At 37.6% G+C, this 144,179-nt stretch overlaps 1 protein-coding gene across 1 annotated transcript; it reads left to right on the top strand.

The window, feature by feature from the left end:
• Positions 1 to 26,940: 26,940 nt before the first annotated feature.
• UST (uronyl 2-sulfotransferase) lies at positions 26,941 to 133,011 on the top strand. The gene is made up of 9 exons (XM_070951984.1): positions 26,941 to 27,223; positions 69,199 to 69,242; positions 75,794 to 75,949; positions 85,691 to 85,770; positions 93,106 to 93,259; positions 111,711 to 111,808; positions 112,894 to 113,051; positions 131,770 to 132,052; positions 132,975 to 133,011. The coding sequence occupies exons 1-9, from the start codon at positions 26,941 to 26,943 to the stop codon at positions 133,009 to 133,011; spliced, it is 1,293 nt and encodes a 430-aa protein (XP_070808085.1).
• Positions 133,012 to 144,179: the final 11,168 nt, after the last annotated feature.

Below are 144,179 nucleotides of genomic sequence, written 5' to 3'. Positions count from 1 at the left end.
TTTCATTATCATTCCCATACAAATCTCTAAAATATTCTTACTAGCATCCCCTCATTGCAGTTTCACCCCAAATATATGGTCACTTTTATTTTTAACACTACTTACTTTAACTCTAAACTTACAACTACATAGTATGGCATTGTTGTAAATTCATGTTTCCTGAGAAAAAAAATTTTTTTTAGAAGATTGGCTTATCTTCCTCAAGATTTGTGGGCTTGAAAACTACTCATTCTGCCAGTGAAACTAGCTATTTCTGCACACAAATCAAATATTACACTATAACATAAGCTAGACAGGAATATAAGCATTCATACAACTGCCACAGGGAACATAGCTAGCCTTTCAGATTCTGGCTATATTGGCGTATCATGTTAGTCAGCAGGAAATGTTCTTTTGCTATGCTGTAAAATTCTTCTAAGATGCCAATGACCACAGAAAGATGAAAAACAGCCAAACCGAAACAGCTGAAATGCAAGTTTCTAAAATGGCAATTCAGAACTGACAGGATTGCCTTTCTTCAGGGTTCATTCATAGCTTTCCTTGGTCTAAAACATCCTGTCTACTAAACAATGATCTGGAGGCAATTATTTTCAATATTAGTAAGCTCTAGAAACAAAACTGTTAGAATAAAATAAGAAGGTTTCTCATAAATGCTTCAGAATAACAGCCCATGACTAGTGATGTAATTTATACTGTTAGATGAACGAAAATTTTCTAGAGGGATGTTGCAAGAAATGCATAATACGTTCTATACCTTTTAGTTCTCAAAAGATTTCTAAAAAGTAAAGTTACTACCTGAAGTGTCTTAAAGAAGTGTCTTAGAAGTTGTAAAATAAGGAAGGCTAAAACACGCCCACCAGGACCACCATTTATGTTATTTATTTATTTATTTATTTATTTTATTTTATTAAATTTCTATACCGCCCTACTCCCGAAGGACTCAGGGCGGTGAACAGCCACAGGATAAAACACATAAATACAAAAATTTAAAACAGAATAAAAACGAATTAAATAACTTGGCTGAACAAATTTAAAATACCCCATAATTTAAAAACAAATTAAAATTTACATTTAACATATTAAATATATAACCATTAAACATATAAATACATCAATTCATAAATTGTATTTAAAATGTTATTAAATATAGTAAACGTAGACCAGAAATCCTATGAAACCACCAAATTACATTGTCAAAATTTCACAAGAGATGAATTACTGGTCTTATAAGATTGCAGATGGTTTTAAAGCAGAAAAGCAAAAAAAAAAAAAAAAAGCTAATTCAAAGAAAGTTCTTTGCATTTTTTTTTTTAAAAAAAGAAAAACAATAATCCAGTTAACAATTAAATTAATACTCAGGTTCTTAAAAGATCTATATTATGAAGCATTCAAAGTAATAACTGCCCGGGGTTGGTTAGTAAATGGGCTGCTATATAAATGTAATGAATGAATAAATAAATAAACATTATTGGGCCAAAGGGTTTGTGATATTACTCACAAACCACTTATGGTTTGCTTTTGAGTGCATGTTTTTTTTTTTCTTCAGAAAGAATGACTATGTTGTAAACCAGTCTGGAAGCCCAGCCTGGGAGAAACACTCCTATGGTAGTCAAATAAGAGAAGATCTAAGCCAACAAAAAGCTGGGGGAAATTAATTTAAAAATTGCCAAGGAACGTCGGCTGGCAGGGGCCAGGAGGTACGCCTTCCTGGTCCCTGCCCTCTGAAACATTCTTCCTTTGGAAATCAGGATGGCCCAGACCTTGTTATGGCTCTAAAGACCTGGCTTAGCCCTGGCCTGGTTTAAAAAGTTTTGGACCCCATTACTTGGTAGCACTGTTAATTTTTATGTCAATTATTATGATAATTCTCAGTTGCTTGCCTGTATATATAATTCATATACATATACATATACATATACATATACATTTTATACATATATAAAGAGAGAGAGAGAGAGACAGACAGACAGACAGACAGACAGAAAGAAAGACTTACTGATTTGGCCACAAACAAAAAATATATAGTATAATAGCTCATTGCCACAAAGTGTCCTGATATGTAACCCTGTGGTGAAGGATGGTCTTCAAATTTTAAAAATAAAGTAAATGAAAAATATAATAGCTTATAAGCTCACCATACCATATCAGCCCTGTGAATACAGCTAATGGCCAGCAATACCAGGAGTTTTAGTAAAATATCGCATTGGAATTTCTAGGCTTGAAAGTAGTATATATTAGATGCTGGTAAAAACAACAACATATTATTCCTTGTTTATACGTTTCTACAGATCAGAAATATAATGGAAGGGTTTTTCATCTTTGTTTTTCCAGAGTTTTAATAAGGACCAGCTGTTCTCCAAAATTCCAGTTACATCCCAAGAATTCCTTTACATTGCTGTCAACATTGTTCAGTACTTAAACTTTCTTTCCTGCCAAAACCAACTCTGTGCTAATTTATCTTGGGCTTGATTATTGCCTTCTTGAGTATCTTATGTTTTAGACTTAAAGGCAAATAAAATTTCTCTCCTGCCATCACTTAGTTCCAGTCAGTGCAAACATTTATCCACATGAGCAATATCAACAAAATAGAAATGCTACTGTATTCATATATAACTGGGTTTAAGACATCATTTATTACTTCAGTCAAGGGCTCCAGAAAACTCAACGACAGGCAGAAACTAATGCTCTGAATGATACAGATCACTTTCAGCCAGACATGCCCTCTCAAAACTGTCTTGTTGTAGGAATAAAATGGAGGAAAATCCCAATCTAAGCTATCTGGAGCTCAAAGAAAAGATGGAATACCACCTCGTATGAAATACTACTGATGGTGACATGATACTGAAAGCACAAAAAAGTTTGCTTTAAAATCCTTAGAGTAGATTAAAGGTCTAATGCACTAGTGCAGCTTGCCAATGAAATGTTCAGATTCTGGCAAAGATCAGAGCATTCTTTTTAATTATGTTAATTTGTTTTCTCTCAAAAACAGCAGTAAATGTGTCTTTCCAACTAGAAAGTTATGTAAAGGAGGGAAAGTAGCCACCAATATCTATAGAAAGGATAAAAGGCTCTATCACTTTCTACATACATGAAGTGTCAAAATACCTACAGCAAGGGTGGGATTTTTATTTAATGTATTTACAGACAACTTATCTCCCTCACAGAGTTACTCTGGACAGTCTCTAAAAATGAGAAAGAAAAATAAATAAAACCCAACCATTTTTGGTTTGCTTTCCCAGCTGCCGGTGAGAGTAGCAAAGTCAAAACGACAACTTCTACTCAACATTTCTGTTTCACAATTCTTATTCTTACAAGATAGAGCAGTATTTTAAGCCAGGAGAGATCACAAGGATTGTCTGGTTGCCACTGTGGAAGAATTAACCAACTCTATGTCGTGGCCCAGGGTGTAGGATTCTTACACTTGTAGCCACTCTTAGGATTCAATCTGCCCTGTAAAACCTGGTCAACCTCAACAGAATTAGGACTCAACATGGCAGGAGCTACGCACCTCCATAAATGGGGAAAGCTCTCCTCTTCCAATTGGCTGTGGCGCTACAAAACAGACAGTGTGACATATTGTGAAACACTACCCTCTAAGCACATACAGTATCAGGGAAACGCAAGACTTTCTATATGCAACTCCATCACATATTGACTATATAAACAATCTACTTTTGAATTTGTAAATTCTTTTGTAAATAGATATAAAATAGTTTTATATTTGCTCATTGAGAATGTAATCATGATGGGCTTTTTAACATTTTTGCCATATACTAAATAAATAACAAATAAAGCAGTAGCTCCCTGCAATATATAGAGCATACCCTTGCTGTATACAATCAAACTCCATAAACATTTAACATGGCTGGCTAGTCTTTTCCACAGGCATCTTTCTGGCACAGAAAGAAAAGAAACCAAACTCTAAGTCTCACTTCTCCCATCCTCTGCTATTGTCTGCACATTGGCTCTGCATTCTAGGAGATTTTGAAGACATGTAAAAATTACACTGTGCGTCTGGTGCGTAAAAATTGCATTTTCCAGCCTACAATTCTGACATGCTTGCAAAAATGCTGATCACTAGTTAAATATATTTCTTTCTTATTCTTCTGAGTCATGAATATTCTCAACACACATCCAATTCCCTATTTAGGCATCTTCTAATTAGCCTTTAGTCTATTCACCAATTATACAATATATTTCCTTAAAACAAAGAAAAATGAAATTAAGATTCTGTTTAGTTCAGAAGGGTTTTCCATAGGCACAACTCACGAATATCTTTTGAAGATTAATAAGTAGAAGAGCAGCAATATTAGAAATGTTATGTGCTTATAGGAGGAGAAAATGTCTTGGCTGGAAAGTATTTCAGTAGCATCAGTGAAAGCAGTTTTCTTTTTCTATAGCGCTTCTCAATTATACCAGATGGTCAACAGTGACTTTTCATTCAAGAACATTTTGTTTAGCTATGGAAAAAGAAAAAGTCTGTAAATAAATTGAGAAATGAAATACTACAAAAGCATGGCAGTGAAATTGCCAAGTATACTTAAGTTAGATACACATTATATTTCATTTTGTTGTGTTGTCCAAAATAAATCAGCTGCAAACAGAACACTATGCAAACAGTCTTTTCTTTAACCAAAAATCCAATTAAACTATTTCAAAACATTAACCATGGGCACAATTATATGGAATTATTTTATTTTATTGTCATATTTATATGCCGCCCTTCTCCCGAAGGACTCGGGGCGGCTCACAAAATAAGCAATCCAACAATAAATAGAATTAAAATGGTACAATCCAATTTAAAAACCCCAAATCCCCAGATTAAATACACGGCAGATCAGGGAATTTGCTCAAAAAGCCATGTCTTTAGGTCGGCACGGAAGGTGCGGAGGTCGGGGGCCATCCGGAGCCCAGTGGGTAAACCATTCCAGAGGGTCGTGCGGCCACAGAGAACGCCCTTATCCTGGGGGCCACCAGCCGACACTGTCTGGCCGAAGGGACCCAGAGGACGGCAGTCCTATGTGAGCACACTGGGCAGTGGGAGGCCGGTAGGAGTTGGTTCTTCTTTACAAACCCTACTCCCCCTAAAAAAAAATAAGGTCCAAGCTAACCTTTAATAAAATCAGAAAAGTTACTGTTTGGATGAGAGGGCAATAATCTTTTAGCAAGATCAAGGGGACTTTAGTTTAGATTCATGCAAGAGAGTACAGAAGTAAAGAACCTGTTCAGCTGTGTATATGGAGATGGTAAAATACCATTTTACACATGCAAATTATGTGTTCTAAATGGTGAATGGATTTTGTCTGATGCATACAAAATTCAGGGCTGTAAGCCAAGGTCTGGTAACCTGAAGAGCCACAGTATGCAAACAAGTGTGATCTCTTCTGATAGACTCTTCAATAAATATTTCACAAAGAAATTTCAAATTACTTAACAGCAAGTAAAAATAGCCAATACACACAGATAAGGAAATCCTGGCATATCAGTAATGAATGGCCTTATTACTGTACGTTAGCCAAATAGACTATACCCTCTGAACATCTTCAGTAACACAGAGGCTATACAACAATGGATTATATATTTGTAACTGCAGTGGTTTGTTAAGCCTCTGGCAATGACCGCCTATATTGTTCCCATGTTAGTGGGGCATTTATAAAGCACTGGTAAGTTTGTTTGAGCTTATGAATCATCAGCTATCAGATCATGGGCAAAGCTTATCTACATTCAGAAGTGGGAAAAACTGAGCCATGTGGAATTCCAGGACAAAGGAAGTATTCTAACAACAGAAGAACATTAGGGGAAAGTCAAAAGAGAATCTGATGTAGATATTATGATAATATCATGTTTATCTTAAAGCATAAAACAAATGTTTGCTGCAGGCATTTGCAGATATTCATTTTCCATTATTAAAACATAAGGTTAACAAGCATCTGCATTTGTGCATAGTATGTATCGGCCAATGCTATTTCGTAATAACAGAATACACTTAATAACAAACTATACCAGGAAGAACAAAATGATACCTAACAGACATATCTGCTGCTTTAAATTATATCTTTTATTTCATAATCTCCCAATCTTACCTATAGTCTCCGCTTTTTTGTATATCATTTCATTTACTCTATTTCTATTTCTCTCCATTTTTTCTGCGCTTCTATTATTTTAGTTAATATAGTTTAGAATATCTTCAGTGCTTACAACATGCATCCTGATCTTAAAATATGTATATTCTATCAGTAGAGTATGTTCCTGCAAATTGTATACTGTATATTTGTGCTGCATAGTGGCAAAGGATTTAAATTGAAACTTCTAACCACTTACATCTCTGTCTCTTATATCCTCCCTCTGCAAGGTATATTTTATACAGATTTTGGCACAGCAATTTCCCTGCCTTCATAATTTTTATTTGTATATGACTCTTTCAATGCTGTATATTTTTCTAGGCAAGAATAAACCTGTCAGGAGTTCTCGGCACAATCTCATTCAGCAATGGTATGCCAGTTTCCATGCCTGACCTATTTTTACATTTGCAAAATCCAAACCAGCCAGCTAAAATGTTTGACTGAACTAGTACCATCAATATGTAGATTTCTCTTCTTGAAATGATGCTTTGCAAATCCATTCAAATGTCAGATATGCCATGAAATTGATCAATATTTCCTTTACAAGTTTTAAAATATATACAGTATATTATACACTATTTCTAAATTGGCTCTTTACCATTTTCAGACACCAAACTGTTCTTCTATTGCCAAGCCACTAAATATTTTAGATGTATTTACTAGTTCGGATAATTGGTTCAACAAAAATAAACGAAATATACAAACGTACATAAAGAAGCCCCATATTATGAACAGAGCAATAGAGAGGAGAACAGAAAATTCTTCATATCATTAAGATCCTTGTACACAGGTTACAGGCTTCTTTCCTTAATTTTACTGGAAATACAAAAAGCATGTACAAAGGAATGTACGTGCAGAGCTGATGTCTCAATTTATTTAAACAAGGAACTCTATGAAGGAAAGCACGGCCATAATTTCTCCAGGAATGTGATCCACATGCCTTCAAGAGATTAGCTGGATTAGAGATTTACAAAGTGATTCTATACATGTCTATTAAGACGTAGGGGCCATTAAGTTCAATGGTACATATATGTCTGGTTAACTTATGCCTGTACTGGTGAAATACAGTCTTACACATTTGATGCTAACAATTTGGGTTGTGACTGGTATTCCTAATGTAGGGCTGTGAATGAGAAGTCACAGCTGCACAGGTGCCTTTCCCTTTCACAAGGCATGGGGATCCTCAGTAGCCCTCCTTCCAAATGAGCTCACAGAATGAGCTGATACCAGTCAAGAGGAAAGAAGTTGAGGGTACAAGGATACCATGCCACATAGGTTTTATCAGCAAAACTCAGCATCTTGCATTGGGATCTGGCAGTCAATGATCAAAGCCAAAGTGTCACGCCACTACAACTGTTTCTCTTTGCTACTGTATTTTGAATCCACTGCAGCTTCTCTAGCCATTTTCAAGGGCAGGCTCATGTAAACTATATTGCAGTGATCTAAATGCAATCAGTGCATGAGTCAAAGTATGTGTTTTCATACAATTATAATCATTAATCTCCTTATGAAGTTTCAAATTGCAAACCTTTGCTGCTATGAACAAACCTATCCACAACTCCAACCTAGAAGGTCCCTGGAGTCAAGAAAAGGCAGAAAAGGGCTAGTCTCTGTTGCATGACTTACACAAATGGCACACCAGAAACTAACTCTTCCCTGCCTTTTCCCACCTTCTTTTTCCGCCTTCCACTCTATTGTTCGCAGATCTGCTCAGATACAGGTAAGTTCTCAACTTGCAACCACAATGGAGCCCAATGTTTCTGTTGCTAAGCAAGACATTTGCTCTATTGGGTTTTGCTCTATTTTACAACCTCTCATGCCACAGTTGTTATGTGAATCACTGCAGCTGTTAAGTTAGTAACACGGTTGTTAAGTAAATCCAGCTTCCCATTGACTTTGCTTGTCAGAAGGTTGCAAAAGGACTCTGAGACAATACAACCATCATAAATATGAATCAGTTGCCAAGCATCTGAATTTTGATCACAAGACCATGGGGATGCTGCACCAGTTGTAAATATGAAAAACGATCATAAGTCAATTTTCCAATCCATTGTAACTTCAAATAGTACCTAAACAAACTGTTGTAAGTTGAGGACTACCAGTACTGTAAGGTAAGAAATTAACTGTATATGTTTTTATGTTTGTTGGACTTGTGAACAAAACAGACTTACGAACAGCCTCTCGGAACATAAAGCATTTGTAAATAGAGCACTTTCTGTCCTGGTGTTTCTCCCAGCCTGCTCTATTTCTTCTTCTTTTTTAAAAAAAATAAAAAATAGAACACTATTTTCGTTGGCTAAAACCTGTAGCTCCAAAGAAACTAATACAGTGCAAACACATGTTCCTCATTTTCTCTTGTTGAAAAATAATTTCATGCACTGAATGATAGATACTTTCAATTTAGAAACTTTCTCAACATAAATTTGGGGTTGAACAGCAAACACAGTAGTTTTTTACTATCACCTTTTTAATTTCTTGGCACTTGTTATTTTCCTGCTATTTTTATCACTGTTTAGTTAATTCCCTATGTTTCTAGTTTGAACAGTATGAACTTCCTCAACCCATGTGATAAAGAACTATGGAACATGTAATCTATCTTTTGACTCTGGATAGTTGGCTGCTATATTAAACTATAAAAAGTTTATACAGTATATATTAAACTATAATACATACATACATGCATATATTAAAATGTTTAAATGATAAAATAAAAGCTAACACCAACTAATATGAAGCAAAAAGTGCAAGAAAAGTAAGGTTGAAGAAAAACAGTAGAAAAAAAGATACAAAGAAATGGCTTTTGATATTCTTCACAGCAATTATAAGTACTGCTGTTATAATAAATTTAAAAGAAAAAGGAGCAACGGCTTCAAAAATCTTGTTTTTGGAGTCAATATTTCATTTTCATTTCATTTTCATTTTATTAAATTTGTATACCGCCCTACCCCCGAAGGACTCAGGGCGGTGAACAGCCATAAAATAAAACATATAGATACAAAATTTAAAATAGAGATAAAACTAATTAAATAAATTTGGCTGAGACATTTTAAAACCCCAATAAATTAAAACCAAATTTAAAATTCCATTTCAAAAGAGGAAAAGTTTAGGTCAGGCCAGCTTGATGGAATAAAAACGTCTTAAGCGCGCGACGGAAGGTACGCAGATCCGGAATCCTCCGTATCTCCGGGGGGAGCTCGTTCCAGATCATAGGTGCCCCCACAGAGAAGGCTCTCCCCCTGGAGGCCGCCAGTCGACATTGTTTGGCCGACGGCACCCGGAGGAGCCCCTCTCTATGGGAGCGTACTGGTCGGTGGGAGGCTATTGGTGGCAGCAGGCGGTCCCGTAAATAGCCAGGTCCTAAGCCATGGAGCGCTCTGAAGGTGATAACCAAGACCTTGAAGCGCACTCGGAAGACCACCGGGAGCCAGTGCAGCTCGCGCAGGAGAGGCGTTACATGGGAGCGCCACGTCGCTCCCATCACCACCCGCGCGGCCGCACTCTGCGCCAGTTGGAGCCTCCGAGTGCTCCTCAAGGGGAGCCCCATGTAGAGAGCGTTACAATAGTCCAGACGGGAGGTGACGAGGGCATGAGTGACCGTGCGTAACGAGTCCCGATCCAGAAAGGGACGCAACTGGCGAATCAGGCGGACCTGATGAAAAATCCTCTCGGTCACGGCCGTCAAGTGTTCTTCTAAAGACAGCCGTGAATCCAGGAGGACACCCAAGTTGCGAACCCTCTCCGTGGGGGCCAATGCTTCGCCCCCAATAGTCAGCGATGGCACCAGCTGACTATATCGGGACGTCGGAAACCACAGCCACTCGGTCTTGGATGGGTTGAGCCTGAGCCTGTTTCTCCCCATCCAGATCCGTACGGCCTCCAGGCACCGGGACATCACTTCAAGGGCATCGTTGGGGTGGTCTGGGGTGGAGATGTACAGCTGGGTGTCATCAGCGTACTGATGGTACTCCACCCCGAAACCACGGATGATCTCGCCCAGCGGCTTCACATAAATGTTGAACAGAAGGGGCGAGAGGACCGATCCTTGTGGCACCCCACATATAAGGGGCCTCGGGGTCGACCTCTGCCCCCCTGTCAACACAGACTGCGACCGGTCGGAGAGAAAGGAGGAGAACCACCGTAATACGGTGCCTCCCACCCCCAACTCTTCCAACCAGTGCAGCATGATACCATGGTCGATGGTATCAAAAGCCGCTGAGAGATCTAATAGGACCAGGACAGAGGAACAACCTCTGTCCCGAGCCCTCCAGAGATCATCCACCGCGACCAATGCCGTTTCCGTGCTGTACCCAGGCCTGAAACCCGACTGGAACGGATCTAGATACGTCGTTTCATCCAGGTACTGGGGAAGCTGTCGTGCAACCACACTCTCAACAACCTTCGCCACAAAGCGAAGGTTGGAGACTGGACGATAGTTAGCCAATGTTGCCGGGTCCAGGGAAGGCTTCTTGAGGAGAGGTCTCACCACCGCCTCTTTCAAGGCAGCGGGAAAGACACCCTCGCCCAATGAAGCATTTATAATCCCCTGGAGCCAGCCTCGCGTCACCTCCCGGGAAGCCAGCACTAACCAGGAGGGGCATGGGTCCAACAAACATGTGGTCGCATTCAGTCTACCCAGAATCCTGTCCACGTCCTCAGGGGTCACAGAATCAAACTCATCCCAGATAACATTCTCATATATGACATGTTCATATTTGACTGCCTCAATAGTTGCATTCCTTGATTTAGCTCAGGGATTTCTAAACTTGGCAATTTTAAGACTTGTGGACTTCAACCCCCAGAATTCCCCAGACAGCAAGGCTGGCTGGGAAATTCTGGGGGTTGAACTCCACAAATCTAAATGTTGCCAAGTTTAGAGATTCCTGATTTAACATAATAACAGAGTTGGAAGGGACTTTGGAGGTCTTCTAGTCGAACCCCCGGCTCAAGCAGGAAACCCTGTACTATTTCAGACAGATGATTGTCCAATCTCTTCTTAAAAACCTCCAACGTTGGAGCACCCACAACTTCTGTAGGCAAGTCGTTTCACTGATTAATTGTTCTAATTGTCAGGAAGTGTATCTTGAATTCTAGGTCGGTTCTCTCTTTGATTAGTTTCATTCATTGCTTCTTGTCCTGCCTTCAGTTGCTTTGGAGAAGAAGTTGATCCCCTCTTCTTTGTTGCAGCCCCTTAGATATTAGAACATTACTGCCATGACACCCCCAGTCCTTCTTTTCATTAACTAGATATATCCAATTCCAGCAACCGTTGTTTATATGTTTTAGCCTCCAGTCCCCTAATCATCCTTGTTGCTCTTCTCTGCACTCTTTCTAGAATCTCAACATGTTTTTTGGCAACCAAAACTGGATGCAATATTCCAGATGTGGGTCTTACCAAGGCATTGTGGTATTAACACTTCCCGTGATCTTGATTCTGTTCCTGTTAATGCAGCCTAGGACTGTGTTGGCATTTTTGGCAACTGGCCCATATTTGTTAATGCAGCCTAGGACTGTGTTGGCATACTGCTGGCCCATATTTAAGTGATTATCCATTAGCTTAATGGCCAGTTCAACTAAAACTACATGAAGATTGTAAAAATATATATATATGGGAAAAAATATGGGTTAGAAATGTAAAATTTATGCAAGCACAAAATTTAAGAGAAAATTTTTATAAAATGGCATTTAGATCCTAAAAAGTTGGCTTGTATGTATCCGAATTTACAATCTAAGTGTTGGAGATGTGATTGTGATGATGCCACTTATTATCATATATGGTGGACTTGTAAAAAAGTTAAAGCATTTTGGATTAAAATATGGTGAATTATCCAAAATATTCTTTAAAAGAAGATAAAGTTTACTCCACAATTGTTTTTGTTGGGTATAATTACACATTGTACGGTTATAGAGACTAAATTGATTTTAAATTTAATAACTGCAACTAGACTTTTGGTGGCGCAATATTGGAAGAAGGAAGATTTGCCTACTATTGAAGAATGGACATTAAAAGTAGCGAATCTGGCAGAAATGGCGAAGATTTCAGCATATTTGAAAGATCACTCACAAGAAAGATATATATTGGAATGGAGAAGATGGATTGATTATATTCAAAACAAATATCGGACTAAAAAGTATCAAATAGCTTATGAATGAATAGAAAAATTAAGAGTATTTATGTTTAGTTAGTAAAAGGGGAGTTAAAGTGTGAAGGGGGGGATAGGAATCCTTAGTTTATTAGCTTAGTTTAGCATATGATTGTTAATTGTTATATCCTGTATTTTGTTCTGGGAAGTTCGGGGGGGGGGTAAGGAAGAGAGGGGGGGTTGGGGAAATACTTGTAAAAAAATTTTGGTTTTTTTTTCTTTCTGTAAAACTCTTTAATAAAAAAAAAGATTGTAAACATATATATATATACTTAAGCTAAAAGAGTACTATTTCCATCTTGAATTTCTTATACTTTTACTCAGCCTTTCATTCAGGGGCTCAAGCCTCTGTACATGCTGCTCCCTCTCCCTATTTTCTCCACCACAACCCTGTGAGGTAGGTTGGGTTTAAAAGTAGCGAAATTGATCCAAAGTCACCCAGTAAATTTCCATAGGTGAAAGGGAACTCTTCAGCTCCCCATGGTTCCAGCCCAACACTTTAACCACTACCCACACTGCATAAAATGGTTTTGCATGCGTGTGTTTGTGTGTGATTTCAGATATTTCCAAAACACTTTTTTACTTTCACTGAAAATTGGTCAGATGGCTTGAGTCTTAGCACTGAGTAGGTGGCAACTCAGAAATAGCTCTCTGCCGCATGTTTTCAATTGATCTTTTGAATTACATACCCAATATTTGGAATTTGACACCCAGACAATGTAGATGGATTCTCTGTCCTTACCATTGCCAAAAAGCTGATATTGCAGCACTGAAAAGATAAATATATGGCCTTATAATCAATGGATTGAGGACCTGATTACACTTGCCACCTATGAGCAGGTTGCCTATAGACACAGACATATATGTAGATAAATATAATGAAATATGGACTCCTTTATATAAAAAAATAAAGTTATATAAATATAGTTATATAGTTATATAAACGTATCAGAAATATGTCCTTTTTTCGTTGCATTTTATTATTTTTTTTAAAAAGGATGTATTTTTATTTTTGCATTTTGTTGTTGTTTTTTCTCACAATTATTTTTTTAAAAAAACAATCTTTGTTTTAATATAAAAAGGATGCCAAAGAAAACTTTTTTCTCAGACTAACTGCTTATATTGGTGTCATAGCTGAAGTAATTTGCCAACCACTAGGCTGGGCAGGCACTGAAGGTATTTCAGTGGCCTTTGTGTCAACAATGACACAAAGGCCTAACAGCACCCACCCAAAGCTTACCAAAAAAAAAAGGTTTTCAGCCACTGCATAGCAAGAAAGAAAGATTTTAACCTATAGTAGTTTTTGTCATTCGACCCAAGGCTACACAAATTTATTATTAGGCCTTTTCTCTCCCCGAGTTTCCTGCCCCCAATATATTTGGCATGTGTACAGAATCAGAATACAGCACTTTCTAATCTTTCAGGCCAGTTTCTTACTGATACCTTGCCCAATTTTCTCATGGAAGTTTCTTCTCTGTTTTCCCTCCTTTGCTCAGCCTGGCTTTCTCATTCCTCTTTTTGCAGGAAGATGCAAGGGGTGTTGGGAAATGTAGTCTTATTATAGGCTATGAGAAGCACTAGACCTTTAAGGATCAGTCAGTCACCAGCAGATGATTAGAAGCATTATAGTATTAATCTTAGTTCTTTATTCTAAAAACAAGAAAAAAGAATAAAAATCATATTTATCTTTCGCTGGATAAATTACCGATGGATTACAATATTCCTCTGAAAGCTCTCTCCCCTGAATTTAAAGTGGAATATTCTAAAAGGAATAATAGACAGAAAATGCAATAATTATTCATATATAATTATGTAAGGAAAGCACTTGATCTTCCTATGGGTAAACTCAATATAATTCTCTGACTATTATTGTGGAAACCTTTTGTATATCAAATTCAGCTATCAAGAAATTATGTGAAATTTTCTACAGCTCGAATTATTGAACAAATAAAGTGGATAAAAAGCATTATCAATTATGTACTCATGGGCACTACTACACTGGTTCCAATTTAGTTTAAGATACAACGCAAAGTACACTTAGCCAGGGGTACATCTCACTTGAAAACATGGGACTTATTTCACTTCCAGTCTGGAAATGATTTGTTTCTTATTTTAAGTGTTTAAATCTGGCTGAATTGCTCTGATTTTCTCCCTCTTACGTACCATATGGTGGGGAGCCACCCCCTCCTAGAAGAATGAAATATTTTGAGGAATATTAAAAAGGCAGAATATTATATTTCCCAGAGGGAGAAATGAAGAAACAAAGTTTTTTAGAGAAAGCAACCCCCACTTTTTCTTAATAGCCCCAGGAGATATTTTGTGCCCATTAAGGAAGACTGGGCCAGCCTATCCACAAAACAAAAGATCTTCAGCTCCGGGACGATGGGATTATCCTTCAAGACATAATAGGATTAACCCATTACCATTTAGCAGAAGACACAGAGCTCACTACATTGCACAATCTTCTAAGGGTATTTCAGAACACAAGCCTTCAATGCATCATCTCAGAGCAGCCCAAACTTCAACCAAACTTAGCTCAGGCAAACACCTGAGATTTGTACTTTGCCTATAGAGCCAGCTATGACTCCTACATGGCCCCATAGGAGTGCAAAGCCCAAAAGAAGGTATAACGTCCCCCACTTTCAATTCCATATGGTCAGCTGCGCAGAATCCATGTGGTTCTGCTTCATCATTAAACCATCTTTCCAATCAGCCTCCAGCCACCATTTTGTTTCCAGTGCCTTTCTCCTGGCTTGGAACTGAACCAGATGGCTATTTCTTCCCACAATATGTATGCCTTTTTTTTTAATCAGGGAAGTGTGAGGGGGAAAAAATTAAAGGAGATTAGAGATTTCAAATCAACTTGGAACAATTTATATACAAAACAAATTGTTAAATGCTGTGTAACACAGAGCTTGAGAGGAAGAAGAAAACAATTATATATAATTTGTCAATCATTTTTCGTCAGCTATAAGTATGCCTGCAAATTTTCTTACAGAACATTTGGATTTTAGATGAAAAATAAAAGTCAGCCCAAATTTTCTGCAGTGAAACATTTTATCTGTTTTAACTATGGTATACATAAAGTTTTTATCACCTGAATAAAAAAAATATGAAGCAGAATATGAATATTATAAGCTTCTTGAATAACAACCAATATGATTGGTCTGAAAAGTAATAGATGCCAATTTCTTTCAAATCACTTCTTTCCACAGAAATGACATGAAATGTAAAATAAATTATCTAATTATCATCATATGTCAGCCTCTTCAAATGACATAATCCTGGTTTTAATCAATCAGTTATTTTCTACAGAGTAGTACTGGTACATTCTGCTGATTAAAACATCAGAAAAAAACACAGCTTCTCATTTTAATTCTCATTGCTAAAAGCAGCTTCTACAATGGTGAAATGTCTTAATTAAGTGGCTGGGGGAAACCCCACAAAATTGTAAACAAAATGTTCCATATTATTTTTTCCCAAATTAAAATGCCTTAGGATAGTTCTGCCAAAGTGGTTGTGAAATATGCTACCAACTTTCTTAAACCAATTTAAGAGAAGGAAATTATCACAAAACAATTTTAGGCATGCCTACTCATATATTTATTTTCATTCTTCAGATGCTGGACATGGTTTATTTCTAATTGGAAATGCATACAATTTTGCTGTTAAAAAACTAAATAACTTTTGGAAAGAATAGAACAATTCCCTGATTATTATATGTTTCCTATTTATAGGATTATTGAGAAAGCTAGATCTCTTTTATAGATTCTTGAGAATTAAATTACAATCCAAGATTATGGAAGGAACTTGAATGCATAGGAGTCTTTGTCATTTAAGTACACATTAATTGATACTCTGCTGTGTTTCTCCAATTGTTAGGGGAAAGCTATCATTATTATTATTATTATTATTATTATTATTATTATTATTATTATTATTAATAATAATAATAATAATAATAATAATAATAATAATAATATGAATAGAATAGAATAGAATAGAATAGAATAGAATAGAATAGAATAGAATAGAATAGAATAGAATAGAATAGAATAGAATTAGAATTTTTTATTGGCCAAGTGTGATTGGACACACAAGGAATTTGTCTTGGTGCATATGCTCTCAGTGTACATAAAAGAAAAGATACTTTGGGGACTTCTGATGGCCCCGCAAACGCCGATGGATGCTCCTTTAGGAGCGCCAGCCCCGTGATTTCGTTAGCCGCTAAAACAGTGAAAATCATCTGTCTAGCGACTTGAAACTCTCCCCCAGGGAAAAAAGGGGAGAGAAGAGCAGAAGGGTCTGGGTAGAGCTCCCCTAGACCCCCAGGTTTTTTTTTAAGCCTGGGATTTGCAAGGTGAGAGCTCCCTGAAAGCCCTTCAGTGCTCCGGATCCGGGACGAGTCTGCTTTATGCAGAACGAGGTGTTGCAACCACACCAGCAATGCAATTTTAAGGATTATAAGAAACTTCGACCTTGGATGCTGGCAGAGCAAAACCAGGAGAACAAAAAATGCAAGTACTGAACTTTAACTCCGTTTAAAAGGGGAAAAATGGCGCCTAAGGGCGTGAAAACGAAACTTATGTGAAAGTGCTTGTTAATGCTTGCAACATTGTTAAAGCTACTGGATTACACATCAAGAAAAAGATTTAAAGTGGAAGTGGAATGGAAAAGACTATGGTATTGACCTCAACTAATTTACACTTTTAAATTGTGTGGAAAATAATTGGACTTATTGACCTGATAGCTGAATAAATACAAAGTGAAAATTGAAGTATGGCTGACATCAAGGATGGAGGATCATTATTATATGAGTCAGCAAACTCACAAGTTGTGACTGTAAAGGTCTTACAAGAACTTTTAAATTTTTATACTTCTGTTATATTAGAATCAATTAAAAGGACTGTTCAAAATCAAAATTTGGAGAATAACAATGATTTGCTGGCTGGAAAAGAGGAAGAAATCAATCAGGCTAATGTGACTTTGGAGGATAAAAAAGAGGCTGTCAGGATTAAGATGGAGGTTAGCACAGTGCAAACAGAGGTTTTGGTAGAGGCTTCCATGCAATCAATTGAAAAGCAGCAAGTAGACTCTTTACTGCAGACTGATAAATTTTACCGTGACAATTCTTGGCTTTACAGAAAGAATCAATATTTAAGGAATGAAGTGACTGATTATATAAACAGGAAGAGTCGAAATGGGGGTTCCAAATTAAAGAAAACACTTCTAAGAAGAGAATGAATTCCAAAGATACATCAACCTCAAATCCAAATTCAAAAATTCTCGAAAATAAAAGCAGGGGGAGGAGCAATGCTGAAGAAGAAAGTATTATTGAAGAAGGACTGGAAAAAATATAGAAAGAAAGGAAGAATGGAAGATTAATTCCTTTTGGGGAAGATTTTAGTAATAAATCTGAAAAGTTTACTGAAATTAGTATTTTTTAAGTTTATCTTTAAACAATGATATAAAGGAAGTGTTTTATTATATTTAGTTTTGGATATAATCTAAGGGATAGCCTTTTGAGGGTTATATTTTGAAGAATGTTTTATTGAAGTAAAAATGTTTAACTAAAAATGGATAAATTTTAAAAGTTATTGAGGTATTAAAATGGTTAATTTAAAATTTAGTGGATAGCTTCCTGAAAGTTCTGAAACTTATATTTTGAAGAATGAGCTCAAGATTTAGAAATAACTTAAACGAATGGATTAACAGTATTTTTAAGGTTATATTCTGAAGAATGTTTTATTGAAGTAAAAAGGCTTAATTAAAATTGGATTGTTTTTTAAAATGGTTAACTTAAAATTTAATGGATAGCTTTTTAAAAGTTTTGAAACTTATATTTTGAAGAATGTTTTATTGATGTATTAAGAAATTTTAAAATGTTTAACCTAAGATTATAGTATTTTCAAAAGGTATATGTGACAAAATGTTTAAGTTAGACATAACTTAACTCAATGGATTAATATTTTTTTTAAAAAAGATATGCTTTAAAGAAAGTTTTAAAATGTTTAACTTAGACTTTTACAAGGGAGTAAAGTTGAACAATCAGAAATTGGCAAGTGGTCTATGTATGATCAAAGAGGATAAATGTTTAATTTAGAATTTTATTAGGGAGTAATGCTGAAAAAGAAGGTATGGAAAGGATTTTAGTAACAAATGTGAAATGTGATAAGAGAATTTATAAAAGGAAGGTTGATTAATAATTTTTAAAAGGGGAGTTAAAGAGCGTGAGGGAGTTTTGAATCTTGTAGTAAGTTAGCATATTTTAGCTTATGTTTGTTAAATGTTATACCCTGTTTTTGCTCTGGAAAGTCGGGGAGGTGCGGGGAGGGGGGGTTGAAGGTTGTGTGGGGATAAAATTGTCGAAAAATTATTAATACAATAAAAAGATAGATAAATGTATTAATAGAGAAGTAAGAAATGTGGGGGAAATGTCATAATATATGAAATGATAATATCAAGATATGACAAATATTGGAGGAGTAAGAACAAGACATAAAAGATGTACTCAGATGATACACTGAATGATTGATTATGTATTGCTTGTTTGTTTGTTTATAAAATAAAAAAAACTTTTTAAATAAAAAAAAAGAAAGAAAAGATACGTTCATAAAGAATCATAAGGTTCTTTTTAATATTATTTGTATCTTCTCTAAAGATACAGGGCTATAAGCGAGAAAAGATATTGGGATACCTTTTTAAATATATGTATGTATCCATATTATTTGTTTGTTCTATACATTATAATAGTATATGTATAGAATAGTATAACCATTAGCTATTCTAATGCTGTTAAATAAATCATATTAAACTGTATATTTTAAAGTTCTTATTTGGGGCTGGCCACTGTCTGCATAGTTCAGCACACTCAGTATTGCTTGCATTTTCCTATTTATACTCTCCTAGTCTAAAGGACTAGGTGAATATAAATGGAAGCGTTTTATAAAGGAAACCCTTTGGCTTGCAAGGGAATGGCATTCTCTTTGGCATTCTCCCAAAAGAAATGTTTTCATTTTACCAAGATCCCCTGTCTAGTGCACTAACATGATTACAATTTGAGCTTTTTTTTTTTTTAAATGGAACTCATGTACCCAACTTAGGTTTTTGTAGATGTAAAGCTAATAACAATTTTAACATTATATTTCTCAAGGCAGCATAGATTTTTCTGGAAGAACTTGGTCACTTAATTTGTTTAATGCTAATTCTGTAAAGATGAATTGTATAGATTAGTTTGGATTGTATGCATTGTTTTTTCTTTGGACATTCATTTTCCTGTTATTCATTAGAAATTAGTATACTTTAAATCTTGGGTGAGCACAATTATTGTACCTGTGAACAGCTCCATAAAGCAGTCAACCCTTTTCCTGGACTTGTGTAATAGTCTTGTAACAGCAGCTAGGATGCTTTGATTTGACCAAGCAATAGGCAATCTGTCCAAAGAGCCTGGCTTTCAGTTATGTTCACATCTTATAAAACCAATTATTAAACATGTTAATACATTAACAAGTACAAATCATAAACAACATAAATAAATAAGAAAAGCTGTCTCTGTGTGGGTGAGGGGGGTACATTTAATAACATCGAAGCAGCAAAATCAGATGCTGTTTCTAAAAACTCTCACTAATCCCAAAGTCTACAGTATTCCTAATTAGTTTACTACAGCTAAGCTAACAATATTGATTTTATTTAAATTTCTGTGTGTCATAGTTGCAGTCCCTTATTTCTCCTATTTCTCTTTTCCTAATATATTTTTTGTATATTGAAAATTGCTTTATTTTTTGTCTAATAAGGGAATTCCTCATTAAACTCTTTCTGTGCAGGATTGCAGTTATACAGCACCCCTTACATTTCAGGATAGGTACAACATTTGCTATATTATATATTTATACTATGGTATATTCCTATACTATATATTGCTTGAACTGAAATTGTTCTAGGTAGTCTCCTTTCTATTTCTACTAGGACTGGACTGAAAGGAGACAATATTGTAGACAGAAGAATATAAACTTCTTAGCTAGCCAGGGTAATTGAAGATTCAGCCCTTATTAATAGCACTTTATCGAATATCCGGTCTTAAGATGGGACCCTTGGGAAGAAGAGATTTGGCAGTCACATTTTAAATTATACCCTCTGCCTTTTGGCCATGCTCAAACTTTTCAACAGTTCGTAATGGCTGGGAAAAATTCCCCAATGCCCACATCTAATTATATTCTACTAGCATCTTCTTTCTGATATGCAAGACTGAATTCCTTGAAATTTCTCATCTATGCAAATAAATTCTGACAATTGCTCCTTGAATAGAGGAAGAAAAGCTGCCAATCAAAGACATCCCCAATGAACAGGATAAAACATGGGAAACTGACCTTTAGTCATCTTCCTTGTTCTACCTTGTCATTCCTTAATAGTATCTGTTCTTACTGGCTGATTTATTTGACTCTGAAAAATCAATGCTAAAACAGAGATATTTAATAAATCTGCTCAGCTACCATATATTTACCAATATATATCAATCTAGATAGATAGGCCTTCTGGTATAAATTTTGATTTATTTTTTATAATTAACCCCTTGCTACATTCTTAATGGTACTTTTTAATATTTTTCCCAATAAACTTAGGCTTTGATTGCAGATTGGCTTGGACTCCATTGCAACTTCAAGGGGTTGCCTTCTACATGCCTAAACTGCTAAATAAGTCACATCAGGAATTTGAGCTAGAGGGATGAGGTGAGCTAGAGGGATGATAGGTGAGATAGGCTTAATTACTGAGAGAGGTGGATGGGGATGCAGAGCTTAGTTGTCAGGTTCCCTATTCCCAAGCAAAATGCCCTTTATATTGAAAGTAAATTGTCTTCCTGCTGACTTAGATTAACTGGCCTGAATGTTGGAAAGATGCCAACTGAGTCATTTTATGCAACTGGCTGCTAGTCTTGATTAGGAAGGATATTTTGAGAGGAGCGGAAATGTAATTAAAATGAGAAGGAAAAATAGGGGAAACAAAAAACGTATATTTAGTATCAAGATTAAAGGCCAGAACTATGAATCGTGGTAGTAGATAGTAGATTTACTTATTTAAATTAGTTCTACTAGGACGCAATTTTTAGAACATGTGGGTTTTGTAAGTGCAGAGTCTTCAACTTGCAATTACATTTCTGCTTTTATCAACTTTGTTTTCTCAGCTGATTAAGAGAAAAGTGCTTTGGAAGGAAAAAAATATTTCAGGAGTAAGCAAGTCATAGAGGACTGACTTCAGCGCTCTAAGAGAGCGCTTGTTGGAAATCATAGACATTTGATAGTATGTGATTATGATACAGACAAATTTAAACAAATTATGTGCATCAAAAATTAGGCCTGGCCTAATTTTCTCCCCTGTTTTAAAATTCTTTTAAATCAAAATTTTAATTTGTTTTAAATTATTGGGATTTTTTAATTGTCTCGGGCTAAATTATTTAACCTGGTTTTAATTATATCTTTTAACTTTTGTATCTATGTATTTTATTTTGTGCCTGTTCACCGCCCTGAGTCCTTTGGGAGTAGGGCGGTATACAAATCTAATAAAAGAAAAGAAAAGTAAAAGAAATACATGCTAATATCACTATTAATTTGGGTCCCAGAACAAGGTTTTTTAATAATGTAAGGATTGGCCCATGGTTAATGTTTCAGCTGTGCTTGTTCTATTAATTTTGACTCATTCAAAACTTACAAATTTTCTCGGGAAATTGTATGTTGCCAGTTGGCAGATTCTTTTTTTAATAACTGCTTTGGTGGAATTAAAGCATGTGATTCGTAAGATTTACCGGTAATTTTGCAAAACCTTACTCATTATTTCTGTGAATAAATGAGACATTTGGTTATTGCAATGTTCAACAAGAACTGTATAAAGTGATTTGGGCCTTTGATTTGGATTATCTCTAATGCTTTCTATTGTCTGTTTATGTGGACACAGGGAAGGAGTGGAGGGAATCAGTCACATGATAAAGATCCAGTTTCTAACTGGAATTCTGGTGTTTCAAAGGCACTATCTGGATTTCTGAATCTTTTCACTCTGTTCCTATGTGTAATTTATGTTGTGAATTCTGTTCTGATTTTTTTTGTTCAAACAAACATACTTTTTTTTCCTAAGCAGCCAATAAAGACAAATATACAAAACATATTCTTATTTAATTTAACTTCTGAGCTATTGTCCAAATATCTTGGGACATATCCCAAGAAAAACAGCTGATGATAACATATACTTAGTATTGCTCATGAGTTAATTCTTTAAAAATTTAGTCCAGTTTTTTATAACTTCCCCCCCAAAACCTATAAATATAATTAGTCTGGTTATAATGAATTTACATTCTAGTATCAATATATTGCTGAAAATCAAGTTCAACCTAAAACGTATATGTAGGTAGAAGAAATTAAATTAGAAAATATTGGATTCTGAAGTATTTAACTGCTTAATGATGCACTGAAGTCCAATGATTTCAGTCAGCTTGAATACATCAATGTTTTCTGGAGTCCATTTAAACCCATTGAGCAATTTACAAAATTCATAAGAAAACAATGTTCATGTGATATAGATGTATAATCCAAAATGAATTCATCATCACAAAAGAATTTGTATTTGATTGTCTAACTATTCTTGTTTTTATCTTTACAAGGATGAAAAGAAAATTGAAATTCCAAGTACAGCAGGACATGAATTTGAAATGGGGTTAAAAATGGCAAATGAAAGAAATATTGAGGGTCAAAAAGTCATATTTGGGATCTAAGCTGTTCACAAGAATGCATTTATACTAGACAATTCTGTGGCTCATTCTTTGAGAGACAGGTAACTAATCTGTTGTGGCCAGAATGAACATTGAATTTTAGCTGACCAGATTTTTTTACCCTAATGCTAAATGGTCCCATGACGATCTAACAAGAGAACAGTGGTACCTCAGTACTTGTCAGTAATTTGTTAAAGAAGATGCGACAAATACTAAAATCGACGAGTACTGAGAAACCCATGTGACTTACATGTGACCCGCTATTTCGGTCAGAAGAAATATCAAGTCATGAGGCAGCTGACGTCAGCAAGTTCTTCCTTGTGCATCAAATACCAAATTCAACAAGTTTTGAAGCTGTCAACTACTGAGGTACGACTGTATATGATCAATAGAAAAATAATTATAGTGGCAAATATTGAGTTTTTGCTGAATAAACAGAATGACCATGGGTGAGCAAAAAAGGCATGGGAGCAGACTGGCTTCCCCATTGACTTTGCTTCTGGAAGTAGGTAGGGAATGTTAGAAATAATGATCATGCAACTGCTGCAATGGATGCTTTGCAGGGATGCTGCAATGGCTACAAATTTGCAAATTAAACTGATATGAACTTCATAAAAATTTCAATTCCACAGGGGTAATGAGTCCCAGGTTTTTTATGCACCCTTTAAGTTAGTAGATTTTAGGTATCTTGATTCCAAAGTTATGGTTTAAAGTGCCATTTGGACTAACCTGAGGGTATAAACTGATAAACACAATGAAAGCTTTAGTAGTATATAGATATTGAAAATATTTATGGATTGTATCTTGTTGCAGCCAAAGAGCTGGAATTTATTTTTATTTATTTACTATATTTTTATCCTGCCTTTATTACTTTATAAATATGTAATTCAAGGCAGTGAACATATTTAATACTCATTCCTTCTCTTATTTTCCTCACAACAAACTTCTGAGGTGGGCTGGACTCAGGGGTGGGTTCTATTTACCTTTACTACCGGTTCGCAACGGAAGCATGCACACTTGCTCGCTTCGCTTCCATGTTCTGCGCATGCGCAGATCATCAATTATGATATCTGGGTGGGTGGGCGGAGCCTCCAGCCGTTTTTACTACCGGTTCTAAAGAACCAGACAGAACCGGGAGCAACCCACCACTGGCTGGACTGAATGAGTAAGTTGCCCAAAGGCTTTCATGCCTAAGGCAGGGCTAGAACTCACCGTCTCCCAGTTTCTAGAACAGTACCTTAACCTCTACGTTTTTTACCTAAGTGGTCCTCCCACTTTTGGCACGCAACTGCAAAAAGGTTAGCCATTGCTGCCTTTGTTTGTTGGCCTCCTCTAGTCATTGGATATACAGCATTTTATATAGTAAAGGTAAAGATTCCCCTCGCACATATATGCTAGTTGTTCCCAACTCTAGGGGGCATCTCTGTTTCAAAGCCGAAGAGCCAGCACTGTCTAAAGACGTCTCCGTGGTCATGTGGCCAGCATGACTAAATGCCGAAGGCATACGGAGCGCTGTTACCTTCCCACCAAAGTGGTCCCTATTTTTCTATTTGTATTTTTAACATGCTTTCGAACTGCTGGGTTGGCAGAAGCTGGGACAAGTAACAGGAGCTCACTCACCTTCTGATTGACAAGCTCAGCATCTTAGCCACTGAGCCACTTTTTGCAACTTTCCATACAGGTACATAAAAAACAGCAAACACACACATAGGAAATCAATTAATCAAGACAAAAGGCTAACAGGAGAATAGCATGCAGGAGTACTAGATCTAACTTTATTACAAGGTTCCATTAATAGCAACTAATTAGTCTTAACTATTAGTTCCAGACAAGAAGCATGCAGGAGTAATAGTTCTATCTTTATTACAAGACTACATTAACAGCAACTAGTTAGTCTATTAATTCCAAACAAGAAGCACACAGGAGTACTAGTTCTATATTTATTGCAAGGTTGCATTAATAGAATCTTGCAAATCTGAAAGTCCTCCTACTATTCTTCACTTTTATTCTTTAGAAAACTAGGGGAAGTCCCTCTGATATGCTTTCCTCATCACTCCTCTTTCCCACTCAAGTTTTATCAGACCGTGATTAGCTGCTTTCCCTCTTTATCTTCCAAGGTCATTTCTACATACCATTATAGCTCCCGAGAGATAGAAATGCTTGTATACAGCTCTATTTTTCTGAATCCAGGTTATAGGGGAATTGGAAAAGGGAGCATTACTTTAAAGTGGTAGTTAAGAAACAAAATCTGAGCATGTCCCAGTAACTCCTGCACATAGAAGCAAACATTCTCGAGTTTGAGAGGTTTGCTGAACCTTAGTTAGACAATTGTCTCTCTCTATGGACAATAGCACCTCCATATTTAAATTAGTAGTCTTTAACATAATAAATATGAAAATGCTTCATTTGCATTTTGTATCATTTGTATCAGAGGTGAAATCCAGCAGGTTCTGACAGATTCTGGAGAACCAGTAGGGAAATTTTGAGTTTGGAGATCCGGCAAATACCGCCTCTGGCTGATCCCAGAGTGGGGTGAGAATGGAGATTTTGCTATATCCTTCCCCCAGGAGTGGGGAGGGAATGGGGATTTTGCAGTATCCTTCCCCTGGAGTGGGGTGGGAATGGAAATTTTGCAGTATCTTTCCCCTGCCACGCCCACCACAACACACCCACCAAGCCACGCCCACAGAACCGGTAGTAAAAAAAAATGGATTTTACCACTGCCCTGTATATGAAAAAGTCACATCTTTAAAAAAAGGAGAGAAATAGCATTTGGCTGGCCGTAGTATTTTCCCCGCTTTACTGTATTCTTTTAGACTTAGGCCAAGCGGAGTGAAGTTAAGAGAGGTTCTTTTTCGTTATGAATAAAAATACTGTATTGCCGGCTGCCAGCAGTTCGAGTCTCACCAGGCTCAAGGTTGACTCAGCCTTCCCCCCCTTCCGAGGTGAGTAAAATGAGGACCCAAATTATTGGGCGTAATATGCTGACTCTGTAAACCGCTTAGAGATGGGCTGTAAAGCACTACGGAGCTTTATACAAGTCTAAGTGCTATTGCTATCTTCCCAAACAGCCCTGAGAACAAGGAAACCCTAGTTTGCTCTCTAATCATTAAAAAAAAAATCTAATCTAATCATTTATCATTGCGACCGCCTAAAGCCTTTTTTTTAGCGCTTGCGGGCGCTAATATCATCCCGAAGCCCATCCGCCTTTCTCGGCCAGAACAAGGCGGTCTGGGGGAAACGGGGACCCTCCCTCGCCCCTTCCCCCGCCCTTTTCTCAATGGGAAAGGAGGTCGGTGACGTCTTCCGCCGCTAGGGAAGGACTGGAGCCGAGTTCGGAGAAGCCTCGAACGAATCCCAACGCCTCGCCCGATCCGTCTCGGCCGTCCTCCAGGGGGCGGTGGTGTAGCGAGCAAAAGGCGGCCCCCGGGGAGCTGGAGAGAGTTGGGCAGAGAGAGAGAGAGAGAGAGAGAGGGGGGAAGGTGGCGGCGGGAGAAAGAGAGAGAGAGAGAGAGACGCAAACAACTTCTTTTTTTTGCTTCCAGTGAGTTGCAGCCACTGGCCCGCCGTCCGCCGGACTTGTAACCTGAGCCTGCAACTGGCTGGAGTGCGGCGCTGCAAGGCGAGAGGGAGCTCCGAAAGCCGCCGCGGAGGAGAGACCGAACTAAGCCTGCTTAAGGGGCAACAACGGCGGTGGGTGGCTGGGTGCTTTCTTTTCCCCGGGTCCTAGGCTCGCCCCGACGCTGGGGGAGCCCGGCAATGGGTAGGAGAGAAACCGCGTGAACCTCCGGCGAACTTTTCCCCTCCATCGTGCAGGGCAGGCGGAGCGGGGCAGGCGGATGGAGGATGCGCTCTGCCCGGCGAGCTGTCTAAGAAGGAGGCGGCGGCGGCGGCGGCGGCGAGGGAAGCGCCGGGGACGACGACGATGAAGCAGCAGCAGCAGCAGCTGCCGGCCTCGCCGCCTCCGAAACACTACGGGGCGGGTTGTCCGGAGCCCCGGCCTCATGTGGCCCCGGCTTCCTCGGGGGGTCCCGCTCACGGCATGGGCTGGAGGAGGAGGAGGAGGCCCTTCTCGCTGCTGCCTTTCCTTTCCCTCCGCGACTACGGCCTCTGCATGGCCGCCCTGCTGCTCTTCTGCCTAGGCTCCCTCTTCTACCAGCTCAACGGGGGCCCTCCTCACTTTCTGCTGGACCTGAGACACTATTTGGGTAAGGCCACGGAGGGGAAAGGCGAGCAGGGATGCTCTAGCCGCGGGAAGGGGCGGGAGGAGCCAGGCCAGGGACCCCTCGAGTGTGGGTGGCTGGAGGGAGCTTTTTCCCCCGAAGCGAGAGCCGTTTTTTTTTGGAGAGAGAAGAAAAGACTTCCCGGGCTCCTTTACGTACTCTAGGAAGTGGGCGGGGGGGGGGTGTCTCCGAAGTTTAATCTGGGTCCCACTTGTTGTCAGGGGCGTCTTTTCCCAGCTCTCTGCCAGCCATCAGTTCCTAAGTGGACCGGTGAGATTTAACATCCTTCTCCTTGAAAGGAGCAGAAAGAGAGAGTGAGATTACACTGAGAGTGGTTTGGTTAGGGGTGGTTGTTGTTGGGTTTGTTTTTGTTTTTTTTTTGGCTTTCCAAATAAGGTGTGCTTGCAACAGTAAATTGGTGAATAGAAGTAGTAGCCTCTGTGAAAATGCTGAATTAAACGTTTGGAATTGGGAGGGGAGTTGTCTTTGCTACCTAATTAGGATAATTTCCCTGTACTGTATGCTTTATTAATTAATACCCAACCAGCAACCAAACTTTTGTCTTCATTTTATTACATAAGGATACTGTGGAGGGGAGGGAGGGGAAATCCTATTTATTATAACCACTGCTGACAGGATGAAATTTATTAAATGAATTAAAGGATACTTTAATCTGCATCTAAGTGGCCCTAAAGAAGAAATAAAGCTTTAAGGCACAAATAAGAAATAAGAAGTACTTATAACAGTGGCTTTTATGAATTCTTAGCCATATTTTTTGGACAGATTGCTTTAATAGGGTCCTCAATATGCACTTGCCATCATGTAAACATAAAACCCATAGCTTTATGTTTCAAAGGTTGGAATTTTAGCTACTGCAATTAATGTTACTTTCTTTTCCTCCCTTCACTTCATAATCCTTGGAATGCTTGGTAACTGTCATGTCCTTCATTATAAAGCTGTTCTATAGCAAGAACAAATAACATCCCTTGTGCTCTTGTTACTCCATGAAGGGTCTTTGTTATGGAATAGTAGGGGAACTAGAGAGTGACAAAAAAAAAGTGCTACATCATTTCTGACTTTATTAGATAAATCATTGAGGTTCACACCTGATCCTAGCCTCCCAAGGATAAAATATTGTTCAACATACAGCAGCAGACTGTTGCTGGTCTTTCAAGAAAGTGTTGGATATAACTAGACTATAATGAATTTTAATATAGGAGACTTACAAAATAACAGTGGAAAGTAATGACACCCTATGTTAACCATAAACCTCAAATAGTTATAATAAGAGCCTCGGGTCTAAACGTGTCAAAATCATCCACTGATCACAGCAGTGCTGTAACTGGCAGCTGGCAGATACTTTTCCAGAGTGGGTGACATCCATTGTATCTGTTGTCTTTGGAGAACTATATATGTTAATGAAGTCTCTCTTTTTGTTATTATTATTTAATGCTGCCTTCCTAAAATTACCTTATTTCAAGTCATTGTAATACATGAAATGACCTTTAGAGATAATGTCCATTGGTGCCATTTCCTTATAATACTTCTGCTGTTAATATATATGTATGTAAAATATATGTATTTTACATGCAGTCCATCTGATTTAGTCTCTACTACTTTCAAATGACATTGGAGGCTGTATAATAGTTGTAAGTCCATTTTCTGACATTTCTGTATATACCATGTATATATGTGTTTCTTTATTGTAAAGCACATTTATTATTGAATGCATGAGCTTATTTCAAAGATTATTATGTTTATATATTTCCTTCTTCTAACATCACCAATTCCCAAATTGATTGATTGTGAATGTTCCTTTTGGAATTCAGTAATGAAGTTTCCACATCTGGGTCGATTTTTTTTCTTTTGTAAGAGAGACAAGAACTGTAATAGTATTTTTCAAGAAAATTCCACCATCACTGAACAAATGGGAATAAAAGCTTCTTTTGAAGCTGCTTTTCTGTACACCAAAGGTTACTTGATGTATTATATTGTATTGTGAGTTTTGGTATTTCTCTGTTCCCTTTACCTACTAAATGTATTTAATACTGAAAATTGCTTTGGAGGAATGTGAATCACTCTCAGGTTTGTGATTCAGAAACTGGTAGGAGTTGATTATCATAGAAATGGCTAGTATATATTAAATATAGAACAGTAAAAAGTTGAGGCTGAACTGTTTTTATTTTATTCTACTGCTGCACTGAAAAGAATTAGAAGCTAACACTTTTCTTTCTTTTTCCGCATTATCCTACACTTGTCTCTCCTCCTTTCCCCCTTCCCCATTTTCCCAATGTATGTGCAGACAGACAGACAGACCTTATATAAGTAACACCCAGTTTCTGGTTTAAAGTCTACAAACTCAGGTGGAGAATTATGAAGTACATAAAAATGAGAAGTGTTTACAATGGCTTTCTATTTAGTTAAGGAGAAAGGCAGTTATACTTTGTTAATTTGTAGTAAGAAAAAATATCTTGATAGTATCAATGATCTTGATAAAAATACATATATGCTTATTCTCTTATACATATCTGGAATACAGTTATTTCAGAAGCTAAACATAAGTACTAATAGTCATAAAAATCGATATGGTATTTGATACTCTACAGTTATATTCACCATTACATAAGAGACATATTCTTGTATGGTGAAGCTTCTCCTTGTTTACTTCCACCTGTATCACTTCCATATCTACTCCAAAAAGTCCCTCTCTGGCAGGTACCATTCTACCAATAAAAATAATATTTGTAGCTTTGAGTTGAAATGAGAAGTCATTGGTGATCTCTGAGCTTGGTTGCTTTCTTGCAGAAGTTTCATTATCCAAACTAGGTAACTTCATCAGTACTACCTACAGTCTCCCAAATTAGGTAATATCAGTGCACATTAGCACTGATGAGGTTACCTAGTTTGGGTAATGAAACGTCTATAAGAAACAAGCAAGCTCAGAGAACACAAAGGACCCCTCAGATACTATTCTGTTAGGGAACAGATGTAGTTGAATTCTCCTATATTTCAGGGATGTAGGCTGTAACAATCAATGATGAATGTATCTATCATTTTGCTGGTATGGCAAGGTAGTATCTCTATTGTATACAACACTTGGTCATTCCCTATGTCTCAAATGTCGTCTTTGAGTTACGATACAAGCAAATGGTGGGAAAAGGGCGAAAAAGAGGCTGCTTTATCTTTCCCAATGCTACAATTTATGGTCTGTTGAATGCAAAAATAGTTTCTGCGATGGTTGTCAAATTTTGACTACTTTATTGGTAGAATTATCAATACAATTGGTAGAATGGTTCAAGTTGTTAGAATATAGTTGAAATTTTGGAATACAAATGATAGTATTTAATAACTTTTACTTGAATTAGTTTGAATCTGTCATCCACCAATACCAGGAACCTCTAGAAAGTTGATTCTGGTGGCCAATATGGAAAGCTTTCAATAAACTGCCACATAAGTAACAAATGCTTATAAGCCAACCATCCCACAAAGAGTGCCTCTTTTAATAAAATGTAAAAAGCTACATCTAGTGCTAGGATGCAAGCATCAGTGGAAGAAAGGGACTACTATGCATACACTTCTGCACTTCCCATTCAGAAAGTTTTGCTGAGTGATTGGTAGGAAACATACACATTACCTCTGTGAATTAGAAAGCTACATCAAAATGTGTAGGCTCTGCCTTTAATAATTGTGTGATACCTTTGGCAGAAAAAGAATCAAACCTTAAATGTGAGGATTTCCCCCCCCCCCACTATAAACAGTGTGTTTGTATATATGTTTTTCCTAAAGCCATATGAGACTTTCATATTCTTTGACTATAAGGTTCTAAGTTTTGCTTACTAATTTTATTGATTCTGAATGTTCAAGGTTTTTCTAGATGCTTTTTTTGTTATCTATGTATAGAATTTGTTAGGGAAGGGTTTTGAAATGTACAAAAAGGTCAAAAATTAGTTTATTGGAGTTGTGATAATTCAGCCTTTGTGAAGTGTAATCATATTGCAGTTAGTGTTTCTTGTCAAGGAGTTGTTGAGAAATAAATGATGTACAATAGTAGTGGCTATTAATCGTCTTTTCTGTCTTTCTGCCCAGAAGGCTAGGAGGAATAGTGTATACCAGCAATCATCAACTGGTGGTCCGCGAGAAAATTTTAGTGGTCTGCAGAAAAATTATTTGCATTTTTTATATTGCACTAAATCAGGGGTCCTCAAACTACGGCTGCTGGGCCAGATATGTGCAATGAATGTTTGTGTTGCTGCAGAGAGTCTCCCCCTTTGGGGTCTTTTTGTGTGGGTCGGAAGGGGGCAGAAATTCTGACATGGGGTCTGTTTCAGCCTCCTGGTGTGGGGCTTTGGACGAAGCCTGAAGGCTGAAGGGAAGCACCGCTGGTGGCAAAGAGCCGGAAGGCCTTGTTCCAGTGGGAGTGCATCATGATTTGGAACTGGCTGACCATCTCAGCCTGCTGAGCCTCCAAGTGCCCGTACCTGGCCTTGCACTCTCGCAGGTCTTCCCTCTGCTTGGAAAGCCTATGCTCATAATCCTCAGTGAGATGCTTCTGCTGAGCCTCTTTCTTGGTCAGATCCAATTTGAACTGAGCAGTTTTGCCAATTCTTTTTCATGGTGGTTGCTTAGCTCCAACAACCGCTTCCTGTTGGGGCCCTAAGGAGGCCAGCAGACAGGCGAGGAGTGACTGGCCATGCCTACCCAGTCATATGACCACCTAGCCATGCCCACCCAGCCAGTCATTAGGCGATCATATTAGTGGTCCGTGGGATTTTAAATTATGAATTTAGTGGTCTCTGAGGTCCGAAAGGTTGGTGACCCCTGGTGTATACTAAGAAAAGTGAATATGCATGAAATTGGGAAAAAGCAGAAATTATATTCTTCTTTTTTCCAGCTTCCTAACAGTGTTTAGAATGCTTTTATAACATCCATCCAAATGTCTTGTACAGTTGGTAGAAAAAGATTAGGAGCAGAATTAATGTCTCTGATGAACATATGCAATGGAGTAACAGAACAGTCTTGTATGAAAAAGCCACAAAATGCATCAAAACAACAGGATGGGAGCAGCAAGATTACATTTGCCTGTTGTAGACTCAAGCGTGGAATTTGTCATAATATGAAGTCAACATGTGTGACAAACTGCACTCCATATCAGCTTCTGTTATCATTCACTCAGATGAGAATAGTATTTCTTCAGTCCTGTGTGTTATTTATAGATGTTACCAGGTATAACCAAAATGAGAAATACAGCAGAAATTCCAAGGAATATTAATGCTATCTGTTCATCCTGATTATTTTAACAGTGCTTGTTTACTTTGCTATGTCAAGGTACTTCTCTGTTCAGGTTGATTTATTTTCTATTTAGTGTTTTTTTATTTTTTATTTTTATGAAATTACCTGAAGCTATTAATACTGGACATAAAAATAATTTGAAATATAATCTGTTTGCAGGCTTACACTTTACAAAGTATTTATTTATGTTAACTTCATTCCCTCATTGCAGCCTGCGCACAGATATTAGTATGAGGAAACATACTTGTACTGCCTGTGAGTAATTTTTTCTACATATTCTGTAGGAGTTAGCTACATATTGGCAACAGAAGTTCAGAAGCAATGCAAATGTGTATGATTAGATTGTGACTTAGTAGATTGCATCATAAAAATATGAACATTGGAGTATTTTTCTTCCACTAATGGGCAACGGTTTGTGTGTTTTCAAGGGTTTTTTTCAGTTCTTCACAACCTCTTCTAGTATTTGGAGGTCATATAGAAATTATGAGTGTACTACAGAAGAATAGCAGTTAGTAAAAAAAAAAAATCTCATCTCCTACACAAGAAGAGAAGCAGTTTAGGTTCCAAATTACTACTTTGTGTATGGTTTAAGACTAATATAAGGGAACTTCACTTTTTGTAGACTCCCAACATTTCTGACATAGGAATATTTCTGAATAGGAATATATTCATCAGTTTGGTAATGACTGGAGTGCTGCTGTAACTTCATCTGGAGCAGGGATGTCAAACTAAATTTAATTGAGGGCTGTATCAAGGTTGTGTTTGATCTTGGGGGCTGAGGTGGGCGTGGCCAGCTTGATGTCACTCATGTCAGGGACGCCTATGATAGCCTGAGTGCTCTGCCAGCAAAAATGGGCTCCCAAGCTCCGTTTCGGCTGCGACAGACTCCTGCATCCCTCTGCCAGTGAAAACAGAGTGCCACCCATGGCCCTTGCAAGCTCCGTTTTCAGCTGTGACGGCCTCCTGCAACCTTCTGCCAGCAAAAACGGAACTCAGGAGGGCCGTATGCAGTCCTCCCAAGCTCCATTTTTGCTGACAGAGGCAGTGGGTGCCGGTCCTTCACTGTTTTCAGGACGGCCCCATGGGCCAGATCTAAGCACCCCAGAAACCGGATCCGGCCCCCGGGCCTTGAGTTTGACACCCCTGATCTAGAAATTCATGTAAATAGAAAATATTTTCTAATGCAGGTGTCCCCAAATCCTGGTCTGTAGACCAATACTGGTCCGCAGCCCATTGGGAATCAGGCCGCACAAGCAGAGGGCGAGCTCATGAAGCTCCATTTGCACATGCGTGGGATTAGGATCTACAGTATATTTTATTTTTTATCCTTGAAACAATGGAGGGCTGTATTTAACTGGCAGACCACATATTTACCAGGTTTAATCACTGGCATTAACCATGGAAAGAGTAAGTTAATAGGAAGGATTCCTACCTTAAGATGGTAATCAGTGTTGACAGTTGTGGTTCAGTTACACAAATAGTTAAGTATAAGACAGCACCAAGGCATTTCATGATTAAAATAGGATTGGGAATGATGGTATCAGTTTTTCTTTCCACAACTTTTCTCCCTGTCTGAAATTATTTTGCCTACTTGCTTAATGCCATGTACAGTGAAGGTCCTTACAAAAACATTCCTAATTCTTTGGAAATATTACATAAAAGTTGCATGAATTATATAAATAAATTTAAGAATTGTCCTAAAAATGCGAGTTCCAGGTATAGTTATAGAAGAGGCGATAGACATCACGATCTCCGGAAATTTTAAACTTTTAAACGTTCCCGAGATTGTGATGTCTATCGCCTCTTCTATAAATAAATTTAAATTTACATGATTTATATAAATGCATATATAGAATGCTTTTTTTTCAAACACCCCCCCCCCCAAAAGAAAGTCTTGATTGTAAAATTCCAAAAGCTTTAATTGGTTTCTGCCTTTCTGGTTTCTCCTTTAATATGGATATATATTGACAGAAAACCAAAGTGTACCTTTCATTATTATATTTTACGTTGACCAAAAAAAGAATGGAAAACTTTTATGATGATTTTACTGTTTCATCAGGTAATTGAAGGCATTGTCTATACAGACAAAACTTAAGTGTTTGTTTTGAGATGTTTGTGCATATTAAATGATTTTCAACTGAACAAACGTAAGCACTTTTCAAAAGTGCTTGAAAATACAATCTGATATTACTAATTTTATTTGCTGGTTTTTAGAGTATCTCCTATCAGGTTCCTACATTTATTGATAACATCTTCAATTATTAGAAGCAGGCTGAATTGCTGAATGACAGTATTAGTAACTGGATATATTTATTATAGGATTTGTGTCCAGTAAATATTAAAAGCAATTTTCTTCACTTTATTCTTCCAACACAGTGGTGGGATTCAAATTTTTTTGCTACCAGTTCTGTGGGTGTGGTTTGGTGGGCATGGCGTGACTTGGTGGGCATGGCTTGGGCATGGCAGGGGAAGGATACTGTAAAATCTTGATTCCCTCCCCACTCCAGGGGAAGGTTACTGCAAAAACCCCATTTCCGCCCAATCAGCTAGGACTCGGGAGGTAGAGAATAGATGCGGGTGGGGCCAGTCAGGGGTGGTATTTACTGGTTCTCTGAACTACTCAAAATTTCCACTACCGGTTCTCCAAAACTGGTCAGAACCTGCTGAATACCACCTCTGTTCCAAAAGCTACATATGATATTTCTTTATGGCTTCTACTGGGGAGTAGAACAGTACTACTAAATAGTAGAATAGTACTACTATTAGTACTACTATTAACCAGATTAACCTAGATTCAATAGAGGCAAAGTATTGGAAAGTTGGACAGTTGGTTGGGTTTTTCTGTTTCCCTTCAGTGACTGGGGAGAGACTTTGATTTTAAAAAAAGGGAAACGAGGAAATGTAAATTACACCTTCAACTAGTTCAGATCAATTCCCGAGCCTTTAGGAGAGACTCCTTGTTTAGCATTGGTTGTTGTAGCAAAGAGAAAGAGATGAAATAGAAATCAATTGTGGGCATGAGAATCCAGCTGTTCCTTCAACTGAATGGAAAGTCAAATGTCCATACTAGATTTTGTTACAATATAGGAAAAGAGATACGTATTTTAATATTTTAAAAAAGTCATATTTCTGTTTTCTATTTTGCAGGAGTCAACAGCCTATACTTGCATGTAATGATTTTAGAATAGCCTTGGAAATGAACTGTTATTTATTTTTAAGCAGTAGAGAAGAAACTCGGAGTAGTTATTTGTTTTTTTTCCAATTCTACCTAATTAATCATTAATTGCTGGCCATTTAGAACTACTACTATTTTGTCACTTTTGTTTGCCTTGGGATTCCTTTCTTGCTTGAAACATTCTGAAAAATCTCTGTGAAAGAATTAATTAGCTTCAACATTAAATACTGATTTAGTGAGACAGGATAATAAAATGGCCAAGATAATTATGGATGTTTCATTTATATTTTTCCTAAATCCTAGACAGAGTAAACTATAGAGAACTTATAACTTGTATAGCAGGGGAGATGAAAGAAAAACGTTTTCCTTTTACATGCCATGTAAAACTTTTTTTTAAATTACAATTAAACTTTGTTCATGAAGTTTATTTTGGGTTGCAATCAGGTTTTATCTTTTAGTAAATATATCAGCTGTGTGTTTATTATAGCTACAAACCAAAGCACTATAAAGGAGCCTTGTGGGTTATTACATTATAAAAAGTTGAACTAAGTTACTTTCTTTTTTGTAGACTGATTTTCTGATACCAAAGACATGATATGAAAGCTAGGAAACGTATGTGAAGGTCCAATTAAACTGATTTGATGTTAAAAACCATGTGCACAGGAGGTTAGTATCTGCTTGGAGTTTAGATAAGAATCCATGGAGGTTGGAGTTAGTCCACTTGTGACTACATAGGGATTCTAGTCTAATCACTTTTTTTGATTCTGCCCTCAGTTTCTTCTACTACTTCATCTATATTTGGAATGTTAGGAAACCATCTGTTCTCCATGTTTAGAAAGTTGCATTGATTGGCATTCCCTTTGAAATAGCAAGTCTGCAACTAAATTTGATATTATATGGTAAAACCTAAATGGTAATAGTGCAAATCACATTTATTACCTAGGATGACATGTCAACAGCCTATAGGAAAGAGCTGCTTTTTTCTTTCGAAGGCTTATGTGGCACAGGGATAGAAGATTACTTGGACTACCTGTCTCTGAAGGTTTCTGCCCATACTTTGTACCAGATAAAGCAGAGTAGATTTGTTTCAAGTCACCCCTGTTAAACAATGTTACCTTGCAAGACTTCATTGTCTGTTGCAATACTTGGGTTAAGGCTTGGAGGGCCCTAATCCTTTTGGTCTTTTAGAAGGCCATGAACATCCGGCTCCCCTCCCAGTGCTAAGGCCAGGACATTAGGGTAGCCTAATATATATATATATTTGTTTTATGATTTTCTTGTATGTTGCCTTGGGCTTTTTCTCTCTCAGCACACCGAGAAGGAGTGTGTCAGGTAAGACCAATGCTCTATCTATCTATCTATCTATTCCGTCAAGCATGTATTAGATAACATATATGTATAGACATAATTATGAATACATGAGATGGATATAAATAATTAGGACAGGGACGGTAGGCACGCCAGTGCGCTTATGCATGCCCGTTAAAGACCTCTTAGGAATGGGGTGAGGTCGACAGTAGACAGTCTAAAGTTAAAGTTTTGGGGGTGCGGAAGAAACCACAGAGTCAGGTTGTGCATTCCAGGCATTGACCACTCTGTTGCTGAAATCATATTTTCTGCAATCGAGTTTGGAGCGGTTCACTTTTTTATTTCTATTGTTTGTTCATGTATTGTTGTGTATTTTTGTTTTGTTTTGTTTTTTGATAATTTAACTTTGGTTATGAGGTTCTTTTTAAGGGACAGGTTTCACAAATGCACCCTTTGATTGTATTTTGTTTGTTTTGACAAACAGTCCTAACATAGTCATTTCTTTGTATTTTCTTCCTTCTATGCATTGTCTAGATTATTGACTGATGTTAGTTTATTTATTATGTAGTTAGTAAAACACGTCTTCTGGTATTCTGAAATTTTCTACTGTCTGCTGTGTTGGCTTCATTCATTTAATACTTAAATAATATTTGGCTGCAGTCTTTTTCAGCACTTGCAAAACTGATCATAAATTCAGATTCTTTTAAATTGGAACCTGTATCTAAAAATTAAGGTGTCACCGAATCAAAATGTTGTTAACCAAAGTGGTAACTAACCTGAAAAATACAGTTTCATTTGCATGAATCTCTCTTTCTCTTTTAAAAAAATAAGTTCTTCACTCCCTTTTAATTTATGCATCTTTGATGCTGGAGTGTGTTGAGGTTTTTTTAGTGGTTCTGTGTTCTCTAAATATTGTGCACAGGTTTGATTCATACCCTACCAGAAAAGTATACTTTGGTTATTTTGGCCTTTATGGTAATTACGTGCATGATCATAAGGCAGTTATATTGTAGAGGTTGATTAAAAAAAAAAAAAATACTGAGCCATAACTTGTCCTGTACAGTTATTTAAAGGGGAAAAAGTAGGATAGTGAGTCAACATGCTTTCATATTGTGGCTTTTCCTCTTTTCCATACATGTTTCAGAATGTAGCCTCCATCCAATAAAACATTTTTGTCTAACACAAATGAAGCTATTAGGTATTTTCATTCTTTTTAGGCAACATTATTAAGCTGTCTTCATTAACTAGATTTAGACTTGCTTCTGATATAAAAATATTCAGTGACTACTCTATGGATTAAGCTTGAATGCAGACTGACATATGAATGCATGCCAGAGGTGGTATTCATCAGGTTCTGACCAGTTCTGGAGAACCAGTAGCGGACATTTTGAGTAGTTCCAGTAAATACCACCTCTGACTGGCCCCGCCCCCATCTATTCTCTCTCCCGAGTCCCAGCTGATCAGGAGGAAATGGAGATTTTGCATTTCCCTTGCAGTGGGGAGAGAATAGAGATTTTACAGTATCTTTCCCCTGCCATGCCCACCAAGCCACGCCCACTAAGACATGTCACACCCACCAAGCCACGCCCACAGAACCGGTAGTAAAAAAAATTGAATCCCACCACTGATGCACGCCATGGAAATGTTTAGTGGAATACCATAATAGGATAGAATAGAATATAATTTTTTTATTGGCCAAGTGTGATTGGACACACAAGGAATTTGTCTTTGGTGCATATGCTCTCAGTGTACTTAAAGCAAAATAAAATACATTCATCAAGAATCATAAGATACAACACTTAGTCATGGGTTACTATAAGCTTAATATAAGACCTGCCGTGTATGTTTCCACTGAGTGTTTAAAGTGAGGGAATTCACTTCAGTACTAATAGCAGATACATTGTTCTAGGATTGTTGGGGTCTGTAAACCACTTAGAGAGGGCTATAAAGCGGTATATATGTCTAAGTGCTATTGATATTCACTTAAGCTATATACAGTAAAATGTGAAGTGTCTCATAATTATCACCTTAATGCAGATTGAATGGAAAGTTTTCTGTCGATTTGACAAGCTGCTTGTAAAGAAAACACAACTTTCTATTCATGGTAAACCATCTTTTAAACAGTATTTAAATGTCAGTTCCTAGACTTGGTATGTGTGGTTTCCTTCTTATTTCATGATACATTCTTAATAGACAGTAGTAATGTTTCAGAGATAGGGATTGAAAGATTCTGTGGTAAAATATATTTAAAAGACTCCATTGAAGTTGGTAGTTGTTTCAACAGCTGCAGTTTTATGAAACTATTGAGTTTTTTTATGAATTAATGCCACAAAAATGATTTGTGATATAACTTTTTTCAATGTGTTAGTTTTAATGTACTTGGTTGTTTGGATATACCTTACAGTGTTATTTTTCAATATTCAGTGTTGTTTTTTTCTGGTCATCTATTACTACTAGTTGACTATTGCTTGTTTATGCAATTTTGATGCAACCCATTATACAGTATATGCCTAGATCGTTGCTTTTTTCCAGCTACAGAAAGCTAATTATCAAATATATTTAAAATGTTTATCTGCAAGAAAAAAATTATGAATTATTTGATGAAAACTTACTGATGGTTAGTTCTTTTTTGCAAAATTTCTTTGTGATGCTGATGTACACATATATAACGTTTATGAAGGAAAACTCTGGACTGCTTCTTTCTAAAGACTTATACTGGCAAATTGCGGTAGATTTTCATACTAACAGAAAGGAAAGTTCGCTTTATGGTAATTGGAAGAGAAAGCATTTATTTAGTTGAGTAGCAGTACCATTGGGTTGATGGCTATTTTATCTGTGTAGTACTTGGAAACAGGGTGGATAAAAATCAATGATTTTTTTTAAAAAAATAAAAAAAATCAGATTTTTTTATTTAAATCGGATTTTTTTGATTTTTATCGAATTTATTTTAATAAAAAACTTTTGGGGTAAAAATCTATCGTAAGATAGTTTTCTATTTAAGATACATAAATAATTTAGTTTATTCAGCATGAAATGGAGCTTAGTGATGTAGCATGAGGCTGTATATTCTGCAACACTGGGACTATCGGTGAGTCAACAGTGGGTCAAAGGAGTAGCAGAGATGACAGTTGCTCTTTAAAAATTATGATTTAAATCGAGTTGATTTAAATCAAGCCTTTTTACTAGTGATTTAAATCATGATTTAAATTGTGATTTAAATCAACTCGATTTAAATCAAATCCACCCTGCTTGGAAAGCAAATTGTTTTTCATTGAATGATTCAGATGTAAGATTTTGTCAGCCTTCTGCGGTAGACCAGACAAGGAAACATAGCCAAATGAGCTAAATCTATTTCATTGTAAGATTACAGTAACAAAATATATCTCCCAGAAATATATATCTCCCCCTCCCCTTTACAGGCTAATAAACTAGGGAGGGTCTCTTCTGAGGCTTTTGCCCAAAGACTGCTGCCTTTTTTTGTTCTGCCTCCCAATGTCATTCCCACACACCATTACAGATTTGGGAGGGGTGAGGAGAGAAAATGATAGAAAAAAAAAATCTCATTTTTTTAAAGCTACATACTTGCACATCTGTGATTATATACATGCATGCAAGCACAAAAAAATATAATGTATTAAGTTCCTTTTAGCTCTTCCTGTGCTATGTCATATGTGTCCATTAGGATAATGTTTTCCTTATTTAAGGATCAGTCTCTTTCATTTATAAAAGAGATTACTATATGAAGAGTTTCAGAGGATTATAAAAATGAATGACTGGCAACACATTCTTATCCACACAGCCTTGAAGGTAGTGAAAAATGTTCAGAAAGGTTGGCTAACCAGAAAGCTGGATATTATCTGGTCGATATTTTAATGCAGTAGTTGAGAAAACATTGTTCCCAACAATGGAGAAGAGCTATATAAATGCAAAATATAAATGGTTTTATAGTAAACTTCTGCATTTACCAATTTACTTTCTGTGTTCATTTTTAACATACAATAGCGTGCTTTCCTCTTTTTTTTTTTTTTTTTTGCCCTTAAGTAACCCTGATTGCTGAAAAGCAATTTCATTCTTCCTTGACCCTTTAAACTAATAGAATAGAAGAAACAAAAAGATCATTTGAACTGTTACTTCTGCTTTGGCTGACTTCCCACATGAGAAAACTCACTTGAACTTTGTAGTGTTTTTCTAAATTCCAGTTGCATTCATTTACCGTCACACAATTCAGTATACCAAAGAAATAAATGTAATGTCAATAAAGCCACCCATCATCATCATCATCTTAGCCATTGTCTATCCATTGCAGGATGAAGGCCTCTTCCACATGTTTCCAACCAATACAGTCCTGAGTTTTCCTTTGCCAATTGGGCCCTCAATACTTGCTGATGTCATCAATCCATCTTGTTTAAGTCCCTTTCATGGACGCTTTTTATCAAGTGGGCTCCATTCTCATTGATCGTGGGTCCGGCGGTCAGGTATGGGTTAATGCCCATCCGATGATGTAGGATTGGTCTGCCTAGTTGAAAAGCTCCGCCTCCTCCTGTTGCCTCTCAGCTTTCAGACCGATCCGATTTGGATTAGACACGGTTTGAGCTTTCTCTTGATCGCCCTTCCCACGATCAATTAGAATTTGATTAGATTTGATTAGTTTACTCCTTAATTATTAATTATTCATTATTAGTTCATTTTAACTCCTTTCGGTTCATTTCTAAATAATTTACTTACAAATTTCCCCTGGTCCCTTTGGTTGAGCTCGCAGGGGAAAGGGCTTCGGCCCTAGCCCGCTCCAGTCATCTGGTGGGCGGGTTGTAGGCTTCCCTAGGGTCAAGCCTCCCCCAACAGCGCGAAAGGTTCACGCCTAACACCGCTGCAAAGCGTCCGTTCTGAGCGCAGCCTCCCCAGCCTAACTGATCGCAGGCTCGTTTGACTCAGAGCGGCTAGTTTCGCGCCTTGAGCAAGCACGCTTCGGTTTTGGAGCCTCCCAGCGCTGCTGGTCTCCGTGGGACATCACACTCAGCAGCGAGCGATCTCGCTGCTCTGCGGCGGCTTATTTCTCCATGGGACAACGCTGCTGGTGGCTTGGCATTTTTGCAGAGCGGTTCACACCTCTGCTTGTCCCAGAACCGCGAGGCGGCGCGGTTTAATGGCTGGGGAGCAGGGGCGCTGTTCGGGCTCCTCTGGGTCCTTCCCACATCCTCAGACGGATTGGAGCAGCAGCACCGGATCCCTGTGGCGAAGAGACAACTTTCAGTAAGTTTTTACCCCATGCGGTTTGGGAGGCCCTGGTACTACTGAGCAACATTCCCTAGGGGGCCATTTTAGCTCAGGCCTTGCCTCGTGGACGGCCACCATTTTGAATATCTGTCTCTTCGGCCTTTACCTCTCCTGTCCGCCATTTTGTATTTCAGCCTCGTGCTGTTAAAAAGAGCATTTCTCCTACCAGGATGGCTTCCTCCAGGCAGGCCAAATCTAAGAAACATGGCCTTCTGGACAATGAGCAACCAGGGACTTCTTCCTCCATGCCTGCCAAGAAGGCCAAGAAATCCTCCTCTAAGTCTTCTAATTTCAGGTCTAAGGAAGAGTTGCGCCTGCATCAAGCCATCGAGCGCTTGATTCAGAAGGCCATCAAGGAAGCATCCATCAAGGAGGTGGATTCCCCAGCACACAATTTGGGACAGAGTCTCACCCCATCCAGACAGGACCCTAATCCCCCAATTCAGACTCCAGCACTATCCCCGGATGGGGATGGCACCGGGCCACAGGATCAGGGGCAGGTTAACGAGACCCTATTTGGGGCTCAAGGGGAGAACATCACCCCTGCGGGGCGGTCCCCTCCTTCTGAGGTGACCCCTTTAGAGAAGGATCTTCCTCAGTCTGGGGAGGATAGTTCCAAGCCTTTGATATCCCCTGATCTGGCGGCATATATACACCAAGCCATTTTACAGGGCATTGCGGCTGACCATCAGCGCTGCACAGCATCCTGGGTCTCGGAGTCTCCTTCGCAGATAGACGTGGAGGGCTCTTGTTTTTCTGTTGATAGGAGTCAACCTCCTTTGCGGGCCCATTCTTCCACTACTTTGGCTCAAGGTTCTATTTCTGGGGAGGACTTGAGGGAACCTGACCTATCGGACGATGAGGACTTAGCCCCTGACCAACCGTCCTTTGTGGGTCTCTTCAAACCACAGATGTTCCGATCCCTCTTGCACAAGGCTAAGCTTTCCACAGGCTTAGGCCTCCCTCCACCGGCCCCCCCTGCAGGTGAGGGATCTTCTCGATCTGTTCCTCTCTTCGAGGAACCCACTATAGAGATGGAGGAGATCCCGGGTCCTAAACTTTTCCGGGATGTTCTCACTAAACAATCGTCAGCCCCTGCTTCGGGTCCTAATCCTAATGTCTTAGACAGGTGCATATATAATCTGGCCCCGGAGATTTCCTCTCTCCTACAGGTGCTGTCTATTGACCCTCCAGTGGCCTCCCTGTCAGCGTCATCAAACCTTGCTGGGCCCCCTGAGGAGAGCCTTTGCCCTGAGGAGCGTCGATTCGAACACGTCCTAGTCAAAACTAGTCAAAACTCACCAAGGTACGGCCTGGTCGGTGAAGTCTGCGCTGGCGGCTTCTTTCTTCAACCGCGCATCCATTCTGTGGCTACGACAACTCCAAGCCTGGTTACCTGTGGCCGACACTCGTTCACAGCAGACGCTACTTTGAATTCCTCCCGCTTTGCGGCGAAAGCCATGGGGGCTTCCATTGCAGCCCGTAGGTTACTTTGGCTGTGGCAATGGCAAGCCGACGTTAAGACAAAATGGCGCCTGGCCACCTCACCCTTCGAAGGTCCTCAGTTATTTGGAGTTCCCTGGAGCCTCTCTTAGTAGAGTCCAAGGACAAACGTAAATTTCTTCCAGCTGTGTCCCGCAGGTCTGGCTATCGATCTCCCCAGTCCTTTTGTCCCTTTTGGGGGGCAGAGGGCACTTATGTTGGATCTAGGAACCAACAACCCTTCTCGTCCTGGCAACCACGCCCCGGGGATCGACAAGGCTTCCAACCACAAAGAGGTCAGTTTAAACGTCCCTTTCGGGGGGGAAGGGGACGTTCCTCTCGCAGGACCCGCTGACATTCTTCCCAGTCCTCCCATTGGGGGCCGCCTGGCCTCGTTTGCCAGCCAGTGGGAGGCCACGTCTTTGGACGAATGGGTCAGGGAGACGGTCAGGGTGGGCCTCTCCCTCGAATTCCTCTCCACACCCCCGGATCGATTTCTGCACTGCCCTATCTCTCGGGATCAGGCAGCTCGGCTCCTGATGGTGTCGGCCATCCAACATCTCATCGATATTCAGGCCATAGAACCGATACCTCAGGAGCAGCATGGACAAGGCTTTTACTCCCGCCTGTTCATGATCCAGAAGTCGTCGTGGTGTGTGGAGAGCAATTCTAGACCTGAAATCCCTGAACCGACAGGTAGTCTACCGTCGGTTCAAGATGCAGTCCCTCCAATCCATCCTGGAGGGCATCAGGGTAGGAGATTACCTCACGTCCATAGATATAACAGAGGCATATCTCCACGTTCCCATCCACCCCAACTTCCGCAAATACCTTCGCTTCTGCTATGCGAGCCGTCATTACCAATATCGAGCCCTACCATTCAGTCTTTCATCGGCTCCTCGAGTCTTCACGAAATTGATGGCCGCGCTGGTGGGCCACCTCCGGACTATTCCCATAAGGATCCAATTTTATCTGGACGATCTACTGGTCCAGTCCAGCTCGGAGGTATCAGCGCGCCGGGACCTGGACACCATCCTCCAGGTCCTGGAGAGCCACGGTTTTTCCGTCAATGTGGCAAAGAGCCACTTGGTACCCACGACTTGCATACAACATCTGGGGGCCATCATAGACTCTGTGCAATGCATGGTTTATCTTTCTCAGGACCGCCTGTCCAGCCTGCGGTCATTGGTCAGGTCAGTCTCGTCAGGGAGACCTGTCTCCCTGGCATCACTGTCTCAGCTCCTGGGAAAGATGGTCTCCTGTATCGGAATCATTCCCTGGGCGCGTCTCCACTGTCAAGACTTGCAGTGGTTTCTGCTGCCATATCAGAAGAAGCGGTTGGGCTCTTCCAACCTCAAGGTCTCCCCTCCCCGCAAGGTCCTCCTCTCCCTTCAGTGGTGGACATCAGCAGCAGTCCTCAAGGGGAGGGAATTCAAAGACACACCTTGTGTAATCCTGACCACGGATGCTAGCCTTCAGGGCTGGGGGGCTCACCTGGCATCCTGCATAGCTCAAGGCATTTGGACCCAGACCGACCTGGACCACAACATCAACTGGCTAGAACTCCGGGCCGTCCACCTAGCCCTTCGAGTCTTTCGGGACAGAGTTCAGGATCAACATGTACTCATTCGAACAGACAACATAGCCGCCAAGGCTCACATAAACCGCCTAGGGGGGACCTGCTCTCGCTCCCTCATGGAGGAAGCGGAGAGGTTGGGAGCCTGGGCGGAGGCGCATCTGAGGTCTCTTCGGGCCTCCCACATATCGGGGGTGGCAAACACCCAAGCGGACTGGCTCAGCCGAGCGGCGGTGGACCAGGGGGAGTGGTCCTTGGATCCCAACCTGTTCCAAGCGATTGTGGCTCAGTTGGGCTCTCCGATCATAGACTTGTTTGCCACCCAGGCCAATCGACAGACGGTGAGGTTTTTCTCTCGCTACCCAGAACCGGGCGCAGAGGCAGTGGACGCTCTGTACAGCGTCTGGCCTCCCGGTCTCCTCTACGCTTTCCCGCCACTGCCTCTGATTCCCAGAGTCATCAGGAGGATGCTAAGTCTTCGGGCAGAACTCATCTTAATCGCCCCGTATTGGCCACGCCGGCCCTGGTTTGCGGACCTGCAGGTTCTGTCGACCCAGCCTCCATGGCGTCTTCCTCCGAACAAGGTGATCCTCCGTCAAGGATCTCTCGTCCATCTGGATCCGGCCTGGCTTCAGCGGCAACTGCTGAGGGCAACCAAGCTCCCTGACTGGGTTGTCACCACCATCCAAGCAGCGCGCCGACCATCGACCACGCGCATCTACAACTCCACCTGGAGAGCCTTTGCTTCCTGTTGTTCCAGTCGGTCCATTGTGGTGTCCTCTGCCTCGACGGAGCAGGTACTAGTATTTCTCCAGGACGGTTTGGGATCAGGTTTGGTCCCAAACACCTTACGTAGGCAAGTCTCAGCCCTTTCTACCATTTTGTGTTGTGGGTCTCGGGCTTCCCTCTCAGGTCATCCTCTCATCCGGCTCTTTCTTCTGGGGGCCTCCAACCTTCGCCCTGGCCCTATTCACAGGTACCCGTCCTGGGATCTGCCCCGCGTCCTGGATGCCTTGACCCGGGCCCCCTTTGAACCTCTCAGGGAAGTGGGACTCCGGTTCCTGTCATACAAAGTGGCATTTCTGCTGGCCATAACCTCGGCCAGACGTGTTTTGGAACTGGCAGCCCTGTCCACCAGGGCCGACCTTTGCATTTTCCACCCCGACTGGGTAGTTCTCCGGTTGGACCCAACATTTCTGCCAAAATTGAATACTCCCTTCCATCGAACTCAGGAACTCGTTCTTCCCAATTTTTGCCCAAACCCATCCCACCCCTTAGAACGGGCATACACTCGATGTGCGGAGATCCCTCCGGATCTACCTCCATCGGACTACAGGCTTTTGGCGTACAGAATCCCTGTTGGTTTCATTCCAACTGTCCACAATGGGCCAGAAGGTGTCCTCGGTTACGGTTGGGCGCTGGATTCGGGCTATCATAGCCACAGCCTATGAATCTCAGGCCTTACCTGTCCCTCCGCGGATCACGGCCCATTCCACCCGCAGTGCGGCCACTTCAGCCGCTTGGGCTACCCAGGCGTCACTGGAAGACATCTGCCGGGCGGCTGCCTGGGCATCTCCTACCCCATTTAGACGCCATTACAGGTTGGATCAGTTCGCATCGGCTGATGCCGCATTTGGGCGCAGGGTTTTACAACAGGTCCACCGGGGGTCCACTCCTTCAGCCCGGGCGGGTCCCTCCCTATAAGTATTGGCTTTGGTATGTCCCATACCTGACCGCCGGACCCACGATCAATGAGAATGGGCTTTGACTTACCTGAAAGCCCTTTCTGATTGTGGTGGGTCCGGCGGTCAGCCCCACCCTGCAGTTGCCCGGGCCTCGTTGTGTGGTCCTGGGGTTCTCTCTTTCCTCTCTTTCAGCTCACCATGTGGTCTACTACAAATCGTCTCTTCAGAAAGCTGGAAGGCAACAGGAGAAGGCGGAGCTTTTCAACTAGGCAGACCAATCCTACATCATCGGATGGGCATTAACCCATACCTGACCACCGGACCCACCACAATCAGAAAGGGCTTTCAGGTAAGTCAAAGCCCATTCTATGACTGCCTTAGTTCACCTGCCATCAGTTCTTGCTATGTTACCAACCCATTTCCATTTCAATTCTTTTACTGTCTTGATGATATTGTATACTTTCATTTGTTTTCTAATCCATGTGCAGGTCTTTCTGTCTTGCCTTATAATACCAAGAATGTATCTTTCCATGGCTCTTTGCGCCATTCCTAGTTTTTATATCGATGGTGAAGTTAGTGTCCATGTTTCACCGGCATATGTTAGAACAGGAAGAACGAAAACTTTTCAGTGATGACAGACTAGTAGATTTTGCTGAATGTCAATAAAGTAGAAGTTGAAAAATACTTTTAAACGTAAAGTGTTACAGAGAAAACAGAATTTAAGTATTTTTTTAAAAATTCTAAATATATATATATAATTCTAAATATATATTAGCATTTAGAAATCTGCATTAAGAAACATCTTCAAAAATTGTAGCACTACCTTTTTTTACAAGTATTTTATTTTTTTATTAGTCATATTTCTATGTCGCCTACTCTCCGAGGACTCTGGGCGGCTTACACCAAAAACAGTACACTAAATAGCATATTGCCCCCAACAATCTGGGTTCTCATTTTACCCACCTCAGAAGGATGGAAGGCTGAGTCAACCTTGAGCCGGTGAGATTTGATCCGCTGATCTGCTGAACTAGTAGTCAGCTGAAGTATCTGCAGTACTGCACTCTAAGCACTGCGCCACCTCGGCTCGTCAAGTAGTCCTTGATTTACATCAATTGGCACTAAAATTTTTGTTGCTAAACAAGGCAGTTGTTAATTGAGTAACACCCAATTTTATGACCTTTTTGCCATGGTTTTTAAGAGAATCACTGCAGTTGAATCATAGGGTCATTAAATCAATCTAGCTTTCTCCATTGACTCTGGGAAGGTCACAAATTTTGATCACATGACTATGGAAATTCTGTGATGATCAAAAGTGCAAGGATCAGTCAAAAGGCACTTTTTTCAGAACACTTGTTCCTTTTCATGGTTATTAAAGGAATGGTCGACAAATACCTATAATTGGGATTCACTGGGCTTACTCTACCAAAGCAGAGATTGTGTTTCTTTTCAAGATATTTCACCGTGCATTTCTAGGTGCAGAGATGGAGAAGTAGAGATCACTTTGCAATATCTATGTAGAATTAGAATTGTGTGTTATTGAAGGCTACCTGGAAAATATCAGTGATTAGTGTTTGGGAATGGTACCCATTCTATTTTGATTGATTTGCCTTGTCAGCCTGTTGTATATGGCTGGAATCAGGTGTTGGCCTGGGTGGCAGACTGTATTTAGTTCCACTGATCTGTTGATGGCTTCTTTCTTTGAGTGCCGTGTTTCCAGGAATTATCTGGCTCTTCTGATGTTTGTGTGGTCATTTGTTCTAGTCAAGTATGTGGTTCATTCTGAGGGCATGGGTGGCTCTCAGTAATTCTGGTCTTACTTCTTTCTTGCAGTTATATGTTTTTTTTCACTCTTTTATTGAATTGGCTATACATTTATTGGGTAGAAAAAAACCTCACTGCATTTCTTAACAATGTTGGCTTAAGGAGACCTATTTGGGAAAGAAGCTCTGAAAAAACTTGACAAGGCTGGTTCCATTCTCATTTTCTTTTTAGACTCTAATTAAACATTTGAGATTAATTTAAAAAATGGATTAGGGAGCTAATCTCCAATTCAGTTGTAGCACGCTTACAATGGCTAACAATGAATTCAGTGCAAAATATGTAAGGTTACTAATACTAATAAAAAGTCTGAGGTTTTTTATTTTTATTTTTTTTACATTATTTTCTTACATTTACCGAAATACAATATTAATGTAACTATGAACTTCCCAAAATCTTTCCTTTGAAGAAGTATGTAAATTTTAATCTATATGCTATTAAAACTCATGTATCTGTTTGATTGTAACCTTCAACTGGGCGAAACGGTGCACCACAAGGCAACAATTGCTGAATCAGCATACCTCAAATGGACTGATTTACAGAATGTGTCCAAAATCTGGGACCCAGGACTCCCATGGGATTTAAATTTGACAAGAGTTCTGGCTATTTCATGCTGCCACGCTACTGCACCTACACAGACATGTGATTTCATTTCTAGCACTTGCTGCCAGATTCCTACATAGAAAGTCAATGGAGAAGCTAGCAGGAAGTTTCTTTGTGTATCCATGAAAACTTCTTTAATGTTGATTTATCTGAGGATTGCACTTCCTTTCTAAACATACCGATTAAAGAAGACTTTCAGTTTCTTTTGATGGCGTGTTGCTACTTTAGTTTTTGGCAAAGAGATAATTCTGTCTTGATTAATTAAATGACCAAGAAATATTTTGCATAACTCTTTAAAAAAACACAGCTGTGGGTGGCAAGGAAATGTGGTTGTCCAGCATAGATTTCAACAGTGGGTGGTTAAGGGGAGGTAGGATTTTAAGCATGTAGCTTGTGGGGGCAAAAACTGTATTTTGGACATGTGTCAGATTTTAAGTAAAATTTGTTACAATTGCATATGTCTGAGCAGTAGTTCTAGAAATGTGGAATATACTAATTTTTTTAGCAAAGTATTATTTTGTAAGCATATGTAATGTTTTTAGTGAATAGTTTTATTTAATTTTTATTTTATAGGATTTTGTCTAGATGACAGATAATTTCTGTGTACATTTGTAAACGTATGTGTGTATTTTTGAAAACGTCACATCTGCATATTTTATGATAGACAAAACTACAGCGCTGTTAACATTTTAGATGACAGTTTGTGTACACACATAAGTCTTATTTGTTGATACTACAATGAAGCAAAAAATTCTAACACAAAATGTCTTACCGATAGTTCTGAACTCCCAACCATTTGTATAATGATAGTTCGAAGTTATGAAGGCCTCAGAAAAAATGACTTATGCCCTAATCCTCAAAGTTATGACCATTGTGCAATTTGATCACTTGGCAACTAGCTTATATTTACACCGGTTGCAGTGTTTGCGGTCACAAGGTTGCAACTTGCAACTTTCAAAATCACCTTCCAGCAAACAAAATCAATTGGGGAAGCTGGATTTGCTTAACAACCACTTGGTTCATTTAAGGACTGCTTGACTCACTTAATTGTGGTGATTCACATAGTAACCATGCTAAAAATGGTCAAAAATTAGGTTCAATTACGTTATGACTCGCTTAAGAACCCTTAGTAATCGAAATTCAAAATTCTGATCTCAGTTATGATCATAATTCAAGAATAACATGCACTGGAATATGTCTGGAAACAAATTGTGCCCATACGTGTATTTATGTATCTGCCCAAATTTTTTAAAAAAAGATTTTACTTTGATTTTCTATTTTTTTTCTTACATTGATTAAAACTAGCAAAATGTGATTCCATCTAATGACTTTGAAATTGACTTCTATGACAGTACATAAGCTCTTGTATTTTCATATTTAAGGACCCAAAGCATTCTTAAATTTTCCTAAAAGTAAAAACTTCATAATGCTTCAAAAAGTAAAAATTTAGAGTTGGTTATATTTATTTTGTACTCTAAATTATAATTATAAAGTAAAAGCCCATCTGTTTTAATAATAACAGCATATTTGGGCACTCAAAAAAGAGAAAATACTTGGAGAACTTGGAGATAAGCCTTAGCTATTTTCCTTTTAACAGCAAATTTAGCAGCTATCTGTTTTTATAGAACCATCAGATGCTGCAGTAGGTATAAGATACCTTCTGACTTCCTGAGCATTAACTTTCCTTCAAAGAGCCTTGGTGGCGCAGCAGACTAAAGCACTGTTAAGTAACACCAGCTGCCTGCAATTTCTGCAAGTTCAAATCACACCAGGCTCAAGGTTGACTTAGCCTTCCATCCTTTCAAAGGTAGGTAAAATGAGGACCCATTTTGGGGGCAATGAGCTGACTTTGTATAAATATACAAAAGTATGAAGGCTATTGCTTAACGCATTGTAAGCCGCCCTGAGTCTCCGGAAAAGGGCGGCATATAAATCGAACCAATAAATAAATAAATAATAAATAAATAAATAAATAAATAAATAAATAAATAAATAAATAAATAAATAAATAATATTCTGCTGCAGGTAATAGCTCTGAGCTGACCTTCATTTATCTCAAAAACTAATACCCTATTTCTCTGAAAATAAGACATCCCCTGATAATAAGCCCAATTGGGCTTTTGAGCGCATGCGCTAAAATAAGCCCCCCTGAAAATAAGCCTCCCCAAAAATATTTAAACGCAGAGCTGGAAATCAGGTAAGATGGCAAGAGGAACCCCATCTTGCTCCAGATGCCCCAAAATAATAAGACCTCCCCGAAAATAAGGCCAAGCACTTATTTCGGGGTTCACAGAAATATAAGACAGGGTCTTATTTTCAGGGAAACACAGTAATTGATGTCAGTTGGGCAGTTGGATGTAGAGAACCTTGGTGCCATCTTAAAAATAAGTTAGCATCTCTGTATTTGACTCATGGAATGTAGAGAAGCATTACAGAAATTTTCTTCTATAATTTAAAATAAATTCAGAAAAGCTTCATTGTAGGTTAGGACACTTTCAGTAATACTCAAAAAAAATTAAGGGAAAGGCAGACTTTCCTTCCTTCCTTCCTTCCTTCCTTCCTTCCTTCCTTCCTTCCTTCCTTCCTTCCCCTCTGTCTCTACTGTTTCATATAGACATCCCAGTTGTCAGAAAAATGAAGTATGTGTGTGTTAAACAATCCTGTCTTTAGCAAGAAATATATTATTGTGATGTAGAATAATTTTTAAAGTTTTGTTTTTCATCCTTCTGGCACTTTCATGGATTTTCAATTTGTTTCTTTTAACTGCAAAGCTACAAGTACTACAGCATCATTTCATCAGATATCTTCTGTATTTCTTTTGTATCAGACTCCTATGGATATTGGATTTTTTTGCTATTAGAAATCGGTGCAAATCTTGAAGGATGGTCACTGAAAGTAAATTAATATGGCCATCTTCCAGCCCTTGGGAGAGAATGTGGCATGTTTTGATTACTTTTCAAACAGCATGCAAAATTTTAAATAAAAATTGCCTTGCTGTCCATGAAATATCTTAAGAACCTCCTTCACCTATAACTTGAAGGTAGCATGAAAAAAATTACTCAGCAAGCAGAAGTTGGGAACAAAGTTAAAAAGATGGATATGATCTTAGGAGTAGTATGAGCAGGAAACATCTTTTTGTTTGTTTTTAATTGCTTGGAGTATTTTTATGTGAATAAAACATAATGGCATTAAGAAAAGAGGAGATTTTGGATCTTATACAGATTTTAGATGCTAAATTTATTTCTGCTCTTTCTATACTGAATATTTTGCAATGTGCCATTAATTAGTAAATTACAGCTGGTTTCCTCCATTTAATTCTCCTTCCTGGTTGGGAACGGCAGGCAGCGCTGGGTAGACTCCGTCAATAGACCAATCAGGACTGGGTCTGCAATGAAGCTAAGTCCCGCCCTTTCCTCCTGCTCTCCAGTTTATCGACTCTTGTCGACTTGGACAGTCATGTCTCCTGTGTTGGCTTCACATCTCTTTGCTTGCAAAAAAAATTTTTTTTTTTAAAGGAGCAGTTTTTATTACTTGAGTGTTCTAGATACTTGTGTAATAGGATTCTGGAAGTCTTTTCATAAAACTGATTCCTGATTTAAGTTGTCTATAACGTGGGTTTGTAGAGTTTTATGTGGTTTAAGATGAGTCTTTTGGAACTTTGGGGCAAGTTTAGTATTTCTGGACTCGGAAACTGTTCAGGATAAATTCACCTTCATTTCTCCAGTTCTTCTTCTCAGTAATTCTTTGGAAGAGACATCTTTTATTTTTCATCTTTCATCTTTTTAAAAGAGTCCTTTTATAAGAATCCAGCAAACATGTCACTAGTAAATCCAGTGACTCGGGCTGAACAAAAAATCATCGTAATTTTATTCTGAATAGGAATACAATTGTTAACAAAAATTGTATTAGTACCTGAGACTCTTATAATTTTTAATCAATGTGTAATAAAAACAAGTGATAGAAAATTAGGTCTCCCTTCCTATTTTTCTCATTTCTTTCTCATTTTAACAATCCTTCTTTTCAAGAAGGCATTCATTGACCTAGCCCCAGATTCTACATTTGGGGATGATTACCCAGAAGAATTAGCCTGGAAGATTTGGTCTCAGCTGTTTGACTCTTGGAAAATACGATGGAGAGAATAACTTCAAGCATCAAAGAACATTTCCTCCTTCTTCGCTATTTCTGTGGCTTTGTTCTAGTTTTCAAGTTACATTTCAGTAGCATTTTCACACTGAGTTTGAGGCAATTTGTATGGGTGACTATTTGAGCCTTGCTAATATCATTAATAAAAATTTCAAACTTGTGAGTATCACTATGCAAAGCCATGATATAATCAATGAATATTCTGGCAAGTTAAATTAAGAAACATTTTATTGCTCGGCAGTCACTATCAAAAAAGGGTTGAAAATAGCCATCTAATACTTGAACAGCTTTAAGGATTCTTATACCTTTCAGTGATGAAGGAAGAAGATAAGAGTCTTGATTCTCAAGATGCAAACATCATTGTAAAATAGCTTAGATGTTTTATGAGGTAATAAATTTGCAGAAATGAAGCTTTCTTTGTTTCTAAGGATTTGAATCATGCTGCAGTTAGTAGTTAGGTTAATGAAAGGAGGAGGAGAAAAACAACCAGAAGTGACCATGAACTCTTAAATTATGGTTTATTTAAAAAATAAAATGCTAGTTGAAATTACAATAATCTGAATGCTCAAACCTTCTAACAATTAAAAGCCTGGTGAAAATGGTGTCTTTTTACAGATTTCTTGAATCCTAAGAAAATTGGAGTTTGAAGCAATTTTGGAAAGTGTACTGGTAGTTCTCGGCTTATAACCATTCGTTTAGTGACTGAAAAAATAACATAACCGTTTTTCACACTTAAAACCATTGCAGCATCTCCCCAGTCTTGTGATCAAAATTTGGATGGCAACTGGCATATATTTATGGTTGCAGTGTCTTAGGGTGATAACCTTCTTACAAGCAAAGTCAATGGGGAAGCCAGGTTCACTTAACAGTCATGTTACTAACTTGACAAATGCAGTGATTCATTTAACAACTGTGCAAAAAAGGTCATAAAATGGAGCAAAACATATTAACATATGCAGTGGAAATTTTGGGCTCAATTGTGGCTGTCAGTCAAGAACTACCAGTAATATAATGTACAAGACAGTAGGAAGTAAAAATGGTGTTGCTAAAGATAAAAATAAAAGATTGGCAAAATAGAGAAACTATTATTATCAATTATATCATTATATATTTACATTTTATATATTTGTTGGCAGTTGAAAGAATGCATAGTAATAAACACTGTGAGTACAATAAATGAACAGTATCTCTTTAGGGAATGTTTAAGCATATTCTTTACTCAGTGGTTTAAGCCCAAACCTTAAATATTAAGTAATTGTTACATTGTATTAAATAGATTCACTGTAATTCATGGAATAATTCAGTGCACTGGGAAAATCTGTGAAACCCATTGTTGCATAGTTGCATAGTCTTGGGACTTCAAGAGAACATCATAGGGATCTCTCTGTATTTTATTCCCATAGGAAGAGCTTTATGTGTTTAGGAAAGGGCCAATAAAAATGCTCCACGATGAAATTGAGATGTGAACCTTTGTAAATCAAACACCTCACTACACTATACTGGCGCCCAGAGATGAAAACTAATACCAGGGAAGAAGTCTAATGGCCACTTGCATGTTTTCCTGTCTGCATTTTATTTCCTCATAGATAAAATATAGAAATACGAGAATGCAACAAAATGTAACAACCAGGACTAAGCCACCAGCGGAATGAAGAACTTGAGATGACAAGTTTGATATATTCAGAATTAAAGAGTGGATTGAAACATTTCCTCTGTTTGTAACAGATGCTATAATATGTTTCCTCCTTTTGATTCCCTCAGTTTTTAATTTTAATTTTTAAACCTTTTTGTGGATATTCAAGTTTTTTCTACAAAGTGAGACATACAAATAACTTCTATAATGCCTGCATTTTTGGTGCACCATGATGGTGAAAACCTGAGCTTGAGTTCCTATGGTAGAGCTGTTTAAACCAGGGGTCCTCAACATTTCAATTTACTAATCCCTTCGTAAAGTTTTGGATTGTTCATTGACCCCCAAATTTTTATTATATGAAAATAATTTAATAAACACTACTAAGATAATAATACTATGAATAATATAATATCAGCAATAATGAATAGTCCCATTAATCTTTGGGGGTGTTGATATGCATCACTTTGGAGAAACCTGGTCTAAACAGAGTTTTCTTGGATATTGGAAAATCATTTGTCTTCAAAAGACAGCCAGTTGCATAGTTTATGTATATAGTGAAACAGTGCTAGAAGTTTCCTGATGTAGACTGCAGTAATGAATACTTCTGTGGTTTGACAAACTAAACAAAAACAGGAAAAGCAGAAAGAAATTGCCTGCTAAGTAATTATTGTTTGCTTCTGAACTGTCCAGGCTGGTCTGAGCATTTCCAAATTCCCAAAATAACATTGGGAACCACATTTCACTGGATTTGAATGTCACTAGACCTGTTCAATCTCTTTGTGAAAATTCGTTCTCCAAATCTCTATCCAAAATATAAAAGAAAGCAGGTGTGAATGGTTTTGTTCTGTGTTTTCAAGTGAGAGACCTTGAGATAGATAGATAGATAGATAGATAGATAGATAGATAGACAGACACAAACAAACAAACAAACAAACAAACAAACCATGTTGTAACTAATTTTTTATCAATATGTATATATTGTATATACTGTCTTCAATTTAGGCATATGTCTGTTATTTTATAGTAACATAATAAAAGTAACTGCCTTTTACTTATATTATCAAACAACTGTAATTGGCAAATTTGTGAGATGGTAAATCTTGCATAAATTGAAGTGTTATCTGCTTCCCAGTTTTATGGTGTAAATGCAGACAATTTAGTTGACTCTGAGTGTAACTAAATTTTCAAAGACTCACTTCCTTCATGACAGAAATCAACACATTTTGCTACCTCAACCCAAGAATGGATTTTGGAAGGAGAGGTCTTGTTTATCAGAATCACTGCAGTTTCTGACTATTAGTGCTGAACTACTACTCCTTATACAGGCAACTGTCCATGCATAGCATATTCAGAATTCCCATGTGTGTAATAAGTACATTTTGCAGAAGTTGATGTCTTGATAGTAAGGATTGATTCCCCCCACCCTTGCTGGTTCTTTCTTTTGAATTACAGATGAATCCTAAATGTAGCAAGGAAAAACATTCCATGCTCCTGCAGATGTCCACGAGACTGTAGCTAACAATTTATTTTATGCTGTGCAGGCATGTACAGAAGTCACTGCCAAGACATCTTTTGGGTCTTTAGAGACTGAGTTATTGTAAGTGCTAATGAGTTATCAATTTAGTTTCTCTGCAGAAACGTGTTTTCTGTAGAAATTCAGTCACATGCTAGAGTTCTAAGCAAATACACTTCAAATTTCTTAAACAAGATTCGGCAGTTTGAACTGTTTGGAGAAATGTGCAAGAAACAAGGAACTGCAGTAGTTTTCTGCACAAATGGTTAGCATGTTTTTGTATTACTAGCGCTTTTTCAACCTAGCAGAAAGACATACTAATGAATTGTATTTGATTAGTTCTTTCATGAAAGCCAATTTTTTGTGGTGGTTAAAGTGCCGAGTTAGAAACTGGGAGTCTGTGAGTTCTAGTCCTCCCTTAGGCATGAAAGTAGGCATTACTTTGAGCTACTCACTCTCTCAGCCCGGAGGATTCTTGTTGTGAGAAAATAGGATATTTACAGTAGGTATGAATGTCATCCTGAACTAGACAAAAATAAAAGTAGGATGTTGTTGCTTAAATATTTCTAAATATGGGTTTAGAAACATTTCATCTTTATAAATTTGTTTCCCATGATTGGAGATTTAGGTGCTAAAAGACAAAGAATTGATTATAACAGTTACAACAATTGTCATGGATATTTCTGAGAGTTAAAAGTTCATATATTTGAGAGAGTACAGATTGGGTGCACTAAGCCAAAAGCAAACAAATCATGCCTCATATTAAGATTTAATATAAACTCAGTTTATGGCAATTCTCCAGGAATCAGGTTTAGTAAATTCATTCTTTAAAATACACCAGTCTTTTCTCAGGCCACAATCCAGACTGGATTTTTGTCTCTACTCAGTAGGTATTATAGGCATTTTTGCATGTCTTTGAATTTGATTCAGTGCAGAACACATGACTGAGCTCAACTGTGTGATGTTAATATGTGATAACACAACACAATTTTGTAAAGTTTACTTTTACAATATTATGTATTATGTAAAAATTTAGTTACTAAGCATGTAAATTATGTAAGATAATGTATTATTCAACACCTGCTTATTACAATGTAAAGTTGCAATTCCTGAAAAGTGAACAAACGTGTCAATTGATATCCTCTTATTGTTGCACTCTTGAAGGTGTATCTGTAGTATAAAAAATATGCTTTTATTGGTCTTTAAGACGCGGTGTTTTATAAAGAAAGGAGCTGCAGAACTATCCCATGGCAGCAACTAATGATGTATACTTATTATGTTTAAAAGAATAGGAGATAGATATGTAGTTAAAAATCTGTAGCAAAAGACTTCAGTATTTGGAAACTCTCAAATAAGTGAACTGAATTGTACAGTACGTGTTAATTTAGTTGCCTGCCAAGGTTTTGAAAGGATCGACTAAAACACAGTGGCCTCTGCACCCTTCATGTATTGTGATCCCTTTGTCAGCAGGTTAATTTCTTTTTGGCTTGCAGCACATATCACATACTTGGAATTGAACTGGAACCAAACCATTTCCTTTGTGATTCTGAGCACATCCCATGCTTTTCACAGCTATGTAAAAACAACTGAAATCGTCTTTCTAGAGATGATTATTCCTATCACTTTTCAAGACTTCTTCCTCTCCTTTCTTCTCTCTTCTCCTATTTGGCATTGCACAAATATTTTTTCATAAGGTAGCATTGATGCCTCCAGAACTGACTCCTGTATAGCTGGGGTGAAGGGATTGTTGCAGCAAAATCTGTATTTTAGATTTGTTTCATTTATAAAAGATAATGCCATAAAGTTGTAATTTTGTGGATACATTTCTAAGGGAGAGCATATTTTGGATTACATACCAAGTAAGAAAAAAGAGCTTGCTACATCCACTTTAAAATTTGGCTTCTCCAACTGAAAAATATTTTTATATTTGAAGTACTTGAACAGAATGCCTGCTCTTCTCATCAGACTATATTAGTTCATGGGAGGACACACCCATAATGAATAAATCAGTGCTTTTAAAGAGAAATCCAAATGAATATATCTCCATTTTACTCTTCATTTTTTGTTGTTTCCCAATAAATCGTCCAACAAACTCACATAGCATTTAAATGGTGCTTCTACATTGAATGAAATTCATTTAATAATATTGTTGAAATCAAGTAGACAAGTGGCAATGTAAAGAAAAGCAAATAGAACTTTTGGTATCAGATCTGTAACAATAGTTTTCAAATGGATGGAAGTAACATTTGGTGCTTAATAGCACATTAAAATCTCACAGAATTGAGAGATTTTATAGCAAAATATATTGAAATTAAAATTTATTTCAGTATTTGGAAATTATTAAAGAGATCATTTCAGTAGTATTGAAAATGAAGCAGTAAAAATGAAGAAATGAAGATCAGATACAGCTGCAATTTAGAGCAAGAGAAGCTTTCCCTTTAGTGAGATTAAGGATTAATTCTTTTGTTTCAAATTTATGTTGAATAATAGTTTTTTTCCTAATAATAAAGTAAATAAATGGTCTGAAATATGTTTCCAAAGTACTCCAATTTTATTAGTCATATTAGTTGGCAAAGTGGGATAGTTTCCTAGTGATAATATCTTATGAACAGTACAGGGTGAGTTAACTATTAGGTGAAAATGTGGACTATCCCAAATAAAGTATTATTTCTTGAGCAGATCCCAAATAAACAATGTCTCATAAACAATATGTTATACTATATATTATTTAGGAAAGGTCCTAAATCTTATGTAAAATGTTGGTTTATTAATTTGCTAAAATCTCATCACTGGTTATTTAAGTTACTAAGCAATCATATTGTTAATTAACTGAACATCGACGTTAGGTAGACATCTGTTTGGTAAGACTTAAAATTGTATTTTTAAACACGGTTTCTCTTATTGTGAGCTGCAGAAAATTTAGAACTGAATTCAACGGCATCACAAACATTTGGCAAACAAAGTGTATAAAAAAGCATTTTAAACATGTCTTTGACGTGAAGCTTGTTTAATCCACTTATACATTCTTTAACATTTATGGTGCCAAAATCAGGAATCTGTAATAAAATCAAAATGAAAATTGTAAGTTATGGATTTCCATAAATACACTTAGAACTATGTAGGGCTGAAAGTAAACTAGGAAATCAAGGAATTCTAGAGTAGAGTAGAGTAGAGTAGAGTAGAGTAGAGTAGAGTAGAGTAGAGTAGAGTAGAGTAGAGTAGAATACTTTATTGGCCAAGTGTGATTGGACACCCAAGGAATTTGTCTTGGTGCATATGCTCTCAGTGTACATAAAAGAAAAGATACATTCATCAAGAATCGTAAGGTACAACACTTAATGATAGTCATAGGGTACAAATAAGTAATCAAATCATATTAGGAAATAGTCAATATAAATTCATAAGGATACCAGCAACAAGGTTACAGTCATACAGTCATAAGTGGGAGAAGATGAGTGATAGGAACGATATCAAGGTTAATATTAGTGCAGACTTAGTAAATAGTTTGACAGTGTTGAGGAAATTACTTGTTTAGCAGAGTGATGGTGTTCAGGAGAAAACTGTTCTTGTTTTTAATTGTTCTGGTGTGCAGTGCTCTAAAGTGTCATTTTGAGGGTAGAAGTTGAAACAGTTTATGTCCAGGATATGAGAGGTCTGTAAATATTTTCACAGCCCACTTTTTGACTCGTGCAGTATACAGGTCCTCAATGGAAGGCAGGTTGGTAGTAATTGTTTTTTCTGCAGTTCTAATTATCTTCTGAAGTCTGTCTTGTTAGGTTGCAGAACCAAACCAGACAGTTATAGAGGTGCAGATTACTGCAAATTACTGTGCTGTTGTCTATTGCAACTTATGCTTTTTCTCATTTCAAGAGTTAGTTGCATTGTTACATTTGATGACATTTTAGTTTTGTTGCTACTTAACTATTTTCTCACATTTTAAATTGAAATAATATTTTTAGCTGAACAACATTTCTCCAACTAGATGGGGGATAGGTTTTTTTGTATATTTTGATTCAACTGCTAATTTAGAAACAAATTTCACTGGGTTGGAATTTGGATGTATAATCCTGATATAGCAGCAGTTTGCGCATAAAAACATTTCTGTATAAGGAATTATTTTTTGCTTTCTTAGCAATGAAGATTTTGAGAAATTCAAAGAAAGCAAGAAGTATTGCTTTTTTCATGCAGAAAACAATACTGAAGTATGAAATAGAGGATAATGTACAATACATTCAGACCCCCTTCACTTTTGTCAATTTTATTATGCTGCAGCCTGATTCTACAGTTGTCAAAATTCTTTTTTTTATCATTAATCTACACTCAGTACCCCATAATGACAAAGTAAAAACAGAACTTTAGAAATGTCTGTAAAAAATTTTAAAAAGAAAAAACTGAAATATCACATTGGCAAAAGCATTCAGACTTTTCACTCAATACTTTGTTGAAGCTTCTTTGGCAGCAATTATAGCCTCGAGTTGGGTATGACACAACAAGCTTTGCACACCTGGATTGGGGATTTTCTACCATTCTGCAAATCCTTGCAAGCTCAGTCAGGTTGGATGGTGACTGTCGATTTACAACCATTTTCAGGTCCCTCCAGAGATGTTCAATAGAGTTCAAGTCAGAACTCTGGCTGGGCCACTCTAGGACATTCACAGAGTTGTCCCTAAACCACTCCTGTGTTGTCTTAGCTGTATGCATAGGATCATTGTCATGTTGGGAAGTGAGCCTTTGGCCCAGTCTGAGATCCTGAGCGCTGTAGAACAGGTTTTCATCGAGGATATCCCTATACTTTCCTCCATTCAGCTTTCCCTCAACCCTGACCAGTCTCCCAGTACCTCCTGCTGCAAAACACCCCCACAGCATGATGCTTTCATTGTTGGGATGGTTTTGGGCAGGTGATGAGCAGTGCCTGGTTTCCTCCAGACATAACGTTTAGAATGAGGCCAAACAGTTCAACCTTGTTGCATCAGGCCAGAGAATCTTGTTCCTACCGTTGTTGTTTTTTTGCAAACTCCAAGCAGGCTTTCATGTGTTTTGCACTGAGAAGAGGCTTCTGTCTAGCCACTATGCCATAAAGCCCAGTTCTGTGGAAGGCTGCAATGATAGTTGTCCTTCTGGAACACTGTCCCATCTCCACAGAGAATCTCTGGAGCTCAGTCAGAGTGACCATTGGGTTCTTGGTCACCTCTCTTACTAAGGCCCTTCTCCCCCAATTGCTCAGTTTGACTGGGCGACCAGCTCATGGAAGAGTCTTGATTGTGCCAAACTTCTTCCATTTGAGAATTATGGAGGCCATTGTGCTCTTAGGATCTTTCAGTGCGGCAGGAATTTTATTGTAGCCTTCTCCAGATCTGTGCCTTGCAATAAACCTGCCTCTGAGCTCTTCAAACAGTTCCTTTGACCTCATGACTTCTGCTCTGCTACAGTATGCATTGTCACCTGTGAGGCCTTCTATAGAGAGGTGTGTTCCTTTCCAAATCACATCCAATCAGTTTAATTTATCACAGGTGGACTCCAATCAAGATGTGGAAACATGTCAGGAATGATCAAGAGAAATGGGAAGGCACCAGAGCTAAATGTCACATGTTGTTGCAAAGGTCTGAATACTTATGCCGATGTGATATTTCAGTTTTTTCTTTTTAATGAATTTACAGACATTCCTAAAATTCTGTTTTCACTTTGTCTTTATGGGGTATTGAGTATAGATTAATGAGAAAAACAAATGAATTTCAACAACTATAGAATCGGGTTGCAGTATAACAACATTAACAAAAGTAAAGGGGGTCTAAATACTTTCTGAATGCACTTTAAATGCAGTGAGAGAAAATAAAAGTGCCCGGAAGGTAGTTAGCAGTCACCAAAATAGAGGCAAGATGAGACTGAATATACAGATACTTCTCAACTTATGACCACAATTGAGACTGGAAGTTCTGACACTAAGCGAAGCAGTAGTTAAGTGAGTCATGCCTGCTTTTACAACCTTTTTTGCCATGCTTGTTAAGTGAACCACGGTGATCGTTAAGTGTATCACATGGGTATTAAACAAATCTGGCTTCCCCCATTGACTCTGCTTGTCAGAAGCCCTCTGGGAAGGCTGCAACTACAGTAAATACATACTGGTTGCCAAGGACCAGTGGTGGGTTGCTCCTGGTTCGCACCGGTTCGCAAGAAAATTTGTACTAAATTTGTACTAAAAATTTGTAGTAGTTCAGAGAACCGGTAATAACATTGGCTGGCCACGCCCCCGAACCAGTCCCCGGCCCGGTCGCTGCTCGCTTACCCCGCCCACCTCATCAGAGGCTTTTTTTTTTTTTACTTTTAAAAGCATTTTTTCTACAACCTCTTCAGCCGAAAAATGCTTTTAAAAGTTAAAAAAACAAAGCCTCTGATGATCGCGCCGGTCAGCTGGGATCGTCAGAGGCTTCTAAAAGCATTTTTTCAGCCGAAGTGGTTGTAGAAAAAAAAATGCCTTTAAAAGCCCCTGGCGATCCCAGCTGAGTTGCCTGATCGTCAGAGGCTTTTAAAAGCATTTTTTTCTGCAACCTCTTAAGGTTGCAGAAAAAATGCTTTTAAAAGTAAAAAAAAAAAAAAAAAAAAAAAAAAAAAAGTTGGCCACGCCCATCCAGTCACATTACCCCCCCACCAAGCCATGCCTACAAAATAAGCCATGCCCACAGAACCGGTAGTAAAAAAAATTAGAACCCACCCCTGCCAACGATCCAAAATTGTATCACATGACCATGAGGATGCTGCAACAGTCATAAATGAGAGGATCAGTTGTAAGTCACTTTTTTCAGCACTGGTGAGAGGACCAGTCATAAGTGAGAGGACTGGTTGTTCATCACTTTTTTCAGCACCAGTGAAACATTGAACAGTGGTCCCAATCTTTCTGGCTCCGGGGACCGGTTTCAGAAGAAAATTATCTTCTACAGACCAGGGTGGGGAATCGGGATGGTTTCACGCATGCAACCTAGATACCACACATGCACAGATAAAGCTTCTCTCACTCACCCGCTGCTTGTGTGGCCCGGTTCCCAAACAGTCTGCTGACTGGTACCGGTCTGCAGCCAGGGGTTGTGGACCCCTGATATTGAGCATTACTCAGCATTACTCATTCCTCGAGGAGTAAAAATATATGAAAATATGGAGCTGAACCAAGTAATAGATAAAAGAGAGGAAATTAAAATTGTAAAACACAATTCACTAAGATTTTTTTTTTTTAATGGGAAGTGGGTCTGTGGGTTGGCAGTTCACTTAGGCCAGCACATTTATTCGTTTTCTCCAACATCTTTCTTACTGTGTGCTAAACTATACTCGTCTTCCCCAGCTAACTCGTTCTGACAAGACCAGGAGGGAAAGTTGAACATTGGACAGACATACATCTCAACTCTGTGTTGTTATACTCTTACTTTGGAATTGCATATCACACAGCTTGCTCCTCAACTATATAGCATACCATACAAAATGTTAATATAAGTGCTAAATATAGCTTAATTTCAACAAGAAAGGAAATTGGAAATGTATTGCTATTCATCTCTTCTTCCCTTTGTAGGGTACCCTCTTACTTTATTAATGTATTATTTCATTTACTTAAACAAAATAAACTCACAACTGACCAGTTTTTTTAAAAAAAGTGAACAATATTATCTCTATATTAATGTAACATGAATTAATACATCCTCTGTAAACTCCTATTCTTCTAAAGAAGAACTGATTAGCTCTTATTCCCTGTTTTCTGGAAGTAGATACTAGGGACTCTTTGTTCTTGGAACCTGTGGCTAAAAAACATCACGAGTTTCTATTATTGGGATATAAAAATAATAACGCACAGATTAAACCATATATGATGCTTCCATCAAGTGATTTGCATCTCACAAGGGACACCTTTGTGTGTATAAAATGTATGAAAACGTGCACATTTCAGTTCTGGATTATTGTTTGTTGATGTATGCTGAGTACAGTTCAGATCTAATTCATCTAATCTGTATTCCACCCTATTATTTTTTTAATTCAAGGGATTTATTCTGCAGACTTTATCTGAATTGACAGAACACTGCTCAAAAAGCCAAGTATACCCAGTTTATATTAACTTTAAAGTCTGAATATAGTAATAGATAGTTACATTAGTACATGATTTACATTGGCAATAATGTATTTCTTTAAGATGAAGAAAGATTTTTTTTATTTTAACGTGAAATAAAGAATACTTGTCATGAAATAAAAAAATGCTAAGAACATTCTTTTTAAATCAATAGCTTTCTGTTAAGTGTCTTAATTATAGAGAGGATTCTTCAGACAGACTTCTCATTGTTAAGAAAAACTGGTGTGTACTAACAGCTGGATGTTAGGGTAAATTAAGCATTTGCTAGTGATGGAAAGAGAACTGATTAACATAAATTTAGCTTGGCTATTAAAAGTTCTTTTATTCATTAATCTGGTCATTTAGAGCCATAAATAAAAACTATACTCCTTTTCAAAATGTATTTAGAGTATTATATAACATATATATATGTATGTATGTATATGTGTATGTATGTGTGTGTGTGTGTGTGTATATATATAACACCAGCCTGAAGATGATGAATGAGACTTCGTCGAAACGTTGCCAAGACACTTCCAATTTTACGCGGGAGAAAACCCAAATAACCAAAGACCTACATATGTGTGTGTGTGTGTCTGTGTCCGTGTCTGTGTCTGTGTCTGTGTCTGTGTGTTTCTGAGGTTTTCGTGGGTGTTTGTATTTTATGTCTTTGGTTATTCAGGTTTTCTCCCGCGTAAAATTGGAAGTGTCTTGGCAACATTTCGATGAAGTCTCATTCGTCATCTTCAGGCTGGAGTTTTCGGCTTCGTGCTTCTAGGAGCAATGTATGATCGCAGCTGTTTCTTCCTTTTAACTGCCAGTGGGGGTGTGAACTGATTGGGTGGGAGCTTGGCTGTGTTCTGATTGAGTGGAGGTGTGTTCTGATTGGTTGGGGGTTTGGCTGTGCTCTGATTAGATGGGGGGATGGCTGTGCTCTGATTGGATGGGGGGGTGTTCTGTTTAGGTGGGGGCTTGGTTGTGCTCGGGTTAGTCTGAGTTGCAGGGGGATTTGAGCTGGTGAGCTGCGTTGCTGTTGTTTGGCTTCACGTTCGTGGTCGTGCCACATCTTCATGGTGGGTGTCAGTTTGCTTCATGTATGGAATGGAGGGGTTTAAAGTGGCTAATGATGCAGCTGTGGTCTGGCTTCTGGTCCTTGGTCGTGGCTCATCGGTGTGGGTTTGCTTTTTGCGTGGATGTGTGATGGTGACATCCTGTGTGGTTTTCATGAGTGTGGGTCTGGTGTCATTCTCGTTTGTCAATGAGGGCGGGTTTCCAAATGGCTGGTAGGCAGGAGGTATCATCTCGTTTATTCATGCTGTGTGGGCGTTTTTCTATCTCGATGGCTTCTCTCATTATTCTGTTGTTAAAGTGTTCAGTTTTGGCGATGGTTCTGGTCTTTTTAAAGTCAATATCATGTGCTGTGGCTTTAAGGTGTTAGACCAGGGAAGAAGTTGGTTCCTCTTTTATGACTGAGTTCTTGTGTTCTTCAGTGCATGCACTTATTTTTCTGTTGGTTTGTCCGATATATGTGGTGGGGCAGGCGGTGCATGGGATTTCATATACTCCTTGATTTTCTAACTCAATTTTGTCTTTGGGGTTTCTTAGGATGGTGGATATTTTTCGGTTTGTGCTGTCTTGATGTTGTGTTTGTCGAGGATCTTGCTGATTCTGTGGTGCCTTTTATGTATGGGAGGAGGGCTTTGCTGTTTTGGTTCTCTGTCCTGGGTTTTAGTGGGGGTTTCTTTTTGGATTAGGTTGGTAATCTTATTTCTTTGGAATCCGTTGGATGGATTCAGAGTACAGCCATCCCCCAATCAGAGCACAGCCATCCCCCCCAACCAATCAGAACACACTCCACCCAATCAGAACGCAGCCAAGCTCCCACCCAATCAGTTCACACCCCCACTGGCAGTTAAAAGGAAGAAACAGCTGCGATCACACATTGTTCCTAGAAGCACGAAGCTGAAAACACCAGCCTGAAGATGACGAATGAGACTTCGTCGAAACGTTGCCAAGACACTTCCAATTTTACGCGGGAGAAAACCCGAATAACCAAAGACATACATATATATATGTGTGTGTGTGTGTGTGTGTGTGTGTGTGTGTGTGTGTGTGTGTTTTTCCTCTAGCCAGGTTTTTCCTACGTAACCAAGGTTTTTCTGCAGCCCTAGCTCAGTGGAATCACATCCACTAGCTAGAGGAAAAACACATAAATCCTACGAAGAAGTAAGAATATATAAGTATGTATGTATGTATGTATGTATGTATGTATGTTTGTTTGTTTGTTTGTTTTTGTAGATTTTAACGGGTACATGGGTATGTTTTGATGTATAGTAATGTTGTCATTTTCATAGCTCGTATTGCTTGTGCTATAGTGGATTGAGTGGCCAGGTACTTTTCATAAAGTTGCATTGATATTCATTTTGTTGGAATTTGTTGTAGAGATGTTCTATTCTACCAAGGACTCTGCAATTTCATTATAGCATGAACGATCAGTAATGGAATACTTCACAATTAAGAAACCCTTATCACCAGAAGCATTTTGAATACATTCATTGCAGTAGATTATTTCATTTATAATCACATTAATAATCACTTTTTCTTTCAGACCTCAAGTGGTATACATGGAAGACTTTCTCACTTTATTTTCACATTTTCACATATTCAAAATACTTCACATTATTTCTTAATTGTGATGTATTCCACTATGATTGCCTTCTAAGGCTGTTGTGCTGGATAGTGAATGTGTGTGTTTGTGTGTGTGATTGAGAACATTGAGTTATGATTATAAAGAATGACCCTATTTAAAATATTGTGATAATTCCAGCCTGCTTTGATTTATATATTTGTAAAAATAGAATTTATAATAGCTTTAATGACTATATTATAAACAGCATCTAAATTATACAACAGTTTCTATTATTTACAAACCTTAATGTATATACAACTTTGTATTATATACACATTAAACAAACTCTTTAAGTTCAATACAAGGGTTTGGATTTTTCCTCTCTCTGAGAAAAGTTACTCACTTGTCTAAATAATTGAAATTCTAAAAATATTAGTCACAATAGAATTCACTGTAAAATATGGAACAAAATAAAGTGCTATTACTTTCAAACCATTACTCTAAAAAAAGTAATGGTCTCTGAAAAATTAGAAATGTAAAAACCACGTAGAATGAATTAAATAGCAACGATTTAATCAATTGAAAAGTTTTTAAAATGACATTGCAGTATAGAGCCCAATCTTAACTATCAAAATCTTTTCTACCCTAATACTTGAAATAAAGTATTCATTGGAACTATGTAAAAGCAAAGTAGAAGGCAGGGCAGCTATTCTGAATTTTTCCTAGACAAATTTTCCTTTAGCACAAAATTGACTATTCTGACCACACTGAGAACACCAAAAATGTTCCAACAATGTTTGAATCTCTCTGGCGGAGGTCTGAACAGAGGTGGGTTTCAGCAGGTTCTGACCAGTTCTGGAGAACCGGTAGTAAAAATTCTGACTGGCCCCGCCCCCATCTATTCTCTGCCTCCCAAGTCCCAGCTGATCGGGAGGAAATGGGGATTTTGCAGTAACCTTCCCCTGGATTGGGGTGGGAATGGACATTTTACAGTATCCTTCTCCTGCCACACCCACCAAGCCATGCCATGCCCACCAAACCACGCCCACAGAACTGGTAGTAAAAAAATTTGAAACCCACCACTGGGTCTAAACTCCTGGAGGTCAGGATGCTTCAGGTGAAATTGGAATGGCCCATCCTGATCTCAAAACAAGACACAAGTTCAGAACATTTTAAAGCTGAAATGTACCTGCTCTCTCCTAGGAACTTGCATGAAGAAGAAAGCATTTTCAAACCACCAGTTGACTTTTAAGCAAACTAAAGATTTTATTACAATTTACCAATCTTAGGCCCATGAAAACAATTCAAAAGAGTATTTCATTAGCGTGGAGCAAAGAGCAAATACTTCAAGTATTAAAGTCACAATGGTTTTCCCCATCTTCACTTTTGTGTGTACAGGGGTCCCAGTGCAAATAGTTATTGTAGGAATGATCTTGACGATTGTCCATGCCTGCACAGAAAACCATGAAATACCCCTCTGAAACAGCCATAGCTGCTTTCTAAAGGACGTGGTTACTTTAATTCTTGAAAGAGAGTTAGACTTCATTCTAATGCTTTCATAATGAATACTTTAAAAAAAGACATTAGACATTGTATTCATATAAAACCTTATTAAGTAATTAGTTATATTTAATATAGCACAAGTGTAATGGGTGGTAATTTGATAGATATAAATAAATAGATAAATATTTGCAGTTTTTTTTTACATTAAGGTCTTTAATGCTCTGTTTCTTTTTTCTTTGTTTCTAGGAAATTCCACTTACTTAGATGATCATGGGCCAACTCCTCGTAAGGTGAGATGCTTTGTACATTATGTTACATTCAACCAGATTCTGTTCTGTTGTTACATTTTTCTGCCACTGTAGTTTATAAGATAAATCATGGTGAGTAATAGCATTATTTCTGTCCCATCAGAAAGACATAGCACAAACAATTGTTCTAGCATTGTACTTGGGTGTAAAATTGGTGTTGGGAGTTTTCACACTAAGAAAGATATCTGGAAACTCACAACCAGTTTTGAAAATTGGCTTTGGAGTTGCCATAATCCTTTCCCATTCTATCTTTACTTTATAGAATTTATCAAGAACAGGTGGAAAAAATAGAGATTTTCCATAAGAGAAGGATTTAAGCTTAATTATTTTCCCCACTTTTGGTATCCCCTTTCAAAATTAATAACTGAACTAGTTGGTATTTATGATTACTTTGAGGTAGATAGAGAAATTGTTTGCATTTCTCTTGACTTTTAATAGCTTTTTATTTGAGCTCTTTCCTTTCTTGTTTGTTGCCTCTCCTGATTGATGCTGATTGTAGTTTTAGTCATATTATCTTGATTTTAGCTATATTATTTAATTCTATTATTTTTTATTTGGCTTTATGATACTGGAGATCTTTATTAAGACAGAATGCAATATAAAATATGTGCATAAGATTACTTTCATAAAATGGTCAGCAGTGATCAGGGTGGATTTGATTTAAATCGAGTTGATTTAAATCACAATTTAAATCATGATTTAAATCACTAGTAAAAAGGCTTGATTTAAATCAACTCGATTTAAATCATAATTTTTAAAGAGCAACTGTCATCTCTGCTACTCCTTTGACCCATTGTTGACTCACCGATAGGTCCAGTGTTGCAGAATATACAGCCTCACGCTACATAACTAAGCTCCATTTCATGCTGAATAAACTAAATTATTTATGTATCTTAAATAGAAAACTATCTTACAATAGATTTTTACCCCAAAAGTTTTTTATTAAAATAAATTCGATAAAAATCAAAAAATCCGATTTAAATAAAAAAATCTGATTTTTTTTTATTTTTTTTAAAAAATCATTGATTTTTATCCACCCTGGCAGTGATCAACAAGTTTAAACATAGTTTGCAGTTAAATCAGTTGTGCTTTATGCCAGCCTTAATATTATCTATAAGCATTACTATTTCTGTTTTAGTTTTGAAGGATTGCTATGTACACTGAGAAATATTTGAATAATTGTATTATTTGTTTGTCCTTAACGTACTTGTTAATTCAAAAAGAGTTGATTTATTTTCTTCTTAATAACTGCTGTGACATCATTGCAATAAAAACAGGACAAATTTGGCTGTTCAATCTTAACTAGCACAATTATTCATTTCTGCTCTAGTGCTCAGAGTTTGTGCCAATAGAAGTATCATAAATCAAAAAACAATAATTAAAAATCTTACATGTGTTCTAAATAGTAATAATAACATATTTCTATAATATATTTCCACTATTGATCTCACTTTACACTCTTTCTCAGTTTGTAACAATGTAAGAATCAAGTGAAAACTCTATTTGAACTATCTCAATTCTAGATAACTACACAGATCAACAGAAAGAAAATGAAGTACAATTCATAAAATAAAATAAAAGTGTGTGTGTATGTGTGTAAATTCTTATCAAGGTAAACAATAAAGGAAAATGGATCTTAGTTTTCTTGACACCAACAAAGAAGTGGTTAGGGATTTTGGAGGCTGGTAGAAACCAAGAAATGTGCACCTTTCTGATTTCAGAATAACTTATTTTGTGCTAAAACATGGTTATTCAAGACAACCAGTTTGACCATTATTAATTTTGGCATTTTTAAATTTTTGGAGACCCATATACTGCATGTCATGATAAGAATATGTTACTAAATGAAGAATAAGTTAGATCAGTTAAAGAAATTTTGCTTCTAGAAGCTGAGTAAACTATACACTATTTTTAATATTCTTGCTTGATCAGAAAAGATCCATTTTCTTCAATTGGTTTTACCTTGCTCATTTTTTCTATTTAATTATAACTTATATTACAGTCCTGATCTTATATTTAGTTCTATTTTATTCTATCTATCTATCTATCTATCTATCTATCTATCTATCTATCTTTCGCAATAGAAGCCATATAGTCTATGCTGCATAGAGTCAGTGTCTAGATTTTACTGTTTCTGCTACTTACTTAATTGCTTATTTATATCCCATCTTTAGATTTTTAAAAATAACTCAAGGTAGCATATGCATTAATCTTTGGGATATAGAAGTACGGTAAATGCAAATCAGATATCTTTGGTTGAGGTCAGCATTATTTGCAATATTGATAATGTTTTGTTTTAAATAAGAAATATTAGAACCGGCTTTGTTTTATAATAGGTATTCTGCATACCAAAATAGGAATGAGGTGTGATTTACAACTATTCAATCTTAGACTGGATATCCAGGAATTAAAGGACTCTAAAGGAAGGAAGTCTATTTTTCTTTTTCAAACATTCAGCCTGTGTAAAAAGTTTAAATCCAGTCCACATTCCAATTTAGTACATTATTAAAAAAATCCAGGAGCAAAGAATAAAAATTGTTCTAGTTTAAAGTAAAACAAAATATAAATTTTATTATTAACTAAACTTAGCAAATTTGGCTGCCTACATTTATGAGAATATTACCTTTAGAGTCATTCCCTATGAAAACCCAGCCAGAAGTGGCATTTACTTGCTAAGCACTTTCACCCAGTTAGCTTTTCTAGAAGAATGTAAGTAGAATGTGTTATGAATATTAGTCTTCTTGGTACTTAGAGTAATTAAATATTTGAGGATACTAATTTTCAACAGTATTTTCTTATTCTTATAAAGTTGCCAGCAGTATCTAACCTTTGAGCAACATTCAACTTAGCCTACCGAGTGTGCCGTGCCTGGACTCTCTTTTCTGCTGTTCCCATGATCAGAGAGTATGAGAATTTACTTGCATAATTGTTTCCTGTTATTGAATAAAGCTTTTGATACAACAAAAACAAACCTAGCATTGGTTCCTTTTGATCTATTTTTGAAGTTCTATTTACCCAGCTCCCTTTTTCAAACTATTTCATTTAGTTAGTCAGCCCAGGTTATGGTCATTTGAGGTTTGAAATTCAAAGTAATGTAAATGCTCAAATTTTAAATTAATTCCCTTTTGAAACTTAAAAGTGAGATGGATCTTTCTTGCCAGATAGGTCAAATGGCTCGTGTCCTCTTCTTAATTATTGTTCATTTGCCCACACTGTTGAATAAAAATAATCATATATTTCTATGGAGATTCTCAGTCATCCAGGTCATGGTTGTCCCAAAGGTGCTTTTTTCAAGAGGCAACTGGACTTTCTGGTTTTTCTTTGAAGACATTTCACTTCTCATCCAAGAAGCTTCTTCAGTTCTGAAGAAAGAAAATACTCTTCTTCATTTATAATGAAGAAGATTCTTCTTCATTTTTAATGTGATTTGTGTTGCAAAAATCACTGGCCTGAGATTGGGTTCTTGTTGAACCTTGTTAGCCCATAAATCTTACATGTCTGATTATCTTCAAAATCCTTTGGAGGGCCAACTGAATCTCAGGCCAGTGATTTTTGCAACAACTTTATTACAAATGAAGAGGAATATTTTCTTTCTTCAGAGCTGAAGAAGCTTCTTGGATAAGAAGTAAAATGTCTTCAAAGAAAAACCAGAAAATCCAGTTGCCTCTTGAAAAAGCACCTTTGGGACAATCATTTATTTCCTACAAATATAATTGGTTTAAATCTCTATTGTATAAAATTTTATTTACTAGAAGCACATACAGAGACATATTTGTGTATTTTTATTTTAAAATGGGAGCCTTCCCCACCCTCGTAGTTTAATTGATTGGGGTGAATTAACCAGAAATATAAAAGGCAAGCTTGGGAGGAAATCTGCATCCTTGAGTACAAGGGAGTTTCATCTGATGAAGCATTTTATTGCAATGGTAAAGTCTTTGGGGAAAGCTTAAAGAGGTCAGTAAACATCTGTACAAGCTTAGAAGTGAATGAAGAAGCCAAGATTGGACTGTTGTCAAGGCAGTGTGCTGAGTGCAGTGTAATTCTGGCTCTTAATGAGCTGCTTGACCTCAAGTGGCTGGCTGAGAGAATTGAAAAAAACGGAAATTTTACAGGGTGGAGAGGCATAACTGTGGGACCCTTTGCCCTAGCCTCATTTTTTGCTTCAATATTTTGCTTCAATATTTGAAACGATCATTTCACATTCAAAGCAGGAAAACTTAATGCTTAATTTAGAATCTCAAGACAATAACAGAATAACAGAATTGGAAAGGGCCTTCTAATCTAGGCCAACCCCCTGCTCAAGCAAGAAACCCTATAGGTAGATCTCAACTTATGACCAGTTGTGTAATTACTATGCAAGTTGTGACAGATTTCAAAAAAACTACTTACAATTCAACCTCAAGGTTACAATTGCCGCCCCCTACAAAGTCATATGATTGTATTTTAGGGACTTGTATTTATGTCTAGTTGCCCTGTTCCATGGTTATGTGACTACAATTTGCAATTTTTTTGCCAGTTTTTGCTAGTTTCTGGCAAAAAAATGTCCATTTGGAAGAATAGATTTGCATAGTGACCACTATAACTCACTTTATGGTTGTTCTAAAAACAGTTGTAAAATTGAGTCCAGTCACATGGTTCCTCAATTTATGACCACAACAACATACAGCTAAAATTTCAGATTTTATTGTGATCATAAGTCAAGAATTACCTGAATATACCTTGCTTACTGGAGACTATTGAGATAAATTATAATGGGTGGGTATATCTATCAGAGCATTTTAAAATATGTAATTATAAACGAATAAGTAATATCCATGAATAAATATTTTCTGTTGCTACTCTCAAAGATGAAAATCTAATATAGCCGTGTGACATTTAGTCTCAGGCAGTGAACAAAATTGAGCTGAAATAATTCAAAATATTAAAAAGTAAAGTGAATAGTAAATGAAATATATGATTTTCCAGTTTTCTGTGAAAAAAATCTTATTAACTTATCCGTGCATTAACAGAGGGATATAATCAAGACAATGTGAAGTGTTAATACCACTATATAATGCCTTGGTAAGATCACACTTAGAATACTGCATCCAGTTTTGGTCTCCACAATGTAAAAAAGATGTTGAGACGCTAGAAAGACTCGCAGAAAAGAGGAACAAATATGATTAGGCGAGTGACGTCTAAAACACATAAAGAACAGTTGCTGGAATTGGGTATATCTAGTTTAATTAAAAGAGGGACTGGGTGTGATTTGATAGCAGTGTTCCAATATCTGAGGAGTTGCCACAAAGAAGAGGGAGTCAACCTATTCCCCAGAGCACCTGAAGGTAGGATAAGAAGCTATGGATGGAAACTAATCGAGGAGAGAAGCAACCAGGAACTAAGGAGAAATTTCCTGACAGTTAGAACAATTAATCAGTGGAACAACTTGCCTCCAGAAGTTGTGAATGCTCCAACACTGGAAGTTTTTAAGAAGAGATTGGATATCCATTTGTCTGAAGTGGTGTAGGGTTTCCTGCCTAAGCAGGGGATTGGACTAGAAGACCTCCAAGGTCCCTTCCAACTTTGTTGTTCTGTTCTGTTCTGTTCTGTTCTGTTCTGTTCTGTTCTGTGTGCTTGGTAGAAACTGCCTTAATTTTATTTTAAAGTGAAATGCAAATATAGAAAATCTGGTTTAGTGAATAAGCACAGAAGATTACTTCAAACAATATCTGTCTAGCTTTATTAAGGTTAAGCTATTTATGTGTATTTGTGGTTAATGTTTAGTCATTGAGAGCTGAATATGTGTATGAATCCATTATAATTTTTGTATTTGAAGATATGTAAACAGATATGAAACCTTATTAAACAAGTCATTACTTAATACAACCATCCAAATAAGAAATGCATGTGTTTACTATTTGAGATTCTTGGATTAATATTAGTTCACCAATTCATCATAGTCAAGACATAATTAGTATTTTGTCTCACCAAGGATTATTCATTCTTGTTCTTTGGATAATTTCCTAGAAAGGGATATAATCCTGAATGGTTTGTGACATTTTAAGACCTTAGATTTACAAGAAATAATACATAAATATGTATTCAGTATTCTGTCTTAAATTACAAAGAGAGGATATGCGGATAAAAGTCCTCCGTTAATTGAAAAGTGCAATCAGACTAAGTAATGGAAATTGAATTTTATCTTTAGCACACTGAAGGAGAAAAGAATTTAAGAGTATGATACCAATCTAATATTAAATCATTGTGACATAAATAATCTGTGCACTAGAGCCTTCCTTCAAAATAATTTTGCTAGTATTATGATGCCGCAGGGTATTTCCCATCTTTGATATAATAATCCAAGAGTATTGTTCTAGAATGAGAAAAAAGAAATATTTTCTGCTTGTTTAATATTTAAAACTTTTGGATTTGAAGAATGAAGCTTCTGAAGTACTCATTTTCAAAATTTCAGTCTCAAGTTAAAACAAAATCATTTTTTGCAGTTAAATATTTTCAAATAGGAAGGCTAACATCTTTTTATCTTTTCTGCCTAGGTCCTTCCATTTCCAAGCCAGGTGGTATACAACAGAGTTGGAAAATGTGGGAGCCGGACTGTGGTTTTGCTGTTAAGAATTTTGTCCGAGAGGCATGGGTTCAACTTAGTTACGTCGGATGTTCATAATAAAACTAGGCTTACCAAGAATGAACAGGCAAGTTATCTGCTTACTTTTTCCGATTTTATATTCAGAAGATCAGAAAGTCAGAAAAGAGTTGGAAGGAACCTTAGAGGTCTTCCAGTCCAAACGCCTGCTCAAGCAGGAGACCTTATACCATTTCAGACAAGTGGTTGTCCAGTCTTTTCTTTAAAACCTCCAATGATGAAGCACCTACAACTTCTGAAGGCAAAGCTGTTCCACTGGTTAATTGTTCTCACAGTTAGGAAGTTTCTCCTTAATTCCACGTTGCTTCTCTCCTTGATTAGTGTCCATCCATTTTTTTCTTGTGTTGCCTTCTGGTGCTTTCGAAAATTTGTAGCAAGTCCATTTCAATGATGAAATTTTAAAATGCATTATACTAATGTCTGTTAGAGAGAGAAAGAGAACGAGAGAAAGTGTATCTCACTCAAATATTCATCCTGGTTAATACTGGATGAAATATTGGATGAAATACTGGATGAAGGCAGAACACATGAAATATGTTCTGCCTTCAGGCATTTTGATGGAAATTGGCTTCATGAATGGAATGATATGTATGAATGGAATCCAGTAGTGCTTTAGATATTCTTGGTTAGCATCATAGGTGCAGCTTTTCATGTATAATCAAACCAATTTGTTTTCAGAGAGTGGATTCTCCAAAGCACATTTTGAGAGTAGGAAATGCAACTGCTGGTGGAAGAAAAATCATTTCTGTTCTGCCAGAGGAAATTGCTTTCATTGATGGAATATACAATTGGATGCTATGTTAAATGTCCATTATTCAGGAAATGTTTTGAATAAGCTTTCTTTAGTTGCACATTAATAATACACAGTATGCATGGACAACCAGTCTGGCATTTGCATTTATTGCTATTTCTTCTCCTAGGGTTTAGTTATGTGTCAGTATGATGTCACTGTGTTTTCAGAAATTTGCTCAGATCATTCTCTGAAGACATTTCTAACTGAATTAAAAATAGCACCAAAGCACTGGACTGTTATAATTGCTTTGCCAAACAGGTGTGAGAGAAGGCAAATATTCCTGGAAGTGGATGGTTATTTTTCTGGAAAAATGTTCACTCTTATTCTCAAATCATTTTTTTTTTGTGCTGAAAACCAAGATTGCTAAATATTGAATGCAACTCTAAAATCAACCATGGAAATTTTAAGTTCAGCACATTTGTGCTTCTTTTTGGGGATCAAAGTTAAAAGCAAACATCACATTATAAAGTTCAGTGAAATCCTGTAACTAATAGGTACTTAAAAATGATTTATGATATGGCCTTGTAAGATCAAACAAAATATATCAAAGAAAAAGTCCCTCTGTGAGGGAGATGGGTGGTTCAAAAATGTGAAAAATAAATAAATAAAACATTAATTGGGCCTTTGGGAAGATTAGGTGTATGGATGACAGGAAATGTTTGGAAAAAATGATGTAGAGAATAGAATTTAGAAAAGTTTGAATCAGGAAGCCGACATATTTCACATTAAAAAGAGGCTCTTTCTGTGTGAGTTTGGATATATACAGAGACTTGTGTGTGTGTGGTATAAAACTTCAAAGTCTCTTATGATCTACCACTCTGATCCAGTATGGATTGATAGATAAATGTTTTTCAATCTAGGATAGAGAAGAGTGACTCGCCCAGAATCACTCAGATAACTTTTTGCCTAAGGGAGGATTAGAACCTGGGATTTTCCAGCCCAATCAAGCATCTTAAACACTGTACCACACTAGTTCTCTTTTGTGTGCATACTGCATGTGTATGTGCATGGAGAAGACTTACCATATTTTTCGGAGTATAAGAGGCACCTTTTTCCCCCCTAAAAGGGGGTGAAAATTTAGCTACGTCTTATACACCGAATGTAGCCCCGCTCACCCACTGGCCCCCACCCTTTGGCCTCTGCCTCGCAGCAGTTACCTCCTTGCAAGCAAACAGCAAGAAAAAACAGCTCCTTTCAGCTTCAGCACAGCCTAATTAGCACAAGTTGATTGGATCGGCCTTCCAACTCTCAGCTGATTTGCTCTCAGCTGTTTTGTGCAGGGCTCTGCTGCTTGCTGCAAAGAGGTAAATTGCTGGAGCAGATTTTTTTTTTTTCCCTTGTGCTAATCAAGCTATGCTGAAAACGAAAATGAAAGTAAAGCAGGCTGTTTGCTGTTTGCTGCAAGGAGGCAAAATTGCTCAGAGGCAAAGGAAGATTTCTTTTTCTTCTTTTCCTCACCAAAAAAGGTACATGCTCCTTATACTCCGAAAAATACGGTATACAATGTTACCAGATAATTAGTTACAAATCTTTTCTCAGTAGGTTGCCTATTTTTCTAGCAAACTGCATACAGTACTCAACACCTTATAAGCAGAAGGCTATGTTGAATATCAATATTTAATATGATTTAATATGATTCAGTGTCCAGGGGACGGTTTATACATAATAAGACAATATTCAGGCTGTTTGGTATTTGCCTATAGTTCTGATACATGGCTGGGACGTGTTGGAATTTGTGGGATGAAAGGCAGTATTCTTATTGGTGAATCTGGAATTCACAATATACAGAATTAAGAGTAAGCAGAGGAATTTGAAGACAGGTAGGCTGAGGTCATAAGCATATAACAGATGATTGGGGAATTGACTTATTTGGATAATAATTCAAAAGCACTCCAAAGAACCTACAATATTGCTTTTCCACTGTTATGCACATTGCATAAAAAAAAAGACAAATTGAGTTTAATGCAGTTTTAAAGACTCAGATTTTTAACAGGATTCCATTTTTAAAAACGTAAACAATTAATTAAATTTAGGATATTGATTCATATGCATACACATGTAAACATACTTTTTCCCCCTTCTGCTCAATCATGAACAATTCCTGCAAGTCCCTGCAGTTCTCCTGGCAAGGTTTTTCAGAAGTGATTTGCCATTGTGTCTTTCCTAGGACTGAGAAAGAGTCACTGGTCTCAATCACTCAGTTGGTTTTGTGCCTAAACAGAACTAGAACTCACATTCTCCATTTCTAGCCTGGTAAATTAACATTGGACTATTAGATCATTCCTAAATACATCCAAAACAGTATATTAAGAAATAAAAAATAAATAGGAACAGCTTTAGAAAAGAAGTGAGTTCTCCTTCCTCACAGCCTTAAGATATAGCTTTTACAATTGTTCCCATGATCTCACATTTCCAGTTAGTACCACCTATCTCTACCATATAGATATATAACAGGCAGGTGTAACAAAGGATTAATTTAATCCTGATTGACTGATTGGAGGGAACAACCCAGGACTATATATAGAAATCAGGCAGATTGTGTCTCCCAAATGCTGTCCCTACTTCGATAGGCAATGAGAATTCAATAAATATGATGCTGTAAGAAAACAGATTGACTTTGGTGCAGTTGCCAGTTAGAACTTCTGTGAAATTTAGAACATGGATATTTGTTCCTATTCAGTGAACAAATTTTTTTCAGCAGCAATGTTTCTGTGGAGATTGATTTGCAGAGGAAAAGGAAGATGGGATTACAAGGAGGTGATATTGGTTCACCTGTCTCAGGAACATCTGATTTGAGAACAAAAAATTCTAGAAATATATCTTACAATAATATTTAATGGAGTTTATTTTAACATGGGCAGAATATCAGGAGTCATAACAAAGAAGAATTGCAATGGTTAAATCACCCAGTTTTAACACTTCAAGTTTAAAATAAATAAAATATATATCCATTTTCTCACATCATGTTGTGATTTTCAGAGAGATACACTTCAGTGGTATATTATTACTTAGATGCATATCTATTTTTAAAATAACACAACACCATATATAATATTATTGCAAGCATTGGCAAAATAATGTAAGAGGAAAGAACTTTAACTGAGATATAAAGAATTAAAGCTCTTTCCAGTTTACTTTCTCTTTGAAATATAACACAATTTTATTCCCAAGTAACAAAATTATGTTTTATTTGAATAACATTTGACTTTATTTTCAGTCTTTGTATAAATAGGCTTTGCCATTTTCCTACAAATCACTTATTAATGCCACCAGGTGGAGTATTACTGAAAATGCAGCCTATTCTTTTACTGAACTTCTAATATATTTTAGTAAGAAAAATGTATTTATAAAGACATATTTTAAAAAAACAAAAAACAATAGTTTTCCATAATCCTGAGTTATTCACAATTCGGAAATACTTACTAGGAAATAACTTTCCAATGTAATGAATAATCCACAGTAAGGTATAGTGTACTCTGTTGGTATATTATCTTTTCTCTGTGATTTCAAGTTTTATACAGTATTGTGAAAGTAAAGAAGTTATCAGTATGATAGTTTTATTATTGAATTGAATTTTTTGCTGAATTTTTTTTAAAGAATTAAAGCCGATTTCTTTTCAAGTTTTACAGTGTATTGATATTATATGCATACCCCTATAATGGTGGTGGTGAACCTATGGCATGTGTGCCGTCTTACCTGATTTCCAGCTCTGTCTCCCTAACCCTAACCAGAGGAAATGGCGGAGACTGACTGCGCATGCGTTTAAATATTTTTGGGGATGTCTTATTTTCGGGGAGGGCTTATTTTCGGGGAGGGCTTATTATCAGGAGAGGGCTTATTTTCAGGGAAACATGGTAAAAAAAACCCTGGTACCAGTCGCATTCATTTTTAGGTTCTGAACAGATCAGTGGGGGGGGTGCGTGTGTGTGTGTGTGGATAGTGTCTTGTCTCATTCCCATGTGTCCATTCATGTCCTTAATAATTTTTCCCCTTCATTCTGTTCACTACACAATTGTTTCATCTTTTGTTCCTCTACTATTACCATTCATTAGTGTATAACATTCAACTATTATTAACTTAATGATGCAAAATTCATACTTTCTGACATGCATTATAGCCCTTTCATTTATAATCAAATTTATATGTTCATTTCCTTAGAGGTATTCATCAGCATCAATGTTCAAGGTCAGATCATCATCCTTTATTTCTATTACTCTACATTCTTTCCCTTTTTAAAAATTTCTCAGCACATATCATTTAACATTTTTATGACCAGTCACAATGGCCTTAGAATGGGCATTTTATGGCTGGTCATGGTAAAACCTTTCTTTGCAGTCACATGGCTGCATTTTGTGCTAGACAACCTGTTCACATTTATGACCAGTTCCTAGTAACTTGCAAATGATGGTGTTCAATTGCATTTTTGCCAGATTTGAAGTCCAATCCTCCAGCATACAGGAAGATTTTCCCTCCCTCCCTGTATGGAGGAAAGGGAAATCCCTCAGCATGCTGGGGAAACTTAACCTCCCTTCCAACTGCAACCTTTCCTGCTGGCTTCCCCACTGACTTTCTAGGGAAGCTGGCATAGAAAATTGCAAATGGTGATCACATGTTCTGCTGATCATTTAAAAGGCCATTCTTCAAATTGCACTATTTGGAGAAAAAGCCTTCAAAGCAATGGCGAGAATGGTTGCCTGCTCACAGGATGGAACAAGGCAGCCTCAATAGTCAGCAGCTGCCAAACAACTGAAAGGTAAGTGGATGGTCTTTGTGGGGCTGGAAGAAGGCCCAGGTCTCCTGGGTGTGGTGAGGGGGCTGTGCTCTCTCTTTACTCTACCATGTCCGGGGGGCCTAGACCATCTCCCTGGCATTCTGCTGAACAACCCACATTAATACTTAATGATCACAGCTGGGTGAGCCAGGCTTGTGGTCACTGTGTGAACTGATCCCGTGGGTGTCTTGATTAATAACAACTACTGTGTTTCCCCCAAAATAAGACCCTGTCTTATATTTTTTGAACCCCAAAATAAGGGCTTGGCCTTATTTTTTTGGGGGGGGTCTTATTATTTTGGGGCACAATTGGGGTAGCAGGTGAGGGGTGGGGTGGGGGAGAAGCGAGGGGCAGGAAGCCCTGCCATGCCCGGCGAGGTGGGGAGAAGAAACAACAAGGATCACGGCTGCTTTTGCAGCTGAATAAGGCTGCAAAAGCAGCAGGAGGCCCCACGCGTCTCTCGCCCCCTTCAAGAACAGTCTTACCTCAATCGGGGGTTTTTTTTTTTTTTTTGCTTTAATTTACAGTATATGCCGCCCTTCTCCGGAGACTCAGGGCGGCTTACAATGCGTTAAGCAATAGCCTTCATACTTTTGTATGTTTATACAAAGTCAGCTTATTGCCCCCACAATCTGGGTCCTCATTTTACCTACCTTTGAAAGGATGGAAGGCTGAGTCAACCTTGAGCCTAGTGAGATTTGAACTTGTAGTAATTGCAAGCAGCAGATGTTAATAACAGTGCTTTAGTCCACTGTGCTACCAAGGCCCAAAAGCTTGGCCCCGATTGAGCTCCCTGGGGGGGGAAAGCCCCTTTATGCAACCCAGCCTCTCTTTCAGGTGGGCAGGAAGCCCCCTCCTACCATGCAGCCGACTGGTTGAGAATTGGGCAGTCCTGGGAACCGCTCCCCGGCTGGACACGGAACTCCAGTAGGAAGGCAACTCCTTTGGGCTACTGAGCATCAGCCTGCAGGCTTATCTGGTGCTGCAGGTGCCAGGCTACAGTCCTGGGTCTGGTGAGTGCTGCAGCTCTCAGGCCAGCTGTGTGTGAGGTACCGTAGTTCCAGCGCATGGTAGTGGAGGCTGCTGAGTAACAACTGGGGCTTGGCGGTAGGCTGTGCTGGGTGGAAGGCAAGGTGGTTGCAGAGCTGCCGCAGGCAACCAGGGCAGCCCTATGCTTGCTTGCCTCGCAGAGCTGGCCCAAGAGCTGCAGCACCCACCAGACCCAGGGCCCGAAAAATGTGTGGCTCAGCGTAGCTGTAGCCTGGTCCCTGCAGTACTGAACAGGCGTACAGAGTGATGCTCAGCAGCTCAAACATTTGACAACGCAGGCCAGCGCCTATTGGGTACCCAAACACTTTTTACTGTTTCTTCTCCTGGGTGGAAAGTGCGCGGCAGTTCAAGAGATCAAATATCTCTCTGTGTGTGTGAGCGACAGAGAGAGAGAAAAAGAGAAACAGTGGAGGGGAACCGGGTAAGAGGACCAAGCTTCCCCTGCCCAGAAGCAACGTGCAGCCTCTCACAGTAACGAGAATTGCCTGCAATTCTCCTTACTGTGAGAGGCTGCAAGTTGCAAAGAAGAATGAAACAAGGCGGAGGGGGTGGAGGACAAAGCAAGGCAGGGGCTGCGGAGCTGCCCCAAGGCCCCACATCGGCTTACCTGAAGGCCCTTCAGCCAGGCCACCCATGCCAAACCCTTTCCCTCCCGCCCCCCAGGGCATCCACACCCCTTAACTAACCTGCTTTCCAGCTCCATTCTCCACTGTGCTTTCAGGACAAGAGAAGTAGAGTTGGATATGGTAAAAAAAAAAATACCGGTAGTTAAGACCTTCCAACTTCTCACGAAGAAAAAAAAAAAAAATTGCGAAGTTGGAAGGTGTTTTTACAGTAGCCCCTCAGACTACGGTACTTTTCTTGCCATGCATGTAAAGGTGGAGAACGGAGCTGGAAAGCAGGTTAGTGAAGGGATGTGGCTGCCTTGGGAGGGTTGGGGGAGGTGAGGGAATTCTAGGCATGTGTGTGTGAGAGAGGGGTGTGTGTGGGAGGAGACAGAGAGAACATTGCTGCCAGCCCTAGATAACTCTCCGAGGTTGGATCGGATCTCTCCCTCTCTCCCACTCCCCCCCCTCTCTCTCTCTCACACACACACACATTGTTCTTTCTTTGGGATTGCAGCACAGATGCCCCTCCCAGGATTGCAAGGCTGAAGGCTTCGGATGGAGCATTTTGTGGATGGATGTCTGTGCTGCATCCGAAGTAAAGAACAATCGGCAGGAAAAGGGGAGGAGGCCAGCAGCTGGGGAGGTGCTCTGGAGATCTGGGCTGAGTTGCACAGCCCTCACTGGCTCAGATGATCAGTGGGCAGCAATTAAGGGGCTGAACCTCCAGGAGGTGACCGGGGAAGGGAAGGGCTGCCTCCTGTGCTGGCCATGCCCACCCCTTCACTTGGGCTTATTTTTGGGGGAGGGTGTATATTTATGCCCACCCCAAAAATCAGCCTTGGCCTTATTTTCGAGACATGTCGTATTTTCGGGGAAACACGGTATGGTCATAAATTGAGAACTACCTGTACATTTTCCTTATACTTCCCTTCTGTTAATCGTTTAGCCAAGAAATTTGAAATATAAACTTCCAAAATCACAAAAGCTCTAACTAGATTTACTGTAGAGAAACTAATGAAGAAATTAGGAAAAAAATTTCCAGAGATTGCATGCTCTCTTTATAATGAAACCAAGATTCTTGTTCTTACAATGGTTTCTTCTACTCTCACACACAATAGGTTAGAAATCATTTTTCTTGAGTAGGAAGGAGAGTGATTATTTCCACCTGTCTTGTTTTGGTAACGAGTTTGTCTGGCAGTGGATTTTTGACTGCATGAGAAATGGTTGTCACATTTAATCCATTAACTGATGGTCTTTATCATGTAATCCTGTTTCATTCCAATACACGATGCTCCATATGCTACAGTTGTCACCAAAGAGACTGATAGTTGTTGACCTCTGCTGAGCAACATGGACTTAGTCAATTGAGGCTTTCACAATATGCTTTTTGTTAATATAGAGAAGGAGTAGACTGGTTTTGCCTACACCACATGCAGCACTTCTGAGAACAGTAAGAATAGTACTGGAAGAGCATTGTCCATGGGGTCACAATGGATCGGACATGACTTCGCAACTAACAACAACAAAAGAATAGTACTGGTCAGTCTTGGTGTGTTTTGACCATTGTGCCACGAGAATAAACAAAGCACAGTTCTGTCCTGAGCATGCACATCTCACAAACCTTGGATGCACTGATACATGGTCAGGATGCATACAGTATATTGATTTTTATCACCTAACTAAAAATATCTTTGTACAGTTGTGCACAGTTATGCAGTTCTGGGATTTCAACTGGCTATAATGAAAATATAATCTTGTGCGGGTTTTTTAAAAAATTACCACTTGGATATACAATATAGGTATTTAGATTATAAAATAAACTGACTAAAGCCTAAATCCCTGGCAAGAAATCCTAGAATTCTTTTCCAAATATCTAATTGTAACACTTTTGGATTGATGTAATACAGTATGTTCCAGATATGTTGAGGCTTTGCAAAATTAAGCAGAACATAGTTGCAGAAATCACTCAAATTCAAGCTTTTTTTAAAAAAAAAGGGCAGGGAAGGATCTTAAAATTGAATTATCTTTTGAAAACAAAATCTCTATGGAAACTAAACACAAATAATATTTGTGAAGGAACTGAATGAAATAATGAAGAACATTGGAGTTTATTAATTGCTAATTGCTGTGTTTATTTAGAGTATAATGCACTGATGAAAATTAGGAGTGGAAAAGTTATTGTTTCAGGAGAAATTAGCTCTGATTTAATGAAATTTAATGTACTGTTTTGGTAAGTACATTAAACGTATGCACATATCGTTGTGTTTGTATGCTTTATGAATGTAAGGGATCTCAGGTAGCTGACTGATTTGTTACTGCTGCTTCTACATTAGTGCTTCAGGCTCAATAAATTTGCCAATAAGAGAAGAGGAAAATAATTTTTAAAATTATAAAGTTCAGGGGGAAAAAGTTGAATATTTTTATATGAAAAAAATCATGTTTTTTTCAGTTACTGTTGGTGGATAGACTTGCTGCAATCTAATGAGTCGGAGCCCAATGAACTAAGTAGCTTTTCAGGGCTTCTCTTTGGAACTGTTTATCTTAATTTTTGTTTCTTTTTGTTTTTAGATGGAATTGATTAAAAATATAAGCACTGCAGAGCAGCCCTATTTATTCACTAGACACGTTCATTTCCTTAATTTCTCAAGGTAAGGAAATTCCTCATTTAATTTTAATAGCGTGTTGCAATGAACAGACATTTGGTTTATAATCCTTTTACTTTTAATTTAATGTTTAGCTTCAGGAAAAAAAAACATCCTTTAGGGAATTGATAACTGTCATGCCAGTCTGTCTGCTTCTTTATTTTGATCACCCTGCAATTTATTTGGGGAATATACAGTATGTGTACAGACACAGATTCCCATAACAGTGTGAGATTCTACCATGAGGAAGTTGCATTTCTGTCACAAACCAGAAAAGCAGTGATGCAGAATTCCCCTAGCCATCCATGCTATCAAGGATAAGGATTTTTTGACAAAAAGGAAGAAGGAAGGATTTTGTATGTTTGTATAACTGAGCAAAAGATTTGGGAATAAAATGTATATCTTTATATGCTTCTTTCAGAAGTCACTTGAGTTTCCAAACTTTCCAACTGGAAACTCGGCATCATGTTATGCAAAAAGGAATCTTCTGCCAAAATTCCATTTGATTTTTAAAACTGTTCCTCTGCACGTAGACTTTGCTATTGAAGAACATTAGCTGTTAAAATTTACTCTTGTAATCTGAAAAGTCTTGAGATAGGATATTTCAAGTTATAATCACATACGCTTTGTGATCTAAGACATTACAGAGCTAAGAGGAATTAAAAACAGGTAGTCCTCAACCTACAAACACAATTGAGTCCGGAATGTTGGTGGTAAGTCATTGTGGTCATAAGTCATCATGTTACCGGACTTGATTTTACAAGAAGTCTTATGAAGTTCTTTAAATGAATCACATGATTTACATAGTTGTAAATGGATGGTTTTTGTCAAAAAAAAAACCCTGCCAAAACATTGCAGAACGTAATAAATTGACTGTAGGATGCTGCAACCAGTTATAATTATGAGCTGGTTGCCGAATGCTCAACACGCAATCATATGGCCACAGCAGTGATGCGGCAGTAGTAACTTTAAAGGTAAATTCTATGTAACTTTTTTGAGCCTGTTGTAACTTTGAACAGTCGTTAAGTGACCAATCATAAATTGAGGATTATCTGTAAATCAGAAAAAACACAATTAGATGGAGGAATAAATTTAAATTTGCACAATGTTGGTTGAGGGAGAACAGAATAAGAGGTGTGAAGGCTATTTCACATGTACATGTAAATCTGTATAAAGTCCAGTTTCATTTGCAAAATGATGCTTTTTCTAAAATTTCACACGAGGAATGGTTAAAAATGAAGTGCTATACACATCTTTGTGCTACAGTTCTGCAAACTGATATCAGAAACAAAATAAAGTTTATACCAGTAGCCCTTGACTTACAACCATTCAGTCAATAACTTGCCAAGTTATAAAGGCACTGAATAACTGGTGATTATGACTTCAGAGTTGCTACAGTCAACACTGCACTGCTACAGTCACATGATCAAGATCTTGGTACTTGGCAACCTGTTTGCACTTAACAATTTGTTGCCAATTGTCCCACAATCACTTGAACATGATTTGCAACCTTTCCTGGGGAAGCTGGGGTAAATCTCCTCCACCCATGCACCCATTCTCAGCCCTCTGCGCTTGCACTTACCCCCATGCACCCTCCCTGAGCAGTATTGCACACCTCTGGGCACTCCCTAACCCACACTGTGCCCCTTGCCTGCCCTTCCTGATCTGCACCTCCCCAACCCATGCTGCGACTCTTGTGCACTCTCATGCACCCTCCTAAAAGAATGTGGCACCTCTTGTATATTCCCTTGTACTTTCTTGGTCCTCCTTTGCACCTATGCCTCCTACACACCCTCCCCAATCTTGCCTCACATCAGCCATTTACCTTTCTGTGAGCCTGGGAATCACAACTTCCCCCACTGACTTTGGCTGTAGGATGTCAGTTGGAAGTTTGTTTGTTTGTTTGTTTGTTTGTTTGTTTGTTTGTTTGTTTATTTATTAGTTTGATTTATATGCCGCCCTTCTCCAGAGACTCAGGGCAGCTTACAATGCTTTTAAGCAATAGCCTTCATACTTTTATATATACCTGCTTAGTAGGGCTTTTGGCCCCCCCTAAGTTTCCTCGCCTAATGACCGTGGGATTCAGTTAATGATGGCAACTGGATTGCAGGTACTGCCGCCACTGAGCAATGTTATTCCTCTTTATATCTACATCTCACATCAACAGAAATTCTCATCCCAACTGCTCTAATAGCAAATCCCACAGCCCTAGTAGCAGCTCTTCCTCTTGTGCCTCAAAACTTCTACAAACAGTCCCTCTTCCCTCTACAATTAGGAACAGGAATAGCCATCTTTCAATATTGGAACTAGGCAAGAGGGTATGCTTTGTCTCCATGTGGCATTTTGCATCATGCAGGCAACATGCTCTGCTGCAGTAAGGAATGAAAATGGTGGCTGCCTTTGTTATCTCAATCCAGATCAAACCAGAATTGTTTAGTAGGGATGCCAAAACATGGCTGCAAAACTCAAAGTGACCACTAGATCACTTTGAAATTTTCAAACACATAGTTTTTTTTAAAAAAATAGCAACTATTCCTTATTTTTTCCTATCATCAACTGGTTGTCCAGAATTTTGCAGCTCAGATCTTTCCAACCTAACCCTGGGAATAATGTTTTCAGTCTTTATATTTTTTTCCTATATTCCCTATATTTCCCCACCCACATCAGTTGTGGGTTGTTACCGGTTCGCCCCAGTTTGGGCGAACCGGTAGCAGCAGCAGTGGGAGGCTTCGCCCACCTGCCCAGACATCATCAAATACAATCTGCGCATGCGCAGAACCTCACGCGCAGAAGCATGCGTGCGAGCAAACCGATAGCAAAGGTAAGTGAAACCCACCCCTGCTACACATAGGTAAACTATCAAGTGAAACATCGGGGTCGGTTTAAATGGATATGGCATATGGTTTTTTTGAATTTTGAAAAACATTACAGTGTTGGATTGTGAGTGTTAACTTCCTCCAGCTGCTTATTTTTTAATTGAAAGATTGGTATTTTAGGGGAAGAAGGCGCACAATAAATACTTCTTAGCTGAAGCAATTGCCTTAATTATACAAACATAAATTGAAGAAGGGTGGAAGTGCCTATAATACAATCTACATCTGTCATGATGAAGTGATGTATGTTCTGGAAGATGTTGAAAATTCTTGAGCTCACTGCTAAATGAATTAAATTCTGTTCTCTTTAGGCTCATGGGAGGTGTGCCAAAATTTATAATTTCTTTCATATTTTATTCTGCTTCCCCATCTGCTACTTATGCCCTTGAAGTTTGGCATTGACCAAAGATATGTACAGAAATCTGGGTCTTCTAGTTCAAATGGATAGCTTTTCTGAATGCCAATTAGGTCAATAGATACATTTAGTTATAATTGATAAGTATAGATTTTGTAGCAGGAGAGCCATGTTAGTCTATGATAGCCAAAACTCAGGAGGAGTCTGGTAGCCCATTTTTTTGACTAACAGATTTTATCCAAAGGCATAACCCATTCTGAGCCGCAGAATGCATCACTTCATTTGATGCATGGTATCGCTAATTCGATGTAGAAATTAAAGGGTCCAGAGGAGTGAGGAAAATAGGGGAAGATGGGGTGGCTAGGCAAATGCAGTCTATATGTGGGAAAGATTACGGGTTCCTTTTAAAGTACCGCATCCCCAATTTAAACCTTACATTGCTTTACCCATTTCATTCACTGGATAAAGTGCACTGCAGTTCACACAACATTTTATCTTTTGTAATAACTTTTGTTGGTCTGAAAGATGGCAGACTTCTTGTGATAATTGGTAACAGCATATACCTAGAATAGCAGAGACCTTTTTTTTTTTTTACTGTTGTAGAAGATAGACCACAGATAGGCAAGTGAGCAGAATATAAAACAGGGACTAAATTCAAGAATTGTTATCCTGTCTCAGATTGTGCAGCTAAATTGGGGTTTAAAATTGGAAATCTAAATGGCAACAAGATCTAATTCATCAATACTGCTTGAATCAGTTTGATGACAGAACATTCCACAGTTACATGTGCACCTTCTTTTCTTCTAACCACCCTTTTCAGGGGTGGGCTGCTGGGGGTTCACAGGGGTTTGTGAGAACCTCTAGCTAAGATTCTGTGCAGTTCAGAGAACCCCTAAATCCCACTCCTGGCTGGCCTGTCCCTCCCAGGAGTCCCCACGCAGTCTGTTTTGGATGCAGATAAATGCAGGGCGCATGTGGAGGCTTGGGGAGAGCGAAAAACGGGTCTACCGGAAGTTCAGGAAGGCTGTAAATGAGCCCATTTCTGGCCTCCATAGGGTCTTTGGAGCCTGGGGAGGCCGTTTTCGCCCTCCCGGAGGCTCGATGAAAGTCTCTGGAGGCCGGAGAAGGCAGAAAGCCCCCCTTGCCATGGTGCAGGAGGCCGACTAGGCCATGCCCACCATGCCCACACCCACCCAGCAACCTGGCAGAAAACCCCTTGCTAAAATTTTTGAAACCCACCCCTGCCCTTTTCCGTATATTGGTCCGACTATAGAAGTTTTTGGCAAATGTACAAGTCAGTAGACTATTGCAGTAGTCTGCAATAACTGTTCTGAGTTGAGCTATATGCCACACATATGGACATTATTAATGATGAACTGCAGGTGTGTCCAATCTGTGGCACAGGTGCCACATGCAGCTCTGGAGAGTTAGTAATGTGATTGCGCATGATTGTAAACTTTTAACATTATTCTGTGATTTATATACATTAACTCTATTACATATTTTATATGCGGCCTAGTCAAGCATTGTGAATGAGTGGATAATGCAGATTCCCTCTTGATAATTTAGTCCAACAATAAGCATAGAGTTTGGGATTTTTTGATGTAATTAAAATCAATTCCTATTTACTAAATGTCTCTATTTTGTGAAACATCAATAAAATAATAGAATTTAGAATGACAATCCCTTGAAGTGTGTGTTTGGTAATGCCACTATAGACAAAATCCACTCTCCCGCTTTAATTCCATTAGGTTGAGATTGACATTCCCATAATTGTAAATTATGTGCTGAAATAAGACTTCCAGACTACGTTAGCTCACTAATATGTCTTTGAAGCAATTAATTCTATTTCAATTTCTTAAAATACTTTGTATGCTTTCTCAAACTAATAATTCTTTCTCCAAGTCTTGTTCTTAGCTGCTATACTTCCTAGAACAGTGGATCCCAACCCTTTGGGCACCAGGGATTGGGGGAGAAAGGTTTTTCTGCGGACCAGAGGGAGCGTTCTTTTGCATGCGGCCTATATATTATGAATGGGGCTTCATTTGTTTGCGTGGTCTAGTTGCTGGCATGCTGCTGTCCTAGAATAGTTTCATAAGTTGACAACACATAAATTTATGGTTTAATTAAAGGGTCTTTGTTTCCTTTTTGTTGACCTTGTGGGGTAGTGTATTCAACCTCTTGTTAAGTCTTAACTGATTGTGATCTTTGATACAAATTTGATTTGCTAGCTGAACTGGACTGACTTCAAGAAAAATAAGCACTTGGCTTACAAATCTTGTTCATAATCCAATATGAGATTTGACATTAACAATTCTGTTTGAATAATCTTAGCATTAATACTTCAGGAACAATGAATTGTCACAATTCATTTTGTCAGTGTTATTTTGAATGGAGGATTTTGTACCTGTTCTAAAACAAATAATTATATAAATACATTTTATAGTATTTCAAGCTTTGCTACTGGGAAAATAACTGATCTGTAAAAGTATTATAGGGCTAAAGTTTGGAAGAAGCACAAAGCACTCTGGGGAATAACTAAAATGTCAGTCTTAAAGACAAACTTTGCTTATATTAAAAATAAATTTATATTCAAATAATTCCTAGTATTGCATTTACACTGATGACATGGTGCATAATCTAAAAAATGTGTAGGATGCCTAAGTTTCATGAAAAATGTATTAAAATTTAACATCAGATATCCTTTTATTAAATTTAAAAGATTTACACGGCAATAAGGTTACATACTCCTAACAATTTAGATGCTAGTAAAATTGTATCTAAATCCTATTGATTTCCATTACATTCTTCCAAATAAATTATGTATATTTTTCCAAATAAATTATGTACATCAATACTGTTCTTTATCTCGCATTTTAAACTTACTTTTATGTAGATCTGAAAGTAATAATCCAATTTATTAGAATATATTTTGAAAGTAATCATTAAAATGATCTTAATATAGAATCTGTATGTAACGTAACGATTTATAATATAAACTTAAGGATTTATAATCATTAGTGAATTGGAAACCTTAGCTCTAACATCTAAATAGGGCAACATCTAACATCTGAATAGGATAACTATGTTAGAGCTAAGATCTCCAACTCACTGGTGATAAATAGATTTATGCTCAAACATTATTAAAAAGTTTGTATTACATATTTGTCATAAATTCTTTCCACTCTTCTGTAAGCTTTTATATGTGGAAATAGTATAACTAGCCATGGTGATGATATAATTGTCCAACAGAACATCCTCACAAATAATTGTATTTAGGACATTCCAAGTTACACTGAATTTGGAAATTGATTTATTATTTATTATCGTGTAAGTTTCACATCTGGATTTTCAATTTTGCCCTGACATTTTATTAAGATTTCTTACATTTTATCCTGATATGTGTTAGCCTTTTTAATTCAGAAAAATAAAACCTTTTCCCTGAAACAGTTCAGTGCTCTTTCAATTAATCCTTAAAATGAAAAATACATATTAACCTCCCTGGGACATGGAAAAGTAAGAGAATATTTACTGGGAAACAAGCCATTTGCTTTTGGGACAATTTTTCTTTTTAGAACACATTTTAGCTATATTTATTGTGGTCTCAGTGGATGGTATAGGAAAACCAAATACATAAACATTAGTGAAAGTAAGCAGATATGATCTGGTTAATACTTCACTTACTGTAGATCAAAAACATTGGAAGCCCTGATAAAATTATTTCATTTTTTAAACATGCTTTTGTTTAACATTTTGCAATGTTTTTGTCTGCAGTCTTCTATCTAATTCTAGGCAACAATGGTAGACTTCACTTTATAAAATAGGATAGAGTATCCTATTAAAGTAAATTACTATTACATTAAACTATCTTCTGCCTGGTAAGATAAATTATTCTACATTAAGTTCAGTTTAAAAATGCATTGAAATTGTTTTTATATTCTTTTTGATGTACCTATTAAAATTTCTGATTTAGTAATCTTCAAACTTAAAAACATTTTATCTCTTGCCAGTGGTTAAGTGTTTTCTACTCATATATATTCTCTTCTGACACCTTTTGAATTTGTAAAAGTTCTGTTTGCAGTTTTCTGATTTTTCTTTATTTTTGTTCGCCAGATTTGGAGGAGACCAACCAGTATACATCAATATTATTAGAGATCCTATCAATCGATTTTTATCTAACTATTTTTTTCGCCGTTTTGGAGACTGGAGAGGGGAGCAGAACCATATGATCCGTACTCCAAATATGAGGCAAGAGGAGAGATACTTAGTAAGTTATTCCAAATGTTGCTGCCTCAAATTTATTACTTTATTAAGAAGTTTTAAAGTTGTGGTGGTATCTTTGTATAACTGATGAAAATGAGAAAAGCATGAACACTGATGATTTGATCTTGGATAATAGAACTAATTTGGCATGTTCTACATAGACGTAGTTGGGTGAAGGGAGTAAATAGAGAATTCCAATTCTTCACCAAATTTCTCTCAACACAAACATTGATCAAGACTATCTAGGGCAGGGATGTCAAACTCAAGACCTGCAGGCTGGATCTGGCCCTCAGGGTGTTTAGATCTGGCCCACGGGGCTGCCCTGGAAACAGCCAAACCATGGAGCCTCTGCCAGTGAAAACGGATCTCGGGAGGGCTGCATGTAGCCCTCCTGAGCTCCATTTTTGCTGGCAGAGGGTTGCAGGAGGCCTTTGCAGCCCAAAATGGAGCTCGGGAGCCCATTTTCGCTGGCAGATTGCTTGGGCCACCACAGGTGCCCCCGGCACGAGTAACGTCAAGCTGGCCATGCCCACCCTGGCCACGCCCACCCCAGCCCCCCAAAGTCAGACATAACCCTGACATGGCCTAGGGAATTTGAGTAGTTTCATTTTCTGACCAGATAACTAGTTTAGCAGTCTTTCCTATCTTTCATACTGTTCAAAAGTAATTGAGAAAAAATTAGCTCTGCCTTATTTGAGGTGACAAGTATAATGTTGAGGTCCACCAGAGATGAGGTACTATTACCTATTGAGGTAACTTCTACATGCAAAACACACCATGTAAAGAGTAGCTTATAGCAACAGTGGTCTATAAGATTATATTGGTCCCAGCAGGCTGATGACATCATTTAACTTTTGCTTTGGTTGGTTATAGCAGAGAAAGTATGTGATCTCTTTGTCATAGATAAATTGCTACCTAATAGGGTTTAAAGGAGTCCATTGCAGTGGTGGGAAGGGACCTATTAGACAGTTCAGCTTACAGAACTGGCAATATCCAAGCTGTTTCTGAGAATCTCCTCCAATGATAACCACTGATTCTTGACATTTAGTTTTGTTATTCTGATTTCTTTAACTTCTTAAACTATTTTTTCTTTAACTATTTTATAGTTCAAAACTGATGTAAATTACATTTACGTTACACTTCTCTTCGCAGAAACGTATTCAACTAATGAGCATACTGAGTTAGAACATTAATTGAGATGAGAATTTCCATCATTAAGCAATGAGGTTATAAAGTACAATATCATGTGACTGTATCACTTAGCAACAGCAGTCCTGACAATGTCCATTTTACCAATCATTATCTGAGGACTCACCTCAATCCAACCCATTCCCAGTTGGATTTCAGGTTGTCCAAAGTGTGTATTGTCAAATTGGGAAGAAGAAGACAATGAAAGTTAGCTGGGGATGGTAGGACTGGCAGGGCGAGTAGAGCAAAGGGTGGCCAGAAAGGCAGAGATAGGGGAGAAGCTGAGAGAGGAGTTGAAGCACCCCTGCTTTCTTTAGTGCAGGCAGGTTGACAAACAGCAAAATTTTGATAATGTGACCACAGCGGCATTCATTCAGCACTTCATTCAGACTTCAAACAGTCACTGAAAGAATGGTTGTTAAGTATGCCTTATCTGCATCTCCACAGAAATTATCTTTGAAAACATTTCCTTGCCGAGGTTCAGTAAATGTTGCTTCTGTTTCAGTTGGATGAAAAACAGCTCCCTTTCTGTGTATAACTTCTGTTTTTTAGATGATTGAAAGAGCCTTTGTTCAGACACTTGATGCTTCTGAACTTCAAAAGTTATAACAAGGATTTCTGTATTTTTTTACTGATGATAGTATTTTATCTTGGGAAATTCCCACAAAGCTCCCAAAGGTGCTTTTTCAAGAGGCAACTGGAAAAGCACCTTTGGGACAACCATGACTGAATTACTGAGAATCTCCATAGACATCCCACAAAGCTCCCAAAATATTTCAAAAGGCTGCAAAAAGATATCTGTTAGAAGGGTCTTTCAGAGAGAGTTTCAGCTGCCTTAAATTATTTAAATTTAGTAAGTGAGATTAAATCCTTAGTGGCTGTTTCTTTATGCACAATTTATAACATAGCAAATTAAAACTGATAGCTGTGTTTTTAAGTTTTAATGTGATATAAAATAAAAGTTTTTATATAATGCCGTGTATTCTTACTCTAGAAGAAACCAATGATAAACATTGACTGTATTACCGAATATAATACACTGGTGCCTATAAGTACAGAGGTTTTTGCTTCTGAAATCTCAGAAATGTTTGTGGAAAATTCTACTGACCATTTGGAATCTTAGAGTAAATTGTTTGTGGCTTTGAATCACTTCCAGAAATAACAAAAGTTTGTGCAAAATATTGGATAAACTTGTTTTAAGTGTTTTCATCAGGACTTAATTCAAATCCATCAAATCCATTTTCCAAAGTCAGATTTGGCCTAAACTGCTGCTGCACTATGTTCACAAAACTTTTCTACATTAATTAGTTTTGAGAAAAGTTAAACTGCAATCTTCTCTTCCCCACCCCCACCCCCAATTCTCCCTCCAGCTATAGATGTGGGAAGAAAGATCAGTTAAGTAGGTTTAAAGCTTAGATCACTAGATCTACTTAGATCACATCTCAGCTTCAGCCATTTTAAGATTTGTGGATTTCAGCTCCCAGAATTTTCAAGTCAGCTTCCTAGTTGCTTGCTGGTGAGAATCCTGGGACTTGAAATCCATACATCTTCAAGGTACCAGTTTGCTATAGCAATATTTCTCAATCTCAGCAACTTTAAGCTATGGACTTCAACTCCCAGAATTCCCCACCCAGACATGCTGGGGAATTCTGGGAATTCCACACATCTTAAAATTGCTGAGGTTCAGAAACACTGACATATAGGACTTCAGTACACCCTTAAAATAATTCTGGACAGTACTCAGGACATTAAGAATATAAACAGTAATTTTCAAGCGATGTCTAGTGGCCGTTAAAAAATGTTTCAACTGTTTTTCCAGCAGTTTCCTTTCAACACAATAGGTTTTTTATTTCCAGTGGCTGCAAATCAGAGGTGGGTTTCAGCAGGTTCTGACCAGCTCTGGAGAACTGGTAGCGGAAATTTTGAGTAGTTCAGAGAACCGATAGTAAAAATTCTGACTGTCCCCACCCCCATCTATTCTCTGCCCACCAGGTCCCAGCTGATTGGAGGAAATGGGGATTTTGCAGTAACCTTCTCCTGGATTGGGGAGGGAATGATGATTTTACAGTATCTTTCCCCTGGAGTGGGGTAGGAATGGAGATTTTACAGTATCCTTCCCCTGCCATGCCCACCAAACCACTCCCACCAAGCCATGCCACTCCCACCAAGCCACACCCACAGAACCGATAGTAAAAAATTTTGAAACCCACCACTGCTGCAAATGCCAGATCAAGAATTTAGTTCATTATTAATTTTGTCAGTGCAACTGAAAAAAAGGAATGCCCTTTATAGAAATAGCAAATTCCTTTCCATTCTTAGCCAAAGGTTTTAATTATTCTGAAAGCAAGTGGCCATGCAGTGGATATACATTTGTCATGTATAATCAAATGGCTCTGAAATTCTAGAAAATCCTTCATTCAAATCCTATACACAGGCCAGGAAGCCACAGGCCAGACAAAACAGGTTGGCAAAGGAAGAGCCTGTAGTACAGTGGACTAAAGCACTGTTATTAACATCTGCTGCTTGCAATTACTGCAAGTTCAAATCTCATCAGGCTCAAGGTTGACTCAGCCTTCCATCCTTTCTAAGGTAGGTGAAATGAGGACACAGATTGGGGGGGCAATAAGCTGACTTTGTATAAATATACAAAAGTATGAAGGTTATTGCTTAACGCATTGTAAGCCGCCCTGAGTCTCCGGAGAAGGGCGGCATATAAATTAAAGCAAAAAAAAAAATGGCACCAGGTTGTATGCTGTCCCCTTACTTATTCAACCTGTATGAATATATATTAAGGGAGGCTGGATTGGAAGAAGATCAGCATGGTTTCAGAACAGGAGGAATAACAACAGTGGCCTGCAGTATACTGATGACACGTGGCTGAAAATGCAAAAGTTCTATGAGCTCTAGTAACGGAGGTCAAGGAGCAAGCATAGGGAAAAATGGGACTTTGATTAAATATAAAGAAGACCAACTGATGACAACATAAATAAAAAACAGACTTCAAATTGACAGAGAAGATATTGAAGTGCTTCTACCTTTTAGGATCAACTGTCAACGGTAGAAGAACCACTAGTTAAAAAATACTTGAGAGAGGAGAATTGCCATGAAGGCCTTTGAAAAGATATTCAGATCAGTAGTGGGTTGCCCCTGGTATGGACCGGTTCGCAAGAACTGGTAGTAAAACCAGTGGGAGGGTCCGCCCACTGACCCGGACGTTGTCAGGAAGCTTCTGCGTATGCGCAGAAGCGCGCACGTGTGGTCCCATTGCAAACCGGTAGTAAAGGTAAGTAGAACCCACCCCTGATTCAGATGCCCTGATGTATCTATACCTAGAAAGATCGAGATGTGAAGTCAATGGTTTTTCCTGTGATGACCTATTGAAGTGAAAGTTTGACTTTGAAGGAGCAGGATAGAAAAAGTACTACACTTTTCAACTTTGGCATTAGAGAAGACTCCTAAGAATATCTTGGACAGCCTAAAAAACAAACTATTATTAAACAAAATAGCTCAGAATTCTCACTTGAGGCACAAATGAGTAAGATCAGATTATCAATCTTTGCTCATATTGTGTGGTGACATCTCCCTGAGGAGCAGTTGCTGAGCAAGATAAAAGGAAAGAAAAGAAGAGGATGGCCTGCAGAACAGCTCAATTACAATGATGATGGTTATATCATTGGAAGACCTGAAAGACAGGTTGAGGACAGATCAGTCTGGAGAAAATGTATCCATGTGGTTGCTAAGAGTGGACACTGACTTGATGGCTCATAATCAGTCATAACAGCTGAGAAAAATAAAGCTGTTACTAGAGTGTTCAGAATTCTGGGTGGAAGGGAAAGGAAATGTGCCTGAAAGTTTTTTGTTTTGTTTAGTGTTTCCTAGAAGCACTGGAATAAGAATGAAATATTGTACTTTATGAACTCTTCTCAGATACAAATACCAGAATGTACAAAGCAGTATTTCAAAAGTGCCTAGAATATAGGGAATACTATGTTCCATTTATTTAGCAAATTTCCTTCTTACAATTGTTCTCGATTACCATATTTTTCAGAGTATAAGACGCACTGGAGTATAAGATGCAACTATCTTTTTTGGTGAAGAAAAGAAAAAAAAGAAATCTCCCTCTGCCTCTGAGCAATTTTGCCTCGTTCAGCAAACAGCCTGCTTTACTTTCATTTTTGTTTTCAGCATAGCTTGATTAGCACAAGGGAAAAAAAATCTGCTCCAGCAATTTACCTCTTTGCAGCAAGCAGCAGAGCCCTGCACAAAACAGCTGAGAGCAAATCAGCTGAGTCGGGAGGCCGATCCAATCAATTTGTGCTAATTAGGCTGTGCTGAAGCTGAAAGGAGCTGTTTTTTCTTGCTGTTTGCTTGCAAGGAGGTAACTGCTGCAAGGCAGAGGCCAAAGGGTGGGGGCCAGTGGGTTGGCGGGGCTACATTCGGTGTATAAGACGCACCTAAATTTTCACCTCCTTTTAGGGGGGGAAAGGTGCGTCTAATACTCCGAAAAATACGGTATTTCTTTCAGCTACAATGCTATATATTGTATACTTAAATGTAACTGTTAAACTTTCTGAATTCTTAGGAAAAGATTACTGATTAATGATTCATCCACACTGCTTGAGATCTAGTTCTGGTCTTTATCTTCCATTGCTAAAAGCTATAAATTTTACCTGTGTCTCTTAGCAGTGTTAACCTACACTTTTGTTATTAATTTAGAAAAACAAATACTTGCTTACGTAGAAACTATGATTTTAGTTTTGGTGATCCAGATTTGTACTTAGCCCATATGAGAGAGAATATTTATCTACAAGTTCAGCATACTAACAGGTTTCCTGCATCACTGGGAAAAAAATCCCCACAATGTTATTATTGATCATACTGTGAACTACATGTGAAAAACAGCAGTTACAGCATAAATTTCTCAAGTTGCTAATATAGAACCAGTGTTGCCCACAAAATGATATTTTTAGAGTAGAAGACCTGAAAATACGTTTCTGCTCTGCCATGAAATAGCTGGGTAGTCTAGGGAAAAATCACACTTCAGGAAAAAATAAAATAAGTGTAACATGAGTATAGGAAGACTATAAATATTAGAAATATGTATAATACAGATATTACAAATAATATCACAATTAAGCATGATACTTTAATACATCATGTATATACTTTACATACATAAAATGGTTAAATCTCATATATGATGTATGATGTAAAATTAAAATTTATTGCATCCATATAATGGATGCAATAAATATATTAAACATTGTGCTATCAAAAGCAAGAAGAAAAGATCTTGGGCAGTTCCCTAGTATTTTTCCTTGCCTGTAATGCCCTATATTCTCTAATGAATAAGGAGAAAAATTGTTCCCAAAGGTCAAGCACATATTTGTATGAAGGGCTGGGAGAAAAATAGCACTAAACATGGGGAGTAGGGTTTTTATCTGTAATTGACGACTAACATCTACAGGTAGTCCTTGACTTATGATCATAGTTCGGCCCAGAATTTTTGTTCCTAAGTGAGACATTTATTAAGTGAGTTTTGCCCCATTCTACAACCTTTCTTGCCACAGTTATTTAGTGAATCACTGCAGTGTTAAGTTAGTAACATGTTTGTTAAGGGAATCTGGCTTCCCCATTGACTTTGCTTGTCAGAAGGTCCCAAAAAGTGATCACATGACCCTAGGATTCTGCAATCAACATATTCAATTGCCAAGCATCTAAATTTTGATTATGTGACCATGGGGATGCCACAATGGTCATAAGTGTGAAAAAGTGTCTTAGGTGATCTCAAACGGTCACTAAATGAACAGTTGTAGGTCGAGGACTACCTATATATTAAATATATGTTTCAGAAACTTGGGCTTTCAGGTAACTTGGGCTTGCAGTTAGCCCTTAGCTGGCACAGGTAGACTGATCATACTGTCATGACAGTATTAAGACAACAAAAATACTACTTGTAGTAGAAAACCAATTCTTGTGTCCTCAAAATAGTAAACATCTGGGTCAAGGACCACAACTAGACTCCTAAATTCTGTCAAACTATTCTACCCTAGTAACATTGTACTGTTGCTGAAAGGGCAGGATTTCATCATGTAGGTTTTTTTTGGGGGGGGGGGGCGGTTAAGATTGTAATTACAGTGTCCTCCACTGCAATATCTTTAACACTAATGAAAATTATGTCTTAAAAATAATTGGTGCAGACTTGGAATTGTCTGAACGAGACAATGGGAGGTAATTACAGCATAAGTCTGTAGATTGCTCATTCTTTCTTAGACTAGTGAAGATAGCCATATGTTCATTTATATTCTAATTAAACCAGTATGGAACCATGTTACCAGAAATTTTTCAGGTGTTCCTGTCTCATCACAGGGATTAAGGGCATTCCAGTGCAAAAAAGAGCTTGGTTTTCTTCCTGCAGTTAAGTTAAGAACTCACCAATTCAATTAATCCTTAATTTTCATAACACATTTAGCAATAAGCAATTATAGAAAAGCATAGATAAAGCTGTATGTGATACCTTTGTACGGTTGCAAATCTCTTATTTGTGTCATTGAGAGGAAAGACGGGTGCTAGATGTCTCAAGGAGAATCAGATGTTTGGGCTACATATAAAATACTGTATAATATAGTTAATGTATACAAATCACATAATAATGTTAAAAAATTATGAACTTCTGGAGCTGCATGCAGCCTGTGGGCAGTGGGTTGGACACACCCCACTCTATACAAACCTAATACCTTATCTTCAAGGTATTTTATGTAATAGAACCCAAATATATGTGTTTTGTCCAAATTTGGCACATTTCTATTTTCACCTATCCCAGGAGTCGGCAACCTTAAACACTCAAAGAGCCATTTGGATCAGTTTCCCACAGAAAAGAAAACACCAGGAACCACAAAACCTTTCTGACATCTAAAATGAAGATAACACTGCATATATCATTTTTTACCTTTATGCTATGTATAAAAATACTATAGCGTGTTGCATTTATGAAATCAATGAATTGCTACAGAGAAAATTAATTTTTATTTCTGTGTGCAAAAAAAAAAACATTTTGAACTCCGAAAAAAAAGATGGGTTGAAAAGCTCAATAAATCACGTGCCAGCGGGTGTCATACATTGGTGGTTGTGACACATTTTGAATGATGGAGCCACAGCAGAGGGATGAAAGAGTCACATGTGGGTCCAGAGCCGTGGGTTGCCGATCCCTGACCTATCCTATCCTTACCATACAGTTTGCTTCCATCTCTGTTGCCTTTCCATAATTTCTTTCTCCAACAGTAGACTTTCACCCAACATAGCATGCCTTCTGAGGCTCTTTTCTAGGGCTCAAAAGGGCATAGAATTTCATTTCTACCAATAATGTTTCAAGCACATTGTATTAGGTTGTAATCCTTTATTTAAACCTCATTTCAATCAAATAGATGGGAAAAAATAGGTTTTATAACACTGTATTCAATTGTCCTAGAAAGATGCTGATCACTGAACTGGAAACATGAAAATGTCCATCTTCAGAATAAATTTCAGTGTTGATGGATTGTTAAGCAGAATTTGTGCTAAAATACTATTCCAGAGATCTCTCTGGAAATCCAAGAGAGAGGATTTTTAAAATATATGTTGACAGCATTCCTGAAACATCCGCCTCTGCAATAAATCAGTTGCTATAGTGAATGCGGTGGCTCAGTGGCTAAGACGCTGAGCTTGTTGATCAGAAGGTTGGCAGTTCAGCGGTTCAAATCCCCAATGCTGCGTAACAGAGTGAACTCCCGTTACTTGTCTCAGCTTCTGCCAACCTAGCAGTTGGAAAGCACATAAAAATGCAAGTAGAACAATAGGGACCACTTTGGTGGGAAGGTAACAACGGTAAGACTAAGCATCTTCGGTGCTTAGTTATGCCGGCCACATGACCATAGAGATGTCTTCGGACAGTGCTGGCTCTTCGGCTTGGAAACGGAGATGAGCACCGACCCTAGAGCCAGAAACGACTAGCACGCATGTGCAGGGGAACCTTTACCTTTACGGTGAATATATGGTAAACTTCTAAAAATTGTTGGTCAGTGCTGACATGAAGACTATGAAAAGTTCTAGCAGGCTCGGTTAATCAATAGAATTAAAGGTCTAAAATATTGGCCAAACTGAAAAATCAGACATTATGAGAAAAACATATTACATACTTTCTATGTAGACTTGCATAACGACACAAACACAAATACATTGCCCAATTTTTTTCTGTCTGTGATTTCATAAAGGAAATAAGAATCATGCAAATTGACTGCCAATTGGAATACAGATTGCGGTTTCTATGGAATAGGAGTGTTTTCTGGAAGTATTTATATAGTATTGAAAATCCCTGGAAATATAATTCATAATGGTAAAATGACAGTCAAGCTTTTGGGTTAAACAGATTACATGCATTAGACTACATGAAGAATTTGCAAGTAGGTCTTTCTGGAACCTGAGAGAATTCCACACAATAAGCAAATTACCACAAAAATTCTTAATCTGGAATTTATGCATTGCTTACCTAAAGTTCAGTCTGTAATAATAATGTTCACTACTGTGAGTGGAAACGTAACGGAGACATTTTAATAGAACATAATGTGATTTCCATAAAATCATTTCAGCAAGAAACTGTTAGCCAAGAATAGTTGGATCTTCCTACAGCTGCCTACATATCCTCAGCCTTTAATTCCTCAGCCTTATGATGTATAGAAACTTATACTGGTGCTCCTTAAAAACAGTGAAATGTATCATTCCAAATGTCTTTTCTGGTTTAGGAAACTCATCTAATTATCAAACTAGCTGCTGTAACTATATTAAATCACTAGGAAATCTGGTTTCCCAAGGCTCTGACTCCAATCAGAGCAAATATTTTCCAGACTTTCATATACTAATATGACAGCTGTACTTCTTTGATAGCCATTGAGGCCTTGGGAGTTACAATAATGTTCATAAAATGTAAGAGATTTGAAACAAAATTAAATTTTAACTACCTTTTCCTTTGAACTGCTAGTCATGATCATGATTGCTAGTCATGTTTACTCGTTGCTAGTCATATTGAAATTGTGTGTCCAATCACACTTGGCCAATAAAAAATTCCTATTCTACTCTACTCTACTCTACTCTACTCTACTCTACTCTACTCTACTCTACTCTACCCTACCCTACCCTACCCTACCCTACCCTACCCTACCCTACCCTACCCTACCCTACTCTACTCTAAATTGAAAGACTTCAGCTACATCTTGTTCTGACATTCATGTAATTATATTTATCTTTACAATATACTGGAAATACTTGTTTTATAATTAAATCCTGGCTAAAACATTTCTCATATATTGTATAGCTGACCTTAAGACACGAATTTGCTCTAGGAAGGAGAAGGTGATGGGGTAGGAATCGTTCCTATAACCCCTGGTTACACTTAAAACTTCAAAACAAGTTTTTATATATACAGCAGTCCTTTGTGACTGTGTTCTATACAACACAATACTGGAAAAAAAGCCTGCATCTATGTAACTGACAGTATCTTACAGCTTATATATTTCATCCTCTTGAAATCAGAAATTTATCACAAGTCGCTACCATCAAAGAATATTTACAGCAACTGTAATTATTTCACATAAAATTTTTGTCTAATGGAGCTCAGAACTTCCATCATAAGTCATAAAGATCGTAAGTCAAAGCATCCAGATGACTGAACCTGATTTTACAACATTTTTTGTGTCAATGAAGCAAATGCCACAGATGAATATATTTCCATGGGGATGTTTTGCTGGGCCATTTACCAGAAAATGGTAAAAAAAACATTGTAAATTGTGTCACATAACCAAGGAACATTGCAAATGGTCATAAAGGTGAGCTAGTTGCCAAATGACCAAAATGCAGTTTCTGTGTATGTGTGTGTGTACACGCATGCATATGTGCATGCACTCACCAGAACTCTGGAAATGGATTGTAACTACTGTATTTGGAATTCTCAGTAATTTTTCCTCTTTCCCTAATACAGTGTTTCTCAACCTTGCAACTTTTAAACTCCCATAATTCTCCAGCTGGCATGCTCACTGGAGAATTCTGGATGTTGAAGTCTATATAGCTCAAACATGGCTCTAATGTGAAGGAACTTTTTAAATTCAATCATTTTTCCTGATTGTACAAAGGAATTGTAGTTGTTTATAGGCCTTTATGCTAAAAACAGCAGTTTTTCACTCTACCAATCTAGTATCGACATTGAAATACTGCTGTTGGCTTCATTGCAGTCCCCAGTGGACTTTTACCCTTTCACAAGACACCCACACAATCTGGCATGATGTGCTGTCATTGGCAGACCCTCTTCCAACAGGATCCGCGGAGGAATTGTCCTGGCTGAAGAAGTCTGGCTTCAATTGAATTGGTTTGCATCACATCTGCTTACCATATGGTTCCTTTTAGCTATTTTCTTGCATTCATAACCAACAATCAAATTCTTCTGAAATTTAGAAATTGAAATTTGAAGAAATAACTTAATGTCTTAATTTGTGTCTTGATGCAAGGATAGCCTGATCTTGATTTCATTGTTTAAAGAGTAAGCTTATAAATCTTCCATAGGAATTGGACTTCGCATGCAACAAAACAATTCTTTCTATGGCCTGAGCTTCTCTCCTGACCTTTGGCTATACATGGTTATACATGGAACAAATTTTAGAAAGTAGGATGGTATCAGAAGCATCCAGTTGTCCAGTCAACTAATATTTTGGGAGAGGGTGAGGATTGTGTAGATGAATGACTATGGAGATTCTCAGTCAAACAGGCCATAGTTGTTCCAAAGGTGCTTTTTCGAGAGGCAACTGGACTCTGAAGAGCTGAAGAAGCTTCTTGGATGAGAAGTGAAAGTCTTCAAAGAAAAACAAGAAAGTCCAGTTGCCTCTTGAAAAAGCACCTTTAGGACAATTGTGTAGATGGGACCTTGGACCAGGGGAGATATGGCTAGGGTCAAGAGAGTTTGTTAGGAGGAGAGTCAGTCAGCCAGGAATATCATGATGACAACGTGTAAAGGGAAATGTGGTGGGACTTGAAAGGGTGGACCATTCTTAGATAATGCAGTTCCAATGTCTTGTACTGGTGTCATGCTCTTGGTACTTGTTCCGAATGCTGGTCATTGGGCTTAGGAGGACCAGCTGCTACTCAATGGTACATCTATCTCTAATAAGGCTTTCCTTATCTAATGATGGATGAGATGGGTGTGAAGCAGTAGTGAAATCCAAATTTTTTTACTACCGGTTCTGTGGGCGTGGCTTGGTGAGCGTGGCAGGGGAAGGATACTGCAATATCTCCATTCCCACCCCACTCTGGGGCCAGCCAGAGGTGGTATTTGTCAGTTCTCCAAACTACTCGAAATTTCCACTACTGTTCTCCGAACTGCTCAAAATTTCTGCTATTGGTTCTCCAGAACCTGTCAGAACTGCTGGATTTCACCCCTGGTATGAAGCATCAGTTGGGAATTGTTTCTGCTGTACCAATCGGTCTGCTGTGCAGCAGCCTCCCTTACTGTGCTGTTCAATGCTATAGTTGAGTTAATGGTGGAAGTAGAGTGTTGAAGGACTTTAATCTGCCTTCCTTAGGAACAGAGTCATAGGCAGCTCAGGAGTTCATGGCCATTATTACAGCTAATAACCTGACCCAACGTATTAAGGGATCAATTTACAGTGGGGATTACTCATTGGATCTGTTTTTGTGGACTCTGGACTTGGGGGATATTACCACAAGTCTTTTATCATGGAGAGATCACTCTATGTTATCCATGATTCCTCCGTGCTGCAGGGAGGAAGGACCTGCTTGTTCAATCTTCTTCTGGTGCCTGATTGATCCTGTTGGATTTTAGAGGGAACTTTTGATTGTCTCCGAGACTCTGTTCTGTGATCACTGCTTGGAATGAGAGGGCAATAGTGGCCTTGGACTGGCTCACACATGTGTAACATATTTTGTATATGGACTCTGATGGGCCTTCTGATTTATAGAGGATCTCTGGAGGATAAAGTGACAGAGGAGATACTGGAAGAAGAAGAAGACTAAGCACTTTTCAAACTGTTATGTCTTTCCAGGTTTTTGCAGCTGCTTTGTAACTGGCTCTGCTTTCTTATTAGTGAAACGAAGTGGTTGAGGATGCACATATGTAAAGCATCTGTGCAAATCAGGGAAAAAGTTGCAGTTGTTTTAGTAATTTGAAGAGAGGAGCTATATATGCACTTAGTCTTGTGCATTGCAAAGAATCTCTTTCAAAAGTCTTGCATAACCCTATAATTTGCCCTTTGGCAAATAACTGAAATAATCAGTTCATTAAACTGATAGGCAGCTCATTCTCATTATTTGGGTTTATTTCTTGGTTTTGGTTTAAAGGAAAATTATTACTGCTGTAGCCGACATTGCTTATTATTAGTTGTTGCAGTCACTAATATCTTATTCATTTTATTCTATATTTTAAAACTTGAGAGATAAAATTGGTGCTTGAGAATAGCATCTAAGTTAATAAATGAAATTTTTGTCCCTCTTCTCTTCACATATTTTTAAGATAACAACTTGCCAGCCCTTTCGTACATGTTTTAATATAATTTTGATTGAAGTTTTTAACAAGATAAAAACTAATGCAAACTAATATAAAGTAAAGAAGAAGAAAACAAAAACAAATTAAAAAAGAAAAAAGTGCAGAAATTGAAGAAAAATAGAAAAGAAAGATGAAAGATATAAAAAAGAGGCTTGAAGAAAAATAGAAGAATAGAAAAAAAAAGATGAAAGATATAAAAAAGAGGCTTCCCCAATATTTTTCACTGCAGTTATAAATATATATACAGGTTTATTATAACCTGTTTCTCTAAAGTTTCAACATATTACTTTTCTTTCTATCGTCTATCCTGTCTAATCAACAAAATCACAAATTCTTTTTTTTTTTCCTTTTTAAATAAAAAGCACATAAGAGGCTTCAAGTCGCCAATAAATGTAGATGTCTTTTCTCTATTCAAAAACTGACTCTAATCTAGTCAGTTTATCCATTTCAGCAAAATCGTATCAGCTTCACCAACCATCCCTTCAGTGTAGGTAATGTTGAATCTTTCCATCTCTGGGCATATAGTAAACTTGCTTTAGTATTCACTTCGCTTGCTCCTTTTATTCATGTAATGAACCAGAAAGTTTATAGCTTTCCTTCACAGTAGTAAACAGAACTTGAAGACTATTAGATTGAGCAAATTTTGGTTGAGTTTCCAACTTTTATTTGCTTTTTTGAGAAAAAACAGCAAAATATAGTTATACGATGATAAAACAAAATGATGAAAACAGGCAAAATATTAAATAATATTTTGCTCAGATAATGACAGATTTAGCTTTTTTGTTAAATTGCTTAAAGAGAAATATGCCACAATTTGTTTTTAAATCTATAGATTAAGGTATTTGTTGCAATCCATATAACTCAAAGCCACAATTAAATACTATCTCAAAAACACAACTCTGAACTACACTATTATAAGAAGTTTAAATGTTTGGTATTGCTCCACATCATCCTTAGCATGCTTCAGAATGCTAAAGAATATGAAATTGCTGGTGACAAAAGAGAAAGGCAGAATGGGTAACTTAGTCACAAGATATTTTTACACAGTATTTTTCTCAAAACATTTTCCAATTCAGAATGTTAATGTGGCTGCATACTAAATAAAAAGTATTTGAGGGGGAAAAAAGATATGTTAGTTTGTAAAAATAGTCAATATCCTAATTGACAGAATGGACCAATACTGTACTCTAATGCGTCTTATATTGACATGTATAGTGCTGGTGTGGTATAGTGCTTAAGGTGTTGGACAAACACTGGTGAGATCCATTTTCATATGCTCCCTTGGCCGTGGAAACTCAACAGGTAGAAACAGTTCACTGTCTCTTAGCTCATCCTACCTCACAGAGTTCTTTGTATAAAGTTAAAATGAAGGGAGGTACAATGTAAATTGCCTTGTGCTCCGGGGGTAAGAACAATGTAAGTCTGACATTGATAACAAATACTTTTAACCTGAGCTGCTCACCAATAATAGTAGGGTGTTTTGTTTTGGTTTTTTGCTATTCCTTTTTTAGTTTATTCCATTCTAACACTGAAAATTCTATTTCCCCAAATCTTAAAAAAATCTCCTCAGTGCTCACATTTTGACAATAGCGTTACAACATTATAAGTTGTAAGGTTACAACTTACAACCACAATTGCAGCCATAATTTCAATTGATAAGCAAGGCAGTTAAGTGTGTCGAGTCTGATTTTATTTGCCATGGTTGTTAAAAAAATCATTGCAATTGTTAAGCAAATCACTTGGTTGTTAAGTGAGTCTGACTTCTCTCATTGTCTTTGCTTGGGATAAGCCAGCTGGGAAAGTCGCAAATGGTGGATCCCATGATCCCAGAACACTGCAACTACTGTAATTGCAGGCCAGTGGCCAAGCAACCAAATTTTGATCATGCGACTGTGGGAATGCTGCCATCATATGCCTTGCCAGGTGCAGGCTTAACGTCCTTGACTCCCAGAGAAAAGAATGCTGTTACGGCTATCTATCTCTTCCCACTCCAAGCAACCCCACTCCCAGGTTCCCAAAGCAGGCCTATGCACTAAATGTGGCAGCCCTGAAGATCCAAAGAGAAAGATGGCCTCCAGGGCTGACAGGTATAAATGTAAAGACTAGTCATAAGTCACTTTTTTCAGTGCTGTTGTAAGTACGAATGGTGTCTAAATGAATGGTTGTAAGTCAGGGATAGGCTGTAAAAGAGAGTGGAAGGAAAGGGAGTTGGACTAGAAGACCTCCAAGGTCCCTACCAATTCTCTTATTCTGGACTAATTCAGATATTGCGATTGACAAACATTTCCAGATTAAAATTTAATGTCAAGAAAGAATTTCATATTTTAAAAATTGTTCATTGTCATTTAGAGAACATAGCAATTTTACTGTTATACCTAATTAATCCTTATGGCTTCATTCTAGTAGTAGTTCAGTTCATCTAGGGCTGTGATGGCAAACAGGTAGCACGCAGAGCCATATCTGTGGGTACGCGAGCATTGCCCTAGCTCAGCTCCAGCTAGCACTGGCCAGCTGATTTTTGGGTCTTCCAGGCCCAACAGAAGTCGGGAAATGGGCCATTTCCAGCCTCCAGAGGGCCTCGGGAGGAGGGGAGGCTGTTTTCACCCTCCCCAGGCTCCTATAAAGCCTCTGGAGCCTGGGGAGGGTAAAAAACAGACCTACCTGGTCCACCATGTCATCTCGTGCCAAAAGCAGGGGGAGCACGGGGGGGGGGTCACACACACATGAACGGCAGGGTAGGGTGCATTGAATTATGAGTGTGAGACACCGCCCCTCCCCCGCACAGCACTCCCGCTTTTGGCACGTGATGGCAAAAAGTTTAGCCATCACTGATCTAGGGCAAATTGCCTTCCATTTTAAACATTTCTGTTCCATCATTTGCCATAGATGGATTACATTCAAGGATGTAGCAATAGTTCTTAACATTTTTAATGCCAATAGTTTTTGTTACTTGCTACATGAGGTTTTTTTTTCAGTATAAAATATTTGAAAAAGGGAGATAAAAAAGGAAGTAGCAAAGTGTCAAAGAATAATGAGGTAAGTTTTCTCAAAGTAGAAACTTTGTTCCACTGTTAACAGATGAAAGGGATGATAAGGAGGCTTGGAGAGCATTGGACCTTTACATCTTTTGTATAAATTCAGGTTACTTTAACCTTTTTATATAAAAGGCTATTACAATTTGGATAGCTTGCCCATTTTGTAAATATACATTTTTTTTCTGCATGAATGGAAGAGATTTAAAAATTATTGCTCTCTTTTTTTTAAAAGGATTTTTAAAGTAATGAGGCGTGGAATATTTTTTTTTTTCACCAAGTAATACGGGACAATGCTCTATATTTGCAAAAAAAAAGTTAGCCATTCTGCAGTGAGATAATTATATGGTCAAAAGTGGAAAGACTCTGCCCACAATGGAATAATGCCAGGTGAAGATGATGGAACTTGCAGAGATGTCCAAACCGTCTTCCTTGATTAAATAAAAGACAACATATGTCTTTTTGAAACCCCTTTTAGACCTTTTTGCATGAATAGAAAAAATGATTTTATTTTTTATGTGTAGCAAAAAATAGCTAATAGAAAAAAGACAGCTATTTTGGTAACCTTGCAGTAAAAGTTAATTTTGTAATTGTACGTAACATTTGCTGCTAAAAAAATCAGAAGACACTTCTTCCTTTTCATTCTTTTTTTTTTTTGCCTTTTTTGTCTTTGTCTTTTTTCTTTTTTTCTTTTTTTCCTTTATTTTCTTTATACTAATTCTTGTTAATTTTAATTTTCTATTCAAATATATATATGAAAGTTTATCACTGATTAGTTTTGAGCATTTGATTTACCACCCTGATATTTCCCATTTGGTTTTCTGTTGTTTCTATCAGTTGACATCTTTATCAATTTTATTACTAATTGTTTATGAAGAAAATGGGATTATTTAATGAATGGTTGCAATGTTATAAAAAATCTTAGATTTTTGAGAATATGTGTTAATTTTTGTTATCAACCAATTTTTATCAGAATTTTCAAATAACCTAAATTTACTTTGGGACAAAATGAATTTTGATCCAGTTTGAGTGGATTTGCATGAGGGGCAGTATAGAAACCATTCAATATGTAATATATCTTATATATAAATTTCATATACAGATTTGGTGAGATGGACTGCTATAGCTGTAGAAAAATCAGAAAATTTCATCATCAGATATTTTAAAATTGAAACTGAGATTAAAAAGAAGGAAAAACTGCTAGCTAAGAAAGGCCTGTTGGAAGATTTATCATCTGATTGACAAAATGATAAGATGTCATTTTCCCATCAGCGGTCAAGGAATTCTTTTGAAATAACGTTTCTGGAAACAGCCAAAATAAAATACATTGCTGTAAATGCAATATAATGATACTCTTTTAATTCTTTAACCAAAATGAAATAAATGCCCTGTGAAATAGTATGCTTTAAGTGTACATTCGTAGGACCATTAGCCTAGTGATATTTCTGACCTTTCCAGTTTCAGAACTGTATAATGGAACATTAGAATATACAGTATTTCAAATGCATTGATTTGAATATGAATTCAAATGATTGATTTAATAATATTCCAGACATTACTGTGGAAGAGTTTTCATTTCTCTACAGCATTCAAACCACTTACTTTAAAGTTTTTTTATTTCTTTATTTCGTTCTCTTTTTTCCCCTCCCTTTTAGGATATTAATGTATGTATTCTTGAGAATTATCCTGAATGTTCCAATCCCAGGTTATTTTATATTATTCCGTATTTCTGTGGACAGCATCCAAAATGCAGGTAATTTATAAACTTACATTTTCTTCTAGCTTTTGTCTTCTTCGTGTCTTTCTTATTGTTCAGGGAATCTACGATGAGTTACATTTAAAAAAATTCAGCACCAAAATTCCAACCAAAATAAAAATCATGAAGGACACTGAATTTCAGATTGTCACCTGAATGTATACAGTACAGTACAGGTAGTCCTAGACTTACGACCAAATTTCTATTGCTAAGTGAAACATTTGTTAAGTGAGTTTGCCTCATTTTACGACCTTTCTTGCCACAGTTAAATGAATCACTGTAGTTGTTAAATTAGTGAAATTGTTTTTAAGTGAATCTGGCTTCCCCATAGACTTTGTTTGTCAGAGAGTCGCAAAAGGGGATCAGTTGACCCCAGGACACTACAACAGTCATAAATATGAGTCAGTTGCCAAGTGTCTGAATTTTGATCATGTGACCATGGGGGTGCTGCAATGGTTGTGTGAAAACTGGTCATTTTTTTCAGTGCCATTGTAACTTTGAACGGTCACTAAACAAACTCTTGTAAATCAGGACTACCTGTACTGTATTTTTTTTTTAGAAAAAACACAAATAACTTATAGAAATAAGTTTGACTTCTTTCCTTGCTCAAAATCCTCTTAAGATTGACTGTCTTCAACTTTTCATGGCAGCCTGTTCTTAGATGAAACAAAATACTCATTACTTATTTTACTTAGCAAAATAGCTGAATTGGCTTTATTACTTTGAAAGACTGAATGTAATGATGTTATACTGGCCTTGTAGGCACCCTTCTCCAATATACAGTCCCAATGTTTTAGACTACAACTGTCACCAATGTGGCTAATTTAAATAATAGTCCAATGATCAGAGCTAAACTGTAGTACAAATCTTTTGGAGTATATATGTTATGGAAAGTTGCCTATAGTGTATGTATATCAGCATCTCAAAATCTTAATTACAAGGTACTTTAAATATTCTAAATATGATTCTAAAACCTTTATAGTTACAATAAAAAATACTGTTGTTCCATATGTGGTGATTTATAGTCTAGCAGATTGTGTCATGTTCAGCATGAAGAATACTGTTAACTTTTGTTTTTTAAGGGAACCGGGTGAATGGGCCCTCGAAAGAGCAAAAATGAATGTGAATGAAAATTTCCTCCTTGTGGGCATTCTGGAAGAATTAGAGGATGTGCTGCTTTTATTAGAAAGATTTTTACCTCATTATTTCAAGGATGTACTCAGCATCTACAAAAACCCAGGTAACTCTCTTGATAGTACGTCACTAATTGTTTTTTATGGCTCAGAATAAAAACTGCTGCTCTACTTGATCTCTCTATTTATTAATTTAATTTAGGAAATCTACTTTTTTGGCATATAGACCAGTCATTTTATGAAAGGTATACAATTATTGTTATCAGATTGTAATTGTTTATTGTATGCTAGTTAGATTAGTAAAAAATTATTTCTTAGGTTTTCTACGTTTCCCAGGAGTTCAAGACAATGTAGGTCTTCTCTAGTCTTCCCCACATCGATAACTCTCAGTTTGGGCTGAGAGATAGTGAGTGCCCAAGGATACCCAGTGAGCTTCCATAGCTAAGAACAGACATGAATCTGACTCTCCTTTGTTCTAAATCTAAACAAATACTTTAACTAGTATATTTTTTTGGCACTCTGATTTTCTTAATAGGCTACAGTCAGACATCAACAACTTAGCCTCTTGTTTTTATCCAAATAACTTTGAGGTTGACTAGTAGAATAAGGATGTGGCTGAAGTCGTGGTCATTTGTAAAATGTGTGCTCTTTTAGTTGTTAGTCATTCAAACTGTTGTTATAAGAAAAATGGGTACAGAAGAAGGAGCCTAGGTAAGCTCCAAATCGATATCCAGCACAAGAGTCAGGACTGACTTTATACCATGTAACATTCTTCTGTTGCTGAAAGCAGAATAAATATAATACAATTTACTACCACCAAAATGAAGTAGATTGGGATGAGGAAAATATGGTGACTGCATAAAACACCCTCCAGGGATTTTCCGTGGCTGAAGATAAATTTGGACTTTTCCTAAATCTGTTATTTAACTACTATGCCAATCTGGCTTTATATATTCTACCGCGTAACTCAGTCCTTAATTATTATTTTTTTTTAAAGTTAGGTTCGTGTACTACTTTTCAACACTGAAAGGGGAAATTAAAGGAAAATAAACTAGGACAATAGTCTGTAATTGCATATACTGGTACATATATACAGTATACTTAACTTGACAGTACCCAACTGACCTGAACTGATTTCAGTAAGGAAAGCACTGGTTAGTTTTTAGAATAAGAGCCCACTGGAGGTTCCAGGGATGATGGTTAGATGGTGAATTTGAAAGAAAGCCTTCCAGAAATGACAAATCCCTTCCCTAATATTGCGAAGAAAACCAAATGGATGCATCACTAGAACCTAAGCTTAATTCAAGGAGTCCTTTATATGTGTATGGACTAAATATTTACCTACATATTTAAAATATAAAATGCATGCTTGAAAAATAATTTCCTCTCTGAAATGCTTTGCAATTCTTTTGGATATAACAAACTGGACAGTATTTAACTTAAATGTCTTGCAGTTAAATGTTTTCTCACATAAGGTTTGAAAATCAGATTTCATGGACAACAAAGAATTAAAGCTCTTTTTTCAAAAGCTCATTTTATATGATGGGTACTATTATGGTCTTTTCTTGTCATAATTGTTTGGTGAATCACTGCAGATGTTAAGGTGGTAATACGGTTGTTAAGTGAATCTGGCTTCCTCACTGACTTTGCTTGTTAGAAGGTCGCAAAAGGTGATCACATGACCCTGGGACACTGGAACCTTGAAAAATGCATGCCAATTGCCAAGCATCTGAATTTTGATCATGTGACCATGGGGATGCTGCGAGAGTCATAAGTGTGAACAACGGTCATAAGTCACTTTTTCCAGTGTGCCTTTAACTTCAAATGACCACTAAACAAGTACTAACTTGTATTTATAGAATTCTATTGATCCTCTATTCACATTAGCTTGATTTGGCCAGAAGGTGGCACTACATGTCTTTTCTTTTACAATTATAAAATAGACCGTTAAAAAACAAACACTCTGCATCTGATTTGCACTTCACATTGTCAGATGTTATATTTTGTTAAGAAAAAATGAGGGAGTTGAAATTTACCTGTCCTTCCTTCTGAATATATAATACTCAAAAATATCTCGAATAATGATGAACTTAAGAAGGTTATGTAGCATTTTTTTAAAACAACTTTTATTTTGTTCTCTTTATAAATATAGCTGGAGTACTGCTGCTTGGAATATTTTCTTATTTATTTATTTATTTATTTATTTATTTATTTATTTATTTATTTATTTATTTATTGGTTCGATTTATATGCCGCCCTTCTCTGGAGACTCAGGGCGGCTTACAATGCGTTAAGCAATAGCCTTCATACTTTTGTATATACCTGCTTAGTAGGGCTTTTGGCCCCCCCTAAGCAGTGTTCTTTTTTATACAAAGTCAGCTTATTGCCCCCACAATCCGGGTCCTCATTTTACCTACCTCGGAAGGATGGAAGGCTGAGTCAATCTTGAGCCTGGTGAGATTCGAACTTGCAGTAATTGCAGGCAGCTGGTGCTAGTTAACAGCACTTTAGTCTGCTGCGCCACCAAGGCTCTTATAAAGAAAGAATAACATCTATTAATTATGAAAATGTTGCTGCAGTGTTGCTTTTGGCCAGTGGTGGGTTGCCCCTGGTTCGCGCTGGTTCTATAGAACCGGTAGTAAAACCCGGTGGGAGGCTCCGCCCACTGACCCTGACGTCATCAAAACGCTTCTGCGCATGCGCTCGCTTCGCTCACACACGCGTGGCCCCGTTGCAAACCAGTAGTAAAGGTAAGGAGAACCCACCCCTGCTTTTGGCACAGCAAAAAAAGAAACTATGCATATAAATATAAAGTATACATTATTTATCTAAACAGTAGCCATAAGTCTTCAGTTAGCTGGTTATTCATGCATCTAGAATTGGTGTTTACTACAGTGCATAAAAATTCCTCTACATGGTTTTATGACTTACATTTGCTCTTTAATAGTTACAATTAAAATAAACTAAGACTATGAGAAGGGACATAACTGTGCAACCAAGCACAATATTTTCAGAGGGAAAACATACTTTGATCATTGTTTTAGTTATGTAACAAAAAGTTAGTGACAGAGATTTATAAATTCAAAATTGGCTGACTCAGGTTGAATAATAGCAAGGAAATGTATAAATCTGTATATAGCAGTCCCTGAGACAAGCAATTGCATAGATACGACTCCCAATACTTAACCAAATCCATGAATCAGATAACGCCTAGATTTTGTAGCCTTGTGTATTTTTTAAAAAAATGACTCCTTTTTACAAACAACTGCAAAAGAACCTTGAAAGGAAGCTGAGATAAGATGGTGGCAGAGAAACAAAGCAGTTCATCAGTAGCCTGTCCCCAAGAGGGGCACTAGAACTAAATCTACAACAAAGAAACTTATATATGAAGAAATCAGATGTGAGTATTGAAAGAAATAGCTCCATAGTGCACAATCCTCAATAGTCCATATAATGTCAACTTCATAATGTTACGTTAAAAAGAAACAAACAAAATTCTATAAATATAAATAGGAAATTAAATAGGAAATGTATGTGAATCTATTTTTCTACTTGAGGCAAATGCTGCTTCTATTGAGTAACAAAGGAATCCAAACTAAAGCTGCATAAATGGAAAGACAAGGATTCCCATTCTTTCTTCCCCCACTCAAGAAAGGCCTGTTGAGATAGCCTGGGAATGCCCCAGGCTCATGCCTCTATTGTATGGATTATCCCATATGTAGAAGGAGGACAAGAGAATAACCTGCTAGATCAGTGTTAAGAATGCTTTAGTGGGGAAGCAGAGTCTTTCTAAAGATTCCCATTATGGTCCAGAGCCCTGACTACATAACCTGCTATTGCCATGTAATAACCAAGGCAGAGAGAGAGAGAAAGAGAGAGAGAGAGCAGTACTCAGCTGTGCAAAGAAGTGCCTTTTGTCAGATAATCTACTTGAAAGCGGAATATGATTCCCAGGTAGACTGGTTTTTGTGATGAGTTGTTGACCATCATTGGCCAAGCTCAGAAAGTGGGGTGTTTCCTGCATATGGGACTGTACTGTAGCTGAGCATTGTAGAATGATTCCCATGATAAAATTGAGGAAAAGTTTCATCCTATCAATAGAAAATTCAAATGCATCTGTTTGCAGTTAATCATTCTAATTATTGGAGCTAGTGTGCAGAGGATATGATCACATCACAAACAATCCTAATAATGAGAAAACAGCTTACCCAAAACAGTTTCCCTTTGTTTGTTGTTGTTATAGAATTTGTCTAATGTTTATAATAACTAACACGTACCCTGTTTCCCCAAAAATAAGACCCAACTGGAAAATAAGCCCTAGCATGATTTTTCAGGATGCTCATAAAAATAAGCCCGAGTTACGATTGTCAGCAGACGGAGGCATGTTTAGTACTGTATTTCCCCCCAAAATAAGACCTAACTAGAAAAAAAGCCATAATGCGTCTTTTGGAACAAAAATTAATATAAGGCCCAGTCTTATTTTGGGGAAAACACATTAAGGAATAGGATTTGAGAACTTGCCAATGATACAGAAAATCAGAACAAACAGCAATTGATTACATCTCTGTCCCAATAACAGAAGAAGACAAATTCTATTAAAGGCTTCTGGTGGGTTGTATGCTAATGAAGTTCTTTTATGGTATCCCCAGAATTGAGGCCCACAAATCTGTAAGGTATTCTAGGTAGGAAAGGTTTAAAAGACCGCCCAAATTTAATACAGGTGGTCCTCAGGTTACACCCATTTTGTTCAGTGGCTGTTCAAATTTCAATGGACTGAATGAAAGAGATTTAAGAAGGCCCTTAGAGATCCATGATCTATCACATTGTCCCTGCAATTATGTGATCACAAATTCCAACTTTCTCCTAGCATTCCAATGAGAAAAGTCAATGAGGAAGCTAGCAAGAAGTCAGAGATTGAAATTATGGGACGTCCTTGCTTAACAGCCTGTGCAGTTCAGGTGAACTGGTAGTGCTAAAAACTACCAGTTCGGGCAAATAGGTAGTAAAATAAAAATGCTTTAAAATGTAAAAAAAAAAAAAAATTCCGATGATCACAGCTGTGCCGTGCGATTGTCGGAATCTTTTTTTTTAACTTTTTTAAAGCATTTTTTTTAACTACCTATTCGCCTGAACCGGTAGTTCGCACATCTCAGTTAACAACCACATTGCTTAGTGATAAAAGTCCCAGTACCAATTGTGGTTGTAAGTCAAGGACTACCTGTATGTTGAATCCAGAAACAAGAAATTAGATACTGACTCACAACAAGATTTACTTGTAGAATAGTAGGCATGTAGTTCATCCCTACCTTAGATGCTTATATTATCTGTGTCTCCTTCCCTGTAATCTGACTTCAATTAAACTCCTCAGAATAGTGACTTCCATATAACATGTGAAATATACATGTTTTAAAGAAATACATTTCATGTTTTGGTTATGCTTGTATGATTTTCTCAACATTGCCAGAAACCACTGAAAATAACATATGAGTTGCTGTGGAGAAATCCATGTGATGGTAGCTGCTCTGTATCACTCTTTCCTATGAATTGTATAAAATAATGCTGTGCAAGATCATCTTCAGATAATCTTTTTGCTGCTCTTTATGGGAAGTGTGCCTCAGAAAAAGCCAACTGAACAAAAGTGAGCCTCAAGCCAGCTGTGAGGTGATGGGAAGCCATTTTTTTTCCTCATTATGCCAGCAAGCTAGGGAAATTCTTGAATATGTGTCCCCTCCCTTTTTGCTGTCTTCTCTTTCATTAGGCAGCGGAGATTAAAATACTCCATTTGCAATAGGTCTATTATATGGGGAACGTGGGAACTGTGATCAGTTTAAACAATAATTAATAAGAACAAGCCTCAAAATTCAGAATCATGGCTTATATGTATTAAGCATAATTCAGCAACCATGGTTCCCCCACTCTAGGACACAAAGTCTCAAGAAATAGGTTTAATGAGACCTGCTATTCCCATGAAATAGATGGATTGAGACTCACCAAAGTTCATTTATGTAGCAGAAAACATTGTTTGGACATCATTCTATTGGGGGGGGGGAGTATTAGTACCATGTTTATGGGGCCATTTGTTAAATTGGACATTCGCAATAGAGTCTTAACATTCCAATTTAAGGACTAGTATTGGCCTAAAAGACCTTGAGGGGCAGGCTGGGAATTTGAATACCAATGAACCTCCATTATGGTACTATCTTCTTTAATTGCATGTTCCTTTGAGTCTTTTTCAGTATCTCTTGAATGCATAGAAGGAAGTGGATGGAAAGAATTCTTACTTACAGTGTTAACGATACTCTTCTTAGAAGAGATATTTGCATCAATTATCTGAGGCTTCAATTTGATTTCATCCAGCATTTTATTTATGATTATATATTGTGAATAAGAGTTTTACTAAAGAGCAGTCAGAAAGCCTTTTAAATAGATGAAATATAATGGCTGCTCTAAATGATCACAGCAAATTCAGTTTTATAACTATGAATTGTTCCATTAACTGACCATTGAAGCAGTACAAAGCTATAATGATTTACAACACTTTCAGAAGTCTCATTTTGTGTTAGGATTAATCTAGGGCGTATAGAGTATGGGGTTGTGGTTTGTTGCTTTTTTGCAAATCTGAGCAGAATTGCACGCACGTGTTAGTATTTTGTTAGAAATCACACTCAGCACATTTTTCTCTGGTTGTAACTTGAGCCACTTGAAACTGCAGTAGCTTCAACTACTTTTTTTCACAGAGTTCTAGCTCAAACTTATATTCAAGTGATTCTTAAAATTGTTTCTATCCATTCCTCTTTTGCAATTGAATAATGGATTAGAAGCAGGTTTCTAGATTTTCAGCACCTTGGCTTTTGGCATAAGATTTATAGCGAGAGTTATTTAGATAGAGAGAAAAATAAGATCAGTTTTGAGTGCTTATTATACTTTGGCACTAAGCATTTTTTAGAATACACTATTATTTGTTTTAGACCCAAATGATAATCTTGGAAATTGAGTATTTAATATGACGAGGAGGAGGAGTTACATGCTAGGTTATTTGATTTTTAGAAGTAGGATGGAATGACTTCACAATCTACTCCTTCTTGTCATTACTGGCCCTTGTATTTCAGAACTGCAGCAAGAAATATGACACATTAAAGAAAAACACAGGAAATATGTATTGAATGACAGGCAATTTCCCTTTTCTCAAAATCAAGAGGAAAAAGTAATTGAATGGGTAAAAAACAGCAGCACCTTATTACTACTACTGGTACTAAATCCCAATAATTTTGGCTTCAAGCAAAATAAAATCCAAATATAAATTTGTAACCAGAGCTTAATTGTGCCTATGAAGATATGTTGAATTTTATAAACAGTATAAATAGTCCTCGACTTACAGCCATTCGTTTGGTCATGGCAGTGAAAAAAGTGAGTTACAATTGGTCCTGCACTTACGACTATCATAGTATCCCCACAGTCACATGATCAAAATTCGGGCGCTTAGCAATGGCCATGTATTTACAACGGTTATAGCATCCTGGGGTCATGTGATCACCATTTGCAACCTTCCCAAATGGCTTCCAGCAAGCAAAATCAATGCAGGAAGCAGAATTTGCTTAATAACCATGTGATTCACTTTAAAAATTCAGTGATTTGCTTAACCATGACAAAAAAGATAATAAAATTGGGTGCGATTCACTTAACAATGGCCTTGCTTAGCAATGGAAAATCTGAGCCCAATTGTGTTCATTAATCAAGGACTACCTGTATGCCAAAATTAACCAAAATTGAAAGAAACTGAATCTTACTGGTCTCATAGGAATAACTGTACTATGTATAAAATAAATCAGAAGTGTATGGATACTTTGCCAAATAGGGAGTTGTAAAATGGGCCTTGCCTTGTGGAGATGCCTAAACCTTCTGGGAAAAACAGTAACTGTAGCCAATGGGTAGTAATACAGTCCCATGCACCCTTTTCCACTTTAGTCAGACCTGTCTCCTTCTGCTGTACACTATTAGATACATATGGGGCTATTTGAAATATAGTCCTTAAGGATTTCAATTGACTCTTTTTGTTTATATACATGCTCAGACACATATAACATTAGTGCTGCTGGAATGTGCTGTGGCCTCTGGCAATGTAAAAAGTTTGTATTGTACGGCTGCTACTGATTTTTGTACATTTTGGATATATTCTGCATTTGATGAAACTATGAAAAAGTATGCTCAAATATTTAAAGATTTTGAATTGTTCCATTGTTTGGCCATTCAGAGCTATGCGTTGGAGAGGGGAAAAAACAAGTTTATGGTTTTGGAATAGTTTTAAATTTCATCTGGCAAAAGTGAATAGCTAGGCATTTCTCAGGCTTCAGTATATCAACCAAGCTTAATACATTCTGAAAGCTTAAAACCCATTTCCTTTTTAAAAACTGGATTCTCCTAGAAGTATTTATTACTACTTTTCTAATGTACCGTCTTCCTTTTGATTATTTGACCTTTAATGTTTTTAATCTCTTTCTCATGTTGTCTCATTATTCCACAAAGCAAAACAGCCTTCCAGTATTCAAATCATCATCACCATCTTCTTCCAGCATTATTCCCTCAGGTGCAGGGCCCACTTTTCGGATCAATGAATGCCATCTTGCATGCTCAAACACAGCATCCAGGCCCAACCGGGCAATTTCCATGTCTGCATTTATTGTGTCTTGCCATCCATGTTAAAGTGGAAGGTGATGCATCCCACAGAATGGGGTGCTCCCTGTAGGACAATATCTAAATAAAAAGTAATTTACTGCAGAATTGAATTTTAGTAATCTATATTGAATAAAATACATGTTTTTGTTTATGGAGAAAAGAAAATTTCCAGAAGCAAGAAAGGATAAAGTTAAAATTCAACCATAAGCAACTGAGTACTTCAACTCCACTGCAGGAAATTAAACAAATTATTTTGTTCCAAATGCTAGCAGAACTCATTTTTGACTTGTCTATTTCCCACCTTATGAAATAAACTGGTGATGAAAGCTTAAATTTTTGTTAAAAAGGAATAACATTACATGGAAGAATAAAAACAACATAAGTACTTAGAAGCATCAGGAAGGGAAAAAGACAATATTGAATTGGTTATTTGAATTAATTGTTAGTCTAATGTCCAGTAGGTGGCAATAACATCTAATCTTCCAGTCTGTTTGAATGATAATTGTATATGAACTCCATCAAGCTACTGTGGAGGATTTTTCTTAATATATTAACAGTGCAAATATTGTTCAGCCAGTGATTTGAAGGTTCCTTTTTCTTCTAGGTTTGGATTTATGCTTCTCTTTACACTACTCATGCTGGGCTCATACAGTTTGACTCGGTCAGGAGCAGTGTAGACATTCAGCAACCATATAATAATTTTAGTTGAGATATTTTAATTGGAAGTTTGTTATTTATTCTGTGAAAAGCAGACAATAGCCAAGTCTCTTCAATTTGTAGCAGTAAAACTTAATTGCAGGTCTTAATATAGTGTTGTGTTTGCCTTGAATTTTTCTCAGAAAGTTACCAACAATCAATGAAGTTGTTTCTATATAAAGCTTATGGAAAATGCCATTCACCACTTGTGTTAATGCATTCTGGGTCAGCTGCAATTTCCAGATCATTTTAAGGGCCGTTCCATAAAGAATGCATTACAGTTATTGTGCCTTGGTTATCAACTCATGAGCCATCAAAATCAGTTTTGTGCCTTCCAAATAGGTAGGAATTTAGTTTACTTCTTTCTTTAGCACCAAGGCTAGATGAATGTCCCACATCAGTGCTATATTCAAGAAGCCACGTGACGTTAACCACCCAATTACAAACCTGATCCATGGAAGACTAACTCCATCCAGAACAGACATTTCTCCAGAATCATAAAATCCATTCTCCAAAATCAATAGTTATTTTATCAAAGGTCACAATTTTAACAGCCAAAACTAGTACAAACTAAAAAACAAAAGAAAAAATAGAAGGTGTAGAAAAGAAAAAAATAGAGAAATTGAAAAGAAAGAAAAAATATAGTAGAGAAAAAGAAATATATATAAAGAAATTACTTTTCCCTTCATCACAAATACTGTATAAACATCTTTAGCAACTTACCACCTTCTCTTCAAGCGCAACAAATGATCTTCCCATAATCCATTTCTTATCTATAAACAAACCTGTGAAGTCTTGTCACTTCAGTTTTCACAGAACTATCTTCAGTCTTCCAAATCTTATGTTTTTTTTAAAAAGGTAAAATTGACAAGAGTTCTGGTCTGATCTAGTTTGATCTAGATATTTCACTATACTAGTTGATATACCTGATGGGAAGAAATCATACATGAGAGAAAGTCGTATAAAAGGCTGACCAATAGAAATCACATATTCGGAAAAAACATACTCATGGAAAGGAGAAGGAATGTTACTTGTTTTTCTAGTGTGGGTGGGAGATGTAAACAGTAACAGAGTTGGAAGGGACTTTGGAGGTCATCTAGTCCAACCCCCTGCTCATACAGGAGACCTATACTAGGGATTCGAACCGCCGAACTGCCGATCTTCCTGATTGACAAGCTCAGCGTCTTAGCCACCTAGCCACAAATCCACCAATTAGAGACCACAGTAAGAACTGACCAGCAGAGCACCAGGGGATAATAATGTTTAAGGCAGAGGAAGGAGTTGATACTTGTAAAGGGATTTCTTAAGTAAGCTTCATTTCTAGCCAGTTCATGCACAGGAGTAGCTTAAGACTGTAGTAAGGAAGAGTTCATAATATTGGTGATGGATAATAGGAGTGATGGAATGCCAATTGCTTACCAGTAAGGAGGCTTTTGCAGTAGCCATTCTGGAGAACTGGAGAACATTTTAACCCACAGGTTTCAAGTGAAGAAAGAGAGCTATCTATTGTGGAAAGAAATTCATAGCTTACAAGTGCTACAAATTATTTTTATAATTGTACTTGGGGAATGAGTAAGTGAGAGTAACAAGATGGCATATACTGCAGAGATGTATGCCTTTTAAAAAAAGGTCTGTCTAGTACAATTGGGCAAAACATTAAAATGTTGCCTATAAAAATACAAAAGTAAATTTAATCTCAACTTCCTTTCTATTTTAAAAAAATGTTCATCTTGGATGCAGGCATTGGAGATGTTTAAGAACTCTTAAGAACGCCATCAATAATGTTTTTCAAACCCTCTTTTATTTCCTGTATTGTTCTAGTCGGGAAGAGAGTAGATCCAATTATTCCCTTTCCAAGAGACATAGCAAACCTGTGAGGAAAATTGTGTTGTTGTCAGAAGAAAACGTTAGTATCTCTTTCTCCTCTTTATCACTTTGTTTACTTCTGAAGCAAGCTTAATTTCTTGACAGTGGGCTCTCTGTTCCTTCAAGGCTGGATTGAGGATGGCTTTGATTCTAATTCTCTGGCTGTTAATCAGAACAGTCAGTCTCCATGTCTCAAATGGAGTTTTCTAGAGAGGGTGTTTTATTCTCGTTTCGATATTCTCTCATCCCCCCCCCTTTTTTTTAATGTCAAACATCCTCAGTTTTTTAATCAGACTCCTTACATATTAAGTGCTGTGAAGTATTCAAACTCAAGAGGAAGGGGAAATGGGAACGTCTACTTTTAGTATTTTATTTTCATAAATGATTAATGGTATTTGTAATCAGAGCAGTTTTGAAATAAAACAGAAGACTGTCATGAATGGGGTACCCTTTTACTTATCCTGTATTGGCTTGGTGCCATAACACTAAGCAAAAGGTCTGGCTGGAGAGGCCCCACCCTTGCCTCATCCTCACTGACCCAGCCCTTGCCTGTTCTTCACAAAGCAGCTTTGGAGGCCAAGCTTTTTCCTGTTGGCCATTAAGCCCACTTTCCAGGCTGAAGAAATGTTGAAGCTGATGATTTTCTACCCACATAATAATTTTATATGTCAACCTTTAAAAAAAAATACAAAGAATTCTTCTTGCTGTCTAAATCTTATCTAAGGTCTATCTACTATCTAAGAATGAGTTGCTTGAACTCCCAGCCAGATAAATACGTTTAGTTTTCTCATCATCTTTCCTTCCATCTATTAATAAAATTGCTTTTAAGTAAAAATTGATTTTTTAAAAAATATGGGCTTTAAATATTAAGTAAAAGCAAAAGTTGAAAAAGAACCATCAGCTGACTTCCTCCATATTTCATTTTGGAATTGTTAAAAGCGACTCATTACTCCTCAAATCTCAGTGCCGTGTACAATCCATATTCAGTTCAAATAGCCCATTTAATATTTTCCCAAAAAAGATGGAACTCACAGTGAGAAGTCTCTGAAAGACAGCTCACCTCCCTTTCTTCTTTTAAAGTGTCCCTATAAGGTTCCAAATTCATGTACCCGAAATTTAGCTATTTGCCATCGATTTCCATGGCATGATTTTGCAGTGCATATGAGGGGCAGCTTCAAGGGTAAAAAGAGAAACACTTTGCCTCCTAGAGTTTTCCCCTACTAATTCCCAAAACTGGGCAAAAAAAGCACCTTATTGCTGCCAAGTGAAATCACCTCCCCATTGAGGGATCCTGCAGCTTTCCCAATATATGAATTGCAGCCCTCTCTAAGTGGTTTTACAGAGTCAGCATATTGCCCCCAACAATCTGGGTCTTCATTTTACCCACCTCGGAAAGATGGAAGGCTGAGTCAACCTTGAGCCAGTGAGATTTGACCTGCCGAACTGCAGCTAGCAGTCAGCTGAAGTAGCCTGCAGTACTGCACTCTAACCACTGCGCCATCTCGGATCTTAACATAATTTGCATTCCCCAGCCAATAGAAGATCATCCTCTCCCCCCCCCCCCCGTTTAATTAAACAACAGATTGAAATGGATTACGGATGCAGTGCTATTTAAATTTATATTTGTGATGAAGAGGAAAGAATACCTTCATAATTCCTTGATAGTTTCTTTTAAGAAGACAAAGCAGTTATCAAACCTGAACATGAGAACTGTTTAACCAAAAAGAGAACTTCCAGCCTTGAAATATTAAGAGAACATGAAGGAACATCGGCTAAAATAAACATATTTAATATATTCAGCTATGTTGTTACGTTTGAAGAGAGAATCTGGCTCCACAAGTTTCTTGGACAATTGCCAGTCTTTAGAGTAAAGCTACTATAAACATTGAGAACTCTGTATCAAAACATTGCCTCTGGGATTTCCCATTCTTTCACAGATTCAGGCTGTAAGAGTAATAAATATGTGCGATCTATTATCTCAGCACTATCTTAATAGCGCAGTGTCATATATTGTACAACATCTATTGTATGTGATTATTTTATTATAGAAAATAGCTAGAGATATACTTTTGTACAATTACTGGTTCATACAGCTGTAAGTACTTTGACCTTTTTTTTTTAAAGCCCTTTTAGAAAAATATACATAATATATAGCAAAGCATTACTTTTGGTTTTCCATTGCTTTTAGATAGATAAAAAGAAATTTGGGGTTTTGCTTCACAGTTGATGGCAAATATTTGTGACTGTTTTCTTATCCGCCCCACCCCCTATCTTATTTTCAGCATGGATTTTATCTAACTTGCAAACTGGGCTTTGGTTCACTTAAGTAATAAAAAGCCAAGGGAGATAGTGTAAGACAAAATAAAGTTTCTAAAATAAATGGCTTGCAGTTTGCTGCCCTACATATGGCAACCTGTCTAGAAGGTCATAAAATATGGGTCTCCTGTCTTCAACCGAAGCAGCTGAGTTTACATAGCGTTTTTAGTATGTTTGGTCTGGCATGGAGCCAAACAAGCATCTCTTTTCTTTTTCTTTTTCTTTTTTTTTTTTCATTATGTGCATTTCATAGATGAGTTGGGTTGGTAAGTTCAAGAAACAGGTTTGAGAGTTACTTCGGATTTTTATTAAAAGAGTTGTTTAAAGAAAATACAAGGTTGTATATTTAAAACGAGAAGGTAGAGATTAGCACCATGATAGAGGTAGTAATTTGGTTAATTAAGATCAAATCTCTAATGGCAAGTTAACGTCAATCGTGATGGAGGATGAGGATGTTATTGTAATGGGGTGGCCAGTTTTTCAACAACAATAACAACAACAACAACAACAACAACAACAACAACAACAATAATAATAATAATAATAATAATAATAATAATAATAATAATAATAATAATTTTATTTCTATACCGTCCTTCTCCCGAAGGACTCAGGGCGGTGTACAGCCAATTTAAAAACACAAGACACAACAATAATTAAAAATTAAAATAATTACATAGATTTGGCCGATTTAAAACCCTAAAATTAAAATACCCCAATTTAAAATTATTCTATTCACAGCCCTGCCTGGCAGAACAACAGGGTCTTCAGTGCGCAGCGGAACACCCGGAGGTCGGAGATCTTACGTATTTCCGGGGGCAGTTCATTCCACAGGGCTGGGGCTCCCACAGAGAAGGCCCTCCTCCTGGGTGTCGCCAGCCGACATAACTTGGCTGATGGCACCCTGAGGAGACCCTCTCTGTGGGAACGGACTGGTCAGTGGGAGGCTATTGGTGGCAGAAGACGGTCTCGAAGGTACCCGGGTCCTATGCCATGGAGCGCTTTAAAGGTGGTAACCAACACCTTGAATCACACCCGGAAGACCACTGGGAGCCAGTGCAGCTCGCGCAGGAGGGGCGTCACGCGGGCACGACGAGTTGCGCCCATAACCAACCGCGCGGCCGCATTCTGGACCAGCTGGAGCCTCCGAGTGCTTTTCAAGGGGAGCCCCATGTAGAGAGCATTACAATAGTCCAGCCGGGAGGTGACAAGGGCATGAGTGACTGTGCGCAAGGCATCCCAGTCCAGAAAGGGCTGCAACTGGCGGATCAGGCGAACCTGATAAAAGGCCCCCCTGGCCACGGCCGTCATATGCTCTTCTAAAGACAGCCGTGCATCCAGGAGGACACCCAGATTGCGAGTCCTCTCTGTGGGGGGCAAAGATTCACCCCCAATAGTCAGCGATGGCACCTGCTGACTATATCGGGATGCCGGCAGCCACAGCCACTCGGTCTTGGATGGGTTGAGTCTGAGCCTGTTCCTGCTCATCCAGACCCGCACGGCCTCTAGGCAGCGAGACATCACATCAAGGGCATCTTTCGGGTTGTCTGGGGTGGAGATGTACAGCTGAGTAGCATCAGCGTACAGGTGACACTTCACCCCAAAACCACGGATGATCTCACCCAGCGGCTTCACATAAATATTGAACAGAAGAGGCGAGAGGACCGACCCTTGTGGCACTCCCCATGCGAGATGCCTCGAGGTCGACCTCTGCCCCCCTGCCAACACAAACTGCGAGCGGCCGGAGAGGAAGGAAGAGAACCACCGCAAAACGGTGCCCCCTACTCCTAACCCCTTCAACCGCTGCTTTTGATTTTTGCTTTTCATAGTTGTTTCTACTTCCTAGAAAGAGCAATAGATGAATAGCCAGAGTATTTGATAGTAATTCACTCCACTTATTTTCCTATGAGGCAAACTAGATGATATATTCACATGTTTTTCCACTGCATGGTTTTAAACATAATGTGGATGTGGATCAGGCAATCTTATTAGAACAATGACTGGCACAATGTTAATCTTTTACTACCCTGTTTCCCCCAAAATAAGACATCCCCTGATAATAAACCCAATTGGGCTTTTGAGCTCATGGCAATAAGGCCAAGCACTTATTTCAGGGTTCAAAAAAATATAACACAGGATCTTATTTTTGGGGAAACATGGTACCACTGGAACCTCTGTCAGAATCAGATCCAACCTATATTGTACAGGTAGTATTGTACCATGGGGATGCTGCAATGCTCGTAAGTGTGAAAAATGGTCATAAGTCACTTTTTTCAGTGCCATTGTAATTTTGAACAGTCACTAAGTAAAGTCGAGGACTACCTGTAGGGGAAGTAATAGAATCTGATATGGGAATACAGTAAGATGGCATGTACAAGCTCATGAACCAGCAGGAACTCTTGTAAATAGTTGCTGGTACAAGGCATAATTTGTCAATTGCAACCATTGGGATTGACTGGGATGCCCAGCCAGTGTCACAAATGGAGATAAAGAGAGTCTGGGGTAAAGAAAAGAAGATCCAAAATAATAACAGCAGCACCATCTAGAGACAAATCAAAGGGTCAAGTAGAGTCTATTTATTTATTTTATTTATTAGTTCGATTTATATGCCGCCCTTCTCCGGAGACTCAGGGTGGCTTACAATGCATTAAGTAATAGCCTTCATACTTTTGCATATACCTGCTTAGTAGGGCTTTCGCCACCCACCCCCCTTAAGCGGTGTTCTTTTTTATATAAAGTCAGCCTATTGCCCCCACAATCCGGGTCCTCATTTTACCTACCTCGAAAGGATGGAAGGCTGAGTCAACCTTGAGCCTGGTGAGATTTGAACTTGCAGTAATTGCAGGCAGCTGGCAACTAAGTGCTACTTTAACAGCACTTAGTCCACTGCACCACCAGTCTCAGATAACTAGCCAGTAGATTACTTTCCTTTCAGTGCAGACACTGTCAATGCCAGTTCCCCAGTTCCAATACACATATGGTCAGGAAAAAAAGATGGAAATCCATCTTTCATATAATAGTTCCGGGTAAGTGTTGCTTCAGCAGCTGATATTTAAAAAACTATAGCAGTGACTAAGACTGCAACATAGCATGTCCTTCAAAGGATGATACAGAGGGTGATACATTCCTAATATTTCTCTCTCTGTGCAGAGGCAGCTTGCAAGGATTTAGTGCTGGAGGAAATGAGGTTTGAAAGGTTGAATCCTTCATTTTGCCATCCCACAAAAAAATTTCTTGTTATCTGTAATATAAACATAATGTCCCAAAACTGTTGAGTCATAGTCTTGGATTTAAGGTAGGAATGCAGAAGGCTTTGTGCAAGGAGTCATACTCAAAAACTGGACAGGGACAGCACAAAAAAAAAAATAAAGACAATTTTAATTTAGTTGATTAAAATAATTTCTCCCCATTTGTTTCTTAGGGTGTCCTCACTTAATGACCAGTCACTTATTGACCAGTTGAAGTTACAATGACCTTGAAGAGTGTTTTATGGCCTGTAAAGCATTGCTGACTATCATAAAATGTTGCACTGTATCAACATCCTCAACACAGTCATATGACCGCATTTTGGAGCTTGGCAACCAGCTTGTATTTACAACCAATTTCAGCATACCACAGTCATGTAAACCAGCAGTCTCTAACCTTTTCAGCTCGGTGGACCGGCGCTGGTGGAGGTGGCAGAGGGGAAGGGGATGGTTTCATGTGCGTGTACTGCTTTCACAAATGCAGTTTCGCATGCACACGCACACACACACACACACACACACACACACACACACACACACACACTCACCCACCGTTTCCATGGCCTAGTTCTGAATGTGCCCAGGCTGCAGTCCACAGGTTGGGGACCCCTGATGTAAATGCAATGTGTGCCTCTTTTGTAGTTTTCTAGCAGAAAATGGTCAAAATACCCATTGCATACGCTGCATTAGTTTAATGACTAAGTGGTTCATTTGACCATGATGGCTCACTTTATGATTGTCATAAAAACAATTGTAATGACCACCTCAACTGTAATTTATAACCAATATTCCAAACCCAATTGTCATAAATCAAGGATTCCTGTAATATTTTTCCTCTTCTGTTAGCTTTTTGTTTGCTTGTTTAAGTTACGAAAATAATTGCTATAATTGATCAGATTTTCAGAACTTTATAGTAATTAGAAGCAACAATAAACAAGACACTCTTTAATTAAAATACCCATAGTAAAAATAAAATCAAAACTTAAAACTATAAAAACTCAAACATCAAATCAAGCCACCTTGAGGAGTAACTCTGTTTTCTAAAATATGAACCCTAAAGCTGCAGCGACCAGCCAGATTTCTACAGAGAAGGTACTACATAATGTAGGCCATCAAAAATCAATGCCTGCATGCATTATAGGATTTACAGAAATGGGGAATTACCAGCAGTTTTCTCCTAAGACACAGGTTGGACAAGTTAATTCTGATTGAAGGCATGCCTAAAAAACTATTCAAAGAAACTTTGGAGGCTCTTGAGAGGCTACTTTAAATTTTTTGAAGACAATAGATTGGGCTTCCCTGGATTGAGGAAAAGGAAATTGATTGCACATACCATTTTCAGCTAGCTTGTTTCATATTAAATAATACACATAATGGGCTGCATTTAAAGGATTTAGTGATTGACTTGCTGTCAAAAACATAAATGAATGAAGATAAGAAATGCAGAGAGGATTCCAGGAGGATACAATCACATGGCAGTTAACAATTCTTTTTTCTATCATAAATACTATCAGTTTTGTAAATTGGTTCCAGATTAAGATATGTTCCCAGTGAAAGTGAAATTGTGGGATTTAAATTGTTATGATGAACTTTTTACACTGTCCATCCATCCATCCATCTCTGTCTGTCCACTGTCTGTTTGTCTATCCTATTTGACCCTGATTGCTTTTGGTCTTTGTAATCTCATTGACAAAACTTGAGAGTTCTGAGAAATTTTTAGTTTTCTCTTGGATTTATTCATTATGAAAATTCTGGAGTCCTGGCTCTGAATTCTATTTAGGTTAGAATATCTTAAATGCCATCTCTTATTCAGAACCTTGCAGTAATGTTTTGTTTAGACTATGATAAATATTTTTTTAAAAAAATGATATAATAATAAGAAAATAAAGCCCATGTTTCAGTTTTGAGATATTTGCAGGCTCATTTCCTTCTAGAGATCATGTCTAGAGCAGAGGGCATGTTAGTAATTCAGAAAATAATGAAAGTGATTGTCTTGATATAAATTCCTCTTTATGTAAATGTCTTACAGAACATAGGAAGCTTGGCAACCTAACTGTGACAGTGAAAAAAACCGTCCCTTCAACAGAATCCATCCAGATCTTGTACCAGCGCATGAGATATGAATATGAATTCTACTACTATGTCAAAGAGCAGTTCCACCTGCTAAAACGCAAGTTTGGATTAAGATCCTCAAATGGTAACACTTCTCCTAGGCTGGAATTTGCCATTCCTTCTCCTCTAGAAACTGAAGAGCCAATAACAGAAGATGAGGAGCAAGATGATGAAAAGTGGTTAGAAGATATTTATAAAAGGTGATGCAAGACGGATTCCAAATTGTTTAAAAATGCTAATAACAATCTGAAGAAAGTGAGTTAATACAAAGCAGCATTTGAAAAGACATTTCCCTTAGATTGAACTGAGAGACCCCTTTCTGAAAAAGTGTATTTGTTGAAATATTTTGTTCATTTGTTTCCTTGGCTCCACAGAATTATTGTAGTTAGAATATACTTTTAAATATATCATCTCTTGTTTCATTAGAAATAACATTGATGTTGTAAAATATTTTTGTATATGGTACTTTACAAGATGATATCACCTTGTTGGTCATTTGCAATTTTCACAAAACTAGCTTGCCTGATGTAGCATTTAATTTAACCTATTACAGTTTTATTTGAGCACATTGAAATAATAGCATGATATAAGAGATTTGTCATTGCCTGAATAAGGAATGCTGTTGTCCTGGAATAACAAAACTATCCATTGCTACTAATACCATTTGAAAAGAGGCAACCAGGCTGTTGCCAACAGTCAAAATAGGAATATGGAGAAACCTAAATAATGAGTTTTCCTCAGACTAGCATGCTCTAGATATGTTGGACTACAATTTCAGTGATTCCCAATTAGATCCTTGCTGCTAGTAACTGGCTGGCAGCAAGGAGAGCTGTAGCGTGTGGGAATTTGAGAAGGTGGGTATCATTAAATATCAGTACAGTGCTGATGTTGAGTAAAACTGAAGAGGATAATATTAATGGAATTTAAACTTAGGCTGGAGGGGAAAATATGGGATATTATTTTTTATTTTAAAGGAGATTCCTTTTTCCATAGTAGTTTTGACAATAAGCAAATATCCATAAAAGAAGGGAAAGAAGAACTTTATTGGATGTTACATTTCTGTAACATTGTAAATTACTGATAAAATTAATTGGTTCTAATTTCAAGACATTATTTCTGAAGGTGGAAATTTATAATGAAATCGCCTCAACTATTCTGAAAATCTGATATGTCCTAACAAACAAGATTGAAGATGAATATGCTGTGATCCCTTCAGATGTCATCAGTTCTTTTTTCTCTCTCAAAGAAGTCAAAGCCTAACTCTTGCATGTAGATAAGCAGCAGATACTCTTCACAGCATCCTCAAATTGTACTCTGGCTGCAATAGTCAACATTTATGACTGACAATCAAAAATTACCACTTGAAAGAACTAAGTTGTAATAGATGGGTGCGTATTCTGTTTATCTAAGATACTGGTTCTTGTTTTGTTGTGTATTAGTTAACAAATTCCCTTTTCAGAGCCGATGGATATTTGTTGCATTCTGTTTTTTTTACAATGCTACTAGCAGGATTTGAACACACAAAATTGTGTTTTGGATGCACACTTACACGAATGAATAATCTCACTAGGTGGTTCCAGTGCACTACTCTGAAGGAACACACTGGGAACTCGAAACAATAATTAACCAAAATGCTGCATTGTATATTTAAGTGGTTTCTATGAAATTACATTTAAAGAGTAATGATTAGTTTACACACTGTGGAATTGTTTTCTTTTGGGGAGCAATTTAATATTCACATGCTGGAATGTTTTTTTAAAAAAGTTAAAATTTGTGTGTGCTACAAGAATCCTGGGTTACTTAACATGTTTGCTTTCTCTGCAATTTCACTAGAATCTATTTTTTATCATGCTATTTAATATTATTCTTTGCCACGAATACTTTGAAATGTTAAAAGCAAGGGCTGCCAGTTGATTTATTTGCTAGATGTTAATGTTGTATATTTTTATATAAGCAACTTGACTTCTATTCTATTTCCAGAAAGGTACTTCATAAATTTATTTGGCACATAAGCTTTTAAGATTTCTGAAAGAACAGGCCGTATAACTGTCATGAAACAATGTACTTTCAATAATTTAAAAGCACATTTTAAGTTTGCTCTTTTTTTTTTTACTTATTTATTGTGACTTTTCAGCACATTCCAAATTTTAAGTTGCTCAGGAAAGAAATTCATTTGAATCATTTTCTTTTTCTTTTCTTTTTTCAAAAATAGTGATTGTTGTTATAGAGCCTTCAGCCCATGATAACCTTCTAGAAAGTGCCATATTGGTTTGTAAATCACTGTGAGAGAGAAAGATGAATTCTTGGAATATGTGAAAATAATAAAGAGAATATATGTACATTAGGTTGGTTATAAATGAAAACAGCCAATATTTGAATTAAATATACCTTAACTTATTCACTGACTCTTTGATCTAACCTGTCTATTTTTAATGCACTAACATTTCCACATTGCTTGTTCTTCACAGAGTCATATAGTTATGTCTCTCACCTCCTTCCCCTGCCCCATGTCTGAATGTTAAAAGTTTTCCCATTGAATCACCCTAAAAATGTTTATTGTAGTTTATTGGCTGAAGGTTATACTTCAGTTTTGTTGTTCTGACATCACTATGTGAGAAATACAATCAACAGTGGAGCTGTGCTACATTGCACTGCCAGCGTAAGTTACATAATCAATAATAGTTATTGTTTTTTCCATACACAGCTAAAGTATTGTTTTAGCTAGTGTAAATAAAGGTGATGAAGAATAATTGCTGTCCAGGCTAAAATTATTTGGCAAAAGTGCTCAGGCAACTTTGTTAAGTTTTTATAAATGATCTTAAAAGGCCTTCAATTGAAAATTTTGATTAAGAAATGGTCCACTCAAGTGTACAGTAATCTAGGAAGATTATAATCTTCTAAAAATATGGTTGCGTTGCAGTTCTCTAAAATATCCATGCATCTTTCTGAAATTAGAAGGTCTTTTTGTCTTTTAAAGGCAATTATAATTTTTCATCAACATTTTAGTAGTCACCTGATCTTTATGATGAACAGTCTTTGTTCTGTTGTAGAATTTATAACTCAAGCCAAGTAATCAAAACTGGATGCTTTTAAGATCAAGTGTTGCAATTAATCCAAGTAAGGAAGCTCTAAAATCCCTACAAGTTTTAGAGGGGAATAAAGGAACCCCTTTTTTCCCCCCAAGAAAATCTTCATGTTGAATTGTGTATTCTTACCTATTGTTTACCAAACCTGCATTTGAAAATAATTACATTTCATGCATTTTAATAAAGGCCTGTAATTTGCAAAGTTAATTGTGTGGTCTGGCCTTTGTGCATATATTTGTGTTCCTGGTGTTCTTTTTTTTAAATACCAAATAAGAGATTTATTGTAAGATTAATGGAGAATATAAAAAAAGGACCATTTTCTTTTCTGGGGACTTTTAAAGTTGATTCAATATTACAATAGTATGATGAATTTTTTATTTACATATAGATGAAGCGTTTATATTTAACTAGAGAATCTGCAACTCTTTCTAATATCTGATATCCTTATGGGAAAAGGATCTTTTTACAAATTACTCCATCTTCCCTCAGAAACAAGGTTGAAAGTTTATTGATATGTTATTGCTCAGTGAATTTTGTAGAATTTCCAAATGATTCAAGGGCTGTTCTAGATTATATAAATGGATAAATTCTAAAACTTAAACTGGTCTAAAAATTGACTATTTAAGACAATTTGATGAATATATCTTTTTATTGTAAAAAAGCATAGAAAAAAAATTGTACAGGACTATATTGGAACATTGTCACAATGCTTTAATAGATAACAAAAATTAATATTTATATCTTTATAATTTTAATCAGAGGAAATTTACAAATTAGAAATATTGAGGGAATTTCTGGATGGTAGTGTTGTTATGGCTATTTTCATTTTAAAACATTCACTCTCAGTCTTTCATAAAGCTGTGAAGATCTGGCTTTTTCCTGTGCATTGGATCCAGATTTTAGATGTTTGCTATACCCGACTTCATCTAGGTGTTGGTTGCGTTTTACTATTTCGGCTCTGTATTGAATTTTAAAATTGTCTTTTCTTTTCACCTGAGTACCCCACCCAGAATTGCAACTTGTGAATAGTTTTTAAAATGGTTTAAAATGGTTTTTAAAAATCATTGTATAGAGTAGTAAAGTTTACTTACTACAAGTGGCCTTGTGCTGAAGATGCTTGCCTCCCACTCGGAAGGTTAAGAGTTGAATCCTAGGTAGTGACAGAGGTTTCTCTCTCAGGGCACAAAGAAAAAATATCTGCTGCAAACTCCATGTAGAGTCAGGAAAGGCATCTGGCCAGTAAATGCTCAGTTCCATTCAGTCGCCCCAACTCTACCCTGAATTAAAGGTTTACTGGGTCATAAAAAGGGAGTTTTAGTAAAGTTTACTTACAACAAGTTTATAATATGAACTTGAAATGATAGGTATAAAAATTGTTTTTTCCCTAAAAATGTATCTTTGATATTTCAATCTTTTTATTAAGAATAAGAATAGATAGCTTGTGTCAGCACTTCAACCTGCATTTACGATTTATTTTATTTGAGACGATATCGAAACCTGACAGCTTGTTTGCAAATGCAACTTTTGAATTCTCCATTCGTGGTCACCAGAACTTTTATACATTGTGCTACTGTCAGCAAAAAGCATTTAATAACTATGTAAGCTATATTATTTATTTAATAAATTTGTAAAAGTACCAAAAAATCCTGGTGCCTGGCCATTTTACTGATACCATGTCACTCTATGTCTGAAATGTCTATTCCCTTGGTTCAGAAATTATATCAGCCCATTTACATTAGATTATTGATGTTTTGATGTAGTAATATAAGCCTGAATGGGCAGCCATTTTAAGATACAAGCTTCTTTGAAATGTTCAGAGCATGGGCACATTCGCAAAATGACTGTCTTGAGAGATTTGCCTATTCTGAAAACAGCTGTTACAGTGAGGATAGTTTAATACCGCAAAACCCATTTATCAAAATGCAAGCTTTTAGGATGCTCTTGACAAGCCTTGAAAAATCTTTTGTATAGTCTAAAACATTGCTGCAACTAAATATAATTCTGGGGCTTAATATACTTTTTTTACATTAAAATAATATTTTGAAAAGTTTAGTGGGACAGGAATCCCAGCTGGCGAATCCCACTCACTCAGGAGAGTGGCTCAGGTTCACACCCCTGACAGCAGCTAAATTAAGAGTAGGGTAAGTTCCAGGTTTACATCTTCACCCTGACCCAACATCATTGATTGACTCTGGAGGAATCACTAATCTCATGCTAATCAGGATGTTAATGGACAACCATGTGAACTAACTGAAACTCTTGGAGAAAAATGGAATAGAAGGATAATGCATGCATGAGAAAGGCGGCGGTTGTTGTAAGAGCCAGGGAAATAATAAAGCATTCATAGGTTTGCCACTTTCTAAAAACGATGGCATATTAGTTTGTTCAAAGGTCTTTTCAGCCAGGTGAACTTTGAATGGCCATTATCTTGAATCAATAGCTTTCTACTGAGAGGTAAACAATACAGACTCTTTTATTTATACCCATTTTCGTCTTTCTTATATCACTGTGGTCTGGTTTACTGTATATATAACATTAAGTCACAAATTGGCAAACATTTTTATGCAGTAATACTCACCAATCCTTTAAGATTCCTGTGTCCTCCCAGAAACCTCACAATTCGGATGTTTAAATTTGAAAGTTAGATTTTGAGTGACTGCCAAAATCTCACATTCAGTGCCTAATTTTTATTTATTTATTTATTTTTGTCTACTGCTCTAAATTGTAATTGGTTCCTCACTTATGTGAGCGCCAACCTTCTATGGCTTATCAACAAACCAGACTTTCATCAAGTAACCCTCCCCCCCCCAAACTCTTGAATTTAAACAATGTATAACGGCAATGATCTACAACATTCATCTACAGTGTTCTTGTAATTTCTGATAATGTAAGTGTCAAAAATTATCTGCGACTGTAATACATTTTTTGCTAAAAGATACCCATCTCTTTTTAAACTTACACATTTCCATCTTAGTATATAGTATTCTGAGATTTAAGAGTCTGACTTTTTCCTCTCTGAAGATGTCTTCTAAGAGGCCAAGAGAACAGTTTATATTACAATATGGTGTTCCAAAATTCTGTTTAGGAAAAATAATATCCATAATGTAAGTCACAGAGGCTTTATTTATTACAGGGAAGCTATCATTTTCAGCAAAATGGCTAATGGAAAAAATATATTTGCGTGTGCATGTGAAGGATTCACGATTTTATTTTTTTTTAAAAGTAGTTGGAGCAGAAAGTACTGTTTCTGCAATAGAAACTCTGATTAAGCTATTTATTAGACATCTCAGAACGTTTTGTTCAGTCAGCAATATGTAATATGGGTTTCTGTTGAAGTACATGCCGTTTGTTATCCATGAGGCAGGATGTTGTTTCCTTAAAAAATTTACACTCTTACCATATTTGCAATTGTTGGAATTATTTTCAAGCCATTCTTTGCTCACTGGGCCCATCCATCTGTACCTACAAATGTAATTATGTACCAACCCAATTATAATTATACAATTTTGCTTAAATTTACTTTTTATCACCTACTATGTCCCCAAATTAATCTCTGGCATTGCTAATATAAATTAAATCAAGTATTCCTATATTTTTGCCCTTGCTGACCAGAAATATGTATGTCACCAAAAGCAAAAGACAGATACGGACAGCAGCTGGAGTTGGGGTTTTCAAAAATGGGAAAAGCTATTATTTCTTTGTCTCAGAATCCTAGATGTAACCTGATACCTGCTGCTTCTAGCAGCACTAATTCAGACAGCCTTCATCTTGAGCAAATACAGATATTAGGTCAATGCAGGCCTCTTAAAACCTACTTTGTTTATTTACTTGTTTACTGATTTATAAAGATTGTGTAGATTGAAAACAGTGTTTCCCAACCTCAGCAGCTTTACAATGGGTGGACTGCAACTCCTAGAATTCCCCAGCCAGCATGGCTGAGGTTAAGAAACATTGATTTGAAGAACGCCCAGCCACATAATGGGCAGTTTACATAATAAAAAAAGAGAACAATCAGATAAAAAAAACAAATGATCATGTGTCCAAAAGGGAGAGATGGACAGGACAAACTCTTATAGCGGTTCATCAAGGCCTGGTAAAGCCAGATTTTTCATATCTTTTAAAACATCATTGGGATGGGGGCCAAACAGATCTTGGGGGGGGGGTGTTGATCCAGCAGTCAAGCCCTGTGACTGTTGGCTTTCCTAAAACCTAGGGAAGGAAAATGCACATGAGCATGCCCTGTCTGCCCCATCCATCCCCAAGATCATTTCTTTTGTCGTCTGGTTTGTGGTTCAGGTCTGAGCAGCCATCTTAAGTGGAAACCTTGGTTGGAGGTTGTTTGAATAAACACCTAGCTTCCCTCCCCCGGTAAGACAAATCCCGAGGGGGGAAACCAGGGTTTGATAGTGGCATCATAGTCACTTTCTGACTCTTGACATTTTTTAAAAAAATTAGACACATTACACATATTGTCCTCCTCACCAGGAGGCAGTTATTTTTTCTGATTAGTGCAGTAATGTCCATATAATTTATCCATTTGTTAATATAATTAGCACAGGAGGCGACACCATTTGTATGAACCTTTATAGACATAACAATACCAAAAATAGCAAATGGAAAATCTTGACACAAGAGGGAGCCCTAGTTACCAAATAATTGAAAACATGTTGCCAAAATCTGAAATCACTTCTTACTAATTAGTACCTTATTGAAACCTTTAGAATGTGACTCATACTGGGTTGTCAGATTGATATTTTAATACCTCTATTCTAGCCCATTCTTTATATAGCCTCTAAGGGGATTGGGTGAAGTTTACTTGGCAATAATACAAGAGTGAGTTGCTATTGTTTATTTTTTTTTCCTCCCAGCTATTTTTAGATTTCCCAATTAGTTTAAGATACTAACCATCTAGTGGCCGAACCCTGGCTTAGTTTCCAGCCAAGGCTGCCACCTGTTAAGAACTGATCTGAATTACTGCAATTTTTAAAAAATAACAAGGTTTCTGTATTAAAATTTTCCAATTATGTCAAAAATTATCTCCTGAAATCAACATTTAGCATAAATCAAAAGAGCAAATAAAGATTTAGTAGAAGTTATAAAGCTTGACATAAATTCATTTCTTCAAACGTTGCACTTTGGAAATTGCGTGGTGTTTTTTTTTTATTTCCATTGGTGGTGGTGAGAACAATTCCTTTCTAGACAAGCCCTATGTACACATATAGATGAAATAAATAAATTTCTCTGATGTGACAATACCCATTTGTGCTTCAAAATTCTTGGATGCTGAAAACACAAAGGAGGCATGTAATAATCCACTCCATGTAACATGTAACATGTAAAGCCATTGTTGATCTATGCTATGCATAGTAGCTTTACCAGTTAACTTGCTATAATCAGTAGAATTCTGGGGAAGAATCAGCATACATTTTAAAGAAGGATTTTTTAAGTGCACACTATCTCATTCATTAAGCCATTTTTTATTAGATTCATTCTGGATCTCATAAATACTTTCAATTTTACACAAACTAAATTACATAAAAGTTACAAAGAAAAAGTTGTAGATTTACGAGTAAATAAAAGGAATGACATAATATGTAAGATTACAAATGCATTTCACCTCTTGATTGTCAATAAAGTTCATAAATAATAACCTGAACCTAGATACTAGATAAAAGCTCATTTATACTTCTGATAATTTGCAAGAGCATTTGAAATAATTATACTATTCTTTTCTCAACAACTATTCCCTTTCCCAGACAAGAGGAATTGAAGAAAGCAAGACCTTTGTCTGCAAAGGATGATGGGTTGCATTTCTTCTGGGTCAGCTGCCTGGTAACAAAATAAGATCAAACAGCTGGATTAGCTTCAGTGAAGATAAAAGGCAATGTACAGTTGTGGTATTCAACATCTGCCTCATTTCTCCTCAATGATTCACAGAACAGAACATGCATTTCTCTGATCCATTCCTCAGCTGATGAGTGATAGCAAAGTTCTTTCTCAGATAGTGAATATGATTATAGGAAAAGGAGGCAATTCATTATGATCTTAAGAGCTTTCCGGCCACTGCATCACTCTTTAGCCCTGTTCTGTACAGCAAGTGAGGGCAGCCTTTTATCATCCAAGGCCTGCATGGTCATATTTAAGCCTGACAGCCCCAGTCCAGCACCGGATGAGGCTGTTGCAAAAGTGAACCAGGCCAGGCATTTTTTTTCCTTAAAAAGTATCCTAACAAACTAAAAATTGAATAATACATGTCTCCCAAAAGATACAAAAGCACATTGTGTATCCTAAGTGACCTTGGGCAAAAAATCAAATGGGGCTTCCTCCTTCTACCAATGCCTTTTAGCTATTGTACATACGGTAATAATTTAACCACCTCCTCCCCACCCCCACTTTTTGAAGTCTGAGGTACCCAATGTTAACTTCATTCTGAATCAGCTGTATGAAAGAACTACAGTGACTCCGGAAGCCACTCATCAAAGCTGCACATCTCTCTCTTAGATGCTACAGAGGAAAGGTAGATAAATGCATCTTTGTGACATTGGAAGGATCCACCAGTGCAGTAAAACTGGGGGTTTATTCAATGGAAGTGTCCAAAAGACACTAAAAGCAGTTTTAATGTGCCTGGGATAGTTATTTGCAGGGTCACATGAGACTGAGTCAGAAGGAGAGAAATATTTAACCCCCTCTATTAAAAAGGAGCTTTGGAAAGAAAGAATTGTGAATCTTGTTTTATGCAATGCAGTGCAAGAAACATTGTAAGAATGGAGAATTGGTTAGACAGTATATTATTAGATTCTTGTTCAGTGAAGGAAATAGAGGGTGTTTGGAAGTGTGTTTTTTTAAAGAAAAGTTTAAAGCTAGGGAAGTACTAAGAAAGAGAAGGAGGTGAAACAGCAGCAAGGATTAATTGTAGCTGAAGAAATCACAGGAACAATATATTTTACTGGAAGGGACAAGAATGGAAAAAGTGTCTTGATGAGCATGTTTGTAATGCTACACCGCAGTTTATTTTAAAAAATATATAAAGTTTGGGAACCTAGAAAAGAATGTGAAAAACCTTTTCCATAGTGGAGTTCAGACTGTTGGCTGAGTCAGTTTAATATTTTAAAAAATGTTTTAATGGCAAGGCCTCTTCACAGTGACTCTGGAAATAATAGCAATTACTCTGCACACAGACTGTCTTTAAAAGGAACTTCAAAAGAAGGATTTCTGGATGATCCACATCAGTCTTCCTTGAGCTACTGCCTTCCAGGGTTGTTGACCTTCAACTCTCAGCCAGTGTGGGATTTGCCAGAGTGCAGTAGACCGAAAGAATTTCATTAAGCAAAATTAAAGTCATTAGAATGCATTGTTTGTTTCTTTGTTTTCTTTAAAGAGCATTAGTGCAGAAAGATGATGCAATGCATTTTTCAGACTGTGGCCCTTTTTCACAGTCCCTTCCAGTATTACACATCTGTTTGCCAAACCAGATCCCCTAGGAAGGCCAGGGGCTATTTTCAATCATCAGCCTTCCCCACTTGCTGTTACTAGAGTTTGCATTGCAGCTAGGACAACAGAGCACACAATACTGCCTTTCTTCCAGCTGCAGGGGTTTCCAGTGCAGTTCGCAACACAGTTCAAGGTCTGAGTAAAGAGCTTTAAAGCTCAAAAACAGTTTGCAACTAGTGGACTAGAATGACTCCCTTGACTCTGCTTGGAGTGCAGGAAGAGCCACAGAAGTTTCCAATAGCACAAATATTTTGAAGATGGGGAGCAATCAGCTTGAGAACCTACTGGATAACCCCCACCCGCCCGGCCACCCACTTCTATAACAAACATGATTGCATTGAGTGGATCTTCAATATCTGGGCTATAGATATCAAGATGAACAATAGATGGCAGCAAGCAGCCACTCTCTTCTGCATCTCTTTCCTGCTATGTCTGGTGTTCATCAAGGTTTTTGTAGGCCAAGCATGGGTCACCAATTGGAACTGTAGCTAAAAAGCAGCTTGGCAGCAACGAGGCAGCCAGTGAGGGAAGAACTGCCATCACCAGCTCCTCTGATGCCATTCCCAATTCAGCTGTCATCGCAGCAAAAGCACCGTTGAAAGATTTTTGGTGAGAAGCCTGCTTCTTCATGCAAGTAGTCCTGAATTAGCGATTGACTTGTTTAGTGATTGTTCACAGTTATGACAGTGATTTAAAAAGTAAGTTTGCAACCAGACCTCACATTTATGGCGTGGTCTGGTCTTTAAAGTTCTGTAAAGCTGAAGCAAGGCAGTCTTTGTTTAGCACCCACAATTGTGGTCAGTAATTAGTAATTACATGAAGCAAGATTATAAGCACAGTCATGGTTTTCCTAAATTACCTCTTCATGTAATTACTAATTACTGACCTCAATTGTGGGTGCTAAACAAGGACTGCCTGTATAGTTAAATATCATCCCATTTTTCCCAGTTTGCTTTTAGAATACCTAAGAAATATCTCAAGGTCTCTTTCAGTCATTATAACCCTTTTAACCAGTGGTGAAATCCAATTTTTTTACTACCGGTTCTGTGGGTGCGGCTTGGCGGGCATGGTGTGGCTTGGTGGGCGTGACAGGGGAAGGATATTGCAAAATCTCCATTCCCACCCTACTCGGGGGCCAGCCAGAGGTGGTATTTGCTGGTTCTCTGAACTACTCAAAATTTCCGCTACCCGTTCTCCAGAACCTGTCAGAACCTGTTGGATTTCACCCCTGGTTTTAACCTATATTTTCTTCTCTGTAATGTCTTTATCATGTTTCAGTTCCACAGATGCTGGGCAGTATCTTTTCCACTACTACTACCGTGTTTCCCCAAAAATAAGACCCTGTCTTATTTTATTTATTTTTTTGCCATCAAAAAAGGCACCAGGTTTTATTTTTCATCCACTGACTCACCTCACTTGCACACATTGCCCCTGGCGTCCTTTTCACTGTCAGAGGTCTTCAGGAATTTCTTCGGCCGGCAAAGCCAGCAAGGCTTTCCTGAAGGCCTCTGCAGCTGATAACAGAGATCCGGATCGATCCGGAGCTCTGTTATCGGCTGTAGAGGCCTTCAGGAAAGCCTTGCCGGCTATGTGAGGCCTGACTGCAACTGTCCGAAGGTAAGTAATAGGGCAGCTCCACCCTCCCATCCCCACCCTAGCTTAATTTTTACCTGTGCACCCTGGAGTGGGTGGGGTCTTAATTAGGGCTTATTTTGGGGATAAAGCTTACATTGGACGCATGTGTAAAAAT

The sequence above is a fragment of the Pituophis catenifer genome, unplaced genomic scaffold (assembly GCF_029215685.1).
Source record: "Pituophis catenifer annectens isolate HBS135680 unplaced genomic scaffold, rPitCat1.0.hap2 SCAF_1, whole genome shotgun sequence".
Lineage (NCBI taxonomy): Eukaryota > Metazoa > Chordata > Lepidosauria > Squamata > Colubridae > Pituophis > Pituophis catenifer.
Note: the sequence above shows the minus strand (reverse complement) of the source record. Positions and strands in the feature narration are given on the sequence as shown.

What these genes read in the sequence shown, in the direction of transcription:
- UST (XM_070951984.1), top strand. Translation starts at nt 26,941, where the DNA reads ATGAAGCAGCAGCAGCAGCAGCTGCCGGCCTCGCCGCCTCCGAAACAC. An exon ending in ATGGGCCAACTCCTCGTAAG is followed by an intron (nt 69,243 to 75,793) that starts GTGAGATGCTTT and finishes TTTTCTGCCTAG; the next exon opens with GTCCTTCCATTTCCAAGCCA. An exon ending in CAGCATCTACAAAAACCCAG is followed by an intron (nt 113,052 to 131,769) that starts GTAACTCTCTTG and finishes AATGTCTTACAG; the next exon opens with AACATAGGAAGCTTGGCAAC.